Source organism: Botryllus schlosseri, chromosome 10 (genome assembly GCF_051294905.1).
Source record: "Botryllus schlosseri isolate E-star chromosome 10, Bs_hap1, whole genome shotgun sequence".
Lineage (NCBI taxonomy): Eukaryota > Metazoa > Chordata > Ascidiacea > Stolidobranchia > Styelidae > Botryllus > Botryllus schlosseri.
The window spans coordinates 13,605,470-13,749,648 of record NC_137245.1 but is presented as its reverse complement, the minus strand read 5'-3'; the positions used below and the strand labels follow the sequence as shown (position 1 = coordinate 13,749,648).

General features: G+C 40.6%; 6 protein-coding genes and 13 non-coding genes across 23 annotated transcripts in view; 5 read left to right on the top strand and 14 right to left on the bottom strand.

Annotated features, from left to right (window-relative positions):
• LOC145448307 (DNA-binding protein RFX2-like) overlaps positions 1 to 4,045 on the top strand; it is a 4,571-nt gene extending 526 nt beyond the window's left edge. Inside the window, exons 1-12 of the mRNA XM_080326684.1 lie at positions 1 to 168; positions 275 to 439; positions 508 to 752; positions 861 to 988; positions 1,055 to 1,153; positions 1,207 to 1,319; positions 1,688 to 1,839; positions 2,767 to 2,932; positions 3,002 to 3,201; positions 3,261 to 3,407; positions 3,482 to 3,634; positions 3,704 to 4,045. The exon at positions 1 to 168 is cut by the window's left edge and continues 526 nt beyond it. Coding sequence (XP_080182810.1) covers positions 1 to 168; positions 275 to 439; positions 508 to 752; positions 861 to 988; positions 1,055 to 1,153; positions 1,207 to 1,319; positions 1,688 to 1,839; positions 2,767 to 2,932; positions 3,002 to 3,201; positions 3,261 to 3,407; positions 3,482 to 3,634; positions 3,704 to 3,877 — 1,910 coding nt within the window. The 3' untranslated portion in view covers positions 3,878 to 4,045. The remainder of the gene's footprint in view (positions 169 to 274; positions 440 to 507; positions 753 to 860; positions 989 to 1,054; positions 1,154 to 1,206; positions 1,320 to 1,687; positions 1,840 to 2,766; positions 2,933 to 3,001; positions 3,202 to 3,260; positions 3,408 to 3,481; positions 3,635 to 3,703) is intronic.
• Positions 4,046 to 17,947: 13,902 nt separating this feature from the next.
• Positions 17,948 to 38,001, top strand: LOC145449182 (exportin-2-like). Its single transcript, XM_080327654.1, has 22 exons — positions 17,948 to 18,126; positions 21,140 to 21,297; positions 22,545 to 22,671; positions 22,732 to 22,852; positions 23,334 to 23,475; positions 23,746 to 23,802; positions 23,865 to 23,957; positions 24,731 to 24,898; positions 25,484 to 25,585; positions 25,648 to 25,741; positions 26,346 to 26,455; positions 27,532 to 27,709; positions 28,018 to 28,216; positions 29,719 to 29,920; positions 32,062 to 32,236; positions 32,297 to 32,442; positions 33,986 to 34,116; positions 34,271 to 34,438; positions 35,993 to 36,139; positions 36,405 to 36,502; positions 37,346 to 37,473; positions 37,628 to 38,001. The coding sequence occupies exons 1-22, from the start codon at positions 18,048 to 18,050 to the stop codon at positions 37,712 to 37,714; spliced, it is 2,910 nt and encodes a 969-aa protein (XP_080183780.1). The 5' UTR covers positions 17,948 to 18,047; the 3' UTR covers positions 37,715 to 38,001.
• Positions 38,002 to 46,617: 8,616 nt separating this feature from the next.
• Positions 46,618 to 46,688, bottom strand: Trnag-gcc (transfer RNA glycine (anticodon GCC)). Its single transcript has one exon. It is a non-coding gene; the product is annotated as a tRNA-Gly (tRNA).
• Positions 46,689 to 55,840: 9,152 nt separating this feature from the next.
• Positions 55,841 to 77,397, top strand: LOC145448940 (uncharacterized). 3 transcript variants are annotated; one of them, XM_080327392.1, is made up of 10 exons: positions 55,841 to 56,785; positions 61,757 to 61,998; positions 62,756 to 62,847; positions 63,511 to 63,559; positions 63,619 to 63,695; positions 63,994 to 64,123; positions 64,190 to 64,315; positions 71,934 to 72,134; positions 73,803 to 74,057; positions 75,447 to 77,397. In XM_080327392.1, exons 1-10 carry the CDS (start codon positions 56,695 to 56,697, stop codon positions 75,738 to 75,740), a joined length of 1,557 nt encoding a protein of 518 aa, XP_080183518.1. In that variant the 5' UTR covers positions 55,841 to 56,694; the 3' UTR covers positions 75,741 to 77,397. The 3 variants fall into 3 exon arrangements, with proteins under 3 accessions (XP_080183518.1, XP_080183519.1, XP_080183520.1); XM_080327393.1 differs by lacking the exon at positions 55,841 to 56,785 and adding an exon at positions 59,474 to 60,297; XM_080327394.1 differs by lacking the exon at positions 55,841 to 56,785 and adding an exon at positions 61,009 to 61,203.
• Positions 77,398 to 78,080: 683 nt separating this feature from the next.
• Positions 78,081 to 87,897, top strand: LOC145448943 (uncharacterized). 3 transcript variants are annotated; one of them, XM_080327397.1, is made up of 7 exons: positions 78,081 to 78,219; positions 79,000 to 79,132; positions 80,858 to 80,951; positions 81,857 to 81,959; positions 85,711 to 85,815; positions 86,274 to 86,416; positions 86,751 to 87,897. In XM_080327397.1, exons 2-7 carry the CDS (start codon positions 79,066 to 79,068, stop codon positions 86,962 to 86,964), a joined length of 726 nt encoding a protein of 241 aa, XP_080183523.1. In that variant the 5' UTR covers positions 78,081 to 78,219; positions 79,000 to 79,065; the 3' UTR covers positions 86,965 to 87,897. The 3 variants fall into 3 exon arrangements, with proteins under 3 accessions (XP_080183523.1, XP_080183522.1, XP_080183521.1); XM_080327396.1 differs by lacking the exon at positions 78,081 to 78,219 and adding an exon at positions 78,242 to 78,441 and having other exon boundaries at positions 80,873 to 80,951; XM_080327395.1 differs by lacking the exon at positions 78,081 to 78,219 and adding an exon at positions 78,245 to 78,441.
• Trnag-gcc (transfer RNA glycine (anticodon GCC)) lies at positions 82,370 to 82,440 on the bottom strand. Its single transcript has one exon. It is a non-coding gene; the product is annotated as a tRNA-Gly (tRNA).
• Trnag-gcc (transfer RNA glycine (anticodon GCC)) lies at positions 85,381 to 85,451 on the bottom strand. The gene has a single exon. It is a non-coding gene; the product is annotated as a tRNA-Gly (tRNA).
• Positions 87,898 to 99,890: 11,993 nt separating the features above from the next.
• Positions 99,891 to 99,962, bottom strand: Trnad-guc (transfer RNA aspartic acid (anticodon GUC)). The gene has a single exon. It is a non-coding gene; the product is annotated as a tRNA-Asp (tRNA).
• Positions 99,963 to 105,728: 5,766 nt separating this feature from the next.
• Positions 105,729 to 107,915, bottom strand: LOC145448944 (uncharacterized). The gene is made up of 4 exons (XM_080327398.1): positions 106,890 to 107,915; positions 106,666 to 106,830; positions 106,191 to 106,358; positions 105,729 to 106,093 (listed from the first exon to the last, which is right to left on the bottom strand). Exons 1-4 carry the CDS (start codon positions 107,001 to 107,003, stop codon positions 105,899 to 105,901), a joined length of 642 nt encoding a protein of 213 aa, XP_080183524.1. The 5' UTR covers positions 107,004 to 107,915; the 3' UTR covers positions 105,729 to 105,898.
• Positions 107,916 to 109,823: 1,908 nt separating this feature from the next.
• LOC145448945 (uncharacterized) lies at positions 109,824 to 113,107 on the top strand. The gene is made up of 4 exons (XM_080327399.1): positions 109,824 to 110,843; positions 110,903 to 111,067; positions 111,375 to 111,542; positions 111,640 to 113,107. The coding sequence occupies exons 1-4, from the start codon at positions 110,730 to 110,732 to the stop codon at positions 111,832 to 111,834; spliced, it is 642 nt and encodes a 213-aa protein (XP_080183525.1). The 5' UTR covers positions 109,824 to 110,729; the 3' UTR covers positions 111,835 to 113,107.
• Positions 113,108 to 119,659: 6,552 nt separating this feature from the next.
• Trnag-gcc (transfer RNA glycine (anticodon GCC)) lies at positions 119,660 to 119,730 on the bottom strand. The gene has a single exon. It is a non-coding gene; the product is annotated as a tRNA-Gly (tRNA).
• Positions 119,731 to 122,698: 2,968 nt separating this feature from the next.
• Trnad-guc (transfer RNA aspartic acid (anticodon GUC)) lies at positions 122,699 to 122,770 on the bottom strand. The gene has a single exon. It is a non-coding gene; the product is annotated as a tRNA-Asp (tRNA).
• Positions 122,771 to 124,654: 1,884 nt separating this feature from the next.
• Trnag-gcc (transfer RNA glycine (anticodon GCC)) lies at positions 124,655 to 124,725 on the bottom strand. The gene has a single exon. It is a non-coding gene; the product is annotated as a tRNA-Gly (tRNA).
• A 3,967-nt stretch (positions 124,726 to 128,692) lies between these two features.
• Positions 128,693 to 128,764, bottom strand: Trnad-guc (transfer RNA aspartic acid (anticodon GUC)). Its single transcript has one exon. It is a non-coding gene; the product is annotated as a tRNA-Asp (tRNA).
• Positions 128,765 to 130,647: 1,883 nt separating this feature from the next.
• Positions 130,648 to 130,718, bottom strand: Trnag-gcc (transfer RNA glycine (anticodon GCC)). Its single transcript has one exon. It is a non-coding gene; the product is annotated as a tRNA-Gly (tRNA).
• Positions 130,719 to 134,685: 3,967 nt separating this feature from the next.
• Positions 134,686 to 134,757, bottom strand: Trnad-guc (transfer RNA aspartic acid (anticodon GUC)). Its single transcript has one exon. It is a non-coding gene; the product is annotated as a tRNA-Asp (tRNA).
• Positions 134,758 to 136,640: 1,883 nt separating this feature from the next.
• On the bottom strand, positions 136,641 to 136,711 carry Trnag-gcc (transfer RNA glycine (anticodon GCC)). The gene has a single exon. It is a non-coding gene; the product is annotated as a tRNA-Gly (tRNA).
• Positions 136,712 to 140,678: 3,967 nt separating this feature from the next.
• Trnad-guc (transfer RNA aspartic acid (anticodon GUC)) lies at positions 140,679 to 140,750 on the bottom strand. The gene has a single exon. It is a non-coding gene; the product is annotated as a tRNA-Asp (tRNA).
• Positions 140,751 to 142,634: 1,884 nt separating this feature from the next.
• Positions 142,635 to 142,705, bottom strand: Trnag-gcc (transfer RNA glycine (anticodon GCC)). The gene has a single exon. It is a non-coding gene; the product is annotated as a tRNA-Gly (tRNA).
• Between the last annotated feature and the right edge of the window lie 1,474 nt (positions 142,706 to 144,179).

The following is a 144,179-nucleotide window of genomic DNA, read 5'->3' as shown; positions in this document are numbered from 1 at the left end:
AATATTCAAAGGGTGTCCAAAAAACTTCGGTATCTTCCGCTGTGAACATGGCTTCTGGTGATGGGTTGCCGCAAACTTCTTTTAATTACGCTTACCGTGATGATCAAGGGATGGTTATCAGTAATCCATCGGACGCAAGGCAAAACTTGACTGCCTCTGGACAATATGGTAAGTTATTTCAGTCCCTGTCATAATAAACGATTTATCACATATTCTTGCTCAATGCTCATTCCTCATATCATATAATGCGATTGCAAAGCAATATTAAATCCAGGACCGACCGATATTACGAACCATCGTCATGAACATGATACGGCATCTAAAAGGGTATTTTCGGGACACATCAAAAACAACGTTCCTATCATAAAGATTGCTCAGCCTAACGTTGCGCAAACCGTCAGACAAAATTATCCAATCGCAACTATTACTAGTACCAAAGGTAAGTATTAATGACTGTCAGCCGTTCCGATTTAGCGTCTGAAGTACAATATTCTAACTGCGTTCTAGGGCCGAGTCAGCCTAACCATTCAATTGGTTTTTTGGTACGGTCGGCTAACGGAGTAACTGTATCTTGTCCATTTGAACGCGCATACCAAGTGGGGGAGTCTCCTACAACATTTTACGCTATGCCGACGCGACAGATGAAATATACTGTACCCTGCAGTGAGCAGGCCATCGCGACGACGAACTGGCTATTAGAGAACTTCGAAGAAAACATTTTGTCTACCATGCCTCGTAGTGCTATGTACGAAGTGAGTCATAATATATACATAAAATATGAAAATAGATGCCCTGAATTACGATGAAAATATATCTGATAGTGCTATCTTCGATAGTATAATAGCGTGATTCTTGTGCAGGAGTATGTCAGGCGTTTCAGTGCAACAGATAAAGTCAAACACTTCAACCAAGCCGTGTTTGGCAAGATGGTTCGGGCTTGCTTCCCCAATTTAACTACCCGAAGACTCGGTGTGCGAGGACATTCAAGGTCCGTGAAGTCTTGCCACTAACTATTATAAGGTATCAAAATTTATGATTCGTTTATGATTGACAGATATCACTACGCAGGACTTGGCGTCAAGCCGACTTCGAAGTACATAAATTCGTTGTCTACTCGGATGACAACAGTTCCTAGAATACGAAATGGATTGAAGTGAGGCTACTAATTTTTCGTAACTCTCTGATAATTTCGATTTTCTTGGATAGGAAAGAAAATAGGATGCATCTTGGCGTTGCTGCCAACGTCACGATCGACAGCACGGGAGATCCCCGCGAAGCGAATGGATCGCAACGCAGGGATGTCGCTGGAGAATATTTTGGTTAGTAGCCTGAGACTGTAATTGAGTTGTTAGCATCAAAGTAGAATCTGTTTCTGTGGCTTGGTCGGCATTCGGGTGAAAACCGTTCTTTATGTTGAATTATGTTTGTTCGGGATTGTGACGTCATGAATATATGCTACTGTTTAGTTTATCTATGACGTCACTTAATCATGGAAAATTTTCGAACCCGCAAAAACTCGGTGTGTCGCCATTTTGCTGGCGCATACGTTCATTTTTTTTGCTACTACGTTTGGGAACCTAATTATTCTCCTCAATTGCTGAGGAAATCGACTGATTTATTCCTTAATCTTACTCTCTTATCCAACTTCGGATAGGAACTGTGTCCAATTTCGAATTCTGTTTTCAAGATCTTCCGAGCACCTTTCCCGGTGTAGAAGACTTAGTCAATATTTCTGGAGATACTGATGGGGAATCTTGGAAAGTATTTGTCACATTTTATTGCGATTATAACAGGCAACTGTTCAGTTACATATCGTCGCTGGATCAAGACAAAACGAAGGTTAGCATGACTTGCTTCGCATTCTTATTTTTCCGAGACTGAGCGCCTTGCTACAAAGACAAGCCTTATTTTTACTGAACTCAACCAAATGCATGTCGCATATAAAATTATCTCAGACATTGCCATTAAAAAAACAATATATTTGTAGTTTGAGCAAATCAGTTTATCGCTATCTACATATATATGCTAAATGTTGATAGTTATAAAGCCTACACGCAAAGAGAGGAAGTCGTTAACGAATCACTTCTTTTCGGAGTACTCAAGTAGGTTTTGTTTACGTGCAGTATTTACAACTACCGTAATCATCTCAGCGGGAGATCACGTCGCGTTGCAGGTTGCACAGACGATTCTCGCTAATTGGCCGCGCGCCACACTGATAATACGACTTATTGAATCGCAACTGAACATGAGCGGCAGAATGGGAATTTCAAAAGGACGGGGTTTCGCGTTTCAAAAGGGGAGTGAAACCCCCTTGCTACGCGCGTGTCTGTCTGTAATGTCATTTGTGACTTTGCGTTATCTGTGGGTTCAATTGTGAACAACCCTATTGAGTATTTTCACGCTGCAATTCCCGATTAACTCCTAAAATCATGTGACCCCTCGACTAAATCTACTTTTGAATCTACTTAATTGAGTACTTTTCACGCCTTCATTTTCTACTTCCACTTGAAGTAGTTTCGACATGTTCAGGGAATCGCCACTTCTACTTCTAATTCATTAGAAATTGATGACGTTACTCCTCCTACTTTAGTACCAACGCTTGATAATTTCACCCCATCTGCATATATATGTCAACATGTAAAGAATCTACAATTGAATATACTATATACTATTCAAGTGTATATTGAAGTTCTGCACCTCCAAAAAGCTCTTCATGTAAACAATTGCTCCCGTTTTTCTAATTAGCTACCTGTCGTTAATTCACAGGACCACTTGCAAAAATTTGAAGCATTATGTCCAGAAGAATGCCTGAAGTTGCTTTCATACACTTTCGTGCACGATGTTGTCAAGGTTTTCGACGGTATTCTTTTCACACAAGCGACTACAAGCTTGCTGCCTCATTGCATGGCGACTTTATCGACAGACTTCAAAGGTATACAATACATATTATTTTCCGACAAACATGTCCTAGCCAAGCATTTGAACGTTTGCAAACTTCAAGTATCTCTTCGAAAATTTGCGAGAGCTTACGTGGACTGGCTACCTTCTGGAATTGCCGGCTATAAAGACCATGATAATTTCTACAAAACACGACTTGAAAGCGCTACTCAATGGGCCGAGCATGTTAAAAGGGTAACGACATTGTGTCACGTGGCAAAAGAGGCGCGAAAGTCGTTGAAGGACAACGCTGTCACGAAGCAGGTATTCGAGTGAATATTTCGGTTTGATATGGGTGTAAAATTTTACACTACAAATCGCAGCTTCGGCTTGATTTGGAAGTCATTCAATTGGAGGAAATAAGTCTCATAAGTTCGTGGTGCGGGAGTGGTGATAGCTGTAATGGCAATGCGGTCACAGAAGGGCGCATCGCACGGCGGTATATGAATCTACTTCTCATGATGTTGAAGGTTCGCGACTGTATATTTTACGTTAGAAGCACTTTTTGAAGTATTTCAGTCCTTAATTGCATTATTTTCACCAGGGTCGAGCTCGATTGGATGAATACATTGCCTTAATTGACAATATTGTCCACGATCACGTTTTCGATAATCATAAAGTGACATCGAGATGCTCTGAGGTTGAGAAGCAATTTCTCATGAAGTGGTCGATGTATAGTAGCAAAATTCTAACTGAAGTAAGATGCTACTCTTGGCGATTGTTGAATTTGCGACATCGTGCTCATTTTTGCACTCAACTCGTCCAGATAACTCTAAAATCGAGCGCTTCCGTTGGGACCTTCCATCTTCTTTCCCTCTTATTTGGAGACTACGCCAACCACTTAATTTGCTCGAAACACGATAGAGACGCTCTTCGCAATGTTGCTGCAAGAGTACTGAGGCCCAATGCTTGCCAGCCAAGGAACTTTTCGACAGCATGATCAGCGTTGCCGATAAAGGCCCAGTTCGTTCAAGAGCATACCGTGCGTGGCGTTTGTTTAGTTTCGATGGAATTCATTTCTTTAAACTCAAATGAGATGTTTCGTGATATATATTTTTACTATTTAATTGAAATATTTTTTTCAATAAAGCAGCGCTATACTGGTGTACTCTCCTGCCTCAGTTTTATTATGCCTTACCGCCTTGGAATGACTCGATTGCAGTCAGCGAATGTGGGTATGATAAAATGTATCGTAAATCGTGCTGCTATTTTCTCTGATTACACGGTCCCAATATCGATGCACGGCACGGCAAAAATATTGTACGGTGATTTTATATGTTTGTAATAGGTCTATTATACGCGTTACCATATTATTTTCAGATCCAAAAAATGGGTGGGGGGGGGCACTGGTTCAAGTTTCAACAACAGATATAGAAACGGAGATTTTATACAGATAATTGTGATTCTAGATCATTTAACTTTTTTTATAGTCGGCCACCGCGGCAATAATGCAAAAGTCCGGTTTCCACGGATAGTTTGTGATGGGTTGACCTTTTCTAGTTTTGGCTGTATAATCGCCTCAAATTCAAAGCAAAAGAAGACGGCGACATGTGGGAAAGAGAACAGTTGGGCGTCCTCGGAGGAAATTTAACTTTAATTGAAAAAATTGGACAAATCCGCCTGAAAGAAGAGACCAGAATAACTCCCGACGCGGAATCGAATTCGAGGCTCCTCTTCCAGGGCTGTGGAGTCGATGGAGTCGGAGTCTGGGTAATTTTCGCTCGATGGAGTCGGAGTCGTGAAAACTATAATAGCTGGAGTCGGAGTCGGTGGGAAAATACTGACTGGAGTCGGAGTCGGAGTTTGTGAGAATGACCCTGACTTCGACTCCGACTCCAACTTCTCTATCATGAAAGCATTTGCTTTCAAAGAATTTTCAACAGAATTTTTATGTACATTCAATCACTGTTATTAATAACCATACAGATCAGGTGCGGCCAGCCCGTGGCACGCAGGCCAAATTTGGCACACGAGAAGGTTAGGTGTGGCCTGCGAGGTAATTCTCGAAATTATTTATGACATCAGGTACAATTGCAAGGCCAACCAAAATTTGTTTAGCATGACCGCGAAATTTGATGATGACTAAAACAACAGTTCTGACGCATTGACGTATCCAGGGGCCAGCCACATTTATCCCAGATCTTCGTATATGACCATAAAGTAGAATATTTCATAGCATATTTATTTGACTTGAAATTTTTCTCGGTACTTTGCATGATTCATTGTCACTAGATTTCTTGCATTCAGTATTTGAGCCCCCTTCTGAAAATTATAAATACTTATTATTCACATAATTGAGTCTAACTATATTCGCAATTAGGAGATAACGTGTCGTCCAACATGCGGCTTCACTTGTGCACTCGCAGCAAGATCGTCGACAAAACATTTGCACAAAATGATAGAGGCATGTTCACTGATATCGTCGATTTTGCTATGTCTGAACGTCGAATAGTCCTGTCCTTGCCAAATGAGCCCAGATGGTATACAGATGCGACCCCTAATGTATGTTAACAACATATTTATTGATATAATTCAGTCATTATCTTGCAAAAAAATTTCGCGCTTCGCGCGACCCGGGCCTCATTGCGCTCTGCACAGTTGCATGACATATTGTTATCAATTTTAGAGCGTATTAATATAAGTATTGTTTGCAATGTTACCTAATTCGGTTCGCTCCTATCGGACGACTATAAAAAAGGCTATCAACATTCCAGTTGCCCGCGCAATGGTTCGTAAATCTCATGTGTCCCTTTTAGTGCGGGGCGGATCGACAAATTATTTGGTCCGACTCCGATCCTGTTCCACAATCCACTGGTCCGACTCCACTCCGACTCCAAGGCCGGATACTTGAAATGAGCGATATCCGATCCAAAAAACTCCGATAATATTCATGTACGACTAGCTATTTCCAGTTAACAACAAATGCAGTAGTAGGCAATGGGTTCAGGTTATATTGAAAAAAAGAAACATGGCATTGAAACTCACAGCTTTGTATGGAATATGAAAACTACACAAACACTACATAAACACTCCCAGGCTGGTGCCGAATATAAAAAGACAAGGTAGGCTACATGGTAACAAAAACGCACCAGGTTTGTATGGGATATGAAAACTACACTCACAGGCTGGTATCGAATTAAAAATGACAAGGTAGGCTATATGCGGTCAACGACTTGCAACGAGATATTGTATCAGAAACTTTTTCAATCATGTCAGTATCAGACAGAACTATAGGGCAGTGACTATGCACGGACATCGAGGGCTATAACGTGTGCTGCAGGACAGTCGACAACATGTGGCAAGCACATGTCAGTCTCTGATGTGTTGTCAGTGCAGATCTTATATTGCTTGCGTCATCTGTTATAAAATAACAGAAGTCTAGCATAGAGCTAGTCCAATCTCAGTGCAACATTCCTGGATTTTATTTAGCAGATTTACACCTGATTTCTGCTCCTCAAACTTTGTTGCAGATATTGCTACAGAGTGCAACTTTTCCTCGCGAATGTAATGGGCTGTCAGTGACATGTAATGTCTGCTTTTGACATCAGCCCACATATCCGTGGTGAGCTCAATCATCCCATATTCGCCAGTAGTCGCTTTCACAATGATAGAAATTTTCTCCTTCTCCAGTGCAGCACGGCTTAGAACTTCCCTTTTAACGGTATGTCTGGATGGGATTATTTCTTCTGCATTCATTCGACCATACACCGACCCTATATCCATAAATGTTTGAGCAAGTTCGACAAAACTATCACCCTCTAAAGATCGGAATGGTCTCAAATCCTTTACAGTGAATGATGTGGCTTCTTTGAGCAATTGTACCTTGACCTTTAGTCGGAAGCGGAGCAGATTTTTTTGTCAGTAAGGATGACATTGAATGCTGGCCCGCTGATGGTATGACTTTCGATACACTGCATCTGGTTTTGATATGAGTGGCTTAATGTGTTGTGCCACTGTTCTTTCTCTCATGCTTGAATATCAAACCACCATGCCGACAGAGAACAAATCCTGAGTAGTCACCGACTCACCGCCCTCCTCACTTCACTGGTGCCAGGCCAGGGCCAGTTGGCAAGGCAAAACTCTTCCACACCTCACTTTTATTTCCCTTCACATCAACCGCGTTTGGTTTCCCTTCTTCATACAAGGCTTTTCCTATTTTCGATGATCTTATAATACTAGGATTACCAGCCACCTCACTGCACGATAAGGAGAACGCATCGACCACATACAGCACTTGGAAAGGCCCTGTGGATATACGCAGTTCACGCAGCTCACGCAGTTCACGCAGATCACGCAGTTCACGCAGATCACGCAGGTCACACAGATCACGCAGGTATCACTCTCCCACGTTGTTCTGGTGCTCAGGTATCAAGTCTGGAGTGTTTTGGGGATGTGTTCAAGTTTGTTTAGTAATCAGGTATCGCGCAGGTAAACCTCCAGCACTTAGGAATCGAACTCTGAAGTCGACCTCGGACGGACTCGAACCCGTGTGTCTGCGGCGGTGTGTTCACGCTAGTTATCATGATTTGTGTTTATTTGTCGCCGATTTTTAAATTCGTTGTATTTGCATTTTGCCAAATGGTTTGAAGCGGCTGAAGGAGACACTTTGCTCGCGTGAGCTGACGACCTGGACTAGCATCGAACAGGCGGCCTTGGAAGCAAAATCTATACTTCTACCGGTAGTGGTTACTTCCAACATTTGGAACGCAGATCCCAAGCGGCGAAAGTTCATATGTGATCCTTGATGAAGGAGCGAAAAGGAAGCGAATGTGAAGGACGGGATTTCGTATCTCAATTCCCAAATACATCACGTTGAACGCTTGTCCATTAATTAAAGAAATAACACCTCAATGTCGTCATAGTCAATTCATAATCTACTTTGGACGTACGTCACAAAGATGCGAATTTTCGGACAGATAATATGGAGTTTGCGCAGCTGTTCTCAGATTAGTTGATATCATTATTGATGTATTGGAATAATTGGCTACTATATAATTTATTTGCTGTTCATCAATATAATTGGCAACCTTCGTTGCGAGTTACTTTCAAAGAGTAAGCTAAAACTCGTTTCAGACAGATAATAAATGCGTGTGAACTGCGTGAATTGCGTGAACTGCGTATATCCACAGGGCCCTTGGAAACAAGGATGTTGGAGGTAATAAATGCTTAGTCATATAATAAATGATGCGATTGAATGAGTTGGCATAAATTTGGGTCATGGCTCAGTGATTTTACAGATATGGCTCGGTTATTTTCTCACTGTGGTCGGAAGTTACTATAGTCATGCTGTGGCCGGATCAAAAATATACTGATCCGGCTCCGATCCGGCTCCGGCCGTAGCAGAAAAAATAGTGATCCGGCTCCGATCCGGCCCGACCAAAATTGAAAAAATCCGGCCGGATATCCGATCCGGCTCCGGTCCATGCCCCGCACTAGTCCCTTTGGCCGAAAAAGTTGCCAGCCCCTGATATAGATAAAATTAGACATACTTGCAAATTACAACTCAGTTGCACAGGGGAAGAAAATCGCAATATGCGTTTTCGCGATGCAGTCAAAATTGATGCAATTTTTGGAATTATATCATGATACTGTGACAGAGCAAATATATCGGCTGGTTTTGTAAAATTGCAAAAATGATGTAAATATGACCAAGCGCAACTTCTCACTTGACAAAATTAAAAATATTTGTTGTGTAGCTTAGCTGTTTGGGTCGAACAAATGATTAAGAAAGACTGCAAGTCCCAATCCTTGAATAATGGATTAAGTAGGGGAGATGTGGTACCGATGGATCACTGGGACCGAAAATACATAAAAATTTCTCCATGATAATTCCATGATTAGACTCCGTGAATTTGTCTACAATTACATGCTGACAGAATATTTCCTCACATGCAAAAAATTCGACCTGCGTGAGTTACGGGGTCTGTGACGAATGATTTACGTTTTACAGGGTGTAAAGTAAATTTGGATCGACATTTGCATTTTTCTATATCACCTTTCAGACTAACAAACCCGCCATAATTTTTAATGTGAAGTGTAGGGCTTGTATCAGGGTATATAATGGCACATATTTTTTTAATCAATACCATCCTCGAGTGGACTATTTTCAAGTCAATTACAATATTTATGGTGTGGGGGACCTATGGTACCATAGCCAATTCAAGAAAATAGATAGATAAACTAATTATTAAACAACAGAAACTCGCCTAAATATATATAGGCTGTAAATCATAGTTACTTGTGGTTGTTTATCGCTATTACGAGATATTCGAAAGTCAAAATAACGATTTGCGGGTAATATGTATGTGGCATTAATTTGGTAAGTTTAGGCGTAAATCAAAACATGATTTTATGCCAACATTTGAGTTGATATAATCTATTTTATTCTTGAAGGCCGCGACGAAACATTCTTCATTGGCCTGCTGTAGCTTAGCTTATAGTACACAACAAAACAAGGTAATTTTTTGTTTGTTTTTGAGCGTATGTCTCATAGCTCCCATGGTCATGTGCCTTTGGACCCACCGGGTGGGGACCGATGACACGTTCGAGCAACAAACTTTAAACGTTTATACATATTTTTTGAACAGGCGGATATTCATGTAAATGTCCGCGATAGGTAGAGCTTGTATCGAAGTGTTGAGACAGCAAAAGATCTGCTATTCTCGGCTGAAGATTTGAGGGCCAGAGATCATTTTGCAATTTTTGATCCATCGGTACCACATCTCCTATACATGTAGACTAGACATAAGCTATGGTCTTTGACTACTTAACTAAATTCCATTTATGACCAATGTCTATTAGTAGTAAGGGTGTGTGTGCTTGTAATCAGGATAGTGTGCAATGACAAAATTAGTAAGTTCAATCTCTTTATTAGTTGCTGACTCATGCACAAGAGCTACTCTTGGATTTTTATCTACATTTTTATTATACAGGATTGGATATCTGCCATATTTGAATGATTCATACCAGAGTTGGATCAATTTGTAATGTAATTTGTAATGTAATTGAATGTAATTAATTACATATTTCAATGTAATTGTAATGTAATTGTAATTGAAGCATTTTTATTTTGTGTAATTGTAATTGTAATTGTAATTTGACAAAAATTTTGCTCAATTACAATTTCAATTACATTAAATTGCTATTGAGACCTGACAAGCACAACATAAAATAATTGACTTATAATGCATTCTCTTTAAATGTCGACAAGGAATTTGGTGGATCCATTCGCGGAAGCCCTTGACTGCGCCCTTGCGGGCGAAGTTTTTTATTTTTACCGCTATGCTGGCCTCGGCTGCCATTGTATACAATTATTAGATTACTAACCAACGGATGGATTCGCAACACGTGACTCACGATTGAATACGCCGAGAAGCGAACTGCTGAGCCGGCTAAAAGCAGCAGAATTGATAGTCCCATAGCTAACGATCCAAGCGTCGAAATTTGATATGTATGGTCCTAATCGAAAGCTAGTGTCGCACTGATTCCGCAATAAAAGTATATTTCCAGGCAATGGTACCATCCCAAAATAGTCGTGAAAGTATGGGAATCGGCATTGTTCTGAACAATCGCTATGAGTAATTGGTCATTGTTGTGGTCATGCTGCTGCGGCGCTCTCACTTTTCAGAACAGTCGGCCTTAAACGGCTATTTTGGAGCAGTTACATTGCCCTGACGAGATTTTAATTTGTATTTTCGGAATTAGTGCATCAATAGCTTACGATAAACACCAGATGCATCAAATTTGGACGCCTGAATCGCCAGCTCTAGGACTACAAAGTTTGCTGCTTTTAGCCGGCTCTGCAGTACGTTTGTCGGTGCATTCATCCGTGACTCACATCTTGCGCATCTATCCGTGGGTTGGCAATCTACAATACGATTTCAGATCACGATGCTGCATCGTTACTTCGTCTGGCTAACTAACCAGACCACTGGATATTATATAACGTCTTATCTGACAAAGCACGGTTTTGTTTTCACCCCTCATCCTAATTCCTACGTCCCTCGATAAAAATAATATTATTTCTTTAATTATATACTACATACGCAAATCCAACCAAGGGCGTAGCCAGAAAAAATATTTGGGGGGGGGCGAAAAATTCGATGACGTAAATGAGTCCCTCCCACCTAAAGATAAGGAAAAATGGGCTAAAACGATGGTCTTGGGCCCCTATTGGATGATTAACACAACATCTGAGGCGATCTTTATGCATATATTCCGTTCATATAAAGTGATGTGTGATTGTAGAAAACTCTGACGTCAATACTTTCGCGCGAAGCGCGAAAATTTTTTGGTTAAAGAATGAAATTTGTTCATTATATTATTACTTGCATATTACAAATACGTTTTCATTATCAGATTTACCGGCAAAGCTGATAGAAGTGGTGTCATCGAACATTCAGGGCTAGTACGCTAGTACACTTGAACTATGTTCATAACACACGGCAAGACTATTTAGAGCAGTGGTTCTCAACCGGTGATCCGCAAAGCCTTTTCAAGGGATCCACGAAAATTCCAAATTTGCAAAATGGTTGATAACCTAATAATAATAAGCTATTTTTGGTTTGTTTTAAATTAGAGGGATGATGAAGCACTTTCGCTTCATAAATGCTGAAAGTTCAGGACTCACATAAACAGAGAATGGCCGTCTGAGATGAAATATTCCACCGCGCAAAGTCATTTTAATTGCCAATAGCCTACTTATACGAACACAATGCTATTTAGGAATGTTTTGCTGGGGTTTTAGAAATGATTGTATGCAGAGATCCATTTTCTCCTATGAAATACACCGACCGCTATTCCAGAATAACTTCACGATGAGCTACTAGATAGAAATGACTAGGCTGGAGGATATATTGATCCATGTATGTCGCCATCATAGCCAAATGTGTCGTCGGACGCGTTACGCGTTATTATTACATTCGCCACCACCTATCTCTGTGGAAATGGATTCTCGGCACTCGTTCATATCAAATCGACGACGTGGATTTTCAAGACATAGCCCTGTATTTCAAGAAATGCAGCTACAGAATTCGCTTTAAAATAATAAAAAGTCGATGTTATTTTCAAGAAAGGTAATTTCGCTGTTGTTTATCACTAGCCTACAGATAATAATTGCACAAGACAGATGAAGGTTGCATGATAATAGAGGCAAATTTGAAATAAGAACTGGGGGTCCGCCGGGGTACGTGAAGGTGCAAAGAGGGTCCGCGACGACAAAAAGGTTGAGAACCACTGATGTAGAGTTTGTATAGGGTGGACGCCGAGCGGGACAGTTGTCATTTATTGCTGTTACTTCATGACTTGCGGAGAAAGCTGTCACCACTCAAGAGATCACTCATACACAAGGTCGTAGCCAGAATTACATTTTTTTATTGCGGGGGGGAGGGGGGGATTTTTATGAGTTTAGGGAAGCTCTCCCGTGGGAACACCTCGCAGAATCGTACATCCTGCCATGGACTATTTAATCACTACCCTTTATTGAGTCGATTCTTAGACGAACGCACACACATACCCTATGGAAGTTTCCAGTTGCTTCCAGTTGAAAAGCTGTGTGCATTTCGGACCTAGTCGCGCGGAGCGTACATGTTTTCGAATAAATGAAAGTATTTGATCAATAATATTGGTACGTGTATATGAGCAAGTGGATTCCATTCTTAATAATTACTTCGTCGAAGCACGGTTATTTAGTGACCTCTGGTAAAGATTGATGCTAGTTTAGAGATTGGAATTGCTGATATATATACCAGACCAAATTACAAAACTCCTTTGATCAGACTCGTGCGATTTCAAATTAGCACTTTTTAAAGGGAGGTGGCGATATTTTCCTGTGCCAGTCGCATTCATGTCGGAGAAGTCTGATTGCAGGGACAGGATCATTAGGCGCCAGCCATTTAAATACCCGAAAATCTATATCGAATACATGAGTCGGTTTTATGGCCGTCAATCATTTTGGGAGCGCACTTTGCGGAGTCGCATGTAATAACCTACTTTATATGTCTTCGTGTGTCCCGTAACGGGAATTGCCGGAGCTAACAGTCCCCAATCCCCATACTGAACGGACAACCCTAAACTCAATCAACCCAACAACCTTGAGTTACTCTCGTGTATCTACTGGTACTGTTGTATTCTCATAATTAAGAATGCAGCTAAAATCAATTGTGGGTATTTGCGGAAGATTTTTTTTCGGGACACCGATAATAAAATCAAGACAGTTATGATCATGGACACTAAATCTCGCGAAGCGCGAAGAAATTTTTTAGTTTGCATTCATCTGCCCTAAAATAATGTCATATTTATTGATTTTACGAAAAATTTTCCAAAAATTGTGGGGCGGGCGATCGCCCCTTTCGCCCCTCGCTGGCTACGCCAGTGAATCCAACCCGTGCATGATTATAATACTTTTTTCAACGACATACTGCATACTGGAATAGTTCGAAAACGTTTTTCTCTTATTAATTACCGGGTATTTGCGTATCATGAATGAAACATGAATACTTGAATTGTTGTTAATTACGACGCTACGGTTGTCAAGGAGCACGGTTGAATTTATCATTATTCAATTAAATGTTCAACAGCAGCAATTGTAATTGTAATTGTAATGTAATTGAAGCATGCAAGGAGTAATTGTAATTGTAATTGTAATTTGATATTTTTAGGATGGAGTAATTGTAATTGTAATGTAATTGAAACATGCATGAAAGTAATTGTAATTGTAATTGTAATTGTAATTGAACTGAAATAATGTAATTAATCCAACTCTGATTCATACATTTCGGGATATTAGAGAGTCCATGTTATAAAAACTTGAAAAAGGAAGGATATTTAGCAAATCTTTCTTTCATGTTAATTGCATAGTGGATAATTCGATCTGTTCCACAATGAAACAATTTAGCATGCCACCGTTAATCATATGTATGCATATGTAATGGTTGTATGATAGTCATTCAACCGACAATGTGGCATATAATTTTCGAGGTAAATTGGTAATAATGCTGGAGTCGGAGTCGGGAGTCGGAGTCGGAGTCGGTACGTTTAAAGACCCGGGAGTCGGAGTCGGAGTCGGAGTCGGTACGTTCAAAGACTCAGGAGTCGGAGTCGGAGTCGGAGTCGGCATATTGAAAATGTGTGGAGTCGGAGTCGGAGCCGGAGTCGGTGGTAAAATTTACCGACTCCACAGCCCTGTTCTCTTCCCCGCGTCGCTGTTCTTACGGTGACAAAACAGCCCAGGGTTGCCAGACATCTTTCGAGAAAAAGGATCAAACAGCGCCGAAAAAGGGCCAAATTGTTCAATAACGTTGCAACATTACCCATAGTCAATCACCTGGATACAGTTTTATATTGCTGATACTGTTGTAGGACTCCAAATCCACTACCTACGACTACACTGGATCCAACTACAATAACTGCTATTATTTGAAGCATTTTCCAACTGAATATAAAATCGTAAAATAAAACTTTTTGTGCTATAATATGAGAGTGATTAAATTTTATGCATTTTTAATAAAAATTGAGAGAATATAGTTTCTTTACATTTGAAACTTATCCAACTTATATAATTAATTTTTTGTTTTTTCACCTAAAACCTCTCCGGGTATGTTGAAGTTTTTTTTATTTGAAATTTCTATCAATAATGAAGTACTATAAGTAGGGCTGGGCAAAATCGAGTACCTTATTGATTCGATTCTGAATCACGTATTACTCTTCGAGTCGAGTATTCGAGTATCACTAATTATGACATCACTGCAAAATGTACTATGTCAAAGCTCAAATAGGTACCCTTTATCCCACCACATAATGCCCGTTATCCGCCACATTAAAGATACTTTGGTATTTTTTAGATCACACCGATTTCATCGCATTTCTTGACAATGTTGTGGGATGATCATGACTTCGGAATTGTTAATTCCAGTAACGTTCATATAGCCTGGTACTATAGGCCTACGTCTCGTATGCTGCGACACGGCCAATCAAAGTTTCAAGGCTTCCTCAGTGGAAAATACTATCAAAACTATAATACTCGTTAGTAAATTGACTTTCAATTGCAAGGAGTGTATAATTTCAGTACTCGAAAAAATCTTCTTTTACTACTCGACTCGAATCATTAAAATTAATACTCGATTCAGATTCGAGTACTCGAATCATTTTGCCCAGCCCTAACTATAAGGGTCCTCGTCTTCAGACTTTTCTGCTACTTCCAGCCGTGTTCGATACTTTTTCGTCCACCAGTTCACAAACAATTCCAAATCTTCATCTTCTACAGTGTTACCACTCGAATCTTTGACATTGACATAAACATATTGTCAGCTCAATTTGCGAGATACATTTATTTGAAGAGCTAGTTTGATGGTATTTCTCAACACCTTCCAAAAGAGCAAAATATTGAAAATAAAGAGCCAAGGAGCCAAATTAATTTTTTGGGGTCAAATTTGAGGAATTTGGCCCCAAAAGGGCCAGGCAACCATGGATCAGCCCAGAAAAAGACTCGACGAAAGAACGCACTGAGTGGCGAGATAGCGCAGTGGTATAATCCGCGGCTGCAACACCAATGGGTACGGGTTCGAGGCCGACCGAGGTCGACTTCCGAATTTCGATACCTAAGTGTTGGAGGTTTACCTAGGCTCCTCCTCGCCACCTCATCCGCGTCAGCGGTGTCTTACAAAAAGCCTAGAGGTGGGCCGTGCTATAAGTCGGCAGTTACGGAAAATAAGAAGAATATCGGCCTGGTGTAAAATGACCATAGTAGTCGACAAACACCATGAATACCCAAAATGAAAAAAAAGAACGCACTGAAAGGAATAGAAAGAACCGCGATATAGATACTAACATCGAAAAAGAGAACTGTGACACCTGGCTCTAGGTCGACGCGGATGCCTGTTTAAGAAACCGCATCCTCCCTCCTATCAGTGTTGGGATCAAGTCACTACCTTCGAGTCACGAGTCATTGCACATTTTGACTCGACTCAATAAGTCAAGTCAATCGATTTTCGAAGGTGACTCGAGTCAAGTCCAAGTCAGTCGATTTTTGGAGGTGACTCGAGTCAAGTTGAGTCAAGTCACGAGTCAAGTCACAATTCAAGTCAAGTTACCTTTTCGGAGTATGAGGCAAGACTACATCATTGCAATTTGCTAGCTGTCTGAAATACAGATCGAGGGGTGATTCTGAACCGATGAACTAATATAGAGTCGAATATACACCCAAGAATGCGCTATACTGCTCACATATACGTAGAACTGTTAAATTACGTAAGTATATGCATAGCCTCAGTTTATAGTTACCAGCCAAAATAGAGAATAGAGAAATGAATTGATGAGATGCAATGCATAATTCATTTACATATTGATATGATATGATGGTTCAGGAACTATATTCGAATTCAATTTCAATAAAACAAGAGGTTCGGTTACGCGGTAAGAACAGAGAACAGAAATAGCTATATTGCTATTATGTTACTTTATCACTAGTTTACGACAAGATAAGCTGTAAGCTTCGAATACTTCGTTTGTGGTCAATTAATTTGTGAGAGACCATTGTAGGCTTAGTAAAACGCACGATCATTGAACGCTTAATCGCTCTCACGGGTTATACCAGCGTTTCGCGAACAATCCGAACATTCATCATCATCATTGGTTTATTAGCAATTTTATCAGTTCAATACACCACAAAAATGCGATACAATGAAAAGACAGGAAGATGTCGAAGCGACAAGGAGTAGTCTATGGAATCTGACACCCACCTTGGCCTAGGCGATGTAAAGAGGAGGCATGCACACTGAATGAAAGTAAAGAAGATAGTATAGAAAAAGAATGCGACAAGAAATAGGGCGGCATGTCACGGGAAGCGAGATCGATAGGTCAGTCGTGGTCCGGTAATCTTGAGGATGGACTGTATTTATTTAGTAGTAATTGCTTGTATTTCGACTTGAATGTGGACATGCTCGTCGACTGTCGAATGGCCGGCGGGATACTGTTCCACACATCAGGTCCGGCATATTTGATGGAGCGATGATCTTTTCGGTCGATCATATGATATTTGGACGACGTGGACGCGCGTGTGTTGTACTTGTGCGCTTTTGATTCAGAGGTAAAGAAGTCATTGAAATATTCGGGGCAACGACCGCAGTGAAACTGATACATAAACTTGGCGATTTCTAGTTTCCGCATATCTTCTATGTTTAGGACGCCGAATCTCTTCAGCAGCGACATTGGATGGGCAGCCAGGCCCCTTCGGGGCCCTAGCTATGATTCGGAGTACTTTATGCTGTAGTTTCTGCAGTGGCTTGAGTGCAGTTTTACTGGCAGCCCCCCAACAGAGGATGCCATAATGTAACTTCGATTGGATTAAGGATTTAAAGAGTATCAGAAGAACCCATGCTGGCATGAAGCGCCCAAGGCTGTAGAACAGGCCGCACTTCGGTGATAATATAACATAAGCAAGATACAGTGATTTTTATCGACACCGATTACTTGATGACTTGAAATTGACTCGCGAATTTTGCTCCGAGTCACGAGTCAATAAACATTTCTGATACGCCGAGTCAAGTCAAGTCGAGTCATTTTAGCACATGACTCGACTCAAGCCAAGTCATACGAAAAAGGTGACTCGAGTCATACCAACACTGCCTCCTATCTGTTCAATACATCGCATTGTACATTGTGTGTGTCTTGTTCAGATGAAAATATATTCTGACGATTATTATTAGATAGGATTCTAAATTTATACCTCAATACACCAAAGTGACTTGTTTGTGATTTGTTTGTTGTGCTTGTTTATATTCCCATGTTTTATTCGAACTTGGAATAGATTGGTTTCTGCACTGCATCCCTCTCCCTATTATGTGCACTGTACACTGTACAGTGTACCTGTACAGTGTTCATGTGTGATGCACTACGCATCATGACTGTTTTGTTTACATAGCTCAGTGGATTGTACACTGCGCTGCTCATCAATGGTGTCTAAACAAATCTGGCAACGTATTTTTACAAATAGACAACTCGCCTTGCGAATGTCTACCACTAGGTTTTTGTTATTTCGCGCTTCAGTTTAGCAGCGGTTCGTATTGTTTTTGTGTCAGGGTTTTGTATTTGTGGTGCCGTATTTTACGTAAATTATGAGCGAACAGGACCTTCAAGCGCTTTCAGGTTACCTGGAACAGACTCAAAATGCTAACGGGGAACAAAGAAGACAAGGTACATGTTCATGACATGATAAGCAATCCTGTAATCTGTATGTTAACTATGTACAAAACAGAAACCACAAGGTGTATACCGCTGTGATATATAGGTATAGTGGTCTTACTACTCTGTAGCTTGCAATCTATTCTTCATGTTTCTAATTGATATCCTCATGGTGCGATTGGCAGTCATGTGCACGATATAGCCAACTATTACTCACATCTCACGATGGATGACTATGTACAAAATGTGAGAAATTGTGTAAAAAATGAGAGCATAAGCAGCTTGAGCAGTTGTCGATGTGCGCCCTGTATGGGATCGGTGTCCTGTGCTCACTCTATTCTTTATTTTATTTTTTATTTTTTAATAAATTACTTTAACTTGGAGAATCATCGCAACTCACCACCCGTTATATTAGGCAAAATTTACCGAGATTCCAGTAGTGATGTGCGCAGTGGCTACCAGTATGGAATCGGTGTCCAAGGCACGCAGGATCACGCCGACTTGGTCGCCTGTTGCACGCGGTCACGCCGTCACGGGTCGTTGATTTCATTAAAAAAAAAAAAATGTGAAAAAAAGTCAATGTTCTCAGCCACCCCAAATGCTATATTCCTGTTAGTATGTGGTATATAATGTTTTGGCACTTCTTCGTTATTCCCCACACATCGAAAAAATGATCCCCATTACACCAATAAATGTTTCCCCATGAACATAAACAGAAAAATTTATAAACGTCAAAATGAATTGTTTTTCGCGTTGGGGTGGGATAGACGGATATTAGGGTTGAGGAGAGGGGAGATATTAGGGTTGGGGGAGAGGGGGATGTTGGGGTTAGGAGGGTTAGGGTTAGGTTAGGGTTATGATTAGGGTTAGGGGAGGTGGGATATTAGGGTTAGGGGAGGTGGAATATTAGGGTTAGGGGTTAGGGTTAGGATTAGGGGAGGTGGGATATTAGGGTTAGGTTAGGGTTATGATTAGGGTTAGGGGAGGTGGGATATCATGTCCCTAACCCTCTTCTCCAACCCTAATATCACCCCTCTCCCCAACCCTAACATCCCCCTCTCTCCAACCCTATATCCCGCCTCCCCTAACATCACCCTCTCCCTCAACCCTAATACTCACGTCCCCTAACCCTAATATCCCACCTCCCCTAACCCTAATCATAACCCTAACCTAACCCTAATATCCCACCTCCCCCAACCCTAATATCCCACCTCCCCCAACCCTAATATCCCACCTCCTCTAACCCTAATATCCCACCTCCCCTAACCCTAATCATAACACTAATATCCCACCTCCCCCAACCCTAATATCCCACCTCCCCTAACCCTAATATCCCACCTCCCCTAACCCTAATATCCCACCTCCCCTAACCCTCCTAACCCTAACATCCCCCTCTCCCCCAAACCTAATATCTCCCCTCTCCTCAACCCTAATATCCCCCTCACGTAACCCTAATATCCCCCTCTCCCCCAACCCTAATATCCGTCTATCCCACCCCAACGCGAAAAACAATTCATTTTGACGTCTATAAAATTTCACATGTTCATGGGAATCATTTATTGGTTTCATGGTGATCACTTCTGGATGTGTGGGAATAACGAAGAAGTGCCAATGTTTTGACCTAGTTCTCAAGCCAGGATCTGTGGATTGCTGTCTGTTGGTAAAGTACTTGCACCTTACCAGTTTCTAACCATTAGCATCTGGTCTCTTGTCACTGGCTTAACACAGTCATTTGAAGTCAGTAACCTTGCTTGTCACGCAGCAAAGTTGACTCTGTCACGCGAAAAAAGCTTCTATCACGCAGGATTTATTTCAAAAAAAGGACGGAGATTCCAATCAGGCGGCAGCGCACACCACACCATATCCAAAGCTTTGTCTACATTTAATGCAAATCCTAAATGTGTTCAATGTCGTCATCTCCAACTTTGTGTTCTAACTCGGTAATCATGTGGTGTGTGACCACTCCAGCATGGAATCAGTTTCTATGGCACTAATCTTTCATCAAATCTTTATTTTAGATTGTTTTGTAGTAAATGGCACTGGGCCAGAGTGGAATAGGTGCCAACATCATGCGCAACTTTCCGTAATTACTTTATTATTCTATGATGCAAGAAACGCTTCTGTCAAGTGCTACTTAATGTTGACAACAACCATTCCTTCTCGTCTGGGGATTGGATTAACCTGTTTCCATTAGAAAGGAAATTAGACCGACAAACACGCATTTGCACCCATGTGACAGATTTCCCACCATGTCAAATTGACAATTGTGGAAAAGTTACTTTGATTACACCTAGAGCTGGGCATTTGCTATGATTTCAGTTGGAGTATGAAAGCAGATTTAGAATTGAACCACTTTAAACTAATATTTATTTTGTGCTCACGCTCTACATGATTTCCAATCTTAAATATCTTGCAGTCTGCTGTTGTCACCGACCATTGCTTTCTGATTTCTCTGTTGTGGTGTACTATTTGATATTTAAATTGTGGCAATTGATTAGATATATCCAAGTGCTTCACATCAATTAGCATCATGGCACCATGTCTCTCCTGAGAGTCAAACTGGGTCATATTGTAGACTCGATATTGAGCCACTCATTCCATTTTACACTGTTACACTATTAGGACAAATAATTCAATTCTGCAGACAAGAACTAGGAACTGATTGATTGTCAACAGCCATTGTCTTCATGAGCTGCTTATTTATTAATTTTCAATATTGTTATTGGTCGTACAGAGGTCAGTAATTAAGCTCAAGTAGGCTTTGACCACTTGCACTACTTGCTAAAGGTAATATCTTTCTACTTCCACTACTTGGAGCACCTCTAACCTGATTTCCCACACAATGGCTTCTTCGCTATTAGCTTGAATTGTACATTGTACTATAGTCCTAATCTAGTTGTGAATTTGGTGTTGATATCACCAGTTTTGCCTATTATAACCTATGATTTGTATTAATCTGGATTATACTCCACTGCTCTCAACAGTTTGGTGCTAATCCATGAAACTAAATGTCTTTTTTTTTCAGCCGAGAAGTTCCTTGAAAGTGTGGAGAGGAATGAAGGCTACGCGATTATGTTATTGAAGCTCGTCGAGAGATCGATATCTGGGCAGCCCGAAAACTCAGTTGTATCTTTGGCGTCGGCGATCACGTTCAAGAACTTTGTGAAGAGAAATTGGAGAAGGGTATGTCAGCGTTGAACTGTAATAAACTTCTGGTACTTTTTCGAAGGACTTGAGCAGGCAAAGGCTTGGGATATGGGGCCGAGAGTTGAGACATTTACATCTCTAGAAAGTTGGAATCGCTAAAGCTTGGGCACCAAAGTTGCAAAATCCGTCCTTCAAACTCCTAGTAGCCCAGAAATATGTAACCTTTTTGATCTCGCGGCACTCTTTGAAAAGGCAAAATAGTTTGCGCGAACCTAGTGGAAAAATTGGGATGGTGATCACTAGGGCAAGTTTTTGTGGCCAGTCAGATCCGTGCAAAGTTGCACTTATTTTTCATAAAAGTTGCATTAAAAAGCTTCATTTATTTTTCACAAAAGTTACACTAAAAAGGTACATTTATGTACAAGTTCCTTGAAAATATTAAGGAATGAGAAACTCGAATTGTTCCGTATCCAAGGCACTGTAGCAAAACTCAGTGTTGGTGACTTAACAACATCAATAGCCAGAAAAAATTCGCCCAGAGGAAATATAATTTTCGGCGGTCTAGCCTGAATGTACGTCAAATCAAAAAGGACCTCAAATTTAAACGGCAGTGAAATAATCGAGCGATCTATTTACATATAGTACCAAATATTTCCAGTAAAAAGTTAGTTTCATGAAAAAGCGAAAAAAGTTGCATGAAGTTGCATGAAAAATCGAAAAAGATGCAAAAAGTTGCTTGAAAAAATGGAGAACAGTTGCAATATGAGATTCCTCCAAACAGCTTTATTCACCATACTACATGACTTCTGAGTATTTAGGAAGCTGCCTGAAGCTGTAAAAAAAGTTGTAAAAGTTGCAAAAACTTGTTCTAGTGATCAGCAAAAAATATATCAATAATCAGCCTATGCCATATCACTGTTCAGTGTTCAGCCCCAGATTCTAATGGAAAGGTCATCATCACTAGCAGCTAAGCCTCGGCATCACAGCCTAATTGCCGGTACAATGACCTTTCTTCCTATTCATCAGGTTCCCAAGTACACTGATATTTTGGATGGCCCTATGTTTGTTTTATGTTGACAGCAACCCTCTTTACCATATTTTCTTAAGGCACCCCTGATCAGTCCAATTGCCACCCTAGTTGAGGATCACAGCTAGAGAGAATGACAGCTAGAGACTGATTGTGCTTTTTATAAGAAAGACCTGAATGCCGATTTGTGTATTTGTGATTTCAATGTTTGAAATGCCATATTCCCTAGCCGTAACTAACTTCTTTGTATGTGCAGATACCAGACGAAACCGACAAGATATCCCTGAACGACCGTAACACAATCAAGCAACATGTTGTTGAACTCATGCTGCGAAGTCCGGAACTTTACCAAAAACAACTGAGCGAAGCAATCAGCATCATCGGTAACCAGCCCTTGAATTTTTCAATGTGATGACCTCATGGATTTGGTATGGCTTTTGTAGGCAGGGAAGATTTTCCGCACGAGTGGCCATCGTTGATGCAAGAAATGATTGTGAAATTCCAATCTGGGGATTTCCACGTGATCAACGGAGTTTTGCAAACGGCGCACTCTTTGTTCAAGAGGTGAGATAGGCGAAGATTGTGTGAAAAATATGCATGCGGATGTCACAATTATCGACATTGGTTACATTTGTGGTGAACTTGGGTGCAGAGGGGGTCAGTAACGAAGTACTTATACTTTTCAAAGTGCTCAGTTAGTTTCAAATGCCAACTTACGCTTGCTCAGAGTCAAACTGGCGCATATTGTAGACACGATATTGAGCCACTCATTCCATTTTACACTGTTACACTGTTACGATACATGCTTCCAGATTTTTTTTAGGTAAAACTGCTACTTTTTTCCCTTAGGATTTTGTAAAGCAGAAGCAGAAATCATGTTTTTTATTGTAACTTTGTTGCAAATCCCTGATCATGGTTGTCCCCGATATTTAACTGCTGTTATTTGCGAGTGAATGCTTCTATTTTGAGGCCGACAAAGATCTCGTAACGAAAATTTGTTTGATCAACTTTTTTAGCTAAACGTCAGATTTTGTAAACCTCGCAGATATCGACACGAATTTCGGTCAGATAAATTGTGGACCGAAATTAAACTGGTCTTGGACGCCGTCGCCGCACCAATCACGGAATTATTTTTGGAAACGGTAAAGCTCGCCGAAAAGCACAGCTCGGATAAAGCTGCTTTGAAGGTGTGTTTGATATTCCTTAAAAATAATAGACGCCGATATATATACATTCTCTATGTAGGCCTATTTGTAAATCCAGTTTGAGGGCTGTTGCTATATTATGTTTTCTGTGAAAATATATTCCCATCCCAATTCCTGTTAAAATGTGAGCCTGTCCAAGCTGTGGTTTTGTGGGTCAATGACAACTTTCAGATCACTTACGGGCTGTTCACACCATGTATACGCCTTGCTTGGATATACACTGCTGAGAAATGAATGTAAAAACTGTTGCAGGTCATTTTCAGCTCGCTGATATTCATTGCCAAGATATTTTACAGCCTCAACTACCAGGTGAATGACTTTGACGGTGTTACGCCAATTTTGTAGATATAAATAGTAATGTGCGTTTGTAGGATCTTCCGGAGTTCTTTGAAGACAACATGGAGAAATGGATGGAGAAATTCCATTCTTTGCTCACGATGGACAATAAGCTTCTTCACACTGACGTATGTGCTTGAGTTTTGGATGCTTTATGGTGTAGATTTCTTCTTCAATTTCTAATTTCCATCACTTGTTTACTAGTGGTAGCCACTGATGTGAAAATAGTAATTTGCATTTATTGCTAAATGAATTCTTTGATTAATGTAACTATACCTGCCGGGCGGCTGTACATAGCGCTCTTATTTGAAACTAGTTAGATTTGCCAATACTTAGGTTTAACTAGCACCTTCTTTGTAATCTACAAGCGTGGCCTACAATATTCAATAATGAACAATGAATATTGAATGCCCAGCTACAAGTAATGACGCTGATATTATATATTACATGTTTAGCTATGAAAAATATCTAATAACTAGAACTTGAACTAGAAATTTCTATTCAACTACAAGTAGATATAGGAAATTTTGAGATTGCCAGATACATCTTCGTGACTAACGCAAAAGGTCTAAGGACACCACAAATGGATGTAATGCTCGAAAATATATCCAGTTAACGTGATACTTTCTAATCTCATGCTGTCCTTACGACACTTTCACTTATAAAGGGGATGCAAACTTGTTCCAAAACATCTTTCTACTTTGTGAATCCAAAGTCGAAAAAGTAGGTAGTTTCGTAAACAAGCTGCCCAAGTAGAAGGAGGAGTATTCAAAAACATAACCATTTCATTATGTAGTGAAAGTAAGTCCAACTTGACCAACTTTGATCAGCCCTGTTACCAAGCGAAATACCATTACTGACGAAATGAAGTCTCATGATCACCTTTTTCAATTGAATGCAGGACGACGAGGAAGCCGGCTTGGTGGAGCTGTTGAAGTCGCAAATTTGCGACAACGTCGCGCTCTACGCGCAGAAGTATGACGAAGAATTTGCAAAGTTCCTGCCGCAGTTCGTGACCGCCATTTGGGAGCTGCTGGTGCAGACCGGAATGCAAATGAAGTATGACTTGGTGAGTGCGTCTTGGGCAGTGTAAAGAATATCATGCGTCGGGTAGAAAATGATATGTGTGAACTTTGAACGGTGATCGTTTTTAAGGCACTTCATTGATTCCGAATTTGTGCATTTGCCACCCGATGATTTCATTCATATCGTAATCTAATGTTTTTTGATTTGAAGAGATAACTTTGATGTACATGAAATTTTTCCCATCTGTAGATAAGCATCATTGTGCAGTTGGTATGCCAGCGACGATATGATGGCAATCTTTTCTTGATGCTGACTGCAATATAAATTATGCAGTATGTTAATTTCGCTACCGTATAGGTTGTTTATTCTGCTATGTATACTGTGGCTGTTGAATTTTCAAATTTTCATCTGTTCTACCTTCCTCTTTGGCATTTGTTACCGTATGTCAGTGCCTTTAATTGTAAATGAAACGAATTGATACATTTCGACATGCGGGTTACACCCTACATGTGTTTTCTGAACAATTGTTTTGAATTAAACGTTGACAACTTTGAACAGACGTTAATGTTACTAATTGTCATTGACTCTCACTTTGTATGCTTGTTATGGACTGTTCATGATTCTTCAGCTTACATCGAACGCCATCGGATTCTTGACCAGCGTGTCCGAAAAGCAACAGTACAAGTCTCTATTCGAAGCGGAAGGCGTGCTGGGCTCCATTTGCGAGAAGGTAATGTGCTCTGCGTGGGCCCGGTAGTGAATTATTTCCGAGTCTGTATTTTACGTTCGCAGATCGTCGTGCCTAACATGGAATTTCGAGAGGGTGATTCGGAGCAATTCGAAGATAACCCGGAAGAGTTTATACGGAGAGACCTCGAGGGCTCAGGTTGGTAACGTCTTTGTATTGTGTACTGTAAAGCGACCTCAAGACCACAGCGATAGATGAATGGAATGGTGCAACTCGTGAAAATCTTTAAGCTCCAGTTCGAGTATGATGACTTTCTAAGGAGGCCACAATCGTGTTTGGAGTACAGTCCCCTCTTGAATAAAAGTAGTAGTCTGAGAACATAACCAGTTAAGTAAGGCAAAACCTAGTTAAGTTATCTAACTAAGTACTTGGTCGCTGCTGGTACCAGATGCAAATCTGTAGTGTAGTGTAGCATAAAATGTAAATAAATAGCATTCACACCATTGTGTGCGTCTGTATTCCTCTTCATTTCCTTGTTAAATGAGTTGCGATCAGTCCTCACTCCTCATTCAAGAGAACTTGTATGTCGCTGCGACACGCCTTGCCGTCTGCTACACATTGCACGAGCATCAATGACTCATGATTGAGCAAATTCAGCAACTGAATAAATGCAGTGCTGTGGTTGCTATCACAATATCCATGATGTGAGTGAACGGTGGTGACGCTTGCAATATTGTCCGTTTGAAATTATTCCGGCGTTTGGTTTTGAAAACTCGGGCCTTGATATGTGCATACCTTTCAGACGTCCATACCCGACGGAGGGCCGCTTGCGATCTCGTGAAGGGCCTGACAAAGTTTTTCGAAGGGCCCGTCACGCAGATCTTCTCGCAGTACGTCGTCACCATGTTGGACGTGAGTATCCTCTGATGCAGCTGTACTGTACGTTACTGCTACCGGGTTGCCTGTGTTGGAAGATTGTGTTTCGGTACTGGCCTGCACATGCGATAATATTATTTCATTTGCCTTATTGCATTGTAATATAGGAAAAGTCTTGTCAATTCATGCTTTACTATTTACCTCCCACTATGTTTTTTTACTGAATATTATTTAAATGCCGTTCGAATGGCTCTTTGCACCTGTCTTTCTTTTTGCTCGAGTTCAAATCGTTGACGATGACACCGGCATCGCGACTTAGAGTTTTGTTAGTTGTGAAACTAAACTCAAGAACTTTATTAAAAAGTAGAAGCCCCTCATTACTAGGGCTGACATTTACTAGTCAACTTTGATCATTACAAATCAAATATGGTCGCTTCCGTTCGTTTAAAAGTGCTGATCAGGGTTGTAATGACTCGAGTCACGATGTTCTCATGACTCGACTTGACTCGAGTCATTTTCTCAAAATACGGAAATGACCTGACTCGAGTCAATCTGTGTATTGACTCGACGTGGACTCGAGTCATTGCGCATGACTCGAACCAAGTCAAATGACCCGAGACTCAGACTTCCAAGACAGACATTTCATTGTAATTTCAAGGAATAGTGAAGTAACCACCCTATTGGGATTTCGTCTATTGGTACTGGCACGTTAAAATGCGACCAGAAACTGCTAAAAGTGAGGAAAATAAGTATATTATAAATGCGAACCATTCGATATCACCAAACGGAGTTATAAAAAGTGGGTTTAGCAAGACTAACTAGAAACTAAGCAGTCAACACAATGACTTGGACTCGGACTCGAGTCATAATGCCATGACTCGGACTCGATCCTCTGCTTGATGACTTGGAATCGGACTTGACTCGGTGGTGAATTGAAAATGACTCGACTTGACTCGAGTCAAAACTATAAAAGTGAGATTGACTTGTGACTCGGAGCCTTGTGACTTGGTTACACAACCCTGGTGCTGATATACTTCTAACTTTCGCGAAGTCTATATCGTTGCCTGTGCTCAATTTTTCTCCTGGTGGCAACTCTGCTTTGCTTTTTCAAGATGTGCGCCAAGGACAGGACCAATCAGTGGAAGAGCAAGAACGCCGCAGTCTATCTCGTGACGTCTCTCGCGCAAAAAGGATCGACGACCAAACACGGCACCACAAAGGCTAGCGAACTAGTCAACCTGCAGGATTTTTTCGACAGCCACATCTTCACGGAGTTATCGGCGCCCGGCGGTGAGCCACACATCTAAACCTATGTCAAAATGAGGGCCGACGTTTCTAGCTGATAGCTGCTGAAGTCAAAGATTTTCAACGATAATGATTAATGATTATTGACAAAGTGCAAATATTAATATTTTTTGTGGCTTTGAATTGAGTCTCTTAGCGGTAACTAGATCTCAGCTACACATCCGAAATAGTTTCATATTTCCGGACCATGACTATTTAGTAGCGCTTAGTGATTATTGTGAGGGAAATAGTAACAAAAGAAGACCGATCCATCTTGTTTTGATAACACTTTCGATATTTCCGCTCTTTTCCAGTGAACGAATACCCCGTGCTGCGTGCGGACGCTCTGAAGTACGTTGTAACTTTCCGTCAGCAACTGGGCAAGGAACGGCTTCTACGTTGCCTGCCTTTGCTGGTGCAGCATCTGCCTGCCACCAGCGTCGTGGTGCACTCCTACGCCGCACACGCGATCGAAAGGTTCTTAATGATCAAGGCAGCGGGGAACGTGCCGATGTACGTATTTGATGCAGCTTGGTGAATTCCAGTACCAGCGTCATAAGAGTTTTGGTTGGGGGATTAAATATTTTATGTGAATGTACGTACGTTAGGGCTGTTCAAAAATAACTTTTTTTTCCCGATTCAAGCCGGTCACCTCTTAAATCGTCAGGTTGTAGTAGAAAACCTTGCTCACCAAATTTCACTCGTTTCCAACCAGTCAAGGCCTCCGCAGATCCAATTAAAATTTTTAATTTATTATCGAAAATTGAAAAAAAAAATTTCCAAATTTTTCTGCCAACCCCATAAAATTGTTGAGCTGTCTTCAAAGACGTTGCAAAACAAATTTGAGTCAATTCCGACCAGTAGAAGCGGAGTTATGTGAGTTTTTCGATGAAAATCCTCGGATAATCCTTGATCGGTGGATAATCCGCGATTTATCACCGAAAAACTCACATAACTCCGCCTCTACTGGTCGGAATAAACTCAAATTTGTTTTGCAACGTCTTTGAAGACAGCTCAACAATTTTATGGGGTTGGCAGAAAAATTTGGAAATTTTTTTTTTCAATTTTCGATAATAAATTAAAAATTTTAATTGGATCTGCGGAGGCCTTGACTGGTTGGAAACGACTGAAATTTGGTGAGCAAGGTTTTCTACTGCAACCTGATGATTTAAGAGGTGACCGGCTTGAATCGGGAAAAAAAAGTTATTTTTGAACAGCCCTAACGTACGTACATGAACATTAGGGGGTCTTCAAAAATGACTTTTTTTCTCAAATCATACTTGCTACTTGATAAAATTGTTAGATTACTTAATTTAAGCCTACACACCAAATTTGGTTCAATTCCCACCAGTAGCCGCATTGCTACAGGAGAAGAAAGTTTCTATTTATTATATAAAAATAAATAACAAGAAATTTTCTGTTCACCCCATGAAAGTGTTTTGGATTATGAATAAAATAATATTTACGGTGACAAATTCTTTAATTATTTATTATAGTTGGGCCCAATGTAAATACTATTTTATTCAAATCCAAATTTTTCGACGGCAGTAACTCTGCTTCCACTGGTTGGAATTGAACCAAAGTTGGTGAGCATCGTTTCTATACACAACCTAACAGTTTCATGGGGTGAACAGAAAAATATTTTGTTATTTATTTTTATGTAATAAATAGAAACTTTCTTCTCCTGTATCAATGCGGCTACTGGTTGGAATTGAACCAAATTTGGTGTGTAGGCTTAAATTAGGTAACCTAACAATTTTATCAAGTAGCCAGTACGATTTGAGAAAAAAGTCATTTTTGAAGACCCCTAATGCACCTGTACTATCCAAAATCTACTTCTTGCCTCAATTGGTGCCAAATGCCGGAAATGATTAAGCAATTTTAGTTCCCTTTTTACAACTGTCACTGTTGAACAGATTTCGATGCGCAAATAGACTTTTGACCTTCGTTTATCCTGTGTTGGTCCTGAATTATGTGCTGTGCGATTTGTTTTGACCAATCGTACTTTGCTGTAGGATTTCTAAGAAAGACATTGAGCCGATCCTCGAGAGCGCCCTGACGGGGCTGTTTCAAGTGCTGCGCGCGCCCGGTTCGCTCGAGAACGAATACGTGATGAAGGCGGTGATGCGCGTGTTCTCTCTCAGCAACGAACTGCTCTTCCCGTACATGACGACTATCGTAAACGAGCTATGTCAGAAACTGGCGGAAGCCAGCAAGGTAGGACGGAATTCAATCTGAAGTGTATCTCGGGGAAAATTATTTTAGCAGCCATATGTTGCTTTTTTGAACCGGTTGTGTAAATGTTTTCTTACAGCTTAGGGCAGTGGTTCTCAACCTTTTTGGCTTCGCTGACCTCTTTGTGAGCGTCACTGACCCTCCCGGACCCCCTCAAGTTTTAGTTCCAATTTAGCTCAATTATGGTGCGACTTTCATCTGTCTTGTGCAAATATGAACTGTACGCTTGTTATAAACAGCAACAAAATGACTTCTCTTGGAAATGACATCATACTATTTATGCAGAAATTGGGTTGACTTTTATTGTATCAAAGCTAATTTTGCAGCTGTATTTCTCGAACTACGTGGCCTTGTCCTGTCCTTCCATACCGTAAGCTGGCTCGTTTTTGCCGGAAATAAGACATGCCTCTAATTTCGAAAATTTGATAAGTAACAAGACGGTCAATAGGTGAAAATACATATAACCATTAAGGTCATCCCAATTTTCTAGTCGCTTGAAATTTGCGAATTCTTTGGAATCTTATGTTCACGTCGCAACCCAAATCTAGTTTCATCAAAACTCTCAAGTCCAAATACGATCGAAAACCTTAAAATCCGTTTTTTTTCTTCAGACAGGCATGACTTATTTTCAAATATTAAAAGGGTATATTTCACTGAAATAGTGATCCGGGATATGATCGTTAGATCATCAGGTCAGCTGGTCACGTTGTACAATCACATATGGGCCTGTATGTTATCAATGCAAATATATGTTGTAAAAAGTATAATGCAATAAAATGTTTAACAATATAAGTGAATGTAACATGCATGCATACTAGGGTTGTCCAAAATTTGAAAAATCTTAAAAATACCCCGTTTCAGAAGGGATCCATCATCAGTGAATACAAATATAAAGCTTGACCATGACACTACGCTTTGTGTGATCTTATTGGACCCAAGTTGTAATACATAGTTGAAGTTTTAAATGCTCTAGGGATCGACTGAATCAACCGGCTATGGCAGTTATACTTACAGCAAATTGAATTCACATGTAAGTGTGTTCAAATTCCTTAATGATGCTGCAGAAAAGAGGTGTAAAGTAAGTACAGACTATGCTGGATATGATATTCATACTATGCTGGATACTATGCAGCATGGTCTGTGCTTTTCTTTACACCTCTTTTCTGCGTGATCAATAAGGACTTTGACATACCACATCCAGCATAGCCTGTGCGAGTGTGCGTTATCATTAGGGACTTTGGCAACACTTAAGTGAATTGAATTTACTGTAAGCATCTCATGAGTGCCAAGCATAACCCGCTGATTCGGCCGATCCCTATAGCATTCAAAACGTCACCTGTGTATTACAGCTTGATCCTAATAAGATCACACAAAGCACGGTATCGTGTCATTGTTAAGCTTTATATTTGTATTCACTGATGATGGATACCTTCTGAAACTGGGAATTCGTACACCACTTGCATAAGCGCCTTTGCTTTCCCTCGATGAAAACACAGCATGGAGGCTACAGACGTTTCCTTCCAATAAAGCAGTCATGCTGTAAACGTTTTTGTGAAGCAGCTGTTGTTTGTTTATCATGTATTTCGTACCTCAACATGTCCTGAATTAATCTTAAATCACCATCTGCCAACCTACCAACAAGGCGCTTTCAGAGTGTCCGCCGGTAACAGACTCCTTGAACACCTAATCAACAAGCTGCTGCTGTCGTGATCATTGAAGCATAGCCGATTAGCCAATCAAGAGCCGTAGTTATTTGATTACTAGTCTTGTCGCCGTTCTGTAGTCGGTGGCACGCCCATTCTTGGGCAGCTACTTTCAAACGCTTTGCCCGAAATCTTAACGGCTTTCCCATGAGCTTCTTTCAGGCTCATTGTTGTTTTTTTATCAATAATCTATTGAATGAGACACAATCACGGGGTATTTTTAAGATTTTCCAAATTTTGGACAACCCTAATGCATACATATATACTGTACTGCTGTCGATCTAACTGCATGAAATAAGTTACTATACACAGCAAAAGGAGCAAATTTATAACCGAAATCCACTAAAAGCCATTAGAACTCGTTTCCTATGGTGGAGCGTCACAGCTACTGTGGCCTTAACAAACTCGCACTTTGTTCAGAATCCCAGCAAGCCGCACTTCAACCACTATCTCTTCGAGTCGCTATCGCTCTGCATCAAAATCGCGTGTCAGCACGACAAGTCCGCTGTCGGCAGCTTCGAGCAAGCCCTCTTCGACATGTTCACGGGTATTTTGCAGCGCGACGTCACCGAGTTTATCCCGTACGTCTTTCAAAGTGAGTGATGCCAATATCCAGTTCTTCTCGGCGATACTGACTTGTAGTTTTCTGTCGCAGTCATGTCCATGCTGCTGGAGATTCGTGACCCGCCCATTCCGGAGACGTACATGGCGCTATTTCCGCACCTGCTCACGCCACTTTTGTGGGACCGGCCGGGGAATATCCCGCCGTTGGTGCGGTTGCTGCAAGCTTACGTCGAAAAGGTCGGTGGTCGCTTGTGGGATTTGCATCGCCCGGCATGATTGACAGTGAATTTAGCACTTTGTGGCCCCAAACTCTAACGTAACCACTAGACCTGAATACATTAATAGTTAATACATACATGCATTCAGGCGTGCGATACTAGCTGTGTCGGGTAGGACTTTTGAATATTCGTGTAACGCCCTTGAAGGTTTTTATCTTCATCATATGATCCCACTCCAGAAGGTTGTACGTACACTGCTGTGTATTCTCCGTCATAAAACATTCCAAATTTCCTAAGCCGCTCTAAATTTGGTATTTCATTGCTCTATTTAATGGGCAGGCCTTCAAGTTCTTACGTTTTGCAATTGAGGATAAGATTACTATACATATTTGGCCGTGAATGGGCACTGTGGACAGAGCAGAGGTTGTGAACCGCTTGTTATAGTTCAAACCGTTAGGGAATGTATTGTTAATACACTACCGCTATAACCAAACATGACCAAATTCATTCCACTGATCTCGTCAATGTCATTCTGAAACTCGGGCTTTCGCTACAAATTCCATATCCTTATCACTAGGGCGATATTTTTACTTGTCAAAAAAAGTCAGAATTTTGTCGAAATTGTAGCGTTAGGTCAAAAAATTGTCAAAATTGTTTACAAAGTCAAAAAAAAAATTGCAACCTGCATTTCGTTTGCACCGTAGATGCTTGAACTGTCGGTGAACTTATCATTAGACATTCTAGATCTTGTAGCCTACTTTATAGGCCTACCGTTGTAGACGGCCCAATGTCTGCTAATTGTGAATCACAAACGGTCAAATAAAACAAATAGGCTGACACAGTGGTATGCTCGATTTACCACAATATCCCAACTGAAGCAAGACTGCGTGGGAATTGCATGGTTCTTATATCACGAAGCGCATGATGAAAAATTGTGATGTAGAGAACATTGTCAGAATGAAGCAACACGGTGTGTCACCAGCAGTACATCTTTAGTGTTGCCAGCCAACAACTGCTGCTGTTGAACATTCTTTCTCCGTTCTTAGCAGGCGACTAGTAAGGACAGACACTTTCTACCCGAGAACGTAGGAAAGTATCTTTCGTTGTACTTCAACAAATTTTAATTATTTCTGTCATAATGCGTGATTAACTTCTGGAATTCTTCATAGGTCCAGATTTCATCAAAATAATTGTTTTTCCATGTAAAAATTCGTCTGTTTTCAAATCGAAATGTCGACATACAGTTCCAACCAGAAATGAAGATATGTAGTAGGCTACAATTTTAACATCATGTGTGAAAATACCGCAAAGTACCGTAATTTACATGCATGAGGGCAAAATTTTGTCAAAATAAATTTTATTACGGAACCTTGAAAAATGTCAAAATAAAGTTTATAAGGTAAAAAAAGTCATCATTTTCATTTTTTTAGGTCAAAATCTTCCATTTTTAGGTAAAAAAATCGCCCTGCTTATCACACACTCTGACATAGTCCTGCCGTATCCGACTATTTATAGCCTACTATCCATTACTTCGTGTATCAACCAAGTGCTGTCGATTCCAGGGGCCAGACGCCGTCGTGGCTTCCGGTAAGATTCCGCAGCTCTTGGGAGTATTCCAGAAGCTCATCGCGTCAAAAAGCAACGACCATCAAGGCTTCTACCTCCTCAGCAGCATGTACGAGAATATCAAACCGTGAGTCGCCATCTAAATCCGACCCTAATTTGTTTTAGCAAACGAATGTCCCGTGATCATCTCTGCTGCTCCCGCACATATGCAATTTAGAGTTATATCGAGTTCCGTGCCGATAATACTTACTGGTCTCTTTGACTCTGGAAATTTTACGCAGTGATCAGCTCGAACAGTACACGAAACAGATATTCTCACTTCTGTTCCAACGCTTGCAACGCGGCAAAACTACGAAATTTGTGCGTGGCCTCATCGTGTTCTTCTGTCTCTTCATCGTAAAGTTGTCGGCGGAGTCGTTCTTCAAAGTCATCGATTCGATCCAGGCAAAGTAAGCAACGTTTTGGTATTACTTCAGCAGAAAATATTTCCTTGATACGTTAGATTGAAATTTCGTCGTTTCGCGTATTTGAAGAGATCCTTGTAGGTACAGGACTTTACTATAAGATTGAATCGTAAACACAGTTTTGTTTGTTTAAGTTCGAAATTTACGTTGATTCCATTAGCACAAAACAGATTTCCGTTGCATCAAGCCTGGTGTTCTGTTTTCCGGTCTGCTACTTTGGGTAGGCCGTCACAAGTCTTTCCATATGTATGTGGCAGTGTTGGGATGACTCGAGTCATGACTTGACTCGAGTCAGACTCGAGTCAACTTTTTCGTATGACTTGACTTGACTCGAGTCACTTTGCAAAAATGACTTGACTTGACTTGACTCGGCGCTTCAAATATCGTCGCAGTGGAATCAAAGTGACTTATGTCCAGTTTTCAAATTTTCAAGGTCCATTTTTAAAACTTGAAAAAAGTCAAGTTTTTGAAAATTTTTAAATTTCTTGCTGCCATATCTTGGCCATGATTATGCCTGTTTCATTAATTCAAAGTCAATCAGGGCCAATATATGGATGAAAGAAGATGAAAATTTTACCAAAAGTCAATTTTCTCAAAATGTATAAAATGGACATAAGTCACTTTGATTCCACTGCGACGATATGTGGATTGACTCGTGACTCGGAGCAAAATTTACGAGTCAATTTCGAGTCATCAAGTAAATGGTATCGATTAAATCACTGAATTTTGTGAATGTTAGTATTATGCGCGATACGCCTGCTGTGTCACTTGCGAGAGTAACCAGTGATTTACTAATTGTACGTTTCACTGATCCTCTATTGTTACACCACAAATAAATTGACCACAAACGTTATGATCACAGCTTAGGTTGTTGGTAGGAGTAGCAGTAGATTAACCTCATAACAACGTATCTCTGTTTCTTAGACGGCCCAGTGCTTAAATTCCACGGTGATCGCCTTTACCGACCCTCTTGTATGATTTGAATCCAGCGAATATAGTTTGTGCGTTTATTTTCTCACGGATGAGTATAGTGTATAATACCATATCTATTTGTTAAACTTCTCGAGGCTTCGACCCGATTGGCTGCTAATAACAGACTGTTGCATGTTGCTATACATAGTAACTCATGTCTTTTATTTGCAGTTCTACGTGTGCGTGAGCGATACAACGCCTTCTTGCGGGCATATTTAACTTTATATTAGTTAGTTGATTCGAGATAAATGGCCAATTATTCTATCTTTCACACAGCTAGCAAAATGTAATGATTTTGAATCCTCACTGATACTTCGAAAATTCAATTTGACTTGAATTATGACTTGACTCGTGACTCGACTTGACTTGACTTGACTTGACTCGAGTCACCTCCAAAAATCGAGTGACTTGACTTGACTCGAGTCACCTTCGAAAATCGATTGACTTGACTTGACTCGAGTCAAAATCTGCAATGACTCGAGATGACTCGTGACTCGAAGGTAGTGACTTGATCCCAACACTGGTATGTGGTGGTCGTGGTATACTGATCGTTAACGTTTTTTGTAGCATGTTCGGAATGGTCCTGGAAAAGCTCTTTGTCGCCGACTTACAGAAAGTGTCTGGTACGACGGAGCAGAAAATCTGTTCAGTGGGCGTCGCGAAGCTGCTCTCCGAATGTTCCGCCTTCCAGAATGAAAACCACGCCCACCTTTGGTGAGTTCGTTATCCGTTTCGACGCTTGACAGTGAATTACGCAATTGGTGAATTAGCGTTAGAATTGTAATAATGAATTTGAAAGTGTTTCACTGAATATACAAGTGTGAATTGTGATATGCTTGGTGTTGGCATGTATGTATATATCAATTTTTTGGGGTTAGGTTAGGGTTTAGATTAGCGGCCTTCCAAGTGAAAAATTCATTGGTAACTGCCGCGACAGCGCATTACTGCCTTGCTTGAAACCGCCGTCTTTCGCCTTCAGGCCGCGCCTTCTGGAAGCTGCAATCGGTCTTTTCGAACTGCCGGAAGACGACAGCGTGCCAGACGACGAGCATTTTGTAGAGATTGAAGAGACGCCCGGTTTGTGTTGATAATATTTTTTCAATTGCGCGAAGTGCATGCCTGGGGGTATTCGATTTGGAATTTAGCATTAGTGGCTGGATCGCGCGGATCGGACCGCTCAACAAACAACTGTTCAGCGGTGGTCAAAGTAGCCGCCGTCACTGCTCGAGTAGAAGTAGAAATGACTCCGTAATTTTCTGCAATTATGACAAATTCGTTCAGAAAAGTGATGCAGACTTATCCCCAACTACTCTATCTATCCTTTACTAAATTCTAACATCTATAAGTTTGCCTAAGAATCCTTTGAGTACAAATGAGAAGCAGTCTGAAAATAAAACCACGCAACCGAGTGTCGCAAGTATGCAATATCTCCTTGTGTGCTCCGAAAAGTTGAAGTACTTCGGAACTAAGCTCAAGCACTTTACTGATCACCTCTGTAAACTTAGGATTTGTCTTAATCAATGTTTTCAGAAACCAAACATGCGTGGTTTTGACTTGTAGTAACTCTGCCCACCGATGTTGTAAATAGAACATGTTTTATTTATTGACTTTGTATCAGATTTTATATTTGTTATTTCTGCCCCTGCTTTCACGTACCTAGAACTAGTGGAAATCTTTTAAATTTACTATGCCGTAAATTACCATTGACTTTCTGGGCCCAAAGGTGCAGCACGAATTACAGTGATATTTGACTATATTTTTGTTCTCGTTCACTTTGTTCTGTTTGTTGTAGCAAGAGATTTTTTCGATTTGTGCAATGGTTCGCCACAACTGGAATTGGTTTTGGGTCAACGCTCAACATGAATGCTCCCTTCCCTGTTATATTTGAATTCATTCACTGAAGCCGTATCGTTTCTGCAGGATACCAGACCGCGTATTCCCAGCTGGCGTTTGCCAGTAAAAAATCAAGTGACCCGGTAAAAGTCGACAATCCTAAAGTGTTCTTGGCGCAGTCGTTAGCAAACTTTGCAAAGAATTGCCCGGGAAAGGTAAGCCATGTTAGCAATAGCCTGTACTGAAGTGCCTGTCGGACTGGTGATTCTGATGCAAGATGAACAAATTTCATATTTTCAAATCTGAACTTTCTTTCACGTTAGCGCTCTGTATCTAAATTGTCAATTCGTGATTGCCGTTTCGTCCAAGGTTCCGAACATGGTGAACTACATAAACCCGCAAGCCAAGACCTTCCTCGATCAATATCTCGCGGCCGCTAACATCCAACTTTCGTGATGTCACGCCACGTAATCCGTCTGATTACTTACTGATCCCGCACTGCCTGCTGGTCACATCGAACTAGGAAATTTACGGCTGCGACATCTCATGCATTTGCCGCTGTTCGGTTGTAATTATCATGGCGTTGGACGGAACGATGCTGTGCCTGACCCGGTCTCAGCGCAACTGATCAAGATACCGTTTCGCGATCCTACTATTTCACTTTACTATCGCTAGGGTATGTCATGCGATGTGGAGATTTTTGTATTGTTGCCTATTCTTGGAATAAAATTTGGCGGTGCAAAGTCGTGTGTGCAATGTGGCTTAGCTGGATTGAGTATGTGTATGGCGTAGTGTTCGCGATTGGATACGCCCCGTTCGAATGGTGTCACGTACCGAAGCTTCTAAACAGTCGAGTTCAAAAAAATATAGATCACGTAATAGAGCTGTGGATTCTGCACATCGCTGGATTTTCTGCATACCAGAAAGGTAAATCGTGTGAGGTAGGTGATCGATTTAACCCGTCGAGCGCAGGATATTATCATGGTTTCTACAAATGCGTTCAAGGTAAGGTGGAAGTTTTCAATGCCTTAGTTTTAGTTCAGCTTGTTCGTAATTTTATCGCTTCGAAAACACGACAAGATTGCCACGCAGTGAGAAGATGGAAGGTGTCGATGCGATTTGGAAATCGGAAAGGTCAATATGGGATATTCCGTACCATAGGGGCAGTGGTTCTCAACCTGTGGGGGAGCGAGCAGTTGACAAAGTATGTATGAATTCTGACTAAACATGATGTTTCACAACCATTCTGAGAAGCCGATTGTTGAAGATGAAACTTATTTCGTATTCAAGAAAGCTGTTGTTAATAGCTGTCGATCGAGCTGCACTGCCTAGCTATGACAGACTTAGATGCAGAGATTGCCCGGTTTCGCCCTCAATTAGGTTACCCTAAATCAACACAATTTCATTCAATTCCAAAACTGATCAAATTTAGTATGGCAGTACAGAACGACGCCGTGCTCTCTCTAGTCACTACCAGCATTAGGATTAGTCTCGGTGCAACCTACCTTGAAATAAATTGATGTCATGTTCAATGTTTTTTGCTATTTTCAAACAAGTTTGGGGAAATTTGTCAGAAATGTTGAAAACTCAACAACTGGAATGCGGATTCAAACTTTGCATAAGACATACCGTCATATGTATACTATTAGATCAGGGATGGCAACCTGCGGCCGTAGAAAGGAATTTGTGCGGCCGTCGACACCTAATTCAATTAGTAGCCTATGTGTTGGCGGCCGTCGACATGCAAATTGAAATTACGAATTCGCACCCAAATTTTGGATGGATTTTAATTGATCTTGAAATTTTCTTCGCGCTCCGCGCAATTCAACATAGCTTTATTTTTCGGTTTTAATACAGTAGCGCCTTTCTCAATCTGATCTGGAATCGGAATCGTGTGCTCCTCAAGAAAGAAATTTGTTTATGGTACATTTCAGCGATTTCAATAATTTCCACTATTTCTGCTACCGATACAATCGACAATCCGGATGGGGTCAAGAAATAACAGCATGCAACAAAGCGACTAATAATAATAGAGGCCCACCCGAAGATGCATTATCATTTATAACTTGCCCTGAATTTTTGAAAGCACTCCCTGCATGAACCCTACCGGTGAATCTGATCACATGGGCTTGAGAAAGGATAAATATTTGAAAGTAATATGTGATACTGCTACTTTGAGTTACGGAATTCATTGGTGAATCTGAAAATATTTCGCGCTCGGCGCGACAATATGCAGCTCCAGCTACTATTCATAGCATTTGACACGCGCGATTTCGGCGCGTACAATAGGCCATTGTAAAAAGTAGAATAGTCCGGAGTTCACCGGGAATGGATATGGTCTGGACAGATTAACAAAGGTATTTTTCGTCCAGCTAGTTCATTACGGCTTCGCCCTGAACCTGAAATGCGGTCTTAGGCTACATAAGTAATCGAAATACGGCCGTGATTAGCAAAAAGGTTGCCTACCTCTGTATTAGATGATGTGCTCTTTCGGAAATGACGATAAGTGCAAGGGGGGGTCAGGGGGTGCAATTTTTTGGACCGTCGCCAAGGGGGGCGCATGTCCAAAAAGGTTGAGAACCGCTGACATAGGGGAATACATACCATACTCTGTGTCGGAATATCGTTTAATACCATATGACATATTTTATGAACTCCACCAATCTGAGGGATTCGCCAGCGCTCGTGGCCGCATTCGAGGGAATCGTGCGTCTGCAAAATTATGCTGCTGCGAACAATTACGAAACGTCAAGCAAATCTTGGCTATGGATCAGTGCTGATACTGTTGAGATGTAGTAATATCAGTTTATTAATGTTTTCATAATTTCAAAACACCACAAAGCTGCGATACAATGAAAAGATTTTTTGAAAACCGTCTGCAACGTGCTCACGGTTGACCGAAATGAGCATTGAGCATGCTCACTTTGGCATTTGGTTTCACAACCCCAAAACTTACCCTTATCCCGAAGTCAACCTATGTATATTAGGGTTGTCCAAAATTTGGGAAATCTCAAAAATGATGGGTATCAATGTCTCATTCTATAGATAATTGATAAAAAAAAAAACAGCAATGAGCCTGCAACAGGCTCACAGGAAAGTCGTTAAGATTTGTCGCAAAGCGTTTGAAAGTAGCTACCGACGAGTGGGCGTGCCAGCGACCATAGAACCGCAACAAGACTAGTAATCACGAAATCACGGCTCTCGGTTGGCTAATCAGTTATGCTTGAGTGATTACGACGATGGTTGCTTGCTGACCAATGGTCAGTGACCATAGTTGTTAAAGGAAGCTGCTAACGGCGGTGATTCTGTAAGCGCATTGTAGGTTGGTTGGCAGATAATGATTTGAGATGAATTAAGGTGATGTTAAGTTACGAAATACATGATGATGAACAAACAGCAGCTGCTTCACATAAAATTTTAAGGCATGACTGGCTTATTGGGAAGGCAACCGCCGTAGCCTTGCCGTAGCCGTAGCCTACATGCCTGTTTCGACCGACGGAACGCACAGAACAGGTGGAGAAATATTGCAAAGGCGCTTATGCAATTGGTGAATGAATGTCTCGTTTCAGAAGGGATGCATCATCATTGAATACAAATATAAAGCTTAACAATGACACTACTTTGTCTGATCTTATTATGCACCAGTCGCGGTATGTATTTGAAGTCTTGAATATTCTAAGGATTGGCTGAATTAGCCGTTTATGCTGGGGACTTGTTAGACTCTTACAGCAAAATGAATTCACTTGTAAGTGCTGTCAAACTCGTCAACGACGCCGTAGAAAGAGGTGTGATGGTTAGCAGAGACTATGCTGGTGTGAACAGCAAAAAGCCAGTTTGCTGGTAATAGCTTAGCACAGTGGTTCTCAACCTTTTTGGCTTCGCGGACCCCTTTTGACTGTTACGGACCCTCGCGGACCCCCTCAAGTTTTAGTTCAATTTTAGCTCTATTACGGTGCGACCTTCATCTGTTTTGTGCAAATATGAACTGGAGGCTTGTGATAAACAGCAAAATGAATGATTTTTCTTGAAAATAACATCATACTATTCATGTAGAAATTGGGAGACTTTAATACGTAGAAGCTACTTTTGCTGCTGTATTTCTTGAAGTACGTGGTCGTGTCTTGGAAATCCGCGTCTTCGTTTTGATATGAACGAAGAGTGCCGAAAACCATTTCCGCAAATATAGATAGAGGCTACTATAATTCAATATAACCACATAACGCTTCCGACGATACTTTTGGTGTAATCGCAATATTTATGGCACCAGAATGAGGAAACATATATTTTATGAACATATCACCACCAACATCTAGAGCAGGGACGGACAACATACGGACGGCACTTTGATCGGCTCGCAGAGAGTTTCTACCATCAAAGTGAAATCCTAATCTAAAAGTATAGACAAATTTTATTCGCCAAAGAATGGATCCAAGTTTTCCAACCTTAGAAAGACTGTTATGAAACGACTTGTTATGTTCGGGTTTACGTATATATTGACGAGCAAACATTTTCGACCATGAACAATTGAACATTAACGAGACAAGGCTGTAACTGGTGATATGAATCTCGGGGTTGGAGCGTAATGCCTTAATAGCAACGAAACACTCCTTGTCCATCCCAAAACAGTCTTGTCGATAGGGCATCCGCAATAAGAATGCGCCAAATTTGATTGATAGCCGCGAGCTTTAAGAGCAGGAATATCATTGTCCGATTTATGACGGTGTCAGCCGACAATAGTCTTGTCATTTCAATATGAATATACTACTCAATTGTATACTGAAGTTCTGTACCTCCAAGAAACTGTTCAAATAGTGGTTACGCATATCACAGGATAAAATGGATTTCGCGTAGCGAGGTTTCAATCCCTGCATTGGGACAAATTAGGGAAACACTTCGGAAATTTTCATTTCAAACGACTGTTCAGTAAATTTGACGAGACTGACAACTTCAAATCGAGAAGGTTTCGCAGACATTGCGACGTCATCCTGATTAACGGTACTATCTCCATATTTTTATTTTTTCCACAGACCCCAATAAAAGTCTCTAAACAGCAATATGTTTGTATCAGCAGGTTATTGGAAAATTGGCAATGAAAATGGATTTCCACTCTACGATAGTTCATGTCAGACGATTATTATGATGATATGAGTCAAGAGGTTTTAGCAGTTGTGGTGCGAAACTTCCTCATGCTTTCTCAAATTAAAAAAATAAAATAAAAATAAGGTTATCAACAATTTTAAAAAATTTGTGGTCTCGCGGACCCCCTGAAATTGCTTCGCGGACCCCTAGGGGTCCGCGGACCCCCGGTTGAAAACCGCTGGCTTAGCATGTCCTGAATGAATCTTGAATCATAACCGGCTGCAACACCACAGATGCTGGAATCAAGCCAGACATGGATATAAAACGAGCTAAAAATACATTGAAGCGGTGCGATAGTTACACTTCTTCGTGGTTCCGTTATCCAAGCTATCTGGTCGGCCCATAGGACATCTTCCTAGCAGATAAGATTTTGTGCGGCATCCATCTCACGTATGGTGTGCTGCAACAGTTTGCGATGGCTACTATACTTAACCTACGCCCTGAAAAGTAGGACAATTGACGTAATTGTAACCATATCCAACTAGGTATTTCTCAGATTTATATTTAGTTCTAAAAGTGCACAATCTTTCGCCGCTTCACCTCTGTCATGCCTGCGACTCTCTAAGTCTAAGCTATACAAGCAAACTGTATTTTTAATGGTCATACCAGCATAGTCTGTGCTTACTTTTACATCTCTTTCTGCGCCATCATTGACGACTTTGACAGCACTTACGAGTGAATTAATTTTGCTGTAAGAGTCTAATAAATGCCTAGCATAAACGGTGTATTCAGCCAATCCTTAGAGCATTCAAGACTTTAATTATATACCGCGACCGGAGCCTAATAAGATCCGACAAAGTAGTGTCATTGTTAAGCTTTATATTTGTATTCAATGATGATGCATCCCTTCTGAAACGAGACATTCATTCACCACTTGCATAAGCGCCTTTGCAATATTTCTCCACCTGTTCTGTGCGTTCCGTCGGTCGAAACAGGCATGTAGGCTACGGCGGTTGCCTTCCCAATAAGCCAGTCATGCCTTAAAAGTTTATGTGAAGCAGCTGCTGTTTGTTCATCATCATGTATTTCGTAACTTAACATGACCTGAATTCATCTCAAATCATTATCTGCCAACCAACCTATAATGCGCTTACAGAATCACCGCCGTCAGCAAGCAACCACCATCGTGATCAGTCAAGCATATCCGATTAGCCAACCGAGAGCCGTGATTTTGTGATTACTAGCCCTGTTGCGGTTCTATGGTCGCTGGCACGCCCACTCGTCAGTAGCTACTTTCAAACGCTTTGCGACAAATTTTAACGATTTTCCTGTGAGCCTGTTGCAGGCTCATTGCTGTTTTTTTTATCAATTATCTATAGAATGAAACATTGATACCCATCATTTTTGAGATTTCCCAAATTTTGGACAACCCTAATGTAGGCCTATATCCTAACCTCAACCCAAATAACCCAATCCCCAATCTAACTAAACCATACCCGGTTCTAAGCAGGGCCTTCGAGCAGCCGCAAATTTTAAACTGCTCCAGCTCCAGCTCCGGAGCTCTCTTTTATCATGAATTAGCTCCAGCTCCGGCAACTATGGTTCGGTTGTAGCTGTCGCAAGGTACCGTCCTTTTCTGGGGGTATGCAAAGACCTGTATAATTACTTCGTGTCGTCTGTCGATGACGTCATATCCGCACGAGAACGCACTTTACTCCATGCCATTGCATGTAGGCTACAATAGGGTTACCATATTTTGGAAATCTGAAAAGAGGGCCCTTTTTCAAAATTTTCAAACTGGCAAAACCGGAGGAAAATCCTGAAAAAACGGCCAATTTTTCCAACATCGTGGTCGGTTGACTAAAAAAAGGTCAACTTTCTCGCTCAGCGCCAAAAATACAGTTTTTCTTTCACAATATCAGGTGGTTGACTAAAAAAAGGTCAACTTTCCGGATCAGCTCCCGAAATCCCGCCAGGGTGTTACTTCGGTGCTCATTTATTGTATTTCAGTCGAATTTGGCCGTAAATTTGACCAATATTCTCAAAAAAGAGGACAAAATCTCAAAAAATAGGACGTGTGGTAACCCTAATGTACAAGTAGGCTACACATTGTACAATGTACAGTGTTAAAACAGTGAGGTGATGACGTTTTAATACCGGTACTGCGCTCGTTAATATCAAGCCACACAGTCCAATTTAATCTTGAAATGGTGAGATTTGTTCAATTGTAACTGCAGAAATGTGCGGATGTCGTGGCCTTATCAGCAGAGATCAACTTTTTACCAATAATTCCCAATGGTTTGAACAGGGATATCTATATATAAGTTATATATTTTGGTGTGCTCGTTACCAGTCCGTCCGGCGCCGATCAAGTTTAGTGGAATATAGGTTCCCCTTCAAACGAATCGAATAAACTCGGAATTAGTGTCACTGAGAATCTGGTGTTGCATCAATATTCAAGAACTTAATGCAACGCCGTACACTGCACAAGTCAGCAGGGTTGTAATGACTCGAGTCATGACTCGACTCGAGTCCGACTCGAGTCACGTTTTTCAGATGACTCGACTTGACTCGAGTCATTTTCTCAAAATACGGAAATGACTCGACTCGACTCGAGTCAATTTGTGTATTGACTCGATTTGGACTCGAGTCATTGTGCATGACTCGAACCAAGTCATATGACTCGAGACTCAGACGGCCAAGACCGACGTTTATTCATTGTAATTTCGAGGAATAGTACAGTAATCACACTATTGGGATTTCCTCTATTGGTACTGGTACTTGAAAACACGTCCAGAAACTGCTAAAAATGACGAAAATTAGTATATTATAAATGCGAACCATTCGATATCACCAAACAGAGTCATAAAAAGTGGATTTAACAATAAGCCTTTAACTGTAAACTGGGAAGTCAACATAATGACTTGGACTCGACTCGAGTCATAATACCATGACTCGGACTCGAACCTCTGCTCGGTGACTTGGACTCGGACTTGACTCGGTGGTGAATTGAAAATGACTCGACTTGACTCGAGTCAAAACTATAAAACTGAGATTGACTTGTGACTCGGATCCTTGGGACTTGGTTACAACCCTGCAATCAGTAACCAATTAAACTGCAAGCTTGCAAGTGACGTTGCGCGACAATTCAAGAATACGAGTGTATCAAGTCGACAAGAATGAATACACAAAATTGATGGTTACAGATTGAAATGCGCACACCCAATCACTAATTGCCCTCTTTTGGTCAACACCAGGGCAGCGTTCGGACACCGCATTGACTAGCTCGCATCGCGACAATTGTATCCGCACTATGATACCGATCTGGTCTGATTCGATGCATTTCCCTATTTACGTTCGCAAACCGTTACTGGAGTGAACGATCATGCGCTGGAATGAATTTCAATTCGCAAGCATAAACGATAACACACTGTCCAATTTGGCGCTACGCTAAATATAGAATCGCCCAAACGTACTAAACTAAAAGATCACATGATTTCAAATTGGTATTTCTTCACTGGCATCTAATTTTTTCGTGTGGGATGGTATTTGTCTTGTGAGGTTCAGATTACCAAGACAGTAACATTCAGCGCCAGTCATTTAGGCGCCCATAGACAAATAAACCCATATGTATTTCGTATATATAACGAAGTTTTCGGTCACCATAAGGGCAGTCTTTCCGGCAAAGGGTTCTCGCTGCAGATCGTTCTGGCACACTTCTTGGAGTCGCGTGTTACATGGCCTGAAACTGTATGTGTCTTGGTGCGTCGTGGCGTGGTAATGGCTGGCGCCGATATGCCCATATCTCTAAGTCTTGCGTATTTTTCCTTGAAGGAAGAGTAGCCTACATAATAATCATAACACTTGGCAAGTTGAAATCGCGTTTTTGTTCTCTGGCGTCGCTTATATATCCGTCTCATTACTAATTAGGTAAATTGTTCAGCGCACATAAACATCAATCCCGTTTTGTGACATGCATATGGTTTATATTATTTTCTTACCACACAGTTGACCATCGTTGTTGTGCTGAAAACGAAATGGCGGGTATACCCATAATAAAGGAATTACGGAATAGGCTGAAAAGCAGTGGCCTACCATAATTATCAATATACTGCTCCACACAAAATACAAATGTCATAAATTAGTGTTGAAGCAAAACAACATATTAATTAGTCTTTTTTAAACGTTTTATGTTTTCTTTGAAGTGCAGTGTACTTTAGGGATGGAAAATCAGAAATGACGGTTTGCGTTATGTGTTTGAAGTACTCGAAAACTAAAATTGCATTGGCCGGGAATCGAACCCGGGCCTCCCGCGTGGCAGGCGAGAATTCTACCACTGAACCACCAATGCGTCGCGTAGCAGAGGGAAGGTTTTTTGGACAAATTGGAAAACCAGTATGTCTAATGTCTATAGATAACTAACCTACGGAGGTTAGTTATCTATAGTATATCACTTGAGGCAGTTGTCAGTTGAATTGAATCAGTTGATAACATGCACGATACTACTAACGTTCATTCTGTACTTTTCAAGCGTGCACTTTTAGAGGTTGCCCATTGCCAGCCGTTAATTTCGGTACATTTATGGCACGAGGGAACATATCGGCAAATAAAATCACACCGCTGATGGGTGTGTCTCTGATGTCACTTGGCTGTCGGAATTTTTCGCCCCTTCCAAGTTTTGAAATTTTGGAGTTGCGAACACTACAAGCGCTGTAAATATATAGTCGTACCATTACTGTACTGTACTATATATAGTAGGGATGGTGTGAACGCGAGGTTCACGTTCGCGTTCTGTGTGTGAACCTCAGAAATTTAGAGGTTCACGTTCACAAACGAACCTTGATAGGTTCTGCACTGTGAACCTTTTTCATATATTACAATTTTCACATCATTATAACATCTTTGGTTGAAATTTATTGCATTTCAACTGCGCACCACTACGTACATGGCGCTGGCAGCATAAAAAAATCAACACTAAACGAGCATGCACCTTGACCATCTCACAAATTTTACTTGCTTTGTTACAAAAGTTTGCTCGAAATATCCAACTTTCCGTTTGTGAATATTTAGTGACTCTCGGCTGTGAGCTTGAGTCGCAATCACACAACATCAAGAGCGAAATACACTACATGTAGGTACCTAGGTAGTCATAAGTCACCGCATGATGCTTATTCAACCAATCAATGAAATTGATATCGACGTCTGATGTAAAAAATCTAGCAGGCGTTCGGGGTCAATCTTGATTTCATATGAATATTATATCATAAAAACCAAATCCGTGCGATTCGTGTATTGGCTACTGCTGTATAACTTGTTAATGCTATAATATCGGTAGCAAGTATAGAAACCCTTTTTACACTCTGCTCAATATCAACGTACAGCAATACTCGGACACCGAATACATTGTCCGGTCTGGCCTAGACCGTTAGGGCGTAAGCTTATATTCCCTTGCAAGTCCTCGTCGAAATTGTTGGCAAAGCGACGGAAGATATTGATTTTCTGGAATGATTATATCAATTGATTGCCCCAGTTGATACATCTGTATACGTTTAAAATGTCAATATGTACTTCAGCATTGTAGTCCGAGTCGTCGCTAGGTATAGCAAGGCTATCACTTCACTGAAATGTAGAGTCGGAATTAGCAACATGACGTCACGTGACGTCATGAGGTTCACGTTCGCGTTCACACAGAACCTTTCAAAAAGGTTCGCGTTCACACGAACCTGAACCTTTCAGAGGTTCACACCATCCCTACTATATAGTAACGAATTCAAAATGCGATTACGTACCGTGAAGTTGTCGATAAACAACATGGGAACAAGAATCTGTGATTATGTACACGGTACAGCACAGTGTACAGTGTACAGCAGGGGTTCTCAAAGGGTGGGCCACAGGAGCATTTGAGGTGGGCCACAAAGTCATTTAAAAATTTTTAGAATTAATGTAAGTTTTTCTATATTTGTTTTGTTAATCGCTAAAGATATATTCATTAGGGATGGTGTGAACGTGAGGTTCACGTTCGTGTTCTGTGTGTGAACCTCGGAAATTTAGAGGTTCACGTTCACAAACGAACCTTGGTAAGTTCTGCACTGCGAACCTTTTTCATATATTACAATTTTCACTTCATTATATAAAATCTTTGGTTGAAATTTAGTGCATTTCAACTCTGTGCCACTCTATCCATGGCGCTGGCAGCATAAAAAAAAATCAACACGAAACGAGCATGCACCTTGAAAATTTCAAAAATTTTACTTGCTCTGTTACAAAAGTTTGCTCGAAATATCTGCTGTGACCTTGAACCGCAATCACACAACATCAAGAGCCAAATACACAACATAGGTAGTCAGCGAATGATGTTTATTCAACCAATCAATGAAATTGATATCGTTGTCTGATGTGAAAAATCTAGCAGGCGTACGGGGTCAATTTTTATGTCATATGTTTATTGTATCATAAAAACGAAATCCGTGCGATTGGGGTGTTGGCTACTGCTGTATAACTTGTTACTGGATAATATCGGTAGCAAGTATAGAGACCCGTTTTACACTCTGCTCAATACCAACGTAGCAATACTCAGATGCCGAATACATTTCCATGTCTGGCCGTAGGCGTATATTCCCTTGCAAGTCCTCGTCGAAGTTGTTGGCAGAGCGACGGAAGATATTGATTTATGGGATTATTATATCATTTGATTGCCCCAGTTGATACATTGGGCGAAATTTAAAACGTCAATATGTACTTCAGCAGTGTGGCATTATGTGGCCCGAGTCGTCGCTAGGTATCGTGCACATTAATAGAGGCTATCATTTCACTTAAATGTAGGGTTGGAACTAGCAAAATGACGTCACGTGACGTCATGAGGTTCACGTTCGCGTTCACACAGAACCTTTCAAAAAGGTTCGCGTTCACACGAACCTGAACCTTTCAGAGGTTCACACCATCCCTAATATTCATATTATCGAACGTAGACTACATAAAGCTTTTCATCCGAGTCTGATGAGACGTAGTGGCAAGTATGGAGTCGCGATGTGCAAGTCCTAAACGGAGGGAGAAACGTCGGCTTTTTCCACTGGCTTTGGCAACCTACGGCTAACAGCGACTAAAGTAACTTGGAGAATATAATAACTGGAATGTATTCAGGGAATGCTGAAGTATCCAAGTATACCGGCAGGGGCATATGTCGTATGCCGTTGAAAGGGGTGTGCAATAAACTCGGAATGAAGTGTAATTCCTGTATAGATTTACTGTACTTAGGCAAGTCGTATTATTGTAAGATAAAAATAGTCATAATTGCAAATTATTAGCAACTCCTGGTGAAGTTATACTGCACCACCGCAATGAATCGTAACGGATTGAGGATTTAGGGAAGCGAAATAATCTTTGGAGTCGATTTAAAATGTCCGCCCTGATATCATTGTAGCCTACATAACGTAAGAGCGACATGAATTGATTGTAACATTGGATTGGATATTCTGACATCGCAACTTTAGTTGGTTTGGTACAAGATGTGTTATTGCATGCATATCAAAAATATATTTCTCCACTTCTCTGTAGCATCGCATTCACCAATAAATTGTTTGAAGCTGACCCAGAATGACTATATTATTCCCCACAATAGTGGAACTAAAATCCCAATCACACAGTGGATGCGTGGATTTGGTCATTGTGTTTCGCGATGCGAATAGAGCAGCGGACGATCATAATATAGCCTACACAGGAGTTTTAGCCTATGATCTACCAAGGCCGTAACTGCTGCACCCAAATTCCCAATTGCGGGACCTCGAAGGGGCCCAAGATTATTTCGATGGTCGTTTGTTGAAGGATATTTATTCGACTTGAAAATTTTTGTCACGCTTCGCCCGATTTCATTGGCCGAATGTCTACATTTAAATATCATCAGTAAATTAAGAGAAAAAAGCGCAAATTTTAGAGAAATTGGCATATCGGCGCCGTCGATTACCACGCATTGAAAGGGGTTATGACTCTAGATAAGAGGTGGGCCACAGCACGTTTTCAAACCGGAAAATGGGCCACGGCCAAGAAAGGGCTGAGAACCCCTGGTGTACAGCATAGCTGAAATTATATTTACGGTACATGATGTATTGTACATCATAGTTCTGCTGAGGAATTTACGGTACATGATGTATTGTACATCATAGTTCTGCTGAGGAAATCCTGTGATCGAGCATTCTATTCGAATGTGTTCTGGGGTCCGTGGAAAGTTACGTATCCCTACACGCTGGTCACGTCACGTCGCAATAAATAGATGTTATATTAGAATAATCATTGTAGGTCAATCTTATGGCAGACTGTCGGCAACAATTTGATCGTCAAGTGGATTATGAATGTTATGTTGTACTTAATTCACGCGACCCTTCAATGATACTTCAGATACGCCCTTATATACCATAACTATATTTAAGTATGGCGGGTAGTCTTTTTGATTGGTTTAACTAGCCTACAGCCTAGTAAGTCGACATGGCGGAGTAATTTTTTTGCTATTTTTGCTACTGTATGAGTAGACCGTTAGCGCTTGCGTTTTTTGTCACTGCCATCCAGCCAGGTAATAGTTAATTCTCAATCTCATACAGAAGGGTCTTGGATTCACGACTGTGCGACGTGCGCGTACGACTGTACGGGGATCACGTATAGAAGGGGGAATCAGAAGAGCCATGCTGGCCCTATATTTTCAATTGCAATTCCCAAAGCGCCATCGCCTGTTACGTCACTAGGGAAGATTAGTTGCGTCCTGGTGGCACTATGACTCATGCCAGGGCTGTAACCAAGTCACAGGGTCTCAGTCACAAGTCCTATAGTCACATGTCACTCTTTTTTTAGTTAGACTCGAGTCATTTTCGATTCACCACGGACAGAGTCAAGTCCGAGTACAAGCCGAGGTGCAGAGGGTCGAGTCCGAGACCCGGTCATGTGTTCATCCTTAAATTTCCAGTTCAAGTCATGTTAAACCTACTTTTTACAGCCCTGTTTGGTTGATACCGAATTTCTCGCATTCACAATATACTGATTTGCCTCACTCTCAACAGTTTCTGGTCCTTTGTTCAAGTACTATAGTACTGATAGACGAAATATGAATAATGTGGTAACTTTACTATTATTCGAAGTTACAATGAAATGGCTGGATTGGCCTCCTAATCTTGAGTCATGCGCAATGACCCCAGTACAAGTCTTGTCAATACGAAAATTGACTCAAATCGAGTCGAGTCATTCTCCGTATTTCAGGAAATCAATTCGAGTCAAGTTCAGTCATCAACAAATCTTGACTCGTGTCGAGTCAAGCCGAGTCATTACAACCCTGACTCAAACTCTATAGTGGCACGAAATCGACGTTCACCGCATGGGATTTGTCGTGTCCGCCATATCTTCAGTATAAAAGCTGATGTCATGTTATAACGCCCGCGCCTATCAAGCTGGTTGCCCGACATTTTAGCATGCAACACAATGAAAAACGACAGTTGAGCCATAGGAGACACTTTAGCTTAGCTAGGGGCTAGGAACTTTTGGCAAGCTAGGTATTTCTTGAAGCTTGAGAGCTGTATCATATTTTCGAAACTTAAAGCAGTAAACTTGTGAATCTACTTTTTGTTCGTCAGTAACACGCTTTTAACAGTTAACCAAGTTTCCAATAAATCCGTGCAGCACACGCACGGTTCAATCAGTTCCTCCAAACCCGGATAATTAATAACTTCAGCGACGGAGATATGGTAACTGGTATCATTTGGCAAATTTTATTACTCTTTTTTCAAATTCGTCGGCGGTGGAATGTTGTGATATAAGGCATACATTTTAATAACAGTGCGAGCAAGCTATACCTACAATCGGCGATATGCATGGCTGTTTGTAATCTGAAATTGTAGTTGGCAATGACACTTCCAAAGGAGTTAATTACCCGCCTATGATCAAGTAGTCAATGTGGATTGAAAAGTGCATTGTCGTACAGCCGTCGCATGTCTGCTTTTCTCTTTGATTAATCAACACATTGTGCAGTTCGAGATTTCAGGTAGGCATACAGCGGCTTATGATATTGGTTGCCTACGTGACAACGTGTTTTTTCAATCATACATACTTCGTATAGAACTCGACGGGTTATATTTGAAGGTATATTGCGTTTTTGGCCTATTATTAAAAGCTTGTTATATTGGCTGGTACATGAGCATGGGCAATAATAATCAGCAGCCAATATTTGACTTTGACATACATTTCAAGATTTGGCAACGGGGTGCGAGCCACTAGAATAAAACTGGATACGACACTGCATTAAGCTCACAAAGACTTGCAGAAATATTGAAAATATGTGAATTAGGTGCCAATTTAAAAATTTATCAGAGAGTCCATATCACCTAAATACCCATATATGACTCGTAAGCAATGGGCTTTCAACCCCTGACGTATAGCCTAATTCACGTATCGTCGTTCCACTTATTATTCTCCTTTTTTTGATAGATTTGGCATAAATGAAAGATACTTGAATGTCGTCGCTATGTTCTCATACGTCAATTTCTACACCGAATCTATAATTCAATAATTCATGAACGATATGCCTACTTGACAATAGAATACCACAAAATGAAGCAGCAGCAATGAATCGTTCATTCGTGGGTCGAATTCCGCCACTGTGATCATACAAACTCGAGACCCCTTACCCCATACATCAGCATTGTTGAAATATTGTGCTTAAATTTTCTTTAAAACTCACAAGACGATAATCGTGATTTTCGAATTCCAGTCAAGTCGACAATAATCAATTCAAGCACAAATTAAATTCCGCATTACCCAACTTCGTGAGACGATTGACAATCCAATTAATCACCAAATGTATGGCTGCTACGAAGAAGGTGGGAATTGTCGTTCGCAGTCCATTTGATCCTCGCATCGCGAAATTGTTATTCTTCTATAAAAATTTAATGTGTTGTCCTAAACCCTGTCGTTAAGCGTACGCATCGCTGGCCATACCGAAGTAACAAAGATATGACCAAGCCATGAAGGTAAAGCAACAAACCAACTATTTGTAGATCACTAAATTTTATTCTTTAGAAACGCTGTTTTGCTCGCAGGGCCTCGCTGAACCTCAGAGAATGACGTGGGGCTACTAGTGGAAATATTTACTTAGTTTTATAGCTTGTGAAAATGCATATGAGCAGTGAGCACCGTGTTACTCGTTAGGGAACGGAAGTCGTATCGGTCAGACTTTTCTTGCGAGGATATATGGAAAGGGTGTAGTTGTCAGTCCTTCACTATTTCAAAAGCATGAGAGAAGCTAGAGTATGTTCCACTGTAAGTTCTGCTGTAGACATATAGGCGTTTTATTGGGCGTAGCCCACGTTACACTGTATGAGTGTACACACTGGCGTAGCAGCATGCGCTGCCGCCCCTGGCTCTCGATTAAAATGCCGCCCCCTAAGTAGACCGCAGCAAATTTCGACATAGATTCCTGTTCAAGCAATCTTGTCGATAAAAATAATTACAAATAATACGCTGCGTTTCAGCGTCACGGTCTCAACGTTAATAAGGCCAAAAATAATTAAGACAAGAAATAGCGAACGAATGTATTGTGTACATAGGGGAGGCGAGTGGCGCAGTGTATAAATCAACTGCGCTGCGGCACCAATGGTGGTTAGTCCGAACCCATGTTCAAGCTAGTTTCTAGGTGTCGGAGGTTTATCTGGGTTCTTCATCGCTGATTCCGCTGTACTAACAGTGTCTTGAAAAGACCCAGAAACACAATAAGCCACGCTGCACAAAGTCGGCATGCGAGACCAGAAGTTGAATGCATGGGAGAGTGAAATGAAGAGTGAATAGTGAAATGAAAGTGAACGATCGCGAAGCGCTTGAAGAAAGACGCAAATATCAACGATACTTAAAAAGACAATGACCCTGAACTGTATAATTTCCATGTCGTGATGCACAAGGCCTGACTAGCGTCATTGAAGTGCCTTGAATTCATAATAATAAATTGTGTAAATAGAAAATCAATAGCCGCCTTAAAACATAACATTTCGCGCTTTCGCCGAAACAAAATCAGCGATAATATCCTCAAATTCTAGTTTTGAACGTAGTCTATTTCTATAGACAGACTGGATAGAGCTGATAGGCGATCATCATTCATGCCAGAACGTAAATACGACCAAATCAGTTTGAGCTTAGAGAATTAAGCTCCTCTCACAGCTCGCATTTGAAACACCATGGGTCAGATAAAGTTACAGACACGAGCATAAATACGGTGACGATTCAAGTAGCATTGCATTAACTAACCACTGTAAAACATCAAACGCTGTTGCACTATACGATCAAACGTGGTTTCACTGCTCCGCACCAGCGTCTTAAATCTGTCAATTTCCGCAGCCTACTCCAAAAAGTCCACCTCGTCGTCATGAGTGCTTTTAAAAGCGCTGGTGAATAAATTGGGACTTTCGCTTTGCAGCAGCGCCTGGGGATTAAAAATCCAATCATCATTTAAGTGGAGTATGCCGGTAAACCTAGTTTCAGCTTCAAGTTTGAATCTGCTTCTGTATTTCTGCTTGTCTTGCTTTCTTCTTCTTTCTAAAGAAAGCTCCACTCTCGTGACACCTTTTATTTTCGAGTCTTAATTTACACTTGTATAAATTTAAGCACAATCTGTCAATCTGACAATTATTACCAACTTAAGCAATTCCTAGGACTGGTTTACCTTCACAGCTATCTCGGTCTGCTGTACCAAATCGTAACCCAGAGTATAGATCACTAACCTACGAATAGATGCGCAACTTAGTTCTCACACTTGAATACGCAGACAAGCCTACTGCTGAGCCAGCTAAAAGCAGCATAATTGGTCTTGGCCATCCTATAGTTGGCAAGGCTCTCCGAGCGCTCAAATTTAACAATACTGATCTTAATCGAAAGCTATTGGTGCCCTGATTCCGGAAATACAATTTAAATGCTAGTCTGAAAATCGGCGAAGTTCCGAATAATCGCTCGATATAATTTCCATTATCATGGTCAATTGGTCATTGTGTTGCGATTGCTAGGAACAACCGGCCATGACGGCTATTTCGGAGTGGTTCCATTGCCATGTTAACTTATTAATTTGTGTTTTCGGAATCAGCGCAACACTAGCTTTCGATTGAGACCAGTTTGATTAAATCTAACTCGCGGGACGCCAGCTTTAGGACTACCAATTACGCCGCTTTTAGCCGGCTGGTGCAGCCTCATTTTGCCGCCCCCTTCGAGCCTGCCGCCCCTGGCGCAGAGCCAGAACCGCCAGGTGGCTGCTACGCCAGTGAGTGTACAATGTACATCATTCAAAATCAGAGGATATATCCCTGACGTGTCCAGGGCCACATGGAATTTGTGCTGATATCCGTATCTTGTCTGCAAGAGTTTACCATAGACTCTATTCAGCTACCATAATCGGATTGAATCCATGCAGATCTAAGATATGGCGCTTCATACACCGCATACGTTAGGTGTACAGTACATAGCCAACTCGCCGGCGAATCATCCCCGTCATAACTCAGGGTAGATGATGCTTTACGATCAGATGAGGTCTGTTGGTCTTCCTGTGAAATCATAAAGCGTATAATGAGCTTTAGCATTTTGTGTTGCCAGGGCGTACCTATATTTATACACAAGCTTTGCTCAGGCCACCTTTTCGCTGTCTCGAGTAGGCCGCCGTTACTATGTAGGGTTCTTGTCATCAGAGCACAAGTGTGTGATAATCTGCCAGAATTCGTGTGGGGTTGGAAACCTCCCGAACAATCAGAATAGGGCTTCCTACTTCACAATATGCGATCGTTTGATCATCCCTAATGTAACCCAAAATATATCCTTGTTGTCATTGTGCTTTGCTCATTGCTCACTGCTCAGATTATTGTAGATGTGATACCAGCAGCAACGGCGATTTCCACACATAATTTTGATATATCATATACTCCATCAGCGACTCTGCAAAATATGCGAGAACAGGACTCGAGTTATTTCGAGTCAACGAACAATCGCGTCTCGAGTCATTACAACCCTGGACGAAGTAGAGCATCGGGACTGTTATACCCTAAAACCTCACGTGATCGCGATTCGCAACACCCATTGTCACGGGTTAATAAAAAGTAGAGATATTGACGAACATGAAATAATGAAGAGAAATACGGTATACTTTTAAGAGAACATAATGACCCGATCGTCACAAAGTCCTATATCCACAATCTGTGACCTACAGCTGGTTCCGCCCAAATGTCTGAACATCAGTCTCCAATTTTTTAATAATCCGGTGTTAGGTATGCGCTTCTCGATGTCAAGTGAGCTTCTGTGTTGCAGCTTGATACATGTTAGATTTCACTTGATTACGCTTCAAATGTTGCACACGCATGGGCGGATTAGACATCGGGAAAACGCACTGCGGATCGGCAAGAAGCTATAGAAATACACCGCAAGCAGTTAAAACTACTCAGAAAATCGGTGAGTATGTTTTGCAACATTTATAATAGAAGTTATTACATAATTTATGTATTCTTTCATCGGTGAACCCCCCCCCCCAAAAAAAAATTTGTAAATCCGAGGAAATTTTAGTCTGACAAATACTTCTTGTGTAGGAAATTGTTATCACGATATCATTACATAGAAGATAGTCACATGATCAATATTGATCAATATGTCAACACCGCATAGATTGCTTCACATCCGAATTCGTCAACACAGCTTTGCTTTAGCTTTCCCCTTATGACATACCGAAAAGTATGTCTTTAATATTTGAGATGCTAACTCATGAAACGAAGTCCAGTCGCGATGAACAAGGTGTAGCACTTTTCACAACAATCAATTGTTGAGCGGAATAATATGTTTTTCAGTTTGTATGGATTCACAATGTGTCCTGGGTTTGATGTTTGTCAGAAAATGAAAAGTATAGCAAGTAATAACACTTGCACCTGTTCCACTTCGAATATGTTCGCAATACCGAACTCGCGAGCCATTCATCAATGGGAAGGACATCAGTCTATAGGCAATAGCTAATGAGGTTGGATAATGGTGGGAGATACCGGAGGTGCCCATTATGTGATATGATAAAGTGGTCATGTACATACCTCGACGGTACTCTGTCATATATAAATGACAGGTAATTAGCGTATAATTCTTAAACGGATGGTCATAAGATCGGAATGGTAAGGTATTCTTGCTTGTATGTTCGAAAAAGACACGAATGCGCCACTTGTTTTGTTTGTTTTGGGGTATTCATGGTGTGTCGACTGCTATGGTCATTTACACCAGGCCGATATGCTTCTTATTTTCCGTAACTGCCGACTTATAGCACGGCCCACCTCTAGGCTTTTTGTAAGACACCGTTGACACGGATGAGGTGGCGAGGAGGAGCCTAGGTAAACCTCCAACACTTAGGTATCGGAATTCAGAAGTCGACCTTGGTCGGACTCGAACCCGCACCCATCGGTGTTGCAGCCGCGGATTATACCACTGCGCTATCTCGCCACCCAATGCGCCACTTGTAATAGCGAGTAATTAAACAGCGCGTTGACGTCACCGACTTGTTGTAAACACGTAGAGAAATTGAATTACCGCGGACCGATAGATCTCTGCAAACAAGTTTTTTGTCAACGATTTTTGAGAGGGTTTGAAAGCTGGACGCAGGACTCAGTGAGAGATAAGAACAGAAATTTCGTAATCCCGCTGTGAATCCGGTATCTTTCCTTTTTTTTTATTTACTGCCTGTTCCAATGGTAGTTTATATGAGTTTTAATTAGATTGCGAGATAGCATGGTGGTTGCAAGTGAGAACAAATATGACTGTTGGTCTCGCAGTGACAAATGGCAATTTCGGAATAATGCGCGCTAATCGTAGCAAACAGTGTTTTAAATCATGTTTTCTTTTTGCATTGCAGTTACACTAGAACAGGGGTGGCCAACCTTTTTGCTATTTATGGCCGCATTTCGATTACTTTTGTAGCCTTACGGCCGCATTCCAGGGCTTAGTCGAAACGAACTATTGGACGCCAAATACCCATGTTCAAATGTCCATGTCCATTTCCGGTGATGTCCTGACTAATCTACTTTTTCATATAGGCTTACTATATGCACCGAAATCGCGAGTGGTCATGTTAATAATAGACAACCGGTATCGGCAATGGTCGTGCAAGTTGCGAATTTTTTTTCAAATTCACGAATGAATTTCGTCATTATTATTAGTGTAGTATTAATCCATAAATTATTCGGCCGCGCCAAACGTGTGTGTATGTATACAGTTAACAGCTTAACACACCACAGATTGTGGTTTACCTGAAAGGAGAAATTCCCGTCCTATGCACCCGACCCTTCAATCTTCATAGTGACGGCCAGACACCATTCTTACATTATAGTAAGTGGCGATTTAAAATAATGCTTCGACTGATGTGAGACCTTGATCGTCGAGTTCGCATTGTTGCCTATCTTGGAATATGAACTAACATTTTCAGAAATTTGCCGCCTACAGCATCCGGATAATTGGCATTCTAGCAATAGCCATTGGTATATAATTTACGTCCCCGCGATCCACAGAAAATCGGCACATGACCCAAGAGGTCGTGATGCCTGGGTTAGGCATTGCTGACCCGGAAAAAACGTTATCTCTAATTCTCCGACTGATAGGATGGGCGCGGTGATCTCCCGAAAGCATTGTTTACGTTTGGCGAACACGCCTGGAAGTTTTATAGTTGTAATTGAAAGGAGAATTAGCGAATTATTGAACAGTTTTGAAACATATTGGAAATCGTAATGTGGACATAATATGTAATCAGTACCAAGTACTGTCACAAAAAAACCTGGGTATTCTAAGTATTAACAAAGGTTGTAGGTACAATGCACAGCTGACTTTAAAGTTACAGTAACGTGATATAATTCACAGCCATTATGTAAAACGTCTAATAGCAAAATTTCTCCTGCATGACGACGTATGGAGGAGGTATAGGAGACAGATAACCGAATACCGTATACAATGTGTAGTCTAATCTTTATCTTGGAGAGTATTGAACTAATAAACAAACAGTTACATCGAAGTTTCTTTAGCATTATTCATGTATAATCGTATAAATGTATATACGCAACAACACTCCTTTTGATTGACGTTGGAATGTACTCTTATATAAAATGAATATTTCAAAGTCTACGTAGAACTCATGAAAAAGTTGGCGTGGTGGATAGACGCCAAATTGACGTAGCAAGTTGCATTTTTATATGGTCGACAGTAATTTTGCGACTCCCCGGCCCTGCTCTGAGGAGACGATTAACGACATTTTGGAATGGATATATGTGGATCAGTTTACGTTCCGGGTTCTCTTGAGCAGGGCTTTACTTCACTCATCCACCGTTATGTAATTATGCTGAGATATACGGTTGAAATTATAATTCGATATAGACCTGCTGGCAAGGACGAGTGCATGTATGCAGTTTATGTTTGGGAGTTAGTCAGACGGGCTACGGATAACAGTGCGGTAATAACGATGACTCCAAATAAGTACAATCACTCCACGACGAAGAAAACGCCGCACGTATAGTTATATGATCGACTTCAAGTGCCGCCACGTATGATTGGTTTCAGGGCAAGATGATTACCACGCCAACTATTTAACTTCAAAGTTATTCTCTATGGCTACGCGGTGACATGACTCTGTACTCTGTAGTCTGTATACATTTTCACGTTCTTTTTCTCCCCAAAGCCGTGCGGTCCTGTGAGGCATTTAATATCTCCTCATTCTATTCCATATATATACGAACGTTACGACAACCTGACAAATATACGGACCTTGGCCGTCGAAATCGATATTGTGCTATAGGCATATATGTCAATATGTGGCTTGTTATGATAATAATCGACTAACGATGTGTGACAATACTCGGTATTATATACAGTACTCTGATTATTATGTATAATTTCGATTGAAGCTGTACTGGGGAAAAGTGATAAAATGAAGTTCCCAGCAATCACAGGTAGGTACATTGCATATATTTGTCTGGTAATCTGGTGGTGTATGCATGGGTCAATTGACAGAATCCCACTTCTGTGCAATATCCGAGTCTTCGCAATTATGTGTAACCTTCGCATTTATCCTTTACTAACTTGGCTAACCCTTACGCTAATATGCCAGCTTTCGGCGAACGCTTAATTATCAAACATCGACCACATCTAATACAATGGTATAGAATACTGACGCACAAAATGAATTGTACAGCAACAACAGTATGTTTAGCGATTAAAATAATTAAAACATGATTCTCACACAAAACAGTAATATTATAATTAATGTTTACTGCGAATCACCGTGACTGCTGTAGTATATGTGTCGGGTATGTGTCTTGATCTCCGGCGAAACCCCTGAGACATGGCTCAGTGACTGTGGATCGTGTGAACCCGGTCCAGAACGGGCCCGTTAAGAACCCCTGCGTTGGGGTATATTTTGCCCGTAGTTCTTTCGGAAGTGCATCTATATACATAACTTGATCACGCCCGGCGTTTTCGCGATACCATAATAATTACTTATCTATGACGAAGTATTGCGGTTCAAATCCTGTCTTTAAATTGTATTAAATAATAATATATTAAAATCATCGCAATCCATAGCGCCAGATCAAACGGCGTTGACATTGGTAATTTACGTTAGTTTTCCGACACGTACCTCGTATTCTGTATTTACATTAGGTAGTCGGTCATTTATTCGATGTCCAAGTGATTTGTGTACATATGTTTGACAACTTTCCAGCGATTTAAATCCCATTATTCCGTTATTTGCGCACACGGGGAACGTGAGCCACAGTATAGTTAGCCAAGAAAACCGTAAATGCTCAGTTCAAATATCTTCCCGAACCTACTAGCATGTAGAATTCCAGATTGACGAGGTAAGACTTTTTAGCGACTATCTGCGCTTTGGATTTAGTTGGGTGTATAAGTTATGCTTGATCTTTCTATCCACCGCTTCTTAGGACATGGGATATTGTATATTGGATTTTCGCCTGCTGTACTAGCTATATATATTTCCAGCCTCAAGGTATCAATGACAATGAGCATTGATTCTACAAGGGCGGCCAACCTTTGTGGCCAATGGGCCAAGCGAGGGTCAGGATTTTAAGGGAGTTTAGCAATTTGAGCCGTTTGTCCTACCATATTTATATTACGAATAAAAATTTTGCATAAATTCAGAACCGAGGCGGAAGTCTGATTTCATCAAGATGTTTCGGCACTGTTTGTCTCTCTGCGGTTTTAACGAATGCATGACAGTATAATTTGGAATTTGAAACAATTCTAAATCTAGATGCGACTTTTCAGCGAATTCGTGTCGCTGCTGCCTGAGTTCAATTTCAACATGATATCTGAATAAAATTTTATATTAATCCGTTTCATTAAGATCGGCAGTATTGCACGGCACTCCAACAGTATAAATTCATATTACAGAGGGATCCATGGCTAGTGATGTAACTGAAAAGTCGCCCGTCATCGAGCAGATGTACGATCGCCCGAAAACGAAATATCTGCCCGGAAGAAACCAAAAGGGTGACGGGCAGTTCGTAGACTGGGGAACAAAATTATATCAACTCGAACTTGAGCTTTCGTATAAAACCAACGAAATCGTGGTGCTTCAAAAAAAGCTGCACAAATTTGCATGTGAGCTTTACCCCGGTGGCGATACACACAAGGTAAGAGACATGCACTACGCCTTTCATTGTATCGCAGTCTTGTGGTGTATTCAAATGATGAAAATTGTAGCAATAATTTGAATGGAATTGAATTGTAGGATTCTGATAGCGTTTTTTATGTTATTCTGATAACGATGTACGAACGTTACTCTCTGCCACAATTTTTTGCTACTGATAGTTTGGTAGTGACCTAAATTTAAGATAAGACCAAAGACCTGATCAATAAAACTGGCATTCGAGGCTTCCACGCTTGGCACTCGACATATCCAGGATATCGTGGTGGGGTGGTGCAAGACTTAGAAAGCCTTCCACGGCTATATCCGCATCCATCTTGTCCAGCGGCATATTCACATCATGCACTGCACAGAGCGTGTCTACAGTGTATGCATATCACAAGTCGGTGCATATGTCGCACAAACATCAGAGACAAAAATAAATAACGTCCTATTCGTATTAATTGACTAGGACAGTGAACCGATCCACTTCGAATCCAGCTCGGAGGAATCCCATTTACTTGCGTGTATTTTTTCAAATATCCCAATTTAGTAAACTCTTGGGACATTCAGGATTATATGAAGTTCGAGGTGTACTGCACGCTATGTGATACATTATTTACTATAGGATCGAATAGCACTATTACCACCAAATTAAGCTGAATTATGTACCGGTATCGTAAAGTAATCTATTTTCTACTATGGCATCAATTGTTTGATGTGCACTCATGACTTGTTAATCCTTTGCGCGTCGTTCAACGCAGAGATCCACTGTACAAAATCTCCGGAATCAGAATGATAACTTGAAAAAACGGATGGCTGCGAAGGAGCGACAAGTCAAGCTGGAACAAAAGAGGTATGATTGAGTCCTAGTCTACAATTCTACCCGACCCCACCAACATTTTTCGTGTTCTAGATTTAGTAATTCAGTTATATGCAAGATGTTAGTACAAACGGTTTTCGAATAGATCAATGATTAAGTGAGCCTTCATCTTAACGCATTAATCTACCGTAAATACCACAGTGGCAGTTGTATAAATATTCGCAAATGACAAAAGATGACTGGTATTCATGCCTGGAATTGACTTTTATATGACAATTCGAGTGGTTGAAATTCATCAAAATCAGCGGACGGGTAATTTATATAGTCAAATGTAAAGTATACATGCCCCGAAAGTCATAGCGAATCTTCCCTTTGAGCAGTCCAGCTATAGCGGCGGTTGGCTCGGGTATATATCGTGTTTTACAAGTTTTACGGCTCAATTTACGATATTATTCGAGCCATTCGAATGATCTCCGTTGCTAGGCAAACACATCCGAAAGGGCCAGTTCGGTAAATATTGTCAAACGACCGTTGAGTGGAAGATTTGCCGAAGCCCGTCATTATCATGTCAAGTGACGTGTAATTTTGTAATTCAACATATCTCAGCAAATAACTATATCCCCTTCTCCGCCCTATTCAATTCGTAAAGAAGAGATCAGTTTGCAGCTCGAGATATATCCCTTAATCCAATAACAGGTGTCGAGGACTTGAATTGGAACTGGCCGAAGAAAAGAAGATTACTAAGGTGAGGGTACATGAATTGTTGCGCCCGTTTGAGGTTCCAATATGTCTATGTTTGTACAGAAATTTAGAAAAGAACAGACGAGCAATCACAAGGCGATTCAAACCTCGCCCGTCAACCACGAAGCGACTCAAGTCAGGTACGTTTTTTCCTCAATCGATTGCAATCTATTTTCCTTGCTCGTAATCAATCACATCTTATTTTTATTATGAATAGTAAGTAGTAAGAAGTAATCGTGAGCCACTACATTCCATGAATTATTCGTTAATTCTACTCCATGTTCGTAAACCATACGAGATTTCATTATACGTGTGTGGGATAGTTGCATTTTCGTCCTTACGCGCTATGTCAGCTGATAACCATAGCAAACACACTTATGATTTATTTAGTGTACTTTGCTTGTCGCCTTTAACAACAATTGAGACTTCAAATTTCAGACCAAGTATGATCAAGCCAAGGACCAGAACCGTGATGACGCAATGTTCTCCCACGGTAGTCAAGGTAACGAACACCACAAAAGTCACGAGCAACGACAGCAGTCCGAACACTAGCAGGACACCGGTCGCGGTAAGCTCTTAAAAACGACATTGCCCGCGGAACTTCGCTTTGATCATAGCGAATATTTTGAAACAGTGGGGTCCAGAAACGCAGAAGACTCCTAGATCCAGGTGTGTGCGGACCACGGCAAGGTCTCCACACTCTCCACCATATAACAGGAATAGGAAAAGCAACCCGGAAAGCGTCACTGTGGAGAATAAGGTATATACGATATAGTCAAGTTTATATCAGTCCAAGGCAGTATTTAATGATAACGCTGACTTGTTAGTCCAGAGAAGGTTAAAATAATCACGGTCGCTATACAAATAGAATAATACTGTAAAATACCATTTGAGCACAATACTGACGTCGCATGAGCCTGTGTCGCCAAAAGTCTGTGTCGCCAAGAAGTCAAAGTCAATTCGAATGGAAACATAATATGACAGATTTGACAATTATTCAGGTGTACTATCTTCCAAAAGTAGCTTTGGGCTTCGCTGACCGGGATTTATTTGACAGTATCTCGTGATAACTTTGAAAATTCTGAGCAACCTCTCCTATATACCTACAGCGGAATGCATGGTGCTATATACAATCGCAATTTTAAAACGATGTTCCGCTGTCGTAATCTACTGGCAATGTAGACCAGTGGTTTTGTCAATCCCAACTGTAAGAATGCAGATTTATCCAGTCTAAAATAAGCAATTCGGCTTCAAAACTAAAAATGCCCGTTGTTGTATAGCCGCCTCTGCCTATCGCGTGGTACATCAGAGATGAGCACGGATTAGGATTAGGTTTTGAAAAAACAGGATTTGTGAAATTTTTTCGGATTTGGATTGGATTTGGATTAGATATTTTTTTCAGAACGGATTAGGATTTGGATTGGATTCACCTATTTTCTGGGAGATTGAAATGTCGTGTGGCGAATGGCGACAAACTTTATTCAGTTCAGTTATTAATGTAATTATGGTTACTAAGTTATCTTGAATCGAGTGAATCGTTGGTTGTGAAAGAAAATTTTCGAATCCCTCCATTGCATAAATTAGTATTTTTTCTGAATTTCCAGTTGGAATCGGATTAGGATTGGACATGGAATTGAATATGAAAAAGTTATGGATTAGGATTTGGATTTGGATTTGAAGGTTCAGATTTGGATTGGATTAGGACATAGAAATTTCAAATCCGCTCATCTCTGTGGTACATATTAGGCCAGTGTCTCCCAAACTTTTTTGAGCTACCGCCCCCCTGGACAACGAATAAAGTGCCAGCGCCCCCCTACCCCCTCATCACGCCCAAATCAAACGAATGTTGTTTCGCACATATTACAGCTAATGACGAGGCGGATCCAGCTGGTGTATTATTAATATTATCATCATCCTCGTCATATGGGTTTGAATTTCGATAAGAGCGATCTCATTCTAAAATCTTAAGTCTCCACGCCCCGCACTGTCAAGTTGGGTTCTGCCGTGAGTCAGAAGTCTTGTCACGGTACTGAATAGTCGTTTTATTAAATATGAGCAGCGAAGGGCGACGACGAAAAAGTCAACCCGACTGCAGTCAGAGTATTTCTATTTTATTAAATTGTGTATCCAGGACGATTGATTCGAGATATTGAACGTCCGTTTGAACTCAAAACTTTTCAACCTACACTACAATGTAATGAGCTCCTCAATCATTTCATGCTCTGAAACTTTGCAGAACGTATTGATACTTCTGTAAGGAATTTACAATTGGAATATATCCCGCCATCCAGGAATCAAACCACCATATCCTTGCACAGTTTTCTAAGATGATTGATTTATGCTTCAACCTCACCGTCAAAATCGGGTATTCGAGCTGGGCCGGCAGCTCATACAAGCTTGACAATATGAACAGTTTACGTCTCGCAAAATTTCGGTGAAATAGCATAGGCTTATACGACTGAATCCGGACAGTGACGATTTCGTCTTTATTAATACTAAGAATGGAAATATTCTACTCTTAAATTTTGGAGAATATGCCCGTCAACTCGTCAAATAGGCTAGGCCTACATGTGATATCGCTTCTCGCAATATGGACGTCGTGCCGAAGGCCTCGGTCGCAGCACTATGGATAATCCACGATCGTTTGAAGCAGCGAATAAAATCATTCAAGGCACTTTCTCAAAACGCCATCACACCTTGCAGTGAGCAGTAAGTGTTCAAATATTTCGTAGTTCTCACAGCACACAATGAATCACGCTTTCTATGGATTCTGCCGACTGCTAAATTAGTCCATTGATGGGCAGGATCAACATTGCCAAGTAACAATCAACTTTCCCGGTGCAGCTGATTAAATAGAGACGGACGACCCTAACTTGCCCTGAGTGAATCGATGTTGCACATTTACTAGATATTTAGCTGCTTTATTCATCAACCGTTTCAACACTACGGAGCAGTGGCCTTTTAAGCCTACACCGCTCTCATTTGCTCTTAGCGCCCCCTGCCACCCGATTTTATAGCCAGCGCCCCCCAATCGCCCATTTCATCGCCAACGCCCTCAGGGGGGCGCTGGCGCCCACTTTGGGAACCACTGTATTAGGCCATAGGCGCCGACATTTACTTTTGAATGGGGTGGCGGGAGACGCGTAGCCAGCGGGTGTCGAAACCCCCTCCTTTTGAAACGCAAAACCCCGTCCTTTATAAATGACCATTCTGACGCTAATCTCAGTTGCAATTCAGCAAGTATTACCAGTGTTACGCGGGGGCCGTGATTAATTAGAGAGATTCGTCTGTGCACGCATATCGCACAATGTAACGCGACGCGATCTCCTGCGGAGATGATTGCAAAGTTAGGTTATTGATTGCCGCGCACTCGGCATGCGTCGCTGGACTGAGCAGTGAGCAGTAACACGGCGCGACAATTCTGGAACACGAAAGATAGACAAGAATTATGATTACAAACGCGCGTGGCCAATCACTAATTATCCCTTACCGCCAACACAATGGGTTGCTGAATGCTGAATAAAACATCGATTTTGACTGCATTGCCGCATGTCCCGATTTACGTTCACAAAGCATAATAGGATTAATATTATGGGCACTGAAATAAATTCCAACTAGCAGGCACTCACAATAAAACACTGTTTAGTGTTCAACTTAGCGCTCCGATAATATATATTACAGAAATGGTTCATAAAATATTTTAAACTTGGCTTGCGGCCCTCATCGATGCAAATAATGCACTTTAATTTGTAGAAGGTGAACGTATATTTGGTCGTCAAATCGCGATAGAAGATGGTGTTTCTCAGAGCGCGCGATGAAATCTATACGTTTCTAACGATAAGGTCGAATTTGTACATCTAATAAGGACCGTTCGTTTGCTGAAATCATCATCAGTACGCTGTGCGAAATACATAGTTGTGATCAATTTATCGGCCGGGGCAAGGTTGCGCTGATAACGAAATTGCAGGCATGCCGCAAACCAGCAGTAATTACAATTACAGGGTGCGCTAGTCATACCTAAATACCCAGATTCGGCAACGGCAACGAGCACAATTTGTTCAGACGCGGGCATAAGTTTTAATCAAATAGATACATAAACACAAACAATATTACACTCAGATATTGTTACTGTTTAGCGAAAGTGTTTCTGCGGACGGTAGCAGGCCTGCATGCGGACGCGATAAGTCAAACCACCGACGATAATTCACGTGAGATATCGATGACCCATTTCGCATACAAATGATTCTCGCTAATTTGCAGTACGCAGAATTGATAATACGGCCTACGACCTACGTATGCCCCGATCAGCCAGTCGAATTTGATCGTAAAATGGTGCGCTTTTAATTATTCACGTGTTATTGCAGCAAGAGCAATATGGGCGCAGGCGCAGGAAATACATATACATTAGGGCTGTTCAAAAATAACTTTTTTTCCTGAATCTTGCTGGTTACTTGATTAAATCGTTAGGTTGCCTTAAAAAACGACGCATACCAAATTTGAATTCATTCCGACAAATATTCGCGGGTTACGTAGAGTTTGAAAATTTTGGATTTGCCCAGAAACGCCAAAAAATTTTTTTTTCAAATTTTTCTGCCAACCCCATGAAATTGTTGGGCTGTCTTCAAAAACTATGCAAAACAAATTTGACTCAATTCCAAGCCGTAGAAGCGGAGTTATTTCAGTTTTTATTCGATAATTCTGGGATTATCCTTGATTGGTGGATAATCCAAGAATTATCACCGAAAAACTGGAATAACTCCGCTTCTACGGCTTGGAATTGAGTCAAATTTGTTTTGCATAGTTTTTGAAGACAGCCCAACAATTTCATGGGGTTGGCAAAAAAATTTGAGAAAATTTTTTTTTTGCGTTTTTGGGCAAATCCAAAATTTTCAAACTCTACGTAAACCGCGAATATTTGTCGGAATGAATTCAAATTTGGTGTGCGTCGTTTTTTAAGGCAACTTAACGATTTAATCAAGTAACCAGCAAGATTCAGGAAAAAAAGTTATTTTTGAACAGCCCTAATATACATATCCCAAGGGTTTGAAATTCGATCCGCGATATGGTTGCGCTCGATAGAGTCCGTCCAACAATGAAGTTTATTGGGACATAGAAGATTCCCGTTCAAACTAATCGAATAAATTCAGAATTTCCGCCACTGAGAATCTCGTGTTGCATCAATTTGACAACGTAATTCAACGCCGTGCACTGCACAATGCGCAGAATTAATAACAAATCAAATCCTGACAAGTGACACCGAGGGAGTACTGGTGTATGAAGCAGAATTAGTAGCCTACAGATGATAGCAAACGAGAAAGCGCGCATCTAATCAGTAATTTCTCAACTCAACTTGCGAACAGCACAACGGGGTTCCGAGTCTGACATCGCGGCAATTGTTTGCTCATTATAACGACGTTTGAGCTGCATTGTTGGCAAAGTCATGTTAGAGCAGGGGTCGCCAACTCAAAATGGGTCGCGGGCCACTTTTCAAAATTTATAGAGGCCGCGGGCCGCATGACTTCAATATCGAGATAAAAATAGGCAACGCCGTTTAACAACCACGTTTTGATAACTCTACGTCAGTACAGCGCCGTGCTCTCTAACATGGGCGACGGGCATGGTTACCACAAAAGAAATAATATTTTATTGAAAAAATACAATTACAACAAATAATATCATGATCATCAATTTCATTATATTTTGAACTATGAGCTGCGCACGATACCTGACAACACTCTGCAGCAACTAAAACAGGGGCGGCCGACCTTTTTGCTATTGACGATCGCATTCCAGTGCTTAACCGTAATGAATTAACTGGAGGCCAAAACCCACGTTAAACTGTCCATATCCATTGCCGGTTCACTCCTGGCTGATCTATTTACTCACATCGGCTTACTATGTGCACCAAAATCGTGAGTAGCCAGCCATGTTATGAACAGCCGCAGTGATATTTCTGTAGAATTTCGTCATTAATATTAGTATCGTTTCACATATTACTATCAAATATATATCTTTTCCCAGCCCATGTGTTCAGATTCACTGGTAGATTAAACGCAGGGGTGTCTTCGAAAATTTAGGGAAGTTATTAATGCTGTGCTGCATCTTTGGGTGGGCCAATTGTTATTAGTCCCCTTTGCTGTATGCTTTTATTTCTTGACCTCCCATCAGGATTGTCGGTATACTGGAAATATGTTGGATTCGCTCACACGTAGGCCTACCAGAAACAAATTTCCTTCGTGATGAGGAGAACACGATTACAAATTGGTATTTCGTTATGGAGCGCATAATTTTCCTCTGCTGTTCGCATATGTACTGTGGAACTCAGATTACAAAGGACACTACTATATTAAAATCAAAATCAACTGGCATTGAACCGCCCGTAGCGCGAAGAAAATTTCAAGAATGAATTAAAACCTCTCATCAATTAGGGAGTCAATTCGTAAACTCAATTTGCGTATTGACGGGCGCCGACACATCATAGTTGAATTAGGTATTGACGGCCGCATAATTTTCCTTCTACTGCCACAGATTGACCACCCCTGGACTAAAGAATCTATAATGGGGTCAGCTAGACACGATACTTGCTGGAAAACTATTTCCCCTTAAACCATGGTCTTTTGGACAGCAGAAATCGTTTTCAATCGTCTGGTCTTGGCAGTGATGTGACATTGCACGTCCCGGCAATATGCCAATTCAAATCAGCAAATTCTTCCTCCGAAGCCGTATCAGCTAGTGAGGAATAGCGATAGTGGGCACAGGCGAATGACTTATTTTGAATAGCAACAACAATATGTTTAAACTGAAATCATTTTCAGCATTCTTCCGAAATTTCCTGAAATCAGGTCGCGGGCCGCAAAATATGACTTTACGGGCCGCATGCGGCCCGCGGGCCGCGTGTTGGTGACCCCTGTGTTAGAGTAATGAATATGCGCACTGACTTTCAATTCCCAGGCATACACAAACACACTGTCCTATTTCGCGCTCAAAGCCCTCAATTAAAGAGTCCATCACGGAACATACTCAAGAACTATTTTGTAAACGAATATGCGCGCAAATACAATTTATTTAAGAGAAGGAGAACGTGAATTCGCTCGTCTGGTCGAGAGAGAAGATGGCGTTTCTCAGCGCAAGCGTGTTGAAATCGACGTCGTAAACGAGGTTGCTGCGATTGTCTGATTACTAGGGCAAGTTTTTGCAACTTTTGCAACTTTTTTTTTACAGCTTCTGTAAGCTTCGTAAATACTCATAATGTATGTAGTATGGTGTTTGAATCTGTTTGGAGGAGTTTTATGTTGCAACTTTTTGCAACTTTTGTCTATATTTTTCATGCAACTTTTTTCTGCAACTTTTATGAAGTATTGCGCAAAATATGCGATAAAACTATAATAAAGACTAATTTAATGGATTTCAAGTGACAATGCGGCCCACCATAGGCGCCGGACGCAGGTATACTGGGTATGCCGTGTTTACCTAGCAATTTTTTCGGGTATGCGGCATACCCACTATTCCGTTAGTCCCGAATCTCCCTGAACTAACGGGTAAATTGTGCGATTCGGAAATAAGCAAAGTATTTTGTTGACGTGCTACTGCTTACGTGAGCAAATTATCAACACATTGATGAAACGTGAGTAATTAGAAGACGCGACGCGACACGACAAGACCGGGAGCTCGATACCAAAGATGTTGATTTCTACACGCGCGAAATGTTGTAATTGTCCTCTCCTGCTCTGTAGAAATATGATATCTGACTCGCCGACCGGAACCATTACGTCTACTGCGATTGTGATGTCATACTGGATCAAGACTGAGGACGCGGACGAAGTTGATTAAAATAAATACAGCATACTGGTTGCGAACAGACTCAAGCGGCGTAATTGATTTTGTTTTGCGATCAGAAGATGTGTTGCAGGCTAGAGATATCAAAAGTTTTGACGCATCTGAAATTGGTGTCACTCTACTCAACAGATTCCATTTAATGCAACTTCTGCAACTTTTGTTAAAATTAAAAAAATAAATCCAACTTTCTCAGGTTTTTAGTGCAACAAAAACTTGCCCTACTGATTACTAATCACGGATTACAATTTATTGAGGCGTTTTAAGCACTAGTTCGTCCGACGAAGCTGCGTATATTCAATTATTCGCGTGCGTATCGGCTAATGGTAAATAGTTGGCATTTACGCGCTGCCACGGACTCGCTAATTGACAGCGCTGATGATTTGAAATCGCAGACGGCGGGCGTCTAATCGTATTGTATGGGGTGGCCGCCACCCCATAAATATGTCATGGGGTGGCTGCGCCACCCCGTAACTAGGCGCCTATGTATTAGGCTATATAGGTTGCGATGTGTGTGGCCGTGACGGCGATTCTAACTACTTCAGGTCAGAGTTGAGGTTGTTCCAAAAGAAGATCACAGGGTACAGCAAGTTCAAACAGTCGCAATGAGCAACGCAACGAGCTCACCTTCGAATCAATACGTTCCTTCGAAGGAGGGAGTAAAATTTGCCACCGCGATGACGATTCGAGAGAATAAAGGGAAAACGCGGGAAACTGACGACCCACTGGAAATGTCCATAACTCAGGTCGGTGGCATATATATATGTATATAAATTATAAAATAGATCTACGCTATAGTTAGCATGGTCTGGTCAGTAATCAAGTACTACTACTTTATCGCAGTACTTACTCAGGTATAGGTATGTTTTCAGACTACGTTCTACTTAGCAGTTTTAAACGCAAAACAAATTCATTTCTACACATTACATTTGTACAGTAGAAAGTATAGTTCCTTGATTGGTTTACATTACTTTTGTGCGTGAAATTATCATAACAACCTGGCGAAATACTAAAGGAAAGGACGTTATGTATTTTGTCCTTGATATTGTTGCGGCATATACACCGACTCATGATATATACATACACGCGATCTGTGGATATGCTTACCGGTATCATGTGCCGCTGTGCAAGGCAGATATAGATATAGCCTTGTAAGGGTATCTAAGTCTTGCACCATCTCTCCATGCTCCTGGTAATGCTGAGCGCCAAGCGTGGAAGTCATGGATACCAGTGTTACAAATTAGGTCTTTGGTCTAACCCGGCGGGGGATTGAACCCATGACCTACCGTATCGTGTATCGTGGTGAATGAATGGAGATTGCATATTGCTGTGGTGTCATCAGTCGTTTTGCGTTGTCTTGAATATGCATCTTGAAATTTCGAAAGATGCCCCCTTCCGAGTTTCTACTAAAGTATGCGAAACCACGACCAAATTTACTTCTAACAACTAACTTAATTAAGTAATTTTCAGGCCTTCATTTTATAGTTCTACTTGATGTAGTTTTGTCATGCATTGGAGATACTTCTACTTGTAATTGAGTAGAATTGATTCTGCTTCTACTCAAGTAGGGATTCTGATTACTTTGACCACCTCTATGGTTGTTACTGTCTGTAGCAAACTATAGCTCAGACCATACTTCATTCGTATTGGTTACCGTGGCCGTAGGCATGAAGAGGTTGAAAATTAGGCTAATGGGGACAGTTTTTAAACAATGTCGTGACGTCGCAAATCAATGGCGTCACAATGTCCATGTCTAAATTTGGGAGAGATAAGTCGCACTATTCGTCTCCCTGACTGCACCATTACCGATCACTGAAATATCTGCTAAAGACATCATTTAGCCCGTGATATCCTTGTGCTTCTCCCAGAAGTGGGTTATCATCATATTCACGCTCATGTCACTGATTCATATTTATTATCTTGCTAAATGTAGGCGATATCATGGGTTTAAAATTTGGCGTCACTAACTTTCGCCTGAGCTATTCATTACTTTGCTGTTGTTACGGACGTCAAGGTGGGATTGTACCGGTTGGCCACAAAGAGATCGCAGTCCCTCAATGTGCGTAGGCGCATATGTGGACATAGCACACACTGTTGCCAATTCATTACACCATTTAATAGTATAGGTACTATTCCAATTTAAACTACGATATCATTTGGGTAGCGAGAGAACATTAATATACAAACACAACACCTAATTCATTTCCTATATAATGCCCAATTCCAAGTTCATGTCTAATAATGGCACGATTTCATATGGAAATGATTCCGAAATTGGAAAGTATTAGAAATTCCATATACAAAATCCATACACATATATTTATTCCAGATCAGTCTGGAATCTTTAAATGCGAACTTCCTAAACCCAAATTCGGACCAATGCTTATCTCCGGATTCAATACCTTTTATTGCAGGAGTTCGACAAAGAGAACAGCGTTAAAACGGTGGTCCAGTCCAATCGAGACTTCGAGATTAAACAGAAGCCGATTCTGATGTCACAAAACGGACAGGTCACTTCAAGCATCGAACATACAACGTTGCCCGAACGCATTCAATCAGCGAGCTACGAGCTTGACAGCGGACGCGGAAGTTACGTTTCTGACCGGGGTTCGCCTGCTTCAATGTTCCGAGGGAACCAATCAGGAAACGCCAAAGCGAGTTACAGACAGGTAGGCTGGTAGGTGTAGCCGTGAACGAACATGTGGTATTGTATAGTGTAGGTACAACTTACAAGCATTGTATATTATCATTGGTCACTTACATCGATTCAAATTCTTATCCCAGCCCTAATGCATATAGGGCAGGGGCGGGCAACTTCTCCAGTCGGCGGGCCTGATAAATGAAAATTAGGTACTGGGCGGGCCGGATTGCTGAATCGATACTTTATTCGCCCATTTATCCACATATACAAGGAATACTTCGTATTTAAAGAATGTATTTTAATGACAGCAATGTCATTTCAAAGCCATTTCTCGCCGATAATGACGAAGACAATGTGGATTTGAGAATAATATTGTCATACAGGCACCGCCATGTCTGCTTCTCTCTGATCAATCAACACACTGTGCAATCCCTAATTAAGATTTCTAGGCTTTCGATAAGCCCGGTAACCCTGATTTACCAAAATATCAATTCATTAGGGTGACGAGATAGCGTCGTTGTTCAACTGTGTGGCCTAATTAATCTCGATGTTGAATTCATGCGGCCCGCGTCCTCTACGAAATCTGAAAAGTGGCCTGCCACCCGTTTTGAGTTGGCGACCTCTGGCATAAGCGGTGCCTTACAAAAGCCTAGAAGTGTGCCGTGCTACAAGTCGGCGGTTACGGAATCGAAAATAAGAAGTATCAGCCTGGCGTAAATGGGCATTGTAGTCGACAAAAATCATGATTACCACAGACGACATTAGGGTTGAGTGCATCGTAAATGCCGATGATGCAAGTCTTCTCGCTTCGACGAACTTACGCGTAAGCTCCAGTCTCGCAACGCTGCGAATACACGTATGTAATAACATAAATTCACTAAAATTTGACGTACTAAACAAGTAGTGGGGAATCTCGGCAGACTGGGGCCGCGGGCCACATTATCATGTAAGACGGAAAACTGTCCGCGAGCCGGACAAAATCCCTTCACGGGCCGGATCCGGCCCGCGGGCCGTATGTTGCCCGCCCCTGCTATAGGGTGATAGAATACAAATGTTTTCAAAAAACTTTTTTTAGGTATACTGTTATATCTCTTCAGTTGAATTTCCTCGAACTTGATGATCTGCAAACAATGAAGTTCATTAGCCACGATAAGCATGCAAAGCGTGCTGATCAAAAAATGATGTGCCACAATATGAAATCACGGGTTTGCTCTTTGGTTTTCATTGTTTGTCGGCATCCATGCAGATGTGGTTAACGTAGTTATCGTTGGTACTCAATTAGAACCAGAAGTAACGGAGTAAATTTATACTCACGTTTTCGTCAAGGTCTCTGCTGAATGTCATCTGACTCTTGTTTTCACGAATGGAGTCAACAGAGTTCTCGGCAAAATAAAGTAATTTCGAAAACTTTCTTCAGATTTTGGATGGGACATCGCCGCCGAGTAGCGCGTCATCTAGCGACCAAGTGTACGAACGTAACATTCCAGACCTTATGACGTCACAATCTCATCAGCGTACCTCACCGCGAAAGACGGACGCACGCTTCAACACTACCGCGTGGGAGATTTACAACAGAGGTTCACCGAGATCGTATCCTGGCGGAATGGTACCTTATTACTTATTCCGACGCTCAAACGATCACGATTTGAAGAGTCGGGCCAAGGAGAAACCTATTTTTGTTCATGTCTCTGAAATAGTGATGCAGAGGTGAACATGAACATCTGTGATGCAGAGGTGAACATGAACATCTGTGATGCACACAGAGAAGCACTGATTCCTATGTAAGGTACAAGCCATACAATAAGTTCCATATCATATACATGACATGAAGTGGCAGCTTCCACCAGTCGGCAGACATTTCTCGAAGCATGACCACGACCACTGACCAGATTTTACGAGACTTATATCTTGTAACAGCCATCGCAATCCAAGACCCTATGAATACAGATCTTTTCTTCAAATGCAAACATTGTACATAGATCATAGCCTTTATAAAGGCTATGCACAGACTATATATACACGTGATATATTTTATTGTTATGTTTTCAAATGTATATGTCAGATATTTCAGTCTCTTTTGCACACAGGAAAAGCCATGTTCCGCTATTAGAAAACTTTAATTTGTCCTCTCTCTCTATATATAGCATAGATTTCATTTGTGCTTTTATTAGAAATATTTATGAGAGCGCTCATTGTTAGCCCATGACGGTCTAGCAATAATTTGAATCACACAGTACACTTTCTATTACTTTTTGCGTGTTTGGAAAGGATTAATTATGCAGTACCTGTAGAAGTAGGTCTTTTGATGATATAACATTTTGATTTCTATTAGTCTTAGAGAGTAATCAGAGTATTGGCCATGTTTTTGAAGTATATAATTGCTTCGTTCAGTACGGCGTGAACGCACTTATACCACTTATAGTAGTATGCGAAAAGTCTCCAGTTGGTATTCAAATTGATCTGTCTTCTTAAATTGCTGGAACTGTGATACTACGAAGAAAATCCGTTTACCCGCTCCTCATCCTACTAAAACCATTTCAAACTCGTATTGACGGCATTCTCAAGTCCGCTAGCTAGACTTGAATACCTGACTATACAATAGGGCTCTTCAAAAATCACTTTTTTTCTCAAATCGTTCTGGCTACTTGATAAAATTGTTAGGTTACCTAATTTAAGCCTACACGCAAAATTTGGTTCAATTCCAGTCAGTAACCGCTTTGCTACAGGAGAATAAACTTTCTATTTATGATATAAAAATAAATAATAAATAATTTGAAAATTTTCTATTCACCCATGAAAGTGTTGCGTTGTCTAAAGAAACTATGCTCACCAAATTTGGTTCAATTCCAACCAGTGGAAGCGGAGTTATTGCCGTCGAAAAATTTGGATTTTAATAAAATAGTATTTACGATGACCGATTCTTTGTTTATTTATCATAGTTGTGCTCACCGTAAATACTTTTTTATTAAAATCCAAATTTTTCGACGGCAATAACTCCGCTTCCACTGGTTGGAATTGAACCAAATTTGGTGAGCATCGTTTCTATAGACAGCCTAACACTTTCATGGAATGGACAGAAAATTTTCAACTTTTTTATTGTTTATTTTTATATAATAAATAGAAACTTACTTCTCCTGTAGCAAAGCGGTTACTTGCTGGAATCGAACCAAATTTTGTGTGTAGGCTTAAATTAGGTAACCTAACAATTTTATCAAGTAGCCAGTACGATCTGAGAAAAAAAAGTCATTTTTGAAGAGCCCTACTATACAACTATAAAGTATTTCATTTTACTTTATCCGCCCATGCCTGGTAATCGTGTAGATTTTGTCGGTGTAACATGAAAAATGAATGGGTTGTGCGTAATGCAATTGCAAGTGTATAGCTTAGTTTGATATGATTATCAATCAAGTTTCTACTCTGACTGACAGCGAATTGCGATCACATACGCTACGGGTACAATGGTACATGTTAGTTATGCCGTGCCGCGCAACCAAAGCGCATATCGCGATTCATGATAAAGCATAAAATATTGTTGCTCCGCAGCAGAGGGCGAAGTGCACTGATGTTTACAGTTGTCTGACAGATAATTAGTTGAAATGAGATCCTTACACATACTTGAGTAGAAATTTACGATGTTACTTCTACTTCTTCTTGAGTACCAATTATGACTACTTTGATTACTCTGCAACAATCTTGCCGATACATATTTTTTTATTCGTCATATTTCGACAATGCTGCAGTCAGGATATCGTGCGCATCATCTGTCTCATTAACAAAATTCATGAGTTGTACGTGCACGCTCAAAAGTGAACAAGAACAGCAAGAAATTCAGTGTACGATAGTCGAGCAATCCAGCATGTCAAACGTCAATGGTGCTTCTGCTTATTATGAAATCAGATAGGCATATCTAGCCTTTGCGCTTCAACCTCTCAAAGGTGTCATGTCACACAATATCTCCGGCTTGGCATTATTCGAAAGCTTTCAATACAATCCGACACCAGTACCCTACAATAAAGCGACTACATTCTACTCGGGAAATAAACCATTCGGAGATCAGGTTATAGGTTGTTATGCCTTTGTCATTCTTTGTGGTATGACATTGTTTTGAGTCTCCACTGGCTCGCAACTAGATAGTAGAGTTTTGGGCGGAGCGACTACGGGGACTACACGAAGTAAAGAAATATCTGGTAGTAAGTACCAACTTCACAATTTATTGTCTCAACATTTGCGAACGAAGGCGATATAAAACGTGTGGACAATGGCTCGGATTTCATCCTCTGAGAGTCGTATTGGCTAGATGTTAGTTTAGCTAATAGCTAGCGTTCCGATGCGTGCTGGAAGTAAAGCTTATAGCTAATACAGTAACATAACGTATACTCAAAATGTCGAAGGTTGTTGCAAGTGCAAGAGCGGTAAGATAACCCTTTTGGTCAATTTATTTCAACAAGGATGTCTACGTTTTCGTTAACATTGCCCTTATATAGACCTTCAAAAACTAGATGCAAGTTTATGCGTGATGTGCTGGCGTAAAACTCGGCTAGACGAAATATAGCGATGTTCCAATACTTGCCATGTCATTCAAGATACAATCCACCAGTACTAGTACAGACGCATGACATGAATTTTCACTGTCTTGTGTCTGGTTGCATGATTAGGTTTAGGTGGATTTTCGGATAGCCAGAGATAGGCAACAATGATCTTATAATTATACGTACGCTTTAATCAGCATGAGACGGTTTCGAATCGTAGCGATGTTATAACCTAGTATGGGCCTATTTATACGCCTACGATCACGTACAGTGTTACGTAAAGGGCTTTCGACCTTTCGTGTATGCAGATGCTGAATTATAAGGTGCAGTCTGCCCCTGTTTTGTATGAGATCAACAAACGGTAACCTATCGCCCTATTCGAATTGAAACGTTTCATATCTACTTTTCTGTATGATAACCCGGTATTGTTACGTTCTATAGTCACCCGCCGCAGACGCTGCGAATCGACGCGATTGTTCGCCGCGCAGACATTCGTGGGCGATAAGAATGGAGTATCCATTGGAGTTCGGCAGGCTATCTCGACTTTCCTACCTAGGTATCGGACTGAGAAATGGTAAGCGATGTACAATAGTGTACAATCCTGTTATAGTACTAATGAAACCCAAGTGGTCTTGTATCCAAAGCCAACTTGGTCGCTTATATAATCCCTACACCAGTCTCACCGCCATGCAATGCGGACATGACGTTACACACGAATATAGAACATACCCCTATCGTGCACGCCATGTCTTAAATTGAATATAAAGTTGCAACTTCATTGCGTCACGGTATACTTATTCAGTACACAGAGGTGGTCAGTAACGAAATACTTCTACTTTTTCAGTGTAATCAAGTAGATTTTGCCTACTTGCGAACCGAGTGAAATATTTTATATTATAGTTCCGACGATCACATTTATAGTTGTAGTTGTAGTGTCATGGGCCATTTTGCGAAAATCCTGGGTTGTAACCATATCACAATGATCCTAGTTATTGTTTTGACTTGAGTCGAGTCGAGTCATTTTCAATGCATCACCAGGCTAAGTTCAAGTCACGGAGCAACGGGTCAAGTTCGAGTCGTAGTTTTGAGAATCGAGTCATTGTGCTAACTGTTCATTATCGAGTTCAAGTGGGGTTCAACTTTATTCTATGAAATACTTGGCTGATATAAAGACCTCGCATTCATAATATACCCAATTTTATCACTCGAAACATGTTTATTCAAACAGATAAAATACAGTCCTGATACACGAGACTTGAATCAAGTCATATAGATTGCAACTCACGTATTTAATACTGAAATTCACTCAAGTCGCGTCGAATCATTTTCCCTTAAGAAGATGACTCGAGTCAACGTAAAATTGCAACTCGAGTCTGAGTCAATAATAATCAATAATCGTCAGATTACATTTCCATCCGAACAAGACACACACAATGTACAATGCGATTAGACCAGGGGTTCTCAGCCCTTTCTTGGCCGTGGCCCATTTTCCGGTTTAAAAATGTGCTGTGGCCCACCTGATATACTAGAGTCATAATCCTGTTTAATGCGTTGTCATGGACAGCGCCCATAAGCCTATTTCTCTAAAATATGCGCATTTTCTCTAACTGAAGATATTTAAATCTCAATCTCCCGGGATATGAAATCGCGCGAAGCGCGAAAAGAAATTTCAAGTTGAATAAATGTCGTCCAACAAACGACCAACGAGATAATCTTGGGCTCCTTCGAGCTCCCCCAATTGGGGGTGTGGGTGCGGCAGTTACGGCCCTGGTATATCATAAGCTAAAACTCCTAGGTAGATTATTTTCGTCCGCTGCTCCATTCGCGTCGCGAAACACAATGATCAGATCCCCGCACCGTGTGATCGGGACTTTAGTGATACTATTGTGGGGAATATTATAATCATTCTGGGCCAGCATCAAACAATTAATTGGTGAATGGGGTACTATAGGGAAGTGAAGAAAGATTTTTCAATATGCATGATGTACTTTGTCCGTCTTGTACCAAAACACTTGAAGTTGGATGTCAGAATATTCAATCCAATGATACAATCAATTCCTGTGACTCTTTCATTATGTACACTTATTTCCAGGCCGGACATTTCAAACCGACTTCAATGATTAATGAGCTCCGATAAATCCACAATTCCTATATTAAATAGGAATTCACAGCATTACTTCTACGTACGTAGCGACTATATGACTACGTTGAACAACTCTGCTTACACGATTTGCCACAATCTACATAATAATCCAATGACATAGGCCTACTCATTATTTCGGGTTAACCATCTCTTCAGAACTCCAAATTCCAGAATGGGATTTCAAAAGCACGATTGATACTAAGCCGACAGGGCGACTGTTTCTGCAGAAGTCTCCCAGAAATTTTTACACGTAAGTCAAAGCATATTTATACCCGAATCACTTCAATATTGCTCGATACTCCAATTTGCAATCAGCCTGGTGATATACTGAAGACCTTGTACAGTGTTTTGATGTCCTCGTGACCGTGACTTGCCTCATTATGGTTGCGTCACGACCGGAGGCGTATCGTTGGGTTATATTTTTTCATCTGAACAAATCACACACAATGTACAATGCCATAAGACACAATGCGATGTCATGAACAGATAGGAGGATGTCGAACGACAGGCATTAGTAGCGATCCTTCACTCTAACATCCACCTCGGCCTAGAGTGCCCGATGTCACAGCTAGTTCTTTTCGATGTTGATCGTTTTAAAGCCGCGGCCCTTTCTACTAGTTCTTTCCATTCCTTGTGAGTGCTTTCTTTCGTCGGATCTTTTTCTGGGCTTTTTTGTCGCCGTAAGAACGGCAACGGCGGGGAAGAGGAGCCCAGATAAACCTCCGACGGGAATCGAATAGGGTCCGTCAGATTGGTGGTCGCTTATTGTTACCACTACGTTCTATCCTTAATGAGAATGTTGAAACTGTGGACTCCCGATTCGATGGTTAGTCATAGAAAACCATAGTGGTGGCATGACAATTTATGTGGCGTCAGAAGACTGTCGAAACGCTCATACGATTCGTGAATGATAGCGGTGAACTGAAAAGACACTTCAACATCATAAGTTTGGGAATTGCTCGTGTCCTTCGTTCCATTGAAACCCGACTCATAAATTAACCTAATGAAGCTCTCTCACGCTTCTGAATTTTATTAATACATTCTATAATAGGTAATACACGCGGTATTGCCAACTTATCATAAGTAGTTATTGAGATAAACAAGCGATGTCAGAATTAACTGAATTGCACTCATATACTCTCACTAATTCTGCAGAACGGAATTGAAGCGGGACATGGTGGACAACGATAAGCGATTGAAATCGGCGATGAAGAACCACCGGAAAGTAATGTTAAAGAAATCTCAGCAACTAGAAAGGGTGTGTAAATGAGTCATGCAAAGCAGATATATTTGAAAAAGTTACAGGATCAACATCAAGTGCAATAAGAAAACTGCTTTGGCCGGGAACCGAGCCCGGGTCTCCCACGTTGCAAGGGAGAAATCTACCACTGAATTATCCTCTAAAAATTATTATGTTATTATTATTATTATGGTCTCATAGGAATAATATATAATCCAATATCCAATTAGATCACATGAACCCAAATGATAAGTATGGAGTGTATGAAGTTATCATATATATTTATATAGCTTCAAGGAAACTTTAGTCGGTATCGGAACGCCAGATGTTATCGTATGTACTACAGGTGCAAGAATTAGCCGTATCGTCAATTTGAATTTGTAAGTTTAATACTGTAATAATTAATTCCTCAATATATTACACAAAACTGCATCGGCCGGGAATCGAACCCGGGCCTCCCGCGTGGCAGGCGAGAATTCTACCACTGAACCACCGATGCGATGTCGCAACGGGGTGGCTTCTATATTTATCAATAAAACAGCTCAACGGGTTGAACGAGGTTGTTAGGCGTTCCGATTCACGACACACAGTCTCATCTCTTCGGCTGCTACGCGCAATGAGTAATGATCGACTAACTCAACTTGCCAATGCGATCGCCAGTGACCACGAGTCACTGGCGTAGCAGCATGTGCTGCCGCCCCCCTCAGTAGACCGCAGCAAATTTCTACATAGATTCATGTTCAATTATTCAAGCAATCTTTTCAAAAAATATATTACAAATAATATGCCGCGTCTCAGCCTCACCGTCTCAACGTTAATAACGCCAAAAATAATAAAGACAAGAAATAGCGAACGAATGTATTTCATTTTCGAGTCTTAATTAACACTTGTATAAATTTAAGCCCAATCTGTCAATCTGACAATTATAACCAATAATATTAGGATCTTGGTTGCTTTCACACCCTATTTAGCGTCCACTTGCAACGTAATAATTTTATTTATTACACGAGCTTTCGGAGCTCCGCTCCTTCTTCAGGTGTTAAAATGAAAATAACGCAAAGCGATTCTGGATTCAAACATATACGCGTATTGTGACATCACAGAGAAGATAACTATCAGGCCTAAAAAGTTTGTACCTTTGTGACGTCATAGACAATATAATCGAAATTGTAATTTGAAAGGACTACAGCAAGTTATGGCACTGAAAATGAGGTTTGAAAGCGTATATACAATGATTAAATACATATGCACCGAATTTCTCAACTGCAGATTCGCATGGTGTAATGTGACATGCACCCCCGATCTATATTAAGCCCTTGATGGAACGTATTGAATTGGTCGATGTATTTCTGTTCAGTGGCCTTGCGCAGGGTTGAGTCCAACTTATACAGTTCCTAGGACCGGTTTACCTTCACAGCTATCTCGGTCTGCTGTACCAAATCGTAACTAGGGCTGGGCACAATGATTCGAGTACTCCAATCTGATGATTCAAGTCGAGTAGTAAAAGACGATTTTTTTCGAGTACTGAAATTATACGCTCCTCGCCATTGATGTTAATTTATCAACGATAATTATAGTTTCGATACTATTTTCCACTGTGGAAGCCTTGAAACATTGATTGGCCGTATCGCAGCATACAAAACATGTAGTGCAAAGTTATTAAGTTTAGTGGAAATACCACATTTCAGAAGTCATGATCACCCCTCAACATTGTCACAAAATGCAATGAAATCAGTATGGTCGAAAAAATACCAAAGTATCTTTAATGTGATGTATAACAGGCATTATATTCTTTGTGGTGGGATAAAAGGTACATATTTTAACTGTGACATATGGCATTCTGTTTTGACCTCATATAGAGGGATACTGGAATACTCGACTCGACTCGACTCGACTCGAAGCATATTATTATTAACAAGTGATTCAGAATCGAATCACTCAGGTACTCGATTTTGCCAAACCCCAATCGTAACCCAAAGTATAGATCACTAACCTACGGCTAGGTGGGCAACTTAGTTGTCACACTTGAATACCCACTACCCAGACACTACTGATGGACAGGTAAAAGCAGCATAATTGGTCATGGTCATCCTATAGTTGGCAAGGCCCTCCATGCGGTCAAATTTAACAATACTGATCGTAATCGAAAGCTATCGTTGCCCTGATTCCGGAAATACAATTTAAATCCTGGTTTGAAAATCGGCAATTTTCCGAATAATCGCTCGATATAATTTCCATTATCATGGTCGATTGGTCATTGTGTTCCGATTGTTAGGAGTAGTTCCATTGTCATGTTAACATATTCCAAATCAGCGCGACACTAGCTTTCGATTGAGACCAGTCTGATTAAATTTTAGCTCCCGGGACGCCAGCTATATAGGACTACCAATTACGCTGCTTTTAGCCGGCTGTGTAGTGTACACTGTGCACTAGGGCTCTTCAAAAATGACTTTTTTTCTCAAAACGCACTGGCTACTTGATAAAATTGTTAGGTTGCTTAATTTAAGCCTACACACCAAATTTGGTTCAATTCCAACCAGTAGCCGCATTGCTACAGGAGAAGAAAGTTTCTATTCATTATATAAAAATAAAAACAAAAAATTCGAAAATTTTCTGTTCACCCCATGAAAGTGTTAGGTTGTATATAGAAACGATGTTCATCAAATTTTGTTAAATCCCGAACAGTGGAAGCGGAGTTATTGCCGTCGAAAAATTTGGATTTGAATAAAATAGTATTTACGGTGAGGACCACTATAATATATAATTTAAGAATTGGTGTGCACTGTGCACTGTGCAGCCTCATTTTGCCGCCCCCTTGGAACCTGCCGCCCCTGGCGCAGAGCCAGAACCGCCAGGTGGCTGCTACCCCACTGCCACGAGTTCCTACATGTGTGGCAAGATATTTGAAAGCAATGTTGCGAAGTCATTCATTTAAGATACCCATTCATTATATCATTCTCACAAAACCCTCGCAACTAGTGTTAGCCTACCATATTTTGGAAATCTGAAAAGAGGACACTTTTTCAAAATTTTCAGACTAACAATACTGTAGTGAAATCCGGAAAAATGGTAAATTTTTCCCGACTTTGTGGTCAATTGACTGAAAAAAAAGGTCAACTTTCCGGCTCAGCTCCCGATCGTTACTTCATCCCAGTTACTGCGCATCCCAGTAAAATTTTACCCTATATTTATAACCAAAATTTTCCAAAAAAAGGGAAAATTCCCAAAAAAGGGACATTTGGGCGTCCTCCAAGGACACTTTCAAAAAATTCAGGACATTAATCCTCTTGAAAGAGAACATATGGTAACCCTACTCGTAACAAAAAGGCCAGGGACCCTGTGGTCTATGGGTTTCTTGGGGCCCGCGGAGTAGTTTTGCGGGGTCATCCATTAAAGGTCAATGTTAAAACTACACAAATAAATTAGTAACCGAGAAAAGTGCATTGGCCGGGAATCGCACCCGGGCCTCCCGCGTGGCAGGCGAGAATTCTACCACTGAACCACCAATGCGACGTGTCACGTATGTCGAAGCATTTTTACACTAACCAGAACCACTTGAACTGGATGTCTTTTGATATTTACTGTTCATGTTGACATTCCCAAGCATATCAGACATGGGAAAATTCAAACTATTCTATCATGCGATGGTGCTGACGGCTGTTTCGTACTATTCTAATTGGCATCACATGACAGCGAACACGATCAACAATGCCCGAAGGGTATGCTTCTCAATTTTGACGACTCTGCTGTCAATTCCCGTACATTTTAGGATATGAGGGAGCACGAGAAACCGTATGTTTGCCATAGAGGAAACATAAGATCTCGATTCGGCGAGAAATTCGAAAAACTGCCATCATCTCTCCGAGCCAGGATGGTGAGTATGGTTAGCCAGAACCACCCTCAAGTAAAACCGGTACTTGCCAAGAATTTTGGAGACTTGGGCCCGTGGGATAATGTAACCACTAGTATAGAGGTATTTAAATTCATACATATATATAAGCATCACCAATTTTCCCTAATTAGGCCAGGCAAATCATTATCACACCGGCATCGACCATGATGAGTGTGTCGTCGACGATCCCTCTCTCATTACTTTTAACCTGTTGCACACAACCATTTGGCGGGCGATGATATAAGTAGACCTCTAGCGCCACCCATATAAGCCGTCACGTAGACAGACCCTCCTGTGGTTCACGCTAACGCCGCTAGGCTACTTATGAGATGCAGTGCCAATCATGAAGAAAATGATTGTGAATTCCCAAAAATCCTGGCGTTGCACATCACGACAATGCGGCTGCATATATCCTTGTGAAAATATATATTCATCATCAGGGAAGTACCGTCACTCAAACTACCAACACCGCCGTGCCCATGACGGTTATGGATGCTGAGACTTTGGTGTCTGAACAATATGTGGTCTACAGAAGGTGTAACAAAACGTACAAGGAAAGCAGGAACTCGGAAACCTCTTGCAGGTATTGAATATCGCATTTTGATATAGTTTGTCGGTCTTCATTATATTTTCCTTGCTACCAAGCCTGTCCTATTCTATATCTCCAGATCTATACGGATCTTTCAATTTCTGAAGCAGTGAACTACCGATTAACTGCCAAAAAGTATGCAAGCCCTCAATCAATCTATCTTTCGAAATTACTTACCTGATTACTGTCCATACCTTCCGTTTTGTACTTCCAGTAGTTTTGCACGTCTTCGAAATCGCTACTTCCATTTGAGTAGAAATTTGCTGCGTTATCTCCGCTTGTAGGCTACTTGAGTAGCCACGCTGAGTAATTTGACCATCTTTGTTAGATATCACCACGGACCGATTATCGCAGTATTCGGCGGCATGTGTCAAAACTGCGGAATGCTAGACCACACGGAGGGATGCGTCGTTGGCTTTCACACAAGGAAGAAACAACAAACTTTTCCGCCTCCTAGTAAACGACTAACCAACCGATCCCCGATCAAAGGCAAACCGAAAAGACTGCCCGATATGATGGAGGACGAAGGAGTACAGGCTTAGTGCCCGAGGAATATCCCAGAGCCTGTTGGTATTGATATTCCCCACCGGGAACTGTACGACGGCAAATGCGAGCCATCAAGCGTCTCTATATGTCATGTGCATTTTAATTTATTGGTAGCCTATGTATGTATCTTCTTACTAGCTTTGAGCATATGGAAAACTACCGTCATATACGGAAGAGACGACACTGGCATATTTCGTTCCGCAAACCAACATCATCAATATCTGAAAGATATTTGTTCGGTATTTTTTTTTTTTTTTGGGGGGGGGGGGGGGGTTAGAATTCTTCTATTGTTTTTATCCGATAATGTTACTGCAGGAATGGATGTATAACTGCTTATTGTAAAGTCATTTTAATTTAAATGAGGCGTTCCGATTTAAGCAATTCAACAATGGTTGCTCCTTTGCTGTGTGTGTTACTGTATCGACATCAGTCACAATACTATACAAAATGTAGCGAAACAATCAGATAAGTTCATTGGTCGGAAATGGAACCCGGGTACCGTGGGGTATTGTTAGCGCTCTACCACTGACCCACCAATGCAGCGCCTTTCACACGGCTAGTAGTTCCGAAATGGAAAAGTTCACTCGAAAAACTGCTCTAGTGAAGGTAAATAGGATCTACTCCAGTGGTTCCTAAACGGTGGGGAATTCAATGCTTTCTGGCGGATAATAGACGTTACCAGTTAATTGCTCTGGAATATATGTATCGAAAGTGTGCCTGAACGATCAGCAGTGAGAAGACCTGGGCCGAGAAGGAATGCCCTTCTGGTGACCCAAAACTTCGATGCATATGCAGTATACATATATGTTTAATTGGCTAAATGGCTGGCGCCGAATGTTCCTGTCCTGGCAATTTGAACCCCACAGGACAATAAATGCCATCCTTCAGGAAATATAATTATTTACCAGTACAACAATACCAATTTGAAATCGTGTGTGCCTTTTAGTTTTAGCGATTTCCATATCTTTTGACATAGCAGATATAGGAGATCACGAAACAGCACAATGTAACGAAGTCAATATACCAACGGTTCCGCCCGAAGATGTTCAATTCTTATTTAGGGGTCCTACCTTTTCCAACACACCTCACTCACCTCCACCGGCAAATCTGATTACATAAGCAGAGAGAGGATAAAAATTGATAGCAAAATATATGCGATTCCTGATCATATTGGCCGATTCAAACACGAATTATATAAATTTTTCGCGCCTCGCACGTTTAGTCGAAATAAGGCAACGCACTAAACAGTAGACTCAATGTAGCTGATAAGTTGCAGCGAAAAGCGTACAGGCTCAGCGGGGCTGAAGGGGTGCTAGAGGAGCAAGAACAACGTTTTTTTGCGTGGCTGACAAAGTGCTGTTACGGTCCTTCTGGAAATGAAGGCTCGGAATAAATCTGAAGTGGGGAATGAAGACAAAAAGGTTGGGAACCACTGATCTACTCAATATAATATGCCAGTGACGTGTGGTCAGGGGAGGAACGTCAGGAAGTGCCTCACCCGTCGTTAGGGTGGGTAAAATTAATTGTGAAATCTTTCAACGATTTTTGGTATTTGCTATCGATGTTCATGAATTTAAAAAATTAATTGAACTGAACATTTGAATTGAAATGAACAATTGAATTGAACATTTGTAAACCCAAAATCATCCAATTTGCATGGTTATTGTTCACAAATATGGCGTGAAAGGAGAGATGAAACGCAGGTGAGTCACTAGATGAATTTAGCCTCACTTGCGATAGCGCAATTCATATAGTTAACAGCTCAGAATTTGTTATAACTGGTATTAATCGAATTCTCTTTTCGTACTGATTCCGAAAATGTAAATATTAGTGTCAGAGCTGCAGAAGCCCCTCTAAAGCAGTGATTCCCAACATGTGGTACGCGTACCATTAGTGGTACGCGAAGGTCCTCCAGGTGGTACGCGAGTAGATTCTGTTTTTTTTTCGACCAAAGGGAGTTATTAGTTCACGTGGGGTTGATTTTGAGTTGTTTTGAAGCCGTCGTCGTCGTGGTAAGGTGCGTCCGTGGTAAGGAAGCCTACGTCGAAGAAACGAAACCGACTTGTTGCCCCCATGCATGACTTTCGATGCGGTGTGAGCAAACGTATGCCACCATAGTGTCCTATATGGTGTGGACCAGGGCTTTGGAGCAGCCGTAAATTAAAACTGCTCCAGCTCCGGCTCCGGAGCACTCTTCTATCTTTCATTAGCTCCGGCTCCAGCTCCGGAGCCGCATTTTTTCCACTGCTCCGGCTCCAGCTCCGGCTCCGGCTCTGAAATTATCGAATGGGCCTGTCTATATCAAGGGTGGCCAACCCGCGGGTCGAATGCGGCCCGCGAGGGAGTTTTGCGTGCCCGCGAGGTAATTTCCTATTATATTATCGAAAATGAATTGCTCAGATTGTGCACTTGCAATGCCAACCAAAAATTACAATTCTGGCTGCGACACTTGGGATGTTGATGACTAAATTATCAGTTCCGACTTCCGACGCATTGGCAGATCCAGGGTCCAGTCACATGTTCAGTAAATCGTCGTACATTACAATAAACTAAAATAGTAGCGAAATTTTTCTTCGCGCTTCGCGTGTTTAATTATCACGCGATTTCTTGTTTGGTAGCCTACCTCCTACTGAAAATAAAAAAACGCCTAATTTACCCGATTGAGACTAACTGTATTCGCAGTTACGGGAGAAAGTCTTTTCGCGTTTGCGCTCGCATAAAGATCGTCGACGGTGAAATGTAGGCGCAACATGATTGTCGCATATTAAATTGGAGACCTTCGATATCGATGTGACCAGACGTCGAATAGTCGTGTCCTTGCAAACTGAGCCTAGCGGGCGGTATACAATAGACCCGCAATACTCAAGTAATAATATTATTGACCTAGTTTATTTATAAACTTAAAAAATTTTACCCGCTTGGCGCGGCTAGTGGACCGCACACTCGTTCGTCAATTGCATGTGCCCCTTTAGCCGAAAAGGTTGGCCGTTCCTGGTCTATATAGATTACTAATCTACCCATAGATTAGTTATCTATAGTAATCTAGAGTCTGTCAGCAGTCAGTAACATCCGATGTAGCAACGAAGACATATAGGTGCCGCCGTGCCGGCTTGTGACGTCATACTGAATACTTGTCAATTGTCGACAACATCAAAGTTGCACTAGATTGCACTTTACTCTATGCCAGTGGTCGGGAACCTTTTTCGTCCGAAGAGCCATATTGATCGTATATTTTCCATTCCAACTTCCAAAGAGCCATATCATCGATCAACTACTACGTCACAATTGAAAAATCGTGACGTCATGGTAGCGCAAATCCGAAATCTCTACATGGGATTCGTCGTTTGCACCGTATTTTCTCTGTAAAAACTTCTTTTGCAAGTTCTATATTTTTAATTGTATTGCACTGAAAGGCATATGATATTTTTCGAAGCTTGAGACAATTACCATTTAGATTTTTAACAGATGTAGACAACCAGTATGAATCTACTTGTTACACGCCTTTTACAGGTAATGCGTCTTTTGGTGTTGCTAGCAGAGGTGGTCAAAGTAGTCAAGAAGACTACTCAAGTAGAAGTAGAAGTAGCGACGAAAAAATCTGCTCAAGTACGAGTAGAAGTACTTCTTCCATAAGCAGCCCAAAACTACTTGAAGTAGAAGTAGAAATTCCTGACTAAAAATCTACTCAAGTAAGTAAGTAGTTGTGAAAACGATCGTAATTCGTTCGCGTGGATTGTCCAAAGCTGCAAATTGAGCTATGTGAAAAGTGCCGAGCTTGATTCATATTGATGCATACCTGTAGGTATCCAATTTTCGACAGCATAAGCATTCGTCCGGATTATGGAATTAAAATGATAGTATGGATATGGAAATGCGATACTAATCCTATGTTTACTCGAGCAGCACGTTTTAGAAAATATCATGGTATGGGGCACTCCCCCATATTTTAAGGCCGGTAGTTTAGTCGAAGAGCAATACGGAGAAGTTGTATAGGATACGGTGTAAACGGTTTGCGAGATTAGTAAACGGTAATAAAAAATATGGTGGATCGTAAAAATGCCATATTGTGTAGCTTTATTTCTGGAAATTAAAGGCATTACTACACTTGCTTTTATACTTCAACATGTATGTTATCCAGACCAAAGAACTTATATCAATTAGAACTCAAAGTATATGATGATGGGAATGGAGAATGAAATATACATACTACTTCTAAAAGCGGAAAATGTATTTCATGTCTTTAGTCCAGAAAGTTTCAAAGTTGGTATGTTAAAACAGCTCTTAAACTAAAAAAGTTTCACAGCCCCGTTTTACAGATTAGGACACGCCATGGACTGTTAGATTACGATATGATAAGTAGATGCTGAACATCAGTTTCAAACGTTATGATGAGCCATATATACTGTGATGAAATATTTCATATGGACGAAGGGCGACAATGCGGTGTGAACGCCAACCAGCTACCTAAATTATATTCACCGATACTTTCGTGAAATAATACTGGTTACTCCGTATCTACTGAGCGCGAAGCGCGAGGAAAATTCTGGGCTTTACTAAACTTTTATGAAAACTAAATGTTGATACTCCGTGAAAACAGGCCCGAAATTCCTCAGGCTATCTTCCTGATCGGAGCATTAAACTACTTCTACTTGACAAACTGAAAATAGCGAAAAGTAAGTAAGTAGATCACAAAATATCACGAAGTAGAAGTAGCGAAAATCAGATCTACTTGAGTAAGTACCAGAAGTAGAGGAAAACTACTTGAGTACTTCGAAAAAGTAGAAGTACTTCGTTACTGACCACCTCTGGTTGCTAGGTATTCCTGATGGCTCTGTAGTCTGATTGTGGTTAAGCTTCATACAAAATTTGAGACGTTCGTCAGCTATACGAGATCGTAGGTTCGTCTTGATGCTATCCTTAAATGCGAGGACCCATGATGACATACGTAGCTGGAGCCAAACATGGTCACTACAGTAGTATACATGCCCACTGTAATTTGTGATACGTCGGTGAGATGGGGTCAGGGGTGGCAAGTGCGGCAGTGCCTCACCTGTCTACTAGATTTTGAACATTTTTACTACCAAAATCACACAAATTGCCTATTTATTGCTCGAAATTAAAGCGTGAAAGGAAAAGTAAGACATAGGTGAGGCACGGTCGGGCGATGCCGTACCCGTGACAGCGCAATTGATCGTATGTATCAAAGAATTTATAATAACCGGTATCAATCAAATGTAATTGGGGCTCTGATTCCGATCCGACTTCTCAATTTCCAAGGTATTCGGTGGTAACAAAACGTTGTGCCACACGCCCACATTTTAACGGCGACTACAAAGCTACTTTATCAATCAAGAACGTGGATAGCTTTGGCGTTGTTTGTAATTTCAATTTGCATTTGTGAATGTCACTTCCACGGTAGCCCTAAATACGCCACTATATTAACCTCTCAAAGACACTTTATACTGCCACGAGAATAATTACACTGGTTGTGCTGAAGATTTAATGACAATAGTTGCTGCACTATTGATAAATTAGGCACAAAATAGAAATTTCGCAAAGAGCCATATCTTATGCCCAAAAGAGCCATAGATGGCTCGCGAGCCATAGGTTCCCGACCACTGCATTACAGGAATATTCAGTACCGCAAATCATCATTGATATGTGAAAGATACTTCTTCTCTGTTTGTGGTTTGGCATGCGTCGATTATATTCACACGAGAATTGCTAAACTGGCGTGAATGTATAATTGTATATTATACAAGTATATTCTATGAAAACAGTTATTGTTTACGAGATATCTACCTAGTCCAACCAATTAGCCGTATGAGCATATGATATCTTTCTGTTCTGTCATGAAGGGAACGCGACGCAGGCTACATACAGCACGCGGTAGCGAACTACCACCTGTACGAGATAATCGCCTATATATTAGCACCGCGTGCCTCATATGCTTGTACATCGAGATCGTATATTGTTTATTTCAATATCGTAAAAAGATTCATAGGAAAAAACATGAATGTAAAAATTAAGTCTATACTCTTCGATTGTCATCATAGCAATGCGCTTATAAAATGAAACAGAACCATTCATAGTCCTGTTATAACGCCGATGCGAAGTCTCAATGTTGTGATACTATTTCGGCAATAGAACAATAATAGGAGCACCAACAGCGCCAGATATGACGGGTATCATCCTGTAAATTTCTTGTATAGATCTTTCTTGCTATTGCGTCAGTTGATCCAGCGAGTTGGCATGGGAAGGCATTCGGGAGGAGGCGCGCAAGTAAAGTCAGATCCAGCGTACCTCTCATTGCTGAGATTGGTGTTAATTTGTGCCTTCTGCTCATGGCGCACTTTCGATATCCATGGGCTACTACTTTTTGGGCGCATAAGAGTATTTGCTGGACGGGAATTAACGCCGTCATGTGAAACATTTCCTCGCGGTCTCCAATTGTTCCGCCTTGAAATTGATCTTTTGCCCATCTTGATCGGTCGCGTATATTTCAAAACTGCTCCTTCGATATGAGCAATATACCGATTCGACCCGATATATATAGGAGACAACCTTATCAGCCTAAGCCGAAGCTGGATAGAAATGCGATAATGGTAATGGGAAGCGGAGTTGATTATTTGCTTAATCTGTCTGAATAATCCAATTGATAAGTATAGAAAGCGCGTTTCCGTTCCATGATAGAAATTTCATCATTATAATTAATACGTAAGTGAACAATACTGGATGCATTCTCGAGGTGATTCTCGCTGTCAACAAAATGAACTGATTACAGTCATATGATGCGTTGTCGTCGTTATCTGGCACTCGATCTGTTATACGACGAAGAATCGAAATTACGAGAATTGTATGGTGATTTTCCAGTACATAAACATCATAATAGGCCTATATAATAATAATGATTATATATTCACGGTAAAAATGGTATATATACATTAAATAAAACCTGTCCAGTGTCCGCTATAGAAAACATTCGACCTCCGCAAAGCTTTCGACACAGTTAACCACAGAATCTTAAGATACAAGCTAGAGCACTATGGAATCAGGGGTATTGCAGCAACTCTACTTGAAAGCTACCTGCCAAACCGCAAACAATTTGTTAAACTGGGGACATTAAGAACGACTACCAGAGATATAACATGTGGAGTGCCACAAGGCTCAGTCCTTGGACCGACTTTTTTCCTCATTTATATTAACGACATTGTTAATGCATCTTTGTTCCGCACAACCCTATTTGCTGATGATACTCACCTCTTCATTACCTCCAACACTGTCGATGATTTGCATGCTTCTGTGAATAGGGAACTCCCAACAAAAGTGTCGAGATGGCTGCAAGCAAACAAACTAAGTTTGAATGCAGATAAGACCGAGATGCTCCTTTTAAATATTGCCAATCATAGTTTCACTGTGGACATCAATCATAAACAGGCCACTGTAAATTGTACTTTTGGGTCTCAAAAGTACAATTTAGTATAAAATAAAATTTCTGTCGAGTATAAAATAAGGATTTTTTTGTTTACCGTTTTTCGGTGTTTGTCAGTTCACTGGAGTCTCCAAGAAACGCATTGGCGGGTTTATCGCTTCCGTTCGGGCCCTGCTAGCTCCCACAGGTGCTGCCTGGCGGTTGGGTCGGGAGACCGGCATCGGCGGGGGTGCAGATGCCGCACCGCACTGGTGTTCTTCCTGCGCAGCGCTGTGTGTGTGGGTTTGCTCGCACCGAGCGGGATTGATTTCCGCTTCATTCCATTCCACGCTCAGCTCATCTTCCTCTTCCTTTGTTCATTTTTTTTCTGTTTTGTGATCTATCGCAGCTCAAATTAAATTGCCATAGTAGGGTTCCAAATGTCATCTTTCTCGCTCGCTATAATCTACACTCTAGTGAGTGAGTGAATTATCTCAACTATAGGTTGTAACTTGGCACGGCTGACGATCCCTGCTGAACTGGACAAGACCGGAATATACTGTTGCAGTGTATATACCGGCAGTAGGTTGCTTGGTTGAATCAGTTCTTAAGGGGGGAAGGTACACCCAGATCCTGAAAGTGGTCAAGTCCCTGCAAGGCAAGAAAACTTTGGTCACCGAGCAGCACGCCAAGCTGATGAAGTTGCGTGACAACCTGAAGGACTTGTGTTCAGCAACTACAGAGCTACGTGAGGAGGATGGCTTCCAGGATGAATTAGAATACGTCAGAGTGGAATCAGTTTCTGTTCCCATGAGAAATGTTCAGGAGTTCATCCTCGACTTAGGACTTTTTGTGCAGGCCAAACTTGATGAAATCTCGGAGGCTACAAGGAAAACTGTTCAAAGGGGAGTCGGCCTTCTGGTTTGCACCCTACTTCATGGCGTCTGTGATCTCCTGGCAAACAACGCGGACATCAAAAACAACGAGATACCACCGACGCTCCCGAAGGAACTGGTTAAGTTGCGTCGTTCAGCTGTCTCTGACTTGGTTCGCGAACAGTCAGGACGGCTTCGAGCAGCTGGGTGGGCCGAAGAAAAACTCGAGGATGTCGAGACGGAGCACGCTCAAGTGCGGGAATTTTACAGAGACCATGACAATTTCCGCCTTACGTTGGAGGAGGAGGGCCCTGACAGCCACTTCAGGGACGCTTGGGGTGTCCTCGAGGGTATGAACATCCACCTGCCCAACCTAAAGGACTTCTGCGGAACGCTCTCGACCGTGTTTCCAACGACGGCACCAGTGGAGGCGGATTTTTCCGCCATCGGAATTGAAAAGGATGACTACCGGGAGAGCCTGACCGATTTCTCGCTCGAAGGCTGCCTTCATGCAAAACAGTTTCAAGAGCAGCAGAAACTTGTGTGATTTTTGGTTAGATCATTGAACTTGAAACACCGGCAGGTGGAGTAACGCAAAACACGAGCTTGTCTTCACATAAAAGTCTCAGTATGGTAGCCTACCCTCCTACGCCAGGAAAGCCATTTTTCATAAAAGTATAATTTAGTACAATTTAAAATTCTGGTTGAGTATAAAATAAGCTATTTTTGCTAAATTGTACTTAAGTACATTCTAACGACCCCTGATCATCAACAAATCTCCATATGTGACTCAGCAAAATATCTTGGCGTCACCATTGATGCCAAAATGTCCTGGAAGCAGCATATTGAATGCACAATATCAAAACTAGCTCGGTGTGTGGGAATAATGACCCGTCTGCAATCTTTGGTTTCCAGATCAGTACTACGAACCATCTATTTCTCTCTTTTCCACTCTCACCTGCAATATGGAATCGTAGTATGGGGAAGTGCATGCACAACATTTTTGTGCAGAATTCGAACCCTGCAAAACCCTGCGATACCGCTGATCTCATCTGCACCTTTACGTACCAAACTATCGCCTTACTACCGTAAGCTCCGAATTTTGCAAGTTGACAAACTATATCGCTTCGAAGTATCAAAAGTCATTCACAAATATTTTTCCAATAGTTTGCCTCCTGTGTTTGATGACTTTTTCATACCTGCCAAAAATGTCCACTCCCACTACACGAGATCCTCGTCTAAAGGAAACATCTACTTACCCCCACCCAATAGCAACCTAACTAAGAGATCTATCGACTACTCGGGACCTATCATCTGGAATGCATTACCACCACACATCCGTGAATTGCCTTATAATAGATTCAGAGGTGGTCAAAGTAGTCAAGAAAGCTACTCAAGTAGAAGTAGAAGTAGTGACGTAAAATCTACTCAAGTACGAGTAGAAGTACTTCTTCCATAAGCCACCTAAAACTACTTGAAGTAGAAGTAGAATTGACTGACTTTAAATCTACGCAAGTAAGTAAGTAGTTTTGAAAACAGTCTTAATTCGTTCGCAGAATAAGCATATTATTTCGCATCATGGTATGCAAATTATAGTATTGATATGAAAATGAGATACTAACCCTTTGTTTACTAGAAGACCCTGCTTTACAGAATATAATGGCATGGCACCCTACCCCATATTATAAGGCTCCAAGTTAAGGCGAATAGCAATACCGTGAAGTTGTATCGGATACGGTTTCAACACTTTGCGCGATTGGTATACGTTGATAACAAATACTTTGGATCGTAAAAGTTATATTCGGTGTAGCTTTATTTTCGGAAAATAGAGGCATTACTATTTACTACGCTTGCTTTTATGCTTCAACATGTATGTTCTGCAGACAAAAGAACTGAAAGTTATTAGAACTCAAAATGATACTAGGAACTGAAAGTGAATTTCAAATACCACTTCTAAAAAGCGGAAAATATATTTCATGTCTTTTGTCCATAAAGCTTCAAAGGTGATCTGCTAAATCAAGTGTAACGTTCAAAAAGGCCTGATTTTCTAGATTAGCAGGACACGTCATGGGCTACTAGATTACGAAATGATAGGCAATTGCTAGATTGCGAAATGGTAGTTTCAAACGTTATGGTTGGCCATATTTACTGTGATGAAATATTTGATATGGGCGACAATGCGGTGTGAGCGGAACCAAGCTATCCGGTACCTAAATTATATTCAATGATACTTTCGTGAAAACATATTTGTCACCCCAAAACTACAGTGCGCGAAGCGCAACAAAATTTCTGGGCTTTACTTGACTTTTATGAATATTAGATGTTATTACTCCGTGAAAACAGCCCCGAAATTCGTTAGGCTATCTTTCGTATTGGGGGATTAAACTACTTCTACTTGACAAACTGAAAATAGCGAAAAGTAAGTAAGTAGATAACAAAATTTTAAGAAGTAAAAGTAGAAGTAGAGAAAATCAGATCTACTTGAGTAAGTACCAGAAGTAGAGGAAAACTACTTGAGTACTTCGAAAAAGTAGAAGTACTTCGTTACTGACCACCTCTGAATAGATTCAAAAAAGCCCTACTTGATCACCTCTTGTCGTTACACTAACACTGTTGCCCTACCCCGCCCAGACATTGCTTCATTGAACATTTGCTACCATCGTTTAATTTTTCTTCTATTTTATTTTTTTTAAACCAAATCCGTGCGATTAAGGTGCGTACTACTGCTGCATAACTTGTTGTTTGTGGTATCGGTAGCGAGTATAGAAACCCGTTGTACACTCTGCTCAATATCAATGTAGCAATACTCAGACTCCGAACACATTGTCCGGTCTGGCTAAGGCCGTTAAGGCTTAAGCTTATATTCCTTGGTAAGTCCTCGTCGAAATTGTTGGCAAAGCGACGGAATGTACTGATTTTATGCAAGTATTATATCCTTTGATTACCGCGGTTGATACATTTAGCGACGTTTAAAACGCCGATATGTGCTTCAGCATTGTGGCATTATGTGGACCGAATCTTCGCTAGGTATCGTGTACATTATTATAGGGCATATTAGGCTATCACTTCATTGAAAGAAAGGGTTGGAATTAGCAATATGACGTCACGTGACGTCACGAGGTTCACGTTCGTGTTCACACAGAACCTTTCAAAAAGGTTCGCGTTCACACGAACCTGAACCTTTCAGAGGTTCACACCATCCCTACAATATACCGATTCAACCCGATATATATAGGAGACAACCTTATCAGCCTAAGCCGAAGCTGGATAGAAATGCGACAATGGTAATGGGAAGCGGAGTTGATTATTTGCTTAATCTGTCTGAATAATCCAATTGATAAGTATAGAAAGCGCGTGTCCGTTCCATGATAGAAATTTCATCATTTTAATTAATACGTAAGTGAACAATACTGGATGCATTCTCGAAGTGATTCTCGCTGTCAACAAAATGAACTGATTACAGTCATATGATGCGTTGTCGTCGTTATCTGGCGCTCGATCTGTTATACAATGAGGAATCGAAATTACGAGAATTGTATGGTGATTTTCCAGTACATAAACATTATAATAGGCCTATATAATAATAATGATTATATATTCACGGTAAAAATGGTATATACACATTAAGTCCGCGGAGCAACCTGTCCACTATAGAATACATTCTCGACTGTCGTCGTCTCCAATCGCCATGCATTGGGTCTCGTCATATTTTAACTTGTGATATCTTTTGCAGCCATGATATCCGGAAACGGCTGCAAAATCCATCGGTATAGCAATACGGATATGATGAGGGCAGGGTGAGATCGATATGATTCTGGGTAGGGTCGACTGGTATGTTCGGTAGGGGTAAATATCGCAATTTAACTCAGCATAATACAAATAAGGGAAATTTGGAATATCAATATGATAACGGGGGTAAGCGGACGGTTCCGTATGGATGCTTGTATAGAGTTCCAAATGACAGGACCAAGTCGGAATAATGAGTTTACGAGACCATTTGTTATATATTCTCATGGTGCCTGAATTGCAATCGATAATATTCTTCTAACTCCACGTTATTTTATATTGTTATATGACACTGTACTGATACAAAAATGCATTGGCCGGGAATAGAACCCGGGCTTGGCGAGAATTCTACCACAGAAGAGTATCCAGCCGGTCAGTGGGCATGGGAATGAATTCAGGAGGGGACGCAGAAGTAAAGACAGCTCCAGCGTACATCTTATTGCTGTGATTTGTATTAATTTGTGCTGGCTGACCCGAGCGCACTTTTGATATCCATGAGCTACTGAAATGAAATGGAGTAATGGAAATGCGTTGACCGAGAATCGAACACGGGCTTCCCGCTTGGCACAGACGGAACTATCAATGCGGAAGGATTAGGAATGTGTTGTTGGATTCTCAGTAACTGCGATGGTATGTCTGAAGCATGGGGTACCGGATTCGATTCCTGGTAAACGCATCTTCATTTGGTGCTTCAACACCACAAAGGCATGCGGGAAAAAGTTTTTACTTCAACACGCCAATTTAGTTCGACCGACAGAGTGTACTGCCATAACTAAGTGACAAAAAGTGAACAAAATATTGTGGAAGATCGCGCAGAAAAATGACTGGAATGTTGTCAGTGACAAAATTGCTCCTCGTCGGGGAATCGAACCCCGGTCTCCCGCGTGACAGGCGGGGATACTCACCACTATACTAACGAGGAAGCGATCGAGGTTTGACCAATGTTCCCTCTAAGCTGCGCACGTGCTCAAATGCGCAGTGCTGAAACGGTCTCTGCGCACAGAAAATCTACGCTGCGCAAAAACAATCAGATATGATGTTATTTTTTATAGTTGTTGCGCACTGTTGTCCAATGGACCACGCAGGCGCGCAGATTCGTGAAAATTAAAATGGAACATTGTCAGGGCCAAATAGTGTTATCACTGAATTCTGAAATCGAGGTACAAGTGCGCCCCACAAAGGTAACTATTGCGCTCCGGGAAGAAATAAGAATTCACAATCACGTGCGCCTCACGGAAGATATTTTTTTAGTATGGCCTCGTACGCGTGAGCGATACTGATATCATTTCAATAGCGCATTATTTTCTGGGAATGGTGAAATAACATTGTTTAACAAAGTTATAAATAATAATGGGATAGCTCAAAGTTAATCTCCGAGAAACTAACGAATAGTCTTCTCCGCGTGGCATGAACATTGCGTAAGATTTACGCAGGACCGTAACTTTCGCACCCGAACCGCCCAATTGGAGGGGCCGAGCTCGAAGGGGGTCCAAAATTATTCCTTGAATTAACATAAATCATTGTGTATTTTTTTGGAATTTTTCAGGAATTTTTGTTCGCGCTACGCGCGTTTTATTATTGTCAGATATCTAATTATTGGGTACCCTTTCCCAACAAAAATTACGCATGATTTATAGAAATGGGCAGTTGAGCGTCGGCCATTCCCGCACCATGACGCGCCAAGACATATGAATTTAAAGGCTATGTAACATGCGACTCCAAGAAGTGCGCCAGAAAGATCAGCAGCGAGAAAACTTTGGGCAAAAAAGACTGCCCCGGTGCTGACCGAAAACTTCGATGTATACAAATATATGTGTAATTGTCAATGTCCATGGGCGCCTAAATGTCTGGCGCCGAATGTTCCTGTCCTGGCGATCCGAGTCCCACAACAAGACAAATGCCATATCAAGGGAACATTATTTTCCAGTTAAGAAATACCAATTTGAAATCGTGTACGTCTTTTACTTTAGTACGTTTCGGCGATTTCAACATCTTTTGACATAGCAGATAGGGGGTCACGAAATAGCATCATGTAACGAAGTCGTTATATCAACGGGTACGCCCGAAGATGTTTTATTATTATTTAGAGGGCATATCTATTCCAACACACCTCAATGGATCAGCTCTACCGGTAAATCTGATTATGTGAGCAGGGAGAAAATAAAAATTGATAGCAATATATATGCAATTCCCGATCATATTGACCGATAGAATCATGAATTATATAAATTTTTCGTGCTTCGCGCGTTTAGGGACGGTGCTACTAAATGGGCATTCAATGTAGATTATAAGTACCGGAAAAGCCGAAAGCCCTAGGGGGGTCTGGGGGGCTAAGCCAGTAGTAAGGGTGGTATCGATCGGTACCGTCCAATCAGAGAGCGCCACGTCATCCTAATTGCCACGCCCATTTTCATACCCTAAGGGTACATTCACCTGCTACGTCATCTGTGCCACATCATCAAGCGCCACGCCTATAGTGCCACATCATCCATCCATTGCTATATCATCGCTGCATTGATTGCTGCATCTTGATACTTTTCTCAGATATTGTATTATGTGTATTTAGGACTAATATCATCCATCCATATTTTTTAAACTTGATTTTATGTGTACAAGTTACGGTTTCTGCAGTTTCCACATTTTACGACTTATGATTGCCGCGTCAAAACTTACATTGGCACTTTACTCAGTCTCCTTGAAATAGCGTTGTATAGTGTACGAGTTCATTTTATTTCGAAAAAAGAGCATATCAATGATATCGTTGATCGTTATTGCATCGATTCACTAGCTGAAATCCTCCAGATCGGTTGATGTTTCGAGGTACACCGCTTTGCTGCCGTCCGACACTGCGATCCGAGTTCTTGCGTTCGATCTGAGCGTTTTGTTTGATGTAGCGATCACTGGCTTGTAGTATATACGATACGAGCGGAAGGTCGGGATTATGAACAACTACGCTAGGCGAATAGATGACGAATTCATCAGCTCGCAGTATAACCGCTACCTGTATAATGTTTGCATGTCGAGTATAAGGGTATTTAACTCGGCACTAAAATGCCAACGGAATAGCCGCAGGGATCCGGTTCTCGTTGCTATAATTAAACGAACACCTTCGCCGCAGGTACGCGATCACCGACGTTATAATGATAGGGACAAATTAGCCGCATGAAAGCGAGTCTAATGAATATAACGACAGACAACAAGTTAGTTGAAAAGTAAAACTAATCGTGACCGATGCAAGACGGCGTGAAACGGCGCTTTCGCTCGATTCTTGTAGTGACCACAATTCATACGATTCAGTCCTTTTCCTTTTCGCAATTTATGCACTTATTCGCGCAGACTTGGCCGCATTTGCTGTATCTGAAGTAGAGTTTCAGCGTCGTTATTCGCTATAAGCCGAGAAATGCACCTTCGCGCAATTTATATAGCCAAACGCATTAACTCTACTGTATCTGAAGTGGAATTTCAGCGTCGTTATTTGTTATAAGCCGAGAAATGTACCTTCGCGCAATTTTTACAGGCGGTCTCACACACTTTGCTGCGTCTGAAGTAAAATTTCAGCGTCGTTGTTTGCTATAAGCCGGGAAATTAGAGTCGCTGCTTCGCACCATTTTACAGGCAGTCTCACACACTTTGCTGCATCTGAGATTCATACTAATACATGCATAATTTTTGCATGACGAGAATACGGGTAATACGGCCAATAAACGCCGGAGGCGAGTCATTTAAACCATGTTGCTAGATAATACCGCTTTCGGCTTCAACAAAGTTGCCCAGCAACAAAAAATAGAAGCCCTAATGATCATGCAGAGGAAAGTTCAATTATACATCGAATTTTTCGAATAGACTATCTACATTGTGTAGTTATGAAGTGAAATAGAACGGAGTTTACGCAAAAGTTGCTATTGATCATAGACCAAGCTTGCTTTCAGAGCCGGAAACTAAATGCATATGTAAATTTACCTAGGTTTTCCCCACACGCATCAAATGTAGGCGGTATGAGGTGGCGAATAGTTCGAAGGCTGTTGTCATGCAAGGACGTCACATAGAATTGTGGAGTTTTCTGTAAACTATAATCCAGTGATCTATTTTCAATCACTATATTTTTCATTAATCTAAACTAAGTACTGTTAGTAGGCAAACCCTAGGAAAGTATCCTCTGATAAAAGCAGGAGTAATTTGTTATCCGTGAAATAAATAGATGCTGCGCAATATGAGCGGTGCTGCGATGACTGACAAATACTTTGAATTAATGTATAGAAGTAGCGATTTCGAACTACGTAAAAAGTTAGTCCAGCTCACGCATTTTCCAGCTCTGCGATAATTTTGATCACTATGTTTTGATAATGACTTGCTTCCGAGAAAGAAAGAACATTCATTATACGTTAGATGATACTTTTCCTTGATATTCTATCATGTATATTTAGGACTAATGCGACATCACTATGTGTACGACAGGTCTGATTTGAACACCCTAATTTTGCGTATCACACCACAAACTGCGCAAGCCTTCAAAGTTGATAAGTAAACTAGTATTTGCACTCCATCAGAATACTAAAGTAGCTTTTAGCGTATATGTACCTAATACTAAAGTGTTTATGATTTCAGATTGCTTCAACTTCATGACATTTTCAGTATTAACAGAAATATAGACCTAGAATACTAACTTTTATTCGTAAATAGCTACTTCTACCTTAATTTAATGGATTTATCTGAGATCATTGCTTTACTTACTCTCTCCAAAATGTGCATTATACAAGTACGTCACCATCGAAACCCTCTGGCTATAACTATCTGGCAGTATAATTGCAGCAAATACTCGGGTACTAATTTTAAAGTAGCTTAGGTATCTAAATGAGCTCTGAGTCGCTGTTATCTCGCATCTGACCATGGTGTTAACACCGGTATTACCTTCGCTCACTGATGAAAAAGATGAAAGTTATTAAAGAAAGCAGATTAGTATGAAAACTCGTTAAATAGAAGTAAAAGTAGCCTAGAAACATAACTACTTACTGAAAAATCGTTGCGTAGAAGTGGGGTTAGTCTACGAACATAACCACTTACTTACTTTGAAATCTCAACTTGTACTTGTATTCGTACATTACCTTTACACGGCGTTTTTAATGGATACTAATTTTATTAAAAATAAACAAAAAGGGCGAAAAATTACATTTTATCCCGGAACGCAGCAAGAAAAATCGTATAAATTTTGTAAAGTAGATAGAAGACTACACTATTCCGATGCACTAAAGACTCTTACACTCTGGATTTTGTTCGGAATTTACGCAAAACCGGTATTGCTCTGCGATAATTTTGATCACTATGTTTGGATAATGACTTGCTTCCGAGAAAGAAATAACATTCATTATACGTTAGATGATACTTTCCTTGATATTCTATCATGTATATTTAGGACTAATGCGACATCACTATGTGTACGACAGGTCTGATTTAAACACACTAATTTTGCGTATCACACCACAAACTGCGCAATCCTTCAAAGTTGATAAGTAAACTCATAATGCAACAACTTTAAAACTAACGCGGCTCCACATCGACTTTTTGTGTGCATCTGTTTTGCGGGAGCGTATAGCACGTACCTATACATACTCAACTTTAATAACGGAATTACCATGCTTAATATTGAATCCCAACTCTAAACTTGATACGTAGATGTAGGACATTATGGCAATGCACCATGCTAAATTTCATCACACATCTAATGAAGGAACACCTTTAGAACTAACGCAGTCGAATACCGACTTTTACGCATATCTGTTTTGCGTGAACATAGCATATACCTATACATAGTCAATTTCAATAGCAGAATTACCGTGTTAAACATTGAATTCCCACCTTGAAAGTTGGTACGCGGTTATAGGACATTATAAAAATGCACCGTACCAAATCCCATCACACATTTCATGATGGAACAACTTTAAAACTAACGCGACTCTACATCGACTTTTTGCGTACATCGGTTTTGCGGGAGCGTATAGCACGTACCCATACATAGCCAACTTTAATAACGGAATTACCATGCTTAACATTGAATACCAACTCTAAACTTGATACGTAGTTGTAGAGCCTTATGGCAATGCACCGTGCTAAATTTCATCACACATCTAATGATGAAACACCTTTGAAACTATCGCAGTCGAATACCGACTTTTACGCATATCTGATTTTCGTGAACATAGCATATACCCATACATAGTCAATTTCAATAACAGAATTAGCATGCTAAACATTAAATTCTCACCTTGAACGTTAGTACACAGTTGTAGGACATAATAACAATGCACCATACCAAATTTCGTCAGACATTTCATGATGTAACACCTTTAAAACCAACGCAGTTCTATACAGACTTTTGGCTAAATCTCTTTTTCCGTAGCGTAGCACGTACCTATACATAGTCAACTTTAATAACAGAATTACTATGTTAATATTCGACTCCCCACCTTGAGTTAGGGTTACCCAGAATACATTGCAGGTCAAATTTGATTCGATTACGAGCATTATAGCGACAGAGATTTACGATAGTGTAAAATGAGCTACCTTATGACATCAAATTTCGTCTTCTCTCCAAGTGGAAATATCATGTTCTATAATATTGTCCATACCGAACAAATATAAATTTGCCTGTGCTGTTGCTTTGCAAGAATACTTCGCTCACATAGTAACCAATTTCTGGTGGATTCCGAATCGATATAGACAGAAATGCGGAAAGTTACATTGGCATGTCTTAACTTCTACCAATATGTAGGCCTACCTACCTATAATCTTATCAGGCCGTAGCGCTCACGCAAAGCATTATCAAGTAAAGGAAAATCTCCTAATTCTCATCTAGATACATATTTATTCGGAAAATATCCCCTTACAGGGCGAGAACAGTTGTTTTCTCAAGGTCTTCATATCTTCCCCACTCAAGCGCGGTAAGACTAGTTTGACTTTGCGGCATTCAGGATTATATCTCACGAAGCTCTGAATGGAATTCACGTATTTCTCATCGATTCTCGTTCTATCGCTATCACTGAGGTCGATTGCCTTTAGCTGTTAATTGAATAATAGGAGATTTATATCAATTTAAAAATGCAGAAACGAACTACATCGCTATATCGGGATCTATGATTGAGCAGAAAGATCTTACCGTATCGCATCGTTTTCCCATCTCTTCGCTCAGATTCCTGATTTGCATGGAAAGCATCTTGCAATTACACAGATTAAATTCTTCCACACGGGAATTGCACAGGACTTTAGTTACTGTTTTGTAGCAGGATGAAATGCCGGGATTTCTACTTAAATCCAGCGAATGCAGCTAAAACATGGTGTGATGTTCAGATAGTTTACGAGACTACAAACGGCTCGAAGGCCGTAATAGATTAGTCATAATATTATTTACCGACGGTTGAGCAATTTTTTTGCGATTTCTACTCCTAATAGCAAAAACTTATTCAACACCGAAGAAGATAATGAAGCTCGTGATCAGAAACACTTTATTGATGATGAAAATTCTATCGAACAATGAAATGTCATGCTTCAATATGACTAAAACTCACATAAGCATTACACTGTGATTGAATATTTCAGTTAGAAAACAAAACAGACCTAGTTCAAATGATCACCTCATAAATTCCGAGACCATTATTTAACGAGATTAGTGAGTCTTCATCCAATTCGCAAGCTGAAAGTCGAACTGTTTTCGTGCAATGCTTTCTTACGAAGCATCCAATTTCTTTCAAGCCCGCCGGTTCCATATCGGCATTGTAACTCAGATCAAGGCTTTCAACCTATAAATCCACCAATTTATATCAAAATGATCCACAAAACTATAGAAACGAGCGAGTACCCCGATATCAGCAAAACTTTCAAAAGCGCGAATTTCCTCGGGTGTAAGGTCACATCCTTTCATGATAAGAGTAACCGTCTTGTCTTTACAAAGTAAGGCAGGCAGCGCGATCATACACTCTTCATCCAGCTGATTGTAACTAATGTCAAGATATTGGAGCTAAAAAATATCGGAAACTGTAAATTTACGATCAGCAATGATCAGCCATAAAAAATTCAAACTTATAACAGAAAAAAATGTTGTTTAGTCACTCACGTCATATTATAGGCTAAATATGCTAAGATTAAACTAGAATTTCCCTCATTCATCTCTACACAGCCGCTCATACAGAATGTGATCATTAACAACTGTACCCAGCAATAATCGCGCAGACCTTAATGTTTTTGAGCTGCATAGCAATGAAATCTGTTGACTGCAAGCGCGAGTTCACAACTGACAAATATGTTAGATCGCTCGAAATAATAGTCCCGAGTTGCGTAAAGTTAATGTTCTCCCTGTAGCTGAGATCGAGGTTTTTCAATTTCACCTACGGAAATGAGGTATTAGGAAATATCACTTCGAGAGGCTCTATACTAGATTAGCGCCTAGCTTTTTCCATCACCAATACCTGATGGTGCTGGATAAGTTTACTCAAAATAATCAGAAAATCTTCGGATCCACCACTTTCTTGCAGATTGAGCTCTGTCGAAGCACACTGCTTCATCAGCTCGCAGATTAATGGGATGAGTTTTTCAATGTCGTTGTGTGCTGTAACGCTGAGTTTTCTTATTTCGACCTGAACGAGCGCAAAACTTAACGCATAAAACGCTAAATGATCTATGAACAGCCTAACACTGATCAACTCTGACTATAGTCTATCTAGTAAGGCTATCGAGACTAATGCCTATACCAGTAGCAAATGAGCATTATTCGCTGCGATACCACCAATTCGCGCCTTAACACATTAGTAATACAGAACAATGCGATAACGATAAAGCTGTATCTCAATATTTTACGGATAAGATATACTGAAATAGAACGTGAATTTGTAATGATCAATGACTACGAGCGGAATGTGCGAAGGCGTATACCCCAGATTCAAATCCGCGAATTTTATCCAATAGAATCTTGAGGAGGTTTTCATTGAGATGACATTGACGAAATTCTAACTCATACACGTGAGATTGGCGAATAAGAGAATTCGCGATATTATTTATGTCCAATTCAGTCATAGTTTGGTGATAGAGCCCATAAGGAATTTTCACTTCATCATGATCCGTAAGTACTAATTCATGGTACATCCTCTTTTCAGCTTGATGATGTAGATTATCCTAAAATTATTTACTTTTATAACTCTATATTCTATGATGTAAAAGTAGTATCATAAACGCTATCGGATGATATTCAACGTCGAGCAATTCTTCTCGAATATAAGTACAAGTAGCGATTTAAAGGTGCGTAAGTAAATGTTTGTAGACTATCTCCACCTCTAGCGTTCAGAGACGATGAGTAGAGAAGTACTGAGTACTCAAGTAGGTTTTCCCTACATACAGAAAATACTGGAATGTTGGTGATATAGGATCGTTTCTACTTCAAGACTGTTTCAGTATTAAACAAAAAATAGACCCCTGAATACTAACTTTTTACTTATGCAATAGCGATTACAAAGTATTACTTACCCTCTACTCAAGAGGTTTTTCAGGTGGAACTACCTACTTTTAGGACTGTGTATGTCAAAGTAGTTTGAGCTTACGTTTATATCACCTTGACAAGTGACATTATCACACACGAAAATGATATTATCGCGTAATACCAGAAGTTAACACACGTTAATGTGTTTCGGAATTCACTAGAAATTGGTTACTAAGAGAAGTATATCCTTGTGTACACAATAGCGGAGAGAATATTTAAAATGTAGTAAGCAGGCCGATGGGTATTCATTGAGTTGTATAAGCATAAAAAACATTCCCGCGCGCTCCTAAACCCAACCCTGCCTAACCCTACCACCTAATCCTAAGACGCGCGCGGGAATGTTTTTTATGCTTATACAACTCAATGAATACCCATCGGCCTGCTTACTACATTTTAAATATTCTCTCCGCTATTGTGTACACAAGGATATACTTCTCTTAGTAACCAATTTCTAGTGAATTCCGAAACACATTAACGTGTGTTAACTTCTGGTATTACGCGATAATATCATTTTCGTGTGTGATAATGTCACTTGTCAAGGTGATATAAACGTAAGCTCAAACTACTTTGACATACACAGTCCTAAAAGTAGGTAGTTCCACCTGAAAAACCTCTTGAGTAGAGGGTAAGTAATACTTTGTAATCGCTATTGCATAAGTAAAAAGTTAGTATTCAGGGGTCTATTTTTTGTTTAATACTGAAACAGTCTTGAAGTAGAAACGATCCTATATCACCAACATTCCAGTATTTTCTGTATGTAGGGAAAACCTACTTGAGTACTCAGTACTTCTCTACTCATCGTCTCTGAACGCTAGAGGTGGAGATAGTCTACAAACATTTACTTACGCACCTTTAAATCGCTACTTGTACTTATATTCGAGAAGAATTGCTCGACGTTGAATATCATCCGATAGCGTTTATGATACTACTTTTACATCATAGAATATAGAGTTATAAAAGTAAATAATTTTAGGATAATCTACATCATCAAGCTGAAAAGAGGATGTACCATGAATTAGTACTTACGGATCATGATGAAGTGAAAATTCCTTATGGGCTCTATCACCAAACTATGACTGAATTGGACATAAATAATATCGCGAATTCTCTTATTCGCCAATCTCACGTGTATGAGTTAGAATTTCGTCAATGTCATCTCAATGAAAACCTCCTCAAGATTCTATTGGATAAAATTCGCGGATTTGAATCTGGGGTATACGCCTTCGCACATTCCGCTCGTAGTCATTGATCATTACAAATTCACGTTCTATTTCAGTATATCTTATCCGTAAAATATTGAGATACAGCTTTATCGTTATCGCATTGTTCTGTATTACTAATGTGTTAAGGCGCGAATTGGTGGTATCGCAGCGAATAATGCTCATTTGCTACTGGTATAGGCATTAGTCTCGATAGCCTTACTAGATAGACTATAGTCAGAGTTGATCAGTGTTAGGCTGTTCATAGATCATTTAGCGTTTTATGCGTTAAGTTTTGCGCTCGTTCAGGTCGAAATAAGAAAACTCAGCGTTACAGCACACAACGACATTGAAAAACTCATCCCATTAATCTGCGAGCTGATGAAGCAGTGTGCTTCGACAGAGCTCAATCTGCAAGAAAGTGGTGGATCCGAAGATTTTCTGATTATTTTGAGTAAACTTATCCAGCACCATCAGGTATTGGTGATGGAAAAAGCTAGGCGCTAATCTAGTATAGAGCCTCTCGAAGTGATATTTCCTAATACCTCATTTCCGTAGGTGAAATTGAAAAACCTCGATCTCAGCTACAGGGAGAACATTAACTTTACGCAACTCGGGACTATTATTTCGAGCGATCTAACATATTTGTCAGTTGTGAACTCGCGCTTGCAGTCAACAGATTTCATTGCTATGCAGCTCAAAAACATTAAGGTCTGCGCGATTATTGCTGGGTACAGTTGTTAATGATCACATTCTGTATGAGCGGCTGTGTAGAGATGAATGAGGGAAATTCTAGTTTAATCTTAGCATATTTAGCCTATAATATGACGTGAGTGACTAAACAACATTTTTTTCTGTTATAAGTTTGAATTTTTTATGGCTGATCATTGCTGATCGTAAATTTACAGTTTCCGATATTTTTTAGCTCCAATATCTTGACATTAGTTACAATCAGCTGGATGAAGAGTGTATGATCGCGCTGCCTGCCTTACTTTGTAAAGACAAGACGGTTACTCTTATCATGAAAGGATGTGACCTTACACCCGAGGAAATTCGCGCTTTTGAAAGTTTTGCTGATATCGGGGTACTCGCTCGTTTCTATAGTTTTGTGGATCATTTTGATATAAATTGGTGGATTTATAGGTTGAAAGCCTTGATCTGAGTTACAATGCCGATATGGAACCGGCGGGCTTGAAAGAAATTGGATGCTTCGTAAGAAAGCATTGCACGAAAACAGTTCGACTTTCAGCTTGCGAATTGGATGAAGACTCACTAATCTCGTTAAATAATGGTCTCGGAATTTATGAGGTGATCATTTGAACTAGGTCTGTTTTGTTTTCTAACTGAAATATTCAATCACAGTGTAATGCTTATGTGAGTTTTAGTCATATTGAAGCATGACATTTCATTGTTCGATAGAATTTTCATCATCAATAAAGTGTTTCTGATCACGAGCTTCATTATCTTCTTCGGTGTTGAATAAGTTTTTGCTATTAGGAGTAGAAATCGCAAAAAAATTGCTCAACCGTCGGTAAATAATATTATGACTAATCTATTACGGCCTTCGAGCCGTTTGTAGTCTCGTAAACTATCTGAACATCACACCATGTTTTAGCTGCATTCGCTGGATTTAAGTAGAAATCCCGGCATTTCATCCTGCTACAAAACAGTAACTAAAGTCCTGTGCAATTCCCGTGTGGAAGAATTTAATCTGTGTAATTGCAAGATGCTTTCCATGCAAATCAGGAATCTGAGCGAAGAGATGGGAAAACGATGCGATACGGTAAGATCTTTCTGCTCAATCATAGATCCCGATATAGCGATGTAGTTCGTTTCTGCATTTTTAAATTGATATAAATCTCCTATTATTCAATTAACAGCTAAAGGCAATCGACCTCAGTGATAGCGATAGAACGAGAATCGATGAGAAATACGTGAATTCCATTCAGAGCTTCGTGAGATATAATCCTGAATGCCGCAAAGTCAAACTAGTCTTACCGCGCTTGAGTGGGGAAGATATGAAGACCTTGAGAAAACAACTGTTCTCGCCCTGTAAGGGGATATTTTCCGAATAAATATGTATCTAGATGAGAATTAGGAGATTTTCCTTTACTTGATAATGCTTTGCGTGAGCGCTACGGCCTGATAAGATTATAGGTAGGTAGGCCTACATATTGGTAGAAGTTAAGACATACCAATGTAACTTTCCGCATTGCTGTCTATATCGATTCGGAATCCACCAGAAATTGGTTACTATGTGAGCGAAGTATTCTTGCAAAGCAACAGCACAGGCAAATTTATATTTGTTCGGTATGGACAATATTATAGAACATGATATTTCCACTTGGAGAGAAGACGAAATTTGATGTCATAAGGTAGCTCATTTTACACTATCGTAAATCTCTGTCGCTATAATGCTCGTAATCGAATCAAATTTGACCTGCAATGTATTCTGGGTAACCCTAACTCAAGGTGGGGAGTCGAATATTAACATAGTAATTCTGTTATTAAAGTTGACTATGTATAGGTACGTGCTACGCTACGGAAAAAGAGATTTAGCCAAAAGTCTGTATAGAACTGCGTTGGTTTTAAAGGTGTTACATCATGAAATGTCTGACGAAATTTGGTATGGTGCATTGTTATTATGTCCTACAACTGTGTACTAACGTTCAAGGTGAGAATTTAATGTTTAGCATGCTAATTCTGTTATTGAAATTGACTATGTATGGGTATATGCTATGTTCACGAAAATCAGATATGCGTAAAAGTCGGTATTCGACTGCGATAGTTTCAAAGGTGTTTCATCATTAGATGTGTGATGAAATTTAGCACGGTGCATTGCCATAAGGCTCTACAACTACGTATCAAGTTTAGAGTTGGTATTCAATGTTAAGCATGGTAATTCCGTTATTAAAGTTGGCTATGTATGGGTACGTGCTATACGCTCCCGCAAAACCGATGTACGCAAAAAGTCGATGTAGAGTCGCGTTAGTTTTAAAGTTGTTCCAACATGAAATGTGTGATGGGATTTGGTACGGTGCATTTTTATAATGTCCTATAACCGCGTACCAACTTTCAAGGTGGGAATTCAATGTTTAACACGGTAATTCTGCTATTGAAATTGACTATGTATAGGTATATGCTATGTTCACGCAAAACAGATATGCGTAAAAGTCGGTATTCGACTGCGTTAGTTCTAAAGGTGTTCCTTCATTAGATGTGTGATGAAATTTAGCATGGTGCATTGCCATAATGTCCTACATCTACGTATCAAGTTTAGAGTTGGGATTCAATATTAAGCATGGTAATTCCGTTATTAAAGTTGAGTATGTATAGGTACGTGCTATACGCTCCCGCAAAACAGATACACACAAAAAGTCGATGTGGAGCCGCGTTAGTTTTAAAGTTGTTGCATTATGAGTTTACTTATCAACTTTGAAGGATTGCGCAGTTTGTGGTGTGATACGCAAAATTAGTGTGTTTAAATCAGACCTGTCGTACACATAGTGATGTCGCATTAGTCCTAAATATACATGATAGAATATCAAGGAAAGTATCATCTAACGTATAATGAATGTTATTTCTTTCTCGGAAGCAAGTCATTATCCAAACATAGTGATCAAAATTATCGCAGAGCAATACCGGTTTTGCGTAAATTCCGAACAAAATCCAGAGTGTAAGAGTCTTTAGTGCATCGGAATAGTGTAGTCTTCTATCTACTTTACAAAATTTATACGATTTTTCTTGCTGCGTTCCGGGATAAAATGTAATTTTTCGCCCTTTTTGTTTATTTTTAATAAAATTAGTATCCATTAAAAACGCCGTGTAAAGGTAATGTACGAATACAAGTACAAGTTGAGATTTCAAAGTAAGTAAGTGGTTATGTTCGTAGACTAACCCCACTTCTACGCAACGATTTTTCAGTAAGTAGTTATGTTTCTAGGCTACTTTTACTTCTATTTAACGAGTTTTCATACTAATCTGCTTTCTTTAATAACTTTCATCTTTTTCATCAGTGAGCGAAGGTAATACCGGTGTTAACACCATGGTCAGATGCGAGATAACAGCGACTCAGAGCTCATTTAGATACCTAAGCTACTTTAAAATTAGTACCCGAGTATTTGCTGCAATTATACTGCCAGATAGTTATAGCCAGAGGGTTTCGATGGTGACGTACTTGTATAATGCACATTTTGGAGAGAGTAAGTAAAGCAATGATCTCAGATAAATCCATTAAATTAAGGTAGAAGTAGCTATTTACGAATAAAAGTTAGTATTCTAGGTCTATATTTCTGTTAATACTGAAAATGTCATGAAGTTGAAGCAATCTGAAATCATAAACACTTTAGTATTAGGTACATATACGCTAAAAGCTACTTTAGTATTCTGATGGAGTGCAAATACTAGTTTACTTATCAACTTTGAAGGCTTGCGCAGTTTGTGGTGTGATACGCAAAATTAGGGTGTTCAAATCAGACCTGTCGTACACATAGTGATGTCGCGTTAGTCCTAAATATACATGATAGAATATCAAGGAAAAGTATCATCTAACGTATAATGAATGTTCTTTCTTTCTCGGAAGCAAGTCATTATCAAAACATAGTGATCAAAATTATCGCAGAGCTGGAAAATGCGTGAGCTGGACTAACTTTTTACGTAGTTCGAAATCGCTACTTCTATACATTAATTCAAAGTATTTGTCAGTCATCGCAGCACCGCTCATATTGCGCAGCATCTATTTATTTCACGGATAACAAATTACTCCTGCTTTTATCAGAGGATACTTTCCTAGGGTTTGCCTACTAACAGTACTTAGTTTAGATTAATGAAAAATATAGTGATTGAAAATAGATCACTGGATTATAGTTTACAGAAAACTCCACAATTCTATGTGACGTCCTTGCATGACAACAGCCTTCGAACTATTCGCCACCTCATACCGCCTACATTTGATGCGTGTGGGGAAAACCTAGGTAAATTTACATATGCATTTAGTTTCCGGCTCTGAAAGCAAGCTTGGTCTATGATCAATAGCAACTTTTGCGTAAACTCCGTTCTATTTCACTTCATAACTACACAATGTAGATAGTCTATTCGAAAAATTCGATGTATAATTGAACTTTCCTCTGCATGATCATTAGGGCTTCTATTTTTTGTTGCTGGGCAACTTTGTTGAAGCCGAAAGCGGTATTATCTAGCAACATGGTTTAAATGACTCGCCTCCGGCGTTTATTGGCCGTATTACCCGTATTCTCGTCATGCAAAAATTATGCATGTATTAGTATGAATCTCAGATGCAGCAAAGTGTGTGAGACTGCCTGTAAAATGGTGCGAAGCAGCGACTCTAATTTCCCGGCTTATAGCAAACAACGACGCTGAAATTTTACTTCAGACGCAGCAAAGTGTGTGAGACCGCCTGTAAAAATTGCGCGAAGGTACATTTCTCGGCTTATAACAAATAACGACGCTGAAATTCCACTTCAGATACAGTAGAGTTAATGCGTTTGGCTATATAAATTGCGCGAAGGTGCATTTCTCGGCTTATAGCGAATAACGACGCTGAAACTCTACTTCAGATACAGCAAATGCGGCCAAGTCTGCGCGAATAAGTGCATAAATTGCGAAAAGGAAAAGGACTGAATCGTATGAATTGTGGTCACTACAAGAATCGAGCGAAAGCGCCGTTTCACGCCGTCTTGCATCGGTCACGATTAGTTTTACTTTTCAACTAACTTGTTGTCTGTCGTTATATTCATTAGACTCGCTTTCATGCGGCTAATTTGTCCCTATCATTATAACGTCGGTGATCGCGTACCTGCGGCGAAGGTGTTCGTTTAATTATAGCAACGAGAACCGGATCCCTGCGGCTATTCCGTTGGCATTTTAGTGCCGAGTTAAATACCCTTATACTCGACATGCAAACATTATACAGGTAGCGGTTATACTGCGAGCTGATGAATTCGTCATCTATTCGCCTAGCGTAGTTGTTCATAATCCCGACCTTCCGCTCGTATCGTATATACTACAAGCCAGTGATCGCTACATCAAACAAAACGCTCAGATCGAACGCAAGAACTCGGATCGCAGTGTCGGACGGCAGCAAAGCGGTGTACCTCGAAACATCAACCGATCTGGAGGATTTCAGCTAGTGAATCGATGCAATAACGATCAACGATATCATTGATATGCTCTTTTTTCGAAATAAAATGAACTCGTACACTATACAACGCTATTTCAAGGAGACTGAGTAAAGTGCCAATGTAAGTTTTGACGCGGCAATCATAAGTCGTAAAATGTGGAAACTGCAGAAACCGTAACTTGTACACATAAAATCAAGTTTAAAAAATATGGATGGATGATATTAGTCCTAAATACACATAATACAATATCTGAGAAAAGTATCAAGATGCAGCAATCAATGCAGCGATGATATAGCAATGGATGGATGATGTGGCACTATAGGCGTGGCGCTTGATGATGTGGCACAGATGACGTAGCAGGTGAATGTACCCTTAGGGTATGAAAATGGGCGTGGCAATTAGGATGACGTGGCGCTCTCTGATTGGACGGTACCGATCGATACCACCCTTACTACTGGCTTAGCCCCCCAGACCCCCCTAGGGCTTTCGGCTTTTCCGGTACTTATAATCTACATTGAATGCCCATTTAGTAGCACCGTCCCTAAACGCGCGAAGCACGAAAAATTTATATAATTCATGATTCTATCGGTCAATATGATCGGGAATTGCATATATATTGCTATCAATTTTTATTTTCTCCCTGCTCACATAATCAGATTTACCGGTAGAGCTGATCCATTGAGGTGTGTTGGAATAGATATGCCCTCTAAATAATAATAAAACATCTTCGGGCGTACCCGTTGATATAACGACTTCGTTACATGATGCTATTTCGTGACCCCCTATCTGCTATGTCAAAAGATGTTGAAATCGCCGAAACGTACTAAAGTAAAAGACGTACACGATTTCAAATTGGTATTTCTTAACTGGAAAATAATGTTCCCTTGATATGGCATTTGTCTTGTTGTGGGACTCGGATCGCCAGGACAGGAACATTCGGCGCCAGACATTTAGGCGCCCATGGACATTGACAATTACACATATATTTGTATACATCGAAGTTTTCGGTCAGCACCGGGGCAGTCTTTTTTGCCCAAAGTTTTCTCGCTGCTGATCTTTCTGGCGCACTTCTTGGAGTCGCATGTTACATAGCCTTTAAATTCATATGTCTTGGCGCGTCATGGTGCGGGAATGGCCGACGCTCAACTGCCCATTTCTATAAATCATGCGTAATTTTTGTTGGGAAAGGGTACCCAATAATTAGATATCTGACAATAATAAAACGCGCGTAGCGCGAACAAAAATTCCTGAAAAATTCCAAAAAAATACACAATGATTTATGTCAATTCAAGGAATAATTTTGGACCCCCTTCGAGCTCGGCCCCTCCAATTGGGCGGTTCGGGTGCGAAAGTTACGGTCCTGCGTAAATCTTACGCAATGTTCATGCCACGCGGAGAAGACTATTCGTTAGTTTCTCGGAGATTAACTTTGAGCTATCCCATTATTATTTATAACTTTGTTAAACAATGTTATTTCACCATTCCCAGAAAATAATGCGCTATTGAAATGATATCAGTATCGCTCACGCGCACGAGGCCATACTAAAAAAATATCTTCCGTGAGGCGCACGTGATTGTGAATTCTTATTTCTTCCCGGAGCGCAATAGTTACCTTTGTGGGGCGCACTTGTACCTCGATTTCAGAATTCAGTGATAACACTATTTGGCCCTGACAATGTTCCATTTTAATTTTCACGAATCTGCGCGCCTGCGTGGTCCATTGGACAACAGTGCGCAACAACTATAAAAAATAACATCATATCTGATTTTTTTTGCGCAGCGTAGATTTTCTGTGCGCAGAGACCGTTTCAGCACTGCGCATTTGCGCACGTGCGCAGCTTAGAGGGAACATTGCTCACCACTATACTAACGAGGAAGCGATCGAGGTTTGACTACAAATTATAGCAATCATATGCTACGAATTCAACATAGACGGTATAGGGTCGACTGCAAAGCAGTGTTGGGATGACTCGAGTCATGACTTGACTCGAGTCAGACTCGAGTCACCTTTTTCGTTTGACTTGACTTGACTCGAGTCACTTTGCTAAAATGACTTGGCTTGACTTGACTCGGCGTATCAGAAATATGGATTGACTCGTGATTCGGAGCAAAATTACCGAGTCAATTTCAAGTCATCAAGTAAAAATCACCTTATCTTGCATATGTTCAGATTGTTCGACAAACACTTGTGTAACCCATGAGAGCGACCGACCATTCAATGATCGCGCGTTTTACTGAGCCTTGAATATTTTTCCAAAAATATATTGACCACAAACGAAGTGATCAGCTTACGTTGTCGTACACTAGTAGTAAAGTAATTTAATAGCAAAATATCTATTTCTGTTCTCTCTTCTTACCTTAACCGAACCTCTTGTTTTATTGAAATTGAAATCGAATTTAGTTTATATACTTCTCAACCATCGGCGCGGACTCGGATTGTATCATATCAATATGTATAAATGGGTACTGTATTGCATCCTATCAATTCGTTTCTCGATTCTCCATCTCGGCTGGTAACTAAAACGAGGCTATGCAATATACTTACGTAATTTTACAGTTCTACGTATATGTGAGCGATACAGCCCCTTATTGCATGTATATTTAACTCTATATTCGTTCATCTGTTATTCAGACACCTAGCGAAATGCAATGACGTAATCATGCTTCACACTTCAAAAAGGCAACTTGACTTGAATTATGACTTGACTCGTGACTTGACTCGACTTGACTCGAGTCACCTCCAAAAATCGAGTGATTTGACTTGACTCGAGTCACCTTCGAAAATCGATTGACTTGACTTGACCCGAGTCAAAATGTACAATGACTCGAAATGACTCGTGACTCGAAGGTAGTGACTTGATCCCAACACTGCGTGCAAAGTACCCATTGATATCTGAAACTAGTTCTAGATATCCCTGGGCTTGTATTTAAAACAAATGGTTGTTCAAAACACATAAAAAAAAATTGTGTGTTTTTGAGTTGTAAAGTCATACCATAATTGTATACTTTCCAAAAAACATGTTGTATGGGCTTTGAAAAAACCAAAACCTAAACAACAAAAAACATGTTTTGAACAAGAGCCATTTTTAATCGTGTTTGTTTTAAACTGATATTTGTTTTAAATGCATTGTCATTGTCATTGGTTTATTAGCAATTTTATCGTTTCAATACACCACAAAAATGCGATACAATGAAATGAATACAATGAAGATGTCGAAGCGACTTGGATTTGTCTATGGAATCAGACACCCACCTTAGCCTAGGCGATGTAAAGAGGAGGCATGCACACTGAATGAAAGTAAAGAAGACGGTATAGAAAAAGAATGCGACAAGAATAGGGCGGCATGTCATGGGAAGCGAGATCGATAGGTCAGTTGTGGTCCGGTAATCTTGAGAATGGACTGTATTTATTTAATAGTAATTGTTTGTATTTCGACTTGAATGTGGACATGCTCGTCGACTGTCGAATGGCCGGCGGGATACTGTTCCACACATCAGGTCCGGCATATTTTATAGAGCGATGATCTTTTCGGTCGATCATATGATATATGGACGACGTGGACGCGCGTGTGCTGTACTTGTGCGCTTTTGATTCCGAGGTAAAGAAGTCAACAACAAGTACAAAGTACGATAGCATGCTTCGGCATGATTTTCGAGATCATTTGTTGAATTTTCACGTTCCCTAAATCGTAATTGGTAGTATTTACGGATCTTCGATGTGTTGTGATATGTTGTGTGGTGAGATATACTTAAATAAAACTGCATTGGCCGGGAATCGAACCCGGGCCTCCCGCGTGGCAGGCGAGAATTCTACCACTGAACCACCAATGCGCCGCGACGGACGTGGAGTAGCATATTGGAATTTTACAAACCACTTGAACTAGGTTTGTTCGATACTCTAATTTTCAAGTTGCAATTTTCAAGCATATCGGAATAATGATAAAGGTTCAAACTATTCCAATTGAACGATGCTGGCATACCTTTCAAAGTAACTTCACTCTTTACTGCCAATGCCTGTTTGTAACAGAGTCGTCTTGGACAAATTGTATTTTTGTACTTGAAAACTTGACAAAAATCTTTATCCCACCACTGGATGAATCCCTCTCTCTCGTTACTTTCAACCTTTTGAATACAGCAAACACAGTCATTTTGTGGGGATAATATAGCTCTTATGCTTTAACAGTACACAGACATGCTAGCTCCGGCAGTAACGAAGTACCTTTCGAAGTATTCATGTAGGTTTTGCCTACTTTCACTACTTTCTCAATTGGTTTTGTTTCCGATTACCTCCAATTCTATTTGACCAGTTTTGTGGATCAAACTACTTGCTTTTAAGGTGTTGGAGTGTCTAAAGCAGAAAGTAGTTTTCGTATGTGTTTGGGTCACCTTTATGTACGAAATCGTAAAAGAACAGTGTGAAATAGCCATCGAGGTAACACCACTAATATACTTTTTGTAACTACTTACTTCAATAAGCCATTACAGGAATATTCAGTACCGCAAATCATCATTGATAGGTACTTCCTCTCTGTTTGTGGTTTGGCATGAGTCGATTATATTCACACGAGAATTGCTAAACTGGCGTGAATGTATAATTGTATATTATACAAGCATATTCTATGAACACAGTTATTGTTTATGAGATATCTACCTAGTCTAACCAATTAGCCGTATGAGCATATGAAATCTTTCTGTTCTGAAAAGGGAACGCGACGCGGGCTACATACAGGACGCGGTAGCGAACTACCACCTGTACGAGATAATCGCCTATATCTTAGCACCGCGTGCCTCATATGCTTGTACATCGAGATCGTATATTGTTTATTTCAATATCGTAAAAAGATTCATAGGAAAAAACATGAATGTAAAAATTAAGTCCAGTCTGCGATTGGCATCATAGCAATGCATTTATAAAATGAAACAGAACAATTCATAGTCCTGTTATAACGCGGATGCGAAGTCTCAATGTTGTGATACTATTTCGGCAATAGAACAATAATAGGAGCACCAACAGCGCCAGATATGACGGGTATCTTCCTGTAACTTTCTTGTATAGATCTTTCTTGCTATTGCGTCAGTTGATCCAGCGAGTTGGCATAGGAAGGCATTCAGGAGGGGCGCGCAAGTAAAGTCAGCTCCAGCGTACCTCTCATTGCTGAGATTGGTGTTAATTTGTGCCTTCTGCTCATGGCGCACTTTCGATCTCCATGGGCTACTACTTTTTGGGCGAATAAGAGTACTTGCTGGACGAGAATTAACGCCGTCACGTGAAACATTTCCTCGCGGTCTCCAATTGTTTCGTCTTGAAATTGATCTTTTGCCCATCTTGATCGGTCGCGTATATCTCAAAACTGCTCCTTCGATATGAGCAATATACCGATTCCACCCGATATATATAGGAGACAACCTTATCAGCCTAAGCCGGAGCTGGATAGAAATGCGACAATGGTAATGGGAAGCGGAGTTGATTATTTGCTTAATCTGTCTGAATAATCCAATTGATAAGTATAGAAAGCGCGTGTCCGTTCCATGATAGAAATTTCATCATTTTAATTAATACGTAAGTGAACAATACTGGATGCATTCTCGAAGTGATTCTCGCTGTCAACAAAATGAACTGATTACAGTCATATGATGCGTTGTCGTCGTTATCTGGCGCTCGATCTGTTATACAATGAGGAATCGAAATTACGAGAATTGTATGGTGATTTTCCAGTACATAAACATTATAATAGGCCTATATAATAATAATGATTATATTTTCACGGTAAAAATGGTATATACACAATAAATCCGCGGAGCAACCTGTCCACTATAGAATACATTCTCGACTGTCGTCATCTCCAATCGCCATGCATTGGGTCTCGTCATATTTTAACTTGTGATATCTTTTGCAGTCATGATATCCGGAAATGGCAGCAAAATCCATCGGTATAGCAATACGGATATGCTGAGGGCAGGGTGAGATCGATATGATTCTGGGTAGGGTCGACTGGTATGTTCGGTAGGGGTAAATATCGCAATTTAACTCAGCATAATACAAATAAGGGAAATTTGGAATATCAATATGATAACGGGGGTAAGCGGACGGTTCCGTATGGATGCTTGTATAGAGTTCCAAATGACAGGACCAAGTCGGAATAACGAGTTTACGAGACCATTTGTTATATATTCTCATGGTGCCTGAATTGCAATCGATAATATTCTTCTAACTCCACGTTATTTTATATTGTTATATGACACTGTACTGATACAAAAATGCATTGGCCGGGAATCGAACCCGGGCCTGGCGAGAATTCTACCACAGAAGAGTATCCAGCCGGTCAGTGGGCATGGGAATGAATTCAGGAGGGGACGCAGAAGTAAAGACAGCTCCAGCGTACATCTTATTGCTGTGATTTGTATTAATTTGTGCTGGCTGACCTGAGCGCACTTTTGATATCCATGAGCTACTGAAATGAAATGGAGTAATGGAAATGCGTTGACCGGAATCGAACACGGGCCTCCCGCTTGGCACAGACGGAACTATCAATACGGAAGGATTAGGAATGTGTTGTTGGATTCTCAGTAACTGCGACGGTACGTCTGAAGCATGAGGTACCGGATTCGATTCCTGGTAAACGCATCTTCATTTGGTGCTTCAACACCACAAAGGCACGCGGGACAAAGTTTTTATTTCAACACGCCAATTTAGTTCGACCGACAGAGTGTACTGCCATAACTAAGTGACAAAAAGTGAACAAAATATTGTGGAAGATCGCGCACAAAAATGATTGGAATGTTGTCAGTGACAAAATTGCTCCCCGTCGGGGAATCGAACCCCGGTCTCCCGCGTGACAGGCGGGGATACTCACCACTATACTAACGAGGAAGCGATCGAGGTTTGACTACAAATTATAGCAATCATATGCTACGAATTCAACATAGACGGTATAGGGTCGACTGCAAAGCAGTGTTTGGATGACTCGAGTCATGACTTGACTCGAGTCAGACTCGAGTCACCTTTTTCGTTTGACTTGACTTGACTCGAGTCACTTTGCTAAAATGACTTGGCTTGACTTGACTCGGCGTATCAGAAATATGGATTGACTCGTGATTCGGAGCAAAATTACCGAGTCAATTTCAAGTCATCAAGTAAAAATCACCTTATCTTGCATATGTTCAGATTGTTCGACAAACACTTGTGTAACCCATGAGAGCGACCGACCATTCAATGATCGCGCGTTTTACTGAGCCTTGAATATTTTCCCACAAATATATTGACCACAAACGAAGTGATCAGCTTACGTTGTCGTACACTAGTAGTAAAGTAATTTAATAACAAAATATCTATTTCTGTTCTCTCTTCTTACCTTAACCGAACCTCTTGTTTTATTGAAATTGAAATCGAATTTAGTTTATATACTTCTCAACCATCGGCGCGGACTCGGATTGTATCATATCAATATGTATAAATGGGTACTGTATTGCATCCTATCAATTCGTTTCTCGATTCTCCATCTCGGCTGGTAACTAAAACGAGGCTATGCAATATACTTACGTAATTTTACAGTTCTACGTATATGTGAGCGATACAGCCCCTTATTGCATGTATATTTAACTCTATATTCGTTCATCTGTTATTCAGACACCTAGCGAAATGCAATGACGTAATCATGCTTCACACTTCAAAAAGGCAACTTGACTTGAATTATGACTTGACTCGTGACTTGACTCGACTTGACTCGAGTCACCTCCAAAAATCGAGTGATTTGACTTGACTCGAGTCACCTTCGAAAATCGATTGACTTGACTTGACCCGAGTCAAAATGTACAATGACTCGAAATGACTCGTGACTCGAAGGTAGTGACTTGATCCCAACACTGCGTGCAAAGTACCCATTGATATCTGAAACTAGTTCTAGATATCCCTGGGCTTGTATTTAAAACAAATGGTTGTTCAAAACACATAAAAAAAAATTGTGTGTTTTTGAGTTGTAAAGTCATACCATAATTGTATACTTTCCAAACAACATGTTGTATGGGCTTTGAAAAAACCAAAACCTAAACAATAAAAAACATGTTTTAAACAAGAGCCATTTTTAATCGTGTTTGTTTTAAACTGATATTTGTTTTAAATGCATTGTCATTGTCATTGGTTTATTAGCAATTTTATCGTTTCAATACACCACAAAAATGCGATACAATGAAATGAATACAATGAAGATGTCGAAGCGACTTGGATTTGTCTATGGAATCAGACACCCACCTTGGCCTAGGCGATGTAAAGAGGAGGCATGCACACCGAATGAAAGTAAAGAACACGGTATAGAAAAAGAATGCGACAAGAATAGGGCGGCATGTCATGGGAAGCGAGATCGATAGGTCAGTTGTGGTCCGGTAATCTTGAGAATGGACTGTATTTATTTAATAGTAATTGTTTGTATTTCGACTTGAATGTGGACATGCTCGTCGACTGTCGAATGACCGGCGGGATACTGTTCCACACATCAGGTCCGGCATATTTTATAGAGCGATGATCTTTTCGGTCGATCATATGATATTTGGACGACGTGGACGCGCGTGTGCTGTACTTGTGCGCTTTTGATTCCGAGGTAAAGAAGTCAACAACAAGTACAAAGTACGATAGCATGCTTCGGCATGATTTTCGAGATCATTTGTTGAATTTTCACGTTCCCTAAATCGTAATTGGTGGTATTTACGGATCTTCGATGTGTTGTGATATGTTGTGTGGCGAGATATACTTAAATAAAATTGCATTGGCCGGGAATCGAACCCGGGCCTCCCGCGTGGCAGGCGAGAATTCTACCACTGAACCACCAATGCGCCGCGACGGACGTGGAGTAGCATATTGGAATTTTACAAACCACTTGAACTAGGTTTGTTCGATACTCTAATTTTCAAGTTGCAATTTTCAAGCATATCGGAATAATGATAAAGGTTCAAACTAGGGATGGTGTGAACCTCTGAAAGGTTCAGGTTCGTGTGAACGCGAACCTTTTTGAAAGGTTCTGCGTGAACACGAACGTGAACCTCGTGACGTCATATTGCTAATTCCAACCCTATCTTCCAATGACGTGATAGCCTATATTAATGTACTATACACGATACCAAGCGAAGACTCAGTCCACATAATGCCACAATGCTGAAGTACATATCGGCGTTTTAAACGTCGCTAAATATATCAACAGCGGTAATCAAAGTATATATTAATTGCGTAAAATCAATACATTCCGTTACTTTGCCAACAATTTCGACGAGGACTTACCAAGGAATATAAGCTTACGCCTTAACGGTCTTAGCCAGACCGGACAATGTGTTCGGAGTCTGAGTATTGCTACATTGATATTGAGCAGAGTGTACAACGGGTTTCAATATTCGCTACCGATACCACAAACAACAACAAGTTATGCAGCAGTAGCAAGCACCTTAATCGCACGGATTTGGTTTTAATGATACAGTAAAGATATGAAGTCAAGATTGACTCCCTACGCCCGTTCGATTTTTTACATCAGAAAACGATATCAATGTCATTGATTGGTTGAATAAGCATCATTCGCTGACTACGTATATCGCTCGTGATGTGTGATTGCGGGTCAAGCTCACAGCAGATAGTCACTAAATATTCACAAGCGGAAAGCTGGTTATTCCGTGAAAATTTTTGCAACAAAGCAACTAAAACTTTTAAGGTTGTCGAGGTGCATGGTGCATGCTCGTAAAGCGTTGATTTTTTATGCTGCCAGCACCATGCATGGAGTGGCCCGCAGTTGAAATGCAATAAATTTGAGCCAAAGATCTTATAATGGAGTGAAAATTACAATTTACCAAAAGGTTCACAGTGCAGAACCTACCAAGGTTCTGTTGTGAACACGAACCTCTAAATTTCCGAAGTTCACACACAGAACGCGAACGTGAACTTCACGTTCACACCATCCCTAGTTCAAACTATTCCAATTGAACGATGCTGGCATACCTTTCAAAGTAACTTCACTCTTTACTGCCAATGCCTGTTTGTAACAGAGTCGTCTTGGACAAATTGTATTTTTGTACTTGAAAACTTGACAGAAAACTTAATCCCACCACTGGATGAATCCCTCTCTCTCGTTACTTTCAACCTTTTGAATACAGCAAATACAGTCATTTTGTGGGGATAATATAGCTCTTATGCTTTAACAGTACACAGACATGCTAGCTCCGGCAGTAACGAAGTACCTTTCGAAGTATTCATGTAGGTTTTGCCTACTTTCACTACTTTCTCAATTGGTTTTGTTTCCGATTACTTCCAATTCTATTTGACCAGTTTTGTGGATCAAACTACTTGCTTTTAAGGTGTTGGGGTGTCTAAAGCAGAAAGTAGTTTTCGTATGTGTTTGGGTCACCTTTATGTACGAAATCGTAAAAGAACAGTGTGAAATAGCCATCGAGGTAACACCACTAATATACTTTTTGTAACTACTTAGTTCAATAAGCCATTACAGGAATATTCAGTACCGCAAATCATCATTGATAGGTACTTCCTCTCTGTTTGTGGTTTGGCATGAGTCGATTATATTCACACGAGAATTGCTAAACTGGCGTGAATGTATAATTGTATATTATACAAGCATATTCTATGAAAACAGTTATTGTTTACGAGATATCTACCTAGTCTAACCAATTAGCCGTATGAGCATATGAAATCTTTCTGGTCTGAAAAGGGAACGCGACGCGGGCTACATACAGCACGCGGTAGCGAACTACCACCTGTACGAGATAATCGCCTATATATTAGCACCGCGTGCCTCATATGCTTGTACATCGAGATCGTATATTGTTTATTTCAATATCGTAAAAAGATTCATAGGAAAAAACATGAATGTAAAATTTAAGTCTAGTCTTCGATTGTCATCATAGCAATGCACTTATAAAATGAAACAGAATCATTCATAGTCCTGTTATAACGCCGATGCGAAGTCTCAATGTTGTGATACTATTTCGGCAATAGAACAATAATAGGAGCACCAACAGCGCCAGATATGACGGGTATCTTCCTGTAACTTTCTTGTATAGAACTTTCTTGCTATTGCGTCAGTTGATCCAGCGAGTTGGCATTGGAAGGCATTCAGGAGGAGGCGCGCAAGTAAAGTCAGCTCCAGCGTACCTCTCATTGCTGAGATTGGTGTTAATTTGGGCCTTCTGCTCATGGCGCACTTTCGATATCCATGGGCTACTACTTTTTGGGCGCATAAGAGTACTTGCTGGACGATAATTAACGCTGTCATGTGAAACATTTCCTCGCGGTCTCCAATTGTTCCGTTTTGAAATTGATCTTTTGCCCATCTTGATCGGTCGCGTATATCTCAAAACTGCTCCTTCGATATGAGCAATATACCGATTCCACCCGATATATATAGGAGACAACCTTATCAGCCTAAGCCGGAGCTGGATAGAAATGCGACAATGGTAATGGGAAGCGGAGTTGATTATTTGCTTAATCTGTCTGAATAATCCAATTGATAAGTATAGAAAGCGCGTGTCCGTTCCATGATAGAAATTTCATCATTTTAATTAATACGTAAGTGAACAATACTGGATGCATTCTCGAAGTGATTCTCGCTGTCAACAAAATGAACTGATTACAGTCATATGATGCGTTGTCGTCGTTATCTGGCGCTCGATCTGTTATACAATGAGGAATCGAAATTACGAGAATTGTATGGATATTTTCCAGTACATAAACATTATAATAGGCCTATATAATAATAATGATTATATATTCACGGTAAAAATGGTATATACACAATAAATCCGCGGAGCAACCTGTCCACTATAGAATACATTCTCGACTGTCGTCATCTCCAATCGCCATGCATTGGGTCTCGTCATATTTTAACTTGTGATATCTTTTGCAGTCATGATATCCGGAAATGGCAGCAAAATCCATCGGTATAGCAATACGGATATGCTGAGGGCAGGGTGAGATCGATATGATTCTGGGTAGGGTCGACTGGTATGTTCGGTAGGGGTAAATATCGCAATTTAACTCAGCATAATACAAATAAGGGAAATTTGGAATATCAATATGATAACGGGGGTAAGCGGACGGTTCCGTATGGATGCTTGTATAGAGTTCCAAATGACAGGACCAAGTCGGAATAACGAGTTTACGAGACCATTTGTTATATATTCTCATGGTGCCTGAATTGCAATCGATAATATTCTTCTAACTCCACGTTATTTTATATTGTTATATGACACTGTACTGATACAAAAATGCATTGGCCGGGAATCGAACCCGGGCCTGGCGAGAATTCTACCACAGAAGAGTATCCAGCCGGTCAGTGGGCATGGGAATGAATTCAGGAGGGGACGCAGAAGTAAAGACAGCTCCAGCGTACATCTTATTGCTGTGATTTGTATTAATTTGTGCTGGCTGACCTGAGCGCACTTTTGATATCCATGAGCTACTGAAATGAAATGGAGTAATGGAAATGCGTTGACCGGAATCGAACACGGGCCTCCCGCTTGGCACAGACGGAACTATCAATACGGAAGGATTAGGAATGTGTTGTTGGATTCTCAGTAACTGCGACGGTACGTCTGAAGCATGAGGTACCGGATTCGATTCCTGGTAAACGCATCTTCATTTGGTGCTTCAACACCACAAAGGCACGCGGGACAAAGTTTTTATTTCAACACGCCAATTTAGTTCGACCGACAGAGTGTACTGCCATAACTAAGTGACAAAAAGTGAACAAAATATTGTGGAAGATCGCGCACAAAAATGATTGGAATGTTGTCAGTGACAAAATTGCTCCCCGTCGGGGAATCGAACCCCGGTCTCCCGCGTGACAGGCGGGGATACTCACCACTATACTAACGAGGAAGCGATCGAGGTTTGACTACAAATTATAGCAATCATATGCTACGAATTCAACATAGACGGTATAGGGTCGACTGCAAAGCAGTGTTTGGATGACTCGAGTCATGACTTGACTCGAGTCAGACTCGAGTCACCTTTTTCGTTTGACTTGACTTGACTCGAGTCACTTTGCTAAAATGACTTGGCTTGACTTGACTCGGCGTATCAGAAATATGGATTGACTCGTGATTCGGAGCAAAATTACCGAGTCAATTTCAAGTCATCAAGTAAAAATCACCTTATCTTGCATATGTTCAGATTGTTCGACAAACACTTGTGTAACCCATGAGAGCGACCGACCATTCAATGATCGCGCGTTTTACTGAGCCTTGAATATTTTCCCACAAATATATTGACCACAAACGAAGTGATCAGCTTACGTTGTCGTACACTAGTAGTAAAGTAATTTAATAGCAAAATATCTATTTCTGTTCTCTCTTCTTACCTTAACCGAACCTCTTGTTTTATTGAAATTGAAATCGAATTTAGTTTATATACTTCTCAACCATCGGCGCGGACTCGGATTGTATCATATCAATATGTATAAATGGGTACTGTATTGCATCCTATCAATTCGTTTCTCGATTCTCCATCTCGGCTGGTAACTAAAACGAGGCTATGCAATATACTTACGTAATTTTACAGTTCTACGTATATGTGAGCGATACAGCCCCTTATTGCATGTATATTTAACTCTATATTCGTTCATCTGTTATTCAGACACCTAGCGAAATGCAATGACGTAATCATGCTTCACACTTCAAAAAGGCAACTTGACTTGAATTATGACTTGACTCGTGACTTGACTCGACTTGACTCGAGTCACCTCCAAAAATCGAGTGATTTGACTTGACTCGAGTCACCTTCGAAAATCGATTGACTTGACTTGACCCGAGTCAAAATGTACAATGACTCGAAATGACTCGTGACTCGAAGGTAGTGACTTGATCCCAACACTGCGTGCAAAGTACCCATTGATATCTGAAACTAGTTCTAGATATCCCTGGGCTTGTATTTAAAACAAATGGTTGTTCAAAACACATAAAAAAAATTGTGTGTTTTTGAGTTGTAAAGTCATACCATAATTGTATACTTTCCAAAAAACATGTTGTATGGGCTTTGAAAAAACCAAAACCTAAACAATAAAAAACATGTTTTAAACAAGAGCCATTTTTAATCGTGTTTGTTTTAAACTGATATTTGTTTTAAATGCATTGTCATTGTCATTGGTTTATTAGCAATTTTATCGTTTCAATACACCACAAAAATGCGATACAATGAAATGAATACAATGAAGATGTCGAAGCGACTTGGATTTGTCTATGGAATCAGACACCCACCTTGGCCTAGGCGATGTAAAGAGGAGGCATGCACACTGAATGAAAGTAAAGAAGACGGTATAGAAAAAGAATGCGACAAGAATAGGGCGGCATGTCATGGGAAGCGAGATCGATAGGTCAGTTGTGGTCCGGTAATCTTGAGAATGGACTGTATTTATTTAATAGTAATTGTTTGTATTTCGACTTGAATGTGGACATGCTCGTCGACTGTCGAATGACCGGCGGGATACTGTTCCACACATCAGGTCCGGCATATTTTATAGAGCGATGATCTTTTCGGTCGATCATATGATATTTGGACGACGTGGACGCGCGTGTGCTGTACTTGTGCGCTTTTGATTCCGAGGTAAAGAAGTCAACAACAAGTACAAAGTACGATAGCATGCTTCGGCATGATTTTCGAGATCATTTGTTGAATTTTCACGTTCCCTAAATCGTAATTGGTGGTATTTACGGATCTTCGATGTGTTGTGATATGTTGTGTGGCGAGATATACTTAAATAAAATTGCATTGGCCGGGAATCGAACCCGGGCCTCCCGCGTGGCAGGCGAGAATTCTACCACTGAACCACCAATGCGCCGCGACGGACGTGGAGTAGCATATTGGAATTTTACAAACCACTTGAACTAGGTTTGTTCGATACTCTAATTTTCAAGTTGCAATTTTCAAGCATATCGGAATAATGATAAAGGTTCAAACTAGGGATGGTGTGAACCTCTGAAAGGTTCAGGTTCGTGTGAACGCGAACCTTTTTGAAAGGTTCTGCGTGAACACGAACGTGAACCTCGTGACGTCATATTGCTAATTCCAACCCTATCTTCCAATGACGTGATAGCCTATATTAATGTACTATACACGATACCAAGCGAAGACTCAGTCCACATAATGCCACAATGCTGAAGTACATATCGGCGTTTTAAACGTCGCTAAATATATCAACAGCGGTAATCAAAGTATATATTAATTGCGTAAAATCAATACATTCCGTTACTTTGCCAACAATTTCGACGAGGACTTACCAAGGAATATAAGCTTACGCCTTAACGGTCTTAGCCAGACCGGACAATGTGTTCGGAGTCTGAGTATTGCTACATTGATATTGAGCAGAGTGTACAACGGGTTTCAATATTCGCTACCGATACCACAAACAACAACAAGTTATGCAGCAGTAGCAAGCACCTTAATCGCACGGATTTGGTTTTAATGATACAGTAAAGATATGAAGTCAAGATTGACTCCCTACGCCCGTTCGATTTTTTACATCAGAAAACGATATCAATGTCATTGATTGGTTGAATAAGCATCATTCGCTGACTACGTATATCGCTCGTGATGTGTGATTGCGGGTCAAGCTCACAGCAGATAGTCACTAAATATTCACAAGCGGAAAGCTGGTTATTCCGTGAAAATTTTTGCAACAAAGCAACTAAAACTTTTAAGGTTGTCGAGGTGCATGGTGCATGCTCGTAAAGCGTTGATTTTTTATGCTGCCAGCACCATGCATGGAGTGGCCCGCAGTTGAAATGCAATAAATTTGAGCCAAAGATCTTATAATGGAGTGAAAATTACAATTTACCAAAAGGTTCACAGTGCAGAACCTACCAAGGTTCTGTTGTGAACACGAACCTCTAAATTTCCGAAGTTCACACACAGAACGCGAACGTGAACTTCACGTTCACACCATCCCTAGTTCAAACTATTCCAATTGAACGATGCTGGCATACCTTTCAAAGTAACTTCACTCTTTACTGCCAATGCCTGTTTGTAACAGAGTCGTCTTGGACAAATTGTATTTTTGTACTTGAAAACTTGACAGAAAACTTAATCCCACCACTGGATGAATCCCTCTCTCTCGTTACTTTCAACCTTTTGAATACAGCAAATACAGTCATTTTGTGGGGATAATATAGCTCTTATGCTTTAACAGTACACAGACATGCTAGCTCCGGCAGTAACGAAGTACCTTTCGAAGTATTCATGTAGGTTTTGCCTACTTTCACTACTTTCTCAATTGGTTTTGTTTCCGATTACTTCCAATTCTATTTGACCAGTTTTGTGGATCAAACTACTTGCTTTTAAGGTGTTGGGGTGTCTAAAGCAGAAAGTAGTTTTCGTATGTGTTTGGGTCACCTTTATGTACGAAATCGTAAAAGAACAGTGTGAAATAGCCATCGAGGTAACACCACTAATATACTTTTTGTAACTACTTACTTCAATAAGCCATTACAGGAATATTCAGTACCGCAAATCATCATTGATAGGTACTTCCTCTCTGTTTGTGGTTTGGCATGAGTCGATTATATTCACACGAGAATTGCTAAACTGGCGTGAATGTATAATTGTATATTATACAAGCATATTCTATGAAAACAGTTATTGTTTACGAGATATCTACCTAGTCTAACCAATAAGCCGTATGAGCATATGAAATCTTTCTGGTCTGAAAAGGGAACGCGACGCGGGCTACATACAGCACGCGGTAGCGAACTACCACCTGTACGAGATAATCGCCTATATATTAGCACCGCGTGCCTCATATGCTTGTACATCGAGATCGTATATTGTTTATTTCAATATCGTAAAAAGATTCATAGGAAAAAACATGAATGTAAAATTTAAGTCTAGTCTTCGATTGTCATCATAGCAATGCACTTATAAAATGAAACAGAATCATTCATAGTCCTGTTATAACGCCGATGCGAAGTCTCAATGTTGTGATACTATTTCGGCAATAGAACAATAATAGGAGCACCAACAGCGCCAGATATGACGGGTATCTTCCTGTAACTTTCTTGTATAGAACTTTCTTGCTATTGCGTCAGTTGATCCAGCGAGTTGGCATGGGAAGGCATTCAGGAGGAGGCGCGCAAGTAAAGTCAGCTCCAGCGTACCTCTCATTGCTGAGATTGGTGTTAATTTGGGCCTTCTGCTCATGGCGCACTTTCGATATCCGTGGGCTACTACTTTTTGGGCGCATAAGAGTACTTGCTGGACGATAATTAACGCTGTCATGTGAAACATTTCCTCGCGGTCTCCAATTGTTCCGTTTTGAAATTGATCTTTTGCCCATCTTGATCGGTCGCGTATATCTCAAAACTGCTCCTTCGATATGAGCAATATACCGATTCCACCCGATATATATAGGAGACAACCTTATCAGCCTAAGCCGGAGCTGGATAGAAATGCGACAATGGTAATGGGAAGCGGAGTTGATTATTTGCTTAATCTGTCTGAATAATCCAATTGATAAGTATAGAAAGCGCGTGTCCGTTCCATGATAGAAATTTCATCATTTTAATTAATACGTAAGTGAACAATACTGGATGCATTCTCGAAGTGATTCTCGCTGTCAACAAAATGAACTGATTACAGTCATATGATGCGTTGTCGTCGTTATCTGGCGCTCGATCTGTTATACAATGAGGAATCGAAATTACGAGAATTGTATGGATATTTTCCAGTACATAAACATTATAATAGGCCTATATAATAATAATGATTATATATTCACGGTAAAAATGGTATATACACAATAAATCCGCGGAGCAACCTGTCCACTATAGAATACATTCTCGACTGTCGTCATCTCCAATCGCCATGCATTGGGTCTCGTCATATTTTAACTTGTGATATCTTTTGCAGTCATGATATCCGGAAATGGCAGCAAAATCCATCGGTATAGCAATACGGATATGCTGAGGGCAGGGTGAGATCGATATGATTCTGGGTAGGGTCGACTGGTATGTTCGGTAGGGGTAAATATCGCAATTTAACTCAGCATAATACAAATAAGGGAAATTTGGAATATCAATATGATAACGGGGGTAAGCGGACGGTTCCGTATGGATGCTTGTATAGAGTTCCAAATGACAGGACCAAGTCGGAATAACGAGTTTACGAGACCATTTGTTATATATTCTCATGGTGCCTGAATTGCAATCGATAATATTCTTCTAACTCCACGTTATTTTATATTGTTATATGACACTGTACTGATACAAAAATGCATTGGCCGGGAATCGAACCCGGGCCTGGCGAGAATTCTACCACAGAAGAGTATCCAGCCGGTCAGTGGGCATGGGAATGAATTCAGGAGGGGACGCAGAAGTAAAGACAGCTCCAGCGTACATCTTATTGCTGTGATTTGTATTAATTTGTGCTGGCTGACCTGAGCGCACTTTTGATATCCATGAGCTACTGAAATGAAATGGAGTAATGGAAATGCGTTGACCGGAATCGAACACGGGCCTCCCGCTTGGCACAGACGGAACTATCAATACGGAAGGATTAGGAATGTGTTGTTGGATTCTCAGTAACTGCGACGGTACGTCTGAAGCATGAGGTACCGGATTCGATTCCTGGTAAACGCATCTTCATTTGGTGCTTCAACACCACAAAGGCACGCGGGACAAAGTTTTTATTTCAACACGCCAATTTAGTTCGACCGACAGAGTGTACTGCCATAACTAAGTGACAAAAAGTGAACAAAATATTGTGGAAGATCGCGCAGAAAAATGATTGGAATGTTGTCAGTGACAAAATTGCTCCCCGTCGGGGAATCGAACCCCGGTCTCCCGCGTGACAGGCGGGGATACTCACCACTATACTAACGAGGAAGCGATCGAGGTTTGACTACAAATTATAGCAATCATATGCTACGAATTCAACATAGACGGTATAGGGTCGACTGCAAAGCAGTGTTTGGATGACTCGAGTCATGACTTGACTCGAGTCAGACTCGAGTCACCTTTTTCGTTTGACTTGACTTGACTCGAGTCACTTTGCTAAAATGACTTGGCTTGACTTGACTCGGCGTATCAGAAATATGGATTGACTCGTGATTCGGAGCAAAATTACCGAGTCAATTTCAAGTCATCAAGTAAAAATCACCTTATCTTGCATATGTTCAGATTGTTCGACAAACACTTGTGTAACCCATGAGAGCGACCGACCATTCAATGATCGCGCGTTTTACTGAGCCTTGAATATTTTCCCACAAATATATTGACCACAAACGAAGTGATCAGCTTACGTTGTCGTACACTAGTAGTAAAGTAATTTAATAGCAAAATATCTATTTCTGTTCTCTCTTCTTACCTTAACCGAACCTCTTGTTTTATTGAAATTGAAATCGAATTTAGTTTATATACTTCTCAACCATCGGCGCGGACTCGGATTGTATCATATCAATATGTATAAATGGGTACTGTATTGCATCCTATCAATTCGTTTCTCGATTCTCCATCTCGGCTGGTAACTAAAACGAGGCTATGCAATATACTTACGTAATTTTACAGTTCTACGTATATGTGAGCGATACAGCCCCTTATTGCATGTATATTTAACTCTATATTCGTTCATCTGTTATTCAGACACCTAGCGAAATGCAATGACGTAATCATGCTTCACACTTCAAAAAGGCAACTTGACTTGAATTATGACTTGACTCGTGACTTGACTCGACTTGACTCGAGTCACCTCCAAAAATCGAGTGATTTGACTTGACTCGAGTCACCTTCGAAAATCGATTGACTTGACTTGACCCGAGTCAAAATGTACAATGACTCGAAATGACTCGTGACTCGAAGGTAGTGACTTGATCCCAACACTGCGTGCAAAGTACCCATTGATATCTGAAACTAGTTCTAGATATCCCTGGGCTTGTATTTAAAACAAATGGTTGTTCAAAACACATAAAAAAAATTGTGTGTTTTTGAGTTGTAAAGTCATACCATAATTGTATACTTTCCAAAAAACATGTTGTATGGGCTTTGAAAAAACCAAAACCTAAACAATAAAAAACATGTTTTAAACAAGAGCCATTTTTAATCGTGTTTGTTTTAAACTGATATTTGTTTTAAATGCATTGTCATTGTCATTGGTTTATTAGCAATTTTATCGTTTCAATACACCACAAAAATGCGATACAATGAAATGAATACAATGAAGATGTCGAAGCGACTTGGATTTGTCTATGGAATCAGACACCCACCTTGGCCTAGGCGATGTAAAGAGGAGGCATGCACACTGAATGAAAGTAAAGAACACGGTATAGAAAAAGAATGCGACAAGAATAGGGCGGCATGTCATGGGAAGCGAGATCGATAGGTCAGTTGTGGTCCGGTAATCTTGAGAATGGACTGTATTTATTTAATAGTAATTGTTTGTATTTCGACTTGAATGTGGACATGCTCGTCGACTGTCGAATGACCGGCGGGATACTGTTCCACACATCAGGTCCGGCATATTTTATAGAGCGATGATCTTTTCGGTCGATCATATGATATTTGGACGACGTGGACGCGCGTGTGCTGTACTTGTGCGCTTTTGATTCCGAGGTAAAGAAGTCAACAACAAGTACAAAGTACGATAGCATGCTTCGGCATGATTTTCGAGATCATTTGTTGAATTTTCACGTTCCCTAAATCGTAATTGGTGGTATTTACGGATCTTCGATGTGTTGTGATATGTTGTGTGGCGAGATATACTTAAATAAAATTGCATTGGCCGGGAATCGAACCCGGGCCTCCCGCGTGGCAGGCGAGAATTCTACCACTGAACCACCAATGCGCCGCGACGGACGTGGAGTAGCATATTGGAATTTTACAAACCACTTGAACTAGGTTTGTTCGATACTCTAATTTTCAAGTTGCAATTTTCAAGCATATCGGAATAATGATAAAGGTTCAAACTAGGGATGGTGTGAACCTCTGAAAGGTTCAGGTTCGTGTGAACGCGAACCTTTTTGAAAGGTTCTGCGTGAACACGAACGTGAACCTCGTGACGTCATATTGCTAATTCCAACCCTATCTTCCAATGACGTGATAGCCTATATTAATGTACTATACACGATACCAAGCGAAGACTCAGTCCACATAATGCCACAATGCTGAAGTACATATCGGCGTTTTAAACGTCGCTAAATATATCAACAGCGGTAATCAAAGTATATATTAATTGCGTAAAATCAATACATTCCGTTACTTTGCCAACAATTTCGACGAGGACTTACCAAGGAATATAAGCTTACGCCTTAACGGTCTTAGCCAGACCGGACAATGTGTTCGGAGTCTGAGTATTGCTACATTGATATTGAGCAGAGTGTACAACGGGTTTCAATATTCGCTACCGATACCACAAACAACAACAAGTTATGCAGCAGTAGCAAGCACCTTAATCGCACGGATTTGGTTTTAATGATACAGTAAAGATATGAAGTCAAGATTGACTCCCTACGCCCGTTCGATTTTTTACATCAGAAAACGATATCAATGTCATTGATTGGTTGAATAAGCATCATTCGCTGACTACGTATATCGCTCGTGATGTGTGATTGCGGGTCAAGCTCACAGCAGATAGTCACTAAATATTCACAAGCGGAAAGCTGGTTATTCCGTGAAAATTTTTGCAACAAAGCAACTAAAACTTTTAAGGTTGTCGAGGTGCATGGTGCATGCTCGTAAAGCGTTGATTTTTTATGCTGCCAGCACCATGCATGGAGTGGCCCGCAGTTGAAATGCAATAAATTTGAGCCAAAGATCTTATAATGGAGTGAAAATTACAATTTACCAAAAGGTTCACAGTGCAGAACCTACCAAGGTTCTGTTGTGAACACGAACCTCTAAATTTCCGAAGTTCACACACAGAACGCGAACGTGAACTTCACGTTCACACCATCCCTAGTTCAAACTATTCCAATTGAACGATGCTGGCATACCTTTCAAAGTAACTTCACTCTTTACTGCCAATGCCTGTTTGTAACAGAGTCGTCTTGGACAAATTGTATTTTTGTACTTGAAAACTTGACAGAAAACTTAATCCCACCACTGGATGAATCCCTCTCTCTCGTTACTTTCAACCTTTTGAATACAGCAAATACAGTCATTTTGTGGGGATAATATAGCTCTTATGCTTTAACAGTACACAGACATGCTAGCTCCGGCAGTAACGAAGTACCTTTCGAAGTATTCATGTAGGTTTTGCCTACTTTCACTACTTTCTCAATTGGTTTTGTTTCCGATTACTTCCAATTCTATTTGACCAGTTTTGTGGATCAAACTACTTGCTTTTAAGGTGTTGGGGTGTCTAAAGCAGAAAGTAGTTTTCGTATGTGTTTGGGTCACCTTTATGTACGAAATCGTAAAAGAACAGTGTGAAATAGCCATCGAGGTAACACCACTAATATACTTTTTGTAACTACTTACTTCAATAAGCCATTACAGGAATATTCAGTACCGCAAATCATCATTGATAGGTACTTCCTCTCTGTTTGTGGTTTGGCATGAGTCGATTATATTCACACGAGAATTGCTAAACTGGCGTGAATATATAATTGTATATTATACAAGCATATTCTATGAAAACAGTTATTGTTTACGAGATATCTACCTAGTCTAACCAATTAGCCGTATGAGCATATGAAATCTTTCTGGTCTGAAAAGGGAACGCGACGCGGGCTACATACAGAACGCGGTAGCGAACTACCACCTGTACGAGATAATCGCCTATATATTAGCACCGCGTGCCTCATATGCTTGTACATCGAGATCGTATACTGTTTATTTCAATATCGTAAAAAGATTCATAGGAAAAAACATGAATGTAAAATTTAAGTCTAGTCTTCGATTGTCATCATAGCAATGCACTTATAAAATGAAACAGAATCATTCATAGTCCTGTTATAACGCCGATGCGAAGTCTCAATGTTGTGATACTATTTCGGCAATAGAACAATAATAGGAGCACCAACAGCGCCAGATATGACGGGTATCTTCCTGTAACTTTCTTGTATAGAACTTTCTTGCTATTGCGTCAGTTGATCCAGCGAGTTGGCATGGGAAGGCATTCAGGAGGAGGCGCGCAAGTAAAGTCAGCTCCAGCGTACCTCTCATTGCTGAGATTGGTGTTAATTTGGGCCTTCTGCTCATGGCGCACTTTCGATATCCGTGGGCTACTACTTTTTGGGCGCATAAGAGTACTTGCTGGACGATAATTAACGCTGTCATGTGAAACATTTCCTCGCGGTCTCCAATTGTTCCGTTTTGAAATTGATCTTTTGCCCATCTTGATCGGTCGCGTATATCTCAAAACTGCTCCTTCGATATGAGCAATATACCGATTCCACCCGATATATATAGGAGACAACCTTATCAGCCTAAGCCGGAGCTGGATAGAAATGCGACAATGGTAATGGGAAGCGGAGTTGATTATTTGCTTAATCTGTCTGAATAATCCAATTGATAAGTATAGAAAGCGCGTGTCCGTTCCATGATAGAAATTTCATCATTTTAATTAATACGTAAGTGAACAATACTTGATGCATTCTCGAAGTGATTCTCGCTGTCAACAAAATGAACTGATTACAGTCATATGATGCGTTGTCGTCGTTATCTGGCGCTCGATCTGTTATACAATGAGGAATCGAAATTACGAGAATTGTATGGATATTTTCCAGTACATAAACATTATAATAGGCCTATATAATAATAATGATTATATATTCACGGTAAAAATGGTATATACACAATAAATCCGCGGAGCAACCTGTCCACTATAGAATACATTCTCGACTGTCGTCATCTCCAATCGCCATGCATTGGGTCTCGTCATATTTTAACTTGTGATATCTTTTGCAGTCATGATATCCGGAAATGGCAGCAAAATCCATCGGTATAGCAATACGGATATGCTGAGGGCAGGGTGAGATCGATATGATTCTGGGTAGGGTCGACTGGTATGTTCGGTAGGGGTAAATATCGCAATTTAACTCAGCATAATACAAATAAGGGAAATTTGGAATATCAATATGATAACGGGGGTAAGCGGACGGTTCCGTATGGATGCTTGTATAGAGTTCCAAATGACAGGACCAAGTCGGAATAACGAGTTTACGAGACCATTTGTTATATATTCTCATGGTGCCTGAATTGCAATCGATAATATTCTTCTAACTCCACGTTATTTTATATTGTTATATGACACTGTACTGATACAAAAATGCATTGGCCGGGAATCGAACCCGGGCCTGGCGAGAATTCTACCACAGAAGAGTATCCAGCCGGTCAGTGGGCATGGGAATGAATTCAGGAGGGGACGCAGAAGTAAAGACAGCTCCAGCGTACATCTTATTGCTGTGATTTGTATTAATTTGTGCTGGCTGACCTGAGCGCACTTTTGATATCCATGAGCTACTGAAATGAAATGGAGTAATGGAAATGCGTTGACCGGAATCGAACACGGGCCTCCCGCTTGGCACAGACGGAACTATCAATACGGAAGGATTAGGAATGTGTTGTTGGATTCTCAGTAACTGCGACGGTACGTCTGAAGCATGAGGTACCGGATTCGATTCCTGGTAAACGCATCTTCATTTGGTGCTTCAACACCACAAAGGCACGCGGGACAAAGTTTTTATTTCAACACGCCAATTTAGTTCGACCGACAGAGTGTACTGCCATAACTAAGTGACAAAAAGTGAACAAAATATTGTGGAAGATCGCGCAGAAAAATGATTGGAATGTTGTCAGTGACAAAATTGCTCCCCGTCGGGGAATCGAACCCCGGTCTCCCGCGTGACAGGCGGGGATACTCACCACTATACTAACGAGGAAGCGATCGAGGTTTGACTACAAATTATAGCAATCATATGCTACGAATTCAACATAGACGGTATAGGGTCGACTGCAAAGCAGTGTTTGGATGACTCGAGTCATGACTTGACTCGAGTCAGACTCGAGTCACCTTTTTCGTTTGACTTGACTTGACTCGAGTCACTTTGCTAAAATGACTTGGCTTGACTTGACTCGGCGTATCAGAAATATGGATTGACTCGTGATTCGGAGCAAAATTACCGAGTCAATTTCAAGTCATCAAGTAAAAATCACCTTATCTTGCATATGTTCAGATTGTTCGACAAACACTTGTGTAACCCATGAGAGCGACCGACCATTCAATGATCGCGCGTTTTACTGAGCCTTGAATATTTTCCCACAAATATATTGACCACAAACGAAGTGATCAGCTTACGTTGTCGTACACTAGTAGTAAAGTAATTTAATAGCAAAATATCTATTTCTGTTCTCTCTTCTTACCTTAACCGAACCTCTTGTTTTATTGAAATTGAAATCGAATTTAGTTTATATACTTCTCAACCATCGGCGCGGACTCGGATTGTATCATATCAATATGTATAAATGGGTACTGTATTGCATCCTATCAATTCGTTTCTCGATTCTCCATCTCGGCTGGTAACTAAAACGAGGCTATGCAATATACTTACGTAATTTTACAGTTCTACGTATATGTGAGCGATACAGCCCCTTATTGCATGTATATTTAACTCTATATTCGTTCATCTGTTATTCAGACACCTAGCGAAATGCAATGACGTAATCATGCTTCACACTTCAAAAAGGCAACTTGACTTGAATTATGACTTGACTCGTGACTTGACTCGACTTGACTCGAGTCACCTCCAAAAATCGAGTGATTTGACTTGACTCGAGTCACCTTCGAAAATCGATTGACTTGACTTGACCCGAGTCAAAATGTACAATGACTCGAAATGACTCGTGACTCGAAGGTAGTGACTTGATCCCAACACTGCGTGCAAAGTACCCATTGATATCTGAAACTAGTTCTAGATATCCCTGGGCTTGTATTTAAAACAAATGGTTGTTCAAAACACATAAAAAAAAATTGTGTGTTTTTGAGTTGTAAAGTCATACCATAATTGTATACTTTCCAAACAACATGTTGTATGGGCTTTGAAAAAACCAAAACCTAAACAATAAAAAACATGTTTTAAACAAGAGCCATTTTTAATCGTGTTTGTTTTAAACTGATATTTGTTTTAAATGCATTGTCATTGTCATTGGTTTATTAGCAATTTTATCGTTTCAATACACCACAAAAATGCGATACAATGAAATGAATACAATGAAGATGTCGAAGCGACTTGGATTTGTCTATGGAATCAGACACCCACCTTGGCCTAGGCGATGTAAAGAGGAGGCATGCACACTGAATGAAAGTAAAGAAGACGGTATAGAAAAAGAATGCGACAAGAATAGGGCGGCATGTCATGGGAAGCGAGATCGATAGGTCAGTTGTGGTCCGGTAATCTTGAGAATGGACTGTATTTATTTAATAGTAATTGTTTGTATTTCGACTTGAATGTGGACATGCTCGTCGACTGTCGAATGACCGGCGGGATACTGTTCCACACATCAGGTCCGGCATATTTTATAGAGCGATGATCTTTTCGGTCGATCATATGATATTTGGACGACGTGGACGCGCGTGTGCTGTACTTGTGCGCTTTTGATTCCGAGGTAAAGAAGTCAACAACAAGTACAAAGTACGATAGCATGCTTCGGCATGATTTTCGAGATCATTTGTTGAATTTTCACGTTCCCTAAATCGTAATTGGTGGTATTTACGGATCTTCGATGTGTTGTGATATGTTGTGTGGCGAGATATACTTAAATAAAATTGCATTGGCCGGGAATCGAACCCGGGCCTCCCGCGTGGCAGGCGAGAATTCTACCACTGAACCACCAATGCGCCGCGACGGACGTGGAGTAGCATATTGGAATTTTACAAACCACTTGAACTAGGTTTGTTCGATACTCTAATTTTCAAGTTGCAATTTTCAAGCATATCGGAATAATGATAAAGGTTCAAACTAGGGATGGTGTGAACCTCTGAAAGGTTCAGGTTCGTGTGAACGCGAACCTTTTTGAAAGGTTCTGCGTGAACACGAACGTGAACCTCGTGACGTCATATTGCTAATTCCAACCCTATCTTCCAATGACGTGATAGCCTATATTAATGTACTATACACGATACCAAGCGAAGACTCAGTCCACATAATGCCACAATGCTGAAGTACATATCGGCGTTTTAAACGTCGCTAAATATATCAACAGCGGTAATCAAAGTATATATTAATTGCGTAAAATCAATACATTCCGTTACTTTGCCAACAATTTCGACGAGGACTTACCAAGGAATATAAGCTTACGCCTTAACGGTCTTAGCCAGACCGGACAATGTGTTCGGAGTCTGAGTATTGCTACATCGATATTGAGCAGAGTGTACAACGGGTTTCAATATTCGCTACCGATACCACAAACAACAACAAGTTATGCAGCAGTAGCAAGCACCTTAATCGCACGGATTTGGTTTTAATGATACAGTAAAGATATGAAGTCAAGATTGACTCCCTACGCCCGTTCGATTTTTTACATCAGAAAACGATATCAATGTCATTGATTGGTTGAATAAGCATCATTCGCTGACTACGTATATCGCTCGTGATGTGTGATTGCGGGTCAAGCTCACAGCAGATAGTCACTAAATATTCACAAGCGGAAAGCTGGTTATTCCGTGAAAATTTTTGCAACAAAGCAACTAAAACTTTCAAGGTTGTCGAGGTGCATGGTGCATGCTCGTAAAGCGTTGATTTTTTATGCTGCCAGCACCATGCATGGAGTGGCCCGCAGTTGAAATGCAATAAATTTGAGCCAAAGATCTTATAATGGAGTGAAAATTACAATTTACCAAAAGGTTCACAGTGCAGAACCTACCAAGGTTCTGTTGTGAACACGAACCTCTAAATTTCCGAAGTTCACACACAGAACGCGAACGTGAACTTCACGTTCACACCATCCCTAGTTCAAACTATTCCAATTGAACGATGCTGGCATACCTTTCAAAGTAACTTCACTCTTTACTGCCAATGCCTGTTTGTAACAGAGTCGTCTTGGACAAATTGTATTTTTGTACTTGAAAACTTGACAAAAAACTTAATCCCGCCACTGGATGAATCCCTCTCTCTCGTTACTTTCAACCTTTTGAATACAGCAAATACAGTCATTTTGTGGGGATAATATAGCTCTTATGCTTTAACAGTACACAGACATGCTAGCTCCGGCAGTAACGAAGTACCTTTCGAAGTATTCATGTAGGTTTTGCCTACTTTCACTACTTTCTCAATTGGTTTTGTTTCCGATTACTTCCAATTCTATTTGACCAG

Bases quoted from the DNA above. Each gene is read 5' to 3' on its own strand.
- LOC145448943 (XM_080327395.1), top strand. From the start codon at position 78,412: ATGTCGAAGGTTGTTGCAAGTGCAAGAGCG. The intron at 79,133-80,857 runs GTAAGCGATGTA...CCATCTCTTCAG, and splicing joins AGGTATCGGACTGAGAAATG to AACTCCAAATTCCAGAATGG. The intron at 86,417-86,750 runs GTATTGAATATC...CATCTTTGTTAG, and splicing joins AACTCGGAAACCTCTTGCAG to ATATCACCACGGACCGATTA.
- LOC145448944 (XM_080327398.1), bottom strand. From the start codon at position 107,003: ATGATCGCGCTGCCTGCCTTACTTTGTAAAGACAAGACGGTTACTCTT. The intron at 106,831-106,889 runs GTACTCGCTCGT...GTGGATTTATAG, and splicing joins AAAGTTTTGCTGATATCGGG to GTTGAAAGCCTTGATCTGAG. The intron at 106,359-106,665 runs GTGATCATTTGA...ACCATGTTTTAG, and splicing joins ATGGTCTCGGAATTTATGAG to CTGCATTCGCTGGATTTAAG.
- LOC145448945 (XM_080327399.1), top strand. From the start codon at position 110,730: ATGATCGCGCTGCCTGCCTTACTTTGTAAAGACAAGACGGTTACTCTT. The intron at 110,844-110,902 runs GTACTCGCTCGT...GTGGATTTATAG, and splicing joins AAAGTTTTGCTGATATCGGG to GTTGAAAGCCTTGATCTGAG. The intron at 111,543-111,639 runs GTAAGATCTTTC...TTCAATTAACAG, and splicing joins TGGGAAAACGATGCGATACG to CTAAAGGCAATCGACCTCAG.
- LOC145449182 (XM_080327654.1), top strand. From the start codon at position 18,048: ATGAGCGAACAGGACCTTCAAGCGCTTTCAGGTTACCTGGAACAGACT. The intron at 23,476-23,745 runs GTGTGTTTGATA...AAACTGTTGCAG, and splicing joins CGGATAAAGCTGCTTTGAAG to GTCATTTTCAGCTCGCTGAT. The intron at 34,117-34,270 runs GTGAGTCGCCAT...AATTTTACGCAG, and splicing joins ATGTACGAGAATATCAAACC to TGATCAGCTCGAACAGTACA.
- LOC145448940 (XM_080327392.1), top strand. From the start codon at position 56,695: ATGGGCGGATTAGACATCGGGAAAACGCACTGCGGATCGGCAAGAAGC. The intron at 63,560-63,618 runs GTGAGGGTACAT...ATGTTTGTACAG, and splicing joins AAGAAAAGAAGATTACTAAG to AAATTTAGAAAAGAACAGAC. The intron at 74,058-75,446 runs GTAGGCTGGTAG...AACTTTCTTCAG, and splicing joins CCAAAGCGAGTTACAGACAG to ATTTTGGATGGGACATCGCC.